Source organism: Medicago sativa, chromosome 2 (assembly GCF_051527215.1).
Source record: "Medicago sativa cultivar Bolivia chromosome 2, Bolivia_mono, whole genome shotgun sequence".
Lineage (NCBI taxonomy): Eukaryota > Viridiplantae > Streptophyta > Magnoliopsida > Fabales > Fabaceae > Medicago > Medicago sativa.
In genome coordinates, this window is record NC_140750.1 from 16,719,865 (window position 1) to 16,842,861 (window position 122,997).

The window sequence follows — 122,997 nt, forward strand, 5'->3', positions numbered from 1 at the left end:
GTAAGCCATAAGGTGCACAAAGTGGGATTGATTTGATATAACTCCAAAAAAAAAAGCCATAAGGTGCACAAAGTGGGATTGATTTGATGCATATTTAATGATGAATGGAGTTACAAAGTTAATGAGTTTTTTTTTTGGAGTTATAATGTAAAATATAGTGGGCCAACGTTTAATTAGAGATGGGAAACTTATCTAAAGTATGACACGTCAGCATAATGGATGCTTAGGAATAACTCAAGGTTCAATTACAAATATATATATAAAATACAACATTCTTGATCGTGAAATATCGATTGCCTTTGCGTGAAAGTACGATACTCCAAATTCGGAAGTCTAAGAGTTTTATCAAACTCTCTTGGTGAAAAAAAAATGTGAATAAAAGATACCGTTGAATTGAATTCAGTCCACGAATCTAAGAAATAGGGAGAATTCTTGCTCTCTCTAAATATCTCTCTCAATTCTAAAATCCAAAATTTGAACAGATGTTCCTTCATCTTAACACTCCTATATTTAAAATATTTAAATTTTATATATATATATATATATATATAGATTAACTATATATGTATATAGGAAATATAATAATAATTGACCAACAGGTGAATCTTGGAATACCGGTATAGGTCTCGTATCTTACAGTCACAGATTGATCAGGTACGATCATGTGTGCACAAAGATTGACAAATTTGACAGACTTAACTCTTTCTATTTTCACTTTCATTGGCAGATTGAACAGGATAATCTAATGTTTTCGGTCGAACTCATGACTAATCCCATTGTTATATGATGTACTTGCATATGAAAAGATTTGGAGATGAAAAAGTAAGGGTAGTTTAGGGACTTTGCGGTTGACAGTAGTCGAAAATGGCGAAGAGGTGTTACGATGAATGAGCTGCATAAAACACGAGTGGCGTTGCGATAGGTTTGGTAATTTGGTTGTGGAACAAAGAGAGTTAAATTGAGTTTATAATTTTTATTTTAGTTGTATGAAGGTGTAAAAGGGAATGTTACTCACACTTTCTTTCTCACACTATCTTTAACACTCCTTAAATATTGTATATAGAATGTTAATAAAATTTTATTTTGATTTAATATTAACTTTAATATAGTATATTGAAAAAAAAATCACATATTCTTATTAAACAAATAATACAATAATTTGAAGCTCGCATCAATTCACTTAATATACATGTTAATTTGTATGTATGCAAATCGGAAAACCCTAAAAGAGAAGATGTAAATAAAACATAAAATGTGAATGGAATGTCTAAATTCCAAAGCTGAGACAAACAAATGTAAATTAAAAAACTAATTATATGTCTCTTTCATCGAACAAAAGATTCACAATAGTACCATATAATTAATGTAATATGCATACAAAACCAACATAATTAATGCAGATAGAAACTAAACCAATGAAATTTATAGTCATGTTTATAAAAACAAACATTACCACCTAATAAACAAAATTCTGCTCATTGGGACATTCCGTTCTATCAAATACTCAAAATCAAAAACAACAAAACGACATTTTTCAACAGGAAAACATGCAATAAAATTGTCATGTCCTTGGGATATGTCACCAAACTTCTCCTCGATGACTTGATTTCTGTTCTCATCAATTTTGTAAACTATGAACATGTATGTTCTTTTTTCCTTCAACTCCATAAAGTTTAACTTGCAATTAGCGTTGATTGTCATACCTAATCATGATTAAATATACAGTTCAGACAATAACACTAACACAATTAGATCAACACTCGTGTGTGATAGTACACAAATAATTAAGTTTTGCCATTTAATTATAAGTTGATGATAGAAAAGGAATGAACCTTTTAGACAATAGGGTTGACACTTGTAAGGAATTTATTAGTTCATAAACTAACACTTTTACAAGCACGGGATCTACTAAATAAAATGAAATGTAAACAAATAGTTATTAATAGCAAAATAAGCACACAAAAAAAACAGACTGAGTTCTTCAAGCTCAAAATGTGTAGAAGAGATGTTACAATGAATGCGTGACATCAACACGCGTGGCAATTGCGATAGGTTTGGTAATTTGGTTGTGGAACAAAGAGAGTTAGCTTTAGTTTGTAATTTTTATTTTGGTTGTTTGAAGGTGTAAAAGAGAAATGTTACACACACTCTCTTTTTCACAATATCTTTACACTCACTATTCTTTTGTTAAAACTCACCCAGGTTCCACCATTTTACTTGGAACCCAATTAAAGAGTTAGTGTTAAGGGTGTGAAAAAAAGAGTGTTCGTAACACTCTTCAAATAACGTATATAGAATGCTAATAAAACTTTATTTCGATTTAATATTAACTTTAAATATCGTATATAGAAAGAAATATCACATATTCTTATTAAACAAATAATACAATAATTTGAAGTTCTCATCACTTCACTTAATATAAATGTTAAGTTGCATGCATGCAAATCTGAAAACCCTAACTCGTCAAGTTTTTTGAGTATCTTAACACAACATTTCTTATGCAGAATCAAACTTATCATTATATCATAACATGATGTTGTAAAATATTAACTATAAGATTTTACAAACGTTCATAGTTAGAAAAATAAATCAAATCATTATATTATATTAATAAAAATAAATAAAATCACAAATGTTGAAATCAAAACAAGGAACAACAAAAATCAAAACATGTCACAATTCACAATTTATGACTCCAAAACTGTAATAACGTATGTACGAAATTGAATAGATCCTCTCTATGATTAAATCAAAATTAAACATTTTTATTATTCTAAGAGTCAATTCAGAGTATAAAAAGATAAATATTCAAATGAGTTTTACAAAAATTGTTTTACCCTATAGGTTGATCGCATCTCCTGCTCAACCAACAGTCACGGCATCATATTCTCAACACCGTTCTTTATCGGGATACCGGTGTAAACCTTGTGTCTCACACTCACAAACCGGTTAGCTTCAACCGCCAAAACATTGGGAATTTTCTTCATCTTCTCAGTCATTTCTGCAGATAAAGTAGCTCCAAAACTGTAGTAACGGACGTAGCAAACCGAATAGATACGCTCTACGGCTTTCAAGACATCACTGTAAACACAAAAATGAAATTAAAATCTACATTGTATCCCAACCAAAAGAGAAAATTAAATGTTGCGAAAATGTGATACACTTACCCTCTGATTGCGTCAACAATCATCACTGCGCAATGATTCACAAATTTCGGAAGATTAACCTTTGGTGATATCACATTAATCGGTGGTTCAAAAAGTATCAGCCAATGTTTCCGATCAATCCCATGGTCAATCCCATTGGTATCAGTTGCTGCAGATGAAAAAGGGAGGCTGAGAAAGGAGGTGGAGAGGGGAGCCGGAAGAGGGAACTGGAGAGGGGAAACGCGATTGTTGGGATTGTTGGGATTTTCTCACTTCTTTCTATTATATATCTACCTCTCTCTCTATATATTGTATGGATTGAACAATGTGAATGGAGTTAAAACATATTGTAATTGTGAACGTTTGTAAAATCTTAATAGTTAATATTGAAAACGTCATGTTATGATATAATGGTAAGTTTGATTCTACAAAAGAAATGTTGTGTTAAGATGCTTAGATAATTTGGCGGGTTAGGGTTTTCAGATTTGCTTACATACAACTTAACATTTATGTTAAGTGAAGTGATGACAACTTAAAATTATTAAATTATATGGTTGACAAGAATATGTGATATTTCTTTCTATACAAGATATTTCTTTGTTTGTCACCTATATAACTCCTAAATGCAATGTATAAATCACTACACTAGAAGAGAAGATGCAAATAAAGCATACAATGTGAATGGAGGGAGTGTCTAAATTCAAAAGGTGAAACAAACAAATGTAAATTAGAAAACTAATTATATCTCTTTCATCGAACAAAAGATACACAGTAGTACCATATAATTAATGCAACATGCTTACAAAACCAACACAATTAATGCAGATAGAAACTAAACCAATAAAATCTATAGTCATGTCTATAAAAACAAACATTACCACTGGATAAATAAAATTACGTTCATTGGAAATTTTCGTTCAATAAAATACTCAAAATCAAAGACAACACAACAACATTCTTCAGCAGGTAAACATGCAATAAAAATGTCATGTCATTGGGATATGTCACCAAACTTCTTCACGATGACTTACTTTATGTTCTCACCAATTTTGTAAACTATGAACATGTATGTACTTTTTTTCCTTCAACTCCATAAAGTTTAACTTGCAATCAGTGTTGATTGTCATACCTAATCATGAATAAATCTACAGTTCAAACAATAACACTAACACAATTAGATCAACACTCATATGTGATAGTACACAAATAAGGTAAGTTTTGTCATTTAATTTGATAATAGAAAAGGAAAGAACCTTTCGAACAATAGGGTTGACACTTGTAAGAAATTTATTAGTTCGTAAACTAACACTTTTACAAGCATATAATCTTCTAACTAAATTCCTTCAAAAAAAATCTTCTAACTAAATGAAATGTAAACAAATAGTGATTAATGGCAAAAATAAGCACTAAAAACCAAAAAAAAAATGTTGAGTTCTTCAAGCTAGAAATATATATATATATATATATATATATATATATATATATATGAGTCAGGATCCGTTGACACCAGGTGTCAACGGATTCGTTGACATCAAATCTTGTTCGTCCAATTTTTTAATCCGATGGCTAATACTCAATCACACCATAACTAAAATGGGAATCTCCTGTTGTACCAAAAAAAAAAAAAGGAATCTCCTGACGCAGCCAAGACTAAAGTTGGTGATAACGTGATATTCATTCTCTTCTGGAGAATTTGTTACGCTCTGCCTCACACACCAATTATTTTTTGAAGAAGCCTCACACACCAATTATTATTCTTGTTTGCATCTCCCTTCCCTCTTGGCTAATTTTTTGTATGGATTGCAATAAAATTTGATAACTATTGCAATTGGATATGAGGGTATCGAATAGATAAGTATTTTGGTTGAGTTTTTTTTTTTACGTAATTTTTTTGGTTGAGTTTGCTTCTATTGAATTGGTAGAATTCTAGGTTAAACACCATGATTGAATGGTCAATTTAGATACTCCTAGGGTAGTGCCGTCAAATGGAAAAGGGGAAGCTAATCGATAGAGAAAATAGATAATAACAAAGTGAAGTTTGGTAAAGTTTTAAAATCGTGAATCATAATTAAAAACCATTCCCTGTTTCTGGACAAATAGAAAATATGAGAGAATCTTATTATGAAACTTTTTCTGCAAAAATTAAAGAATTCAGCAAAAGGAAGAAGAAGAGGCGTCGTATCTTTTATCTGCTATGGAGTCTTCACCTAAACAACTAAAGTGAATAAATGTCAGCCGTTAAGATGAAAAAAAAGAACGGATAAGATTTGGTGTCAACGAATCTGTCGACACCTGGTGGCAACGGATCCTGACTCTCTCTCTCTCTCTCTATATATATATATATCAGAACTCAATCAACTCATTACGATAATCTAATAAAACAATATTCTCTAATTAAAAATTGTTCCAATAATTAACAAACACAAAATTAAATCAGATCATTATATTATTATAAAAATAAATAAAATCATACATGTCACATCACACATAAATCTAAACAGGTAACCGAAAAAAGAAAATCAAAACATGTCACAATTGACAATTTATATTACTCCACATTTAATGCTCAGGTATTGGTGACACCTCAGCGCTATTGAGCACAAGGCTCCAGGGCTTGACGGTCTCTTTCTTTGTATCAGGTTCTACTCCAGAACCGCTTTCATAAGGTTGAAAGAGCTTTTGGCACGGATATAAACCATGTTGCATAATACGTGCAGCACGCTCAAATTCTTCTTTTAGAAGATTAATGGTTTGCTCATTTACCACTTGACCCAGATCATTCGATAAATCAAGAGGATCTTCAATCGAAAGTAAATGGCGATCACTCCTTCTCTTGCTTATAATGTGTCAATCCTTTTCAAACTTGCTCATTAGGGTTCCTTTGTGTACAGATATAACATGGTCTACATAGTCGTGACAATAAGCCCAATAAAAAAAAAAACCACACAAGATGTACAAGGGCTTCTTTATTCTCTTTCCCATAATCAGGAAAATGTTCGACATCTGCAGAGATCACACAATCGACCTTTTTCACATCACTGGAGCATGTAGCATCCATCCCCTGTAGACAAGGAATGATGGCTGGCCGTCTTTGTTGCAGAAAGTTAATGACCATCAAAACATACGCGTAACTCGAGAGAGTACCCTTATATGTTTCATTGATGCCCCTTGATTTTGCCCAGTGTTTAACAATCAGAGCCAGTTGTATAACTCTGTCATCCATGCTTGCATAATCCCGAAGTAGCTTCGATTGAGCAACCGCAAAGGTATTGTTGATGGATATATCAACAAGTGTTCCACTCACTCGAACCCGACACTTTACTATTGGAACTCTAGCAGTAGTCACTGCCTGAACATCCATCACAAACTTTTCATATTTTAAAATATCTGCCAATTTCAATACAGCACTCTGTTTGGTCATTTCCTCCTGAACCTTAACACAGACATCAAGGTCACTGTCCTGAGATGCAAAGCGAGTGACAGATGAACCATATAGGTAAATCTTAGCCAAAGGCCACTCCCTATATATAGATTCCTTCAAAGAATTTAAGAACCGCAGCTTCTTCACTCTATCTTCTCTAGAAGGCAATAAAGACTGATATAATTCAACAAACGAATCATTAAAACCATCTAAATCAGCTCGGCACATAACTTGTCTTTTACTCTGTCTTTCCAATTCGCTTAAAACCTTCTTCTTCTCTTTGTGACTTGTTGCAGATAAGGGTGTGGAAGTGGCGGAGGAGTTATTGCCGTCGAGAATCTTTCCTTCTTTGAGGTTTGTGGTATCTTCGATGTTGGATTTTGATACCTTCTTCTTCTTCTCTTTGTGACTTGCGGCAGATAAGGGTGTGGAAGTGGCAGAGGAGTTATTGCCGTCGAGGATCTTTCCTTCTTCGAGGTTTGTGGTATCTTCGATGTTGGATTTTGGTACCTTCTTCTTCTTCTTCTCTTTGTCAAAAAGCGGTTTAACGTAAAAACTCTTTCTAACCTAAGCTTCCTTATTTATAATACTAAATACTCTTCCTAAATCTGTTTAGGCCCAATAACTCTTTCTTCTTTCTATTCTAACAACAAATCTACTTACTCTAATAATTCTCATATTCTAATAAATAATAGAATAAAGCCACTTAATAAAATACCAACACATCACATATTTAAAATAAATCACATAAATAGACTCTAGCTTAATAAAAATAATTAAATATCAAAGTGGGCGTTACACGCGCGAGCAAGGGCCATGTATGGGAGAAGTGTGTGATCATCGGGGGGTAATCGTCCACAATTTCGATCCTCTCATGGTGGTGCGCGACCGTACAACGGTGGAGATACGGTGATCGATACTAAAACTGTGACGAAAAAGTGCTCAATAAGATTGGAGAATTTTTTTTGTCTTGGAAACAATGCATTCAATACATTGAAACTTTAAAATGTAACTTTTTCAAAGTCAGTGCAACAAAAACAATGGTACTCATCACATGAGTAGAATGGTGTTGAGTGTAACTGAGTATATAATTTGGAAGGAAAGGAATGCAAGAAGGTTTCAAAAAAGTCATAAATCAGTTCTTGAGCTCCTTAACCAAATAAAAGAGATTGTTTACATTAGTGGGTTGAAATGCAAGAAGATGAAAAACCTAATGATAAGCTTGTGAGGTCTCTGACTTGTTTTTTTGTTTTTGTTTTTTGTTTTTGTAGTGTTGGAGCCTAGCTCTTTTTGATTTGGTGGTTTCTTGATGCCATGTAGTTTGTAATAATTGTTTTGGTTAATGAAATTTATCTCTATTTACCAAAAAAAAAAACTTTAAATATCGTGTAAAGAAAGAAATATCACATATTCTTGTCAAACATATAATTTAATAATTTTAAGTTGTCATCACTTCACTTAACATAAATGTTAAGTTGTATGTATGCAAATCCGAAAACCCTAACCCGTCAAATTGTCTAAGTATCTTAACACAACAATTCTTTTGTAGAATCAAATTTACCATTATATCATAACATGACATTTTCAATATTAACTATTAAGATTTTACAAAAGTTCACAGTTACCATATGCTTTAACATAAAAGATAATAAATATTTGTCACCTATATAACTCCTAAATGCAATGTATAAACCACTACACTAGAAGAGAAGATGCAAATAAAACATACAATGTGAATGAAGTGTCTAAATTCAAAAGCTGAGACAGACAAATGTAAATTAGAAAAGTAATTATATGTCTCTTTCATCGAACAAAAGATACACAGTATTATCATATAATTAATGCAACATGCTTACAAAACCAACACAATTAATGGAGATAGGAACTAAACCAATAAAATCTATAGTCATGTCTATAAAAACAAACATTACCACTGAATAAATAAAATTACGTTCATTGGAAAATTTCGTTCAGTAAAATACTTAAAATCAAAGACAACACAACAACATTCTTCAACAGGTATACATGCAATAAAAATGTCATGTCATTGGGATATGTCACCAAACTTCTTCATGATGACTTACTTTATGTTCTCACCAATTTTGTAAACTATGAACATGTATATACTTTTTTCCTTCAACTCCATAAAGTTTAACTTGCAATCAGTGTTGATTGTCATACCTAATCATGAATAAATCTACAGTTCAAACAATAACGCTAACACAATTAGATCAACACTCATATGTGATAGTACACAAATAAGTAAGTTTTGTCATTTAAATTGATAATAGAAAAGGAAAGGACCTTTCGCACAATAGAGTTGACACTTGTAAGAAATTTATTAGTTCGTAAACTAATACTTTTACAAGCATATAATCTTCTAACTAAATGAAATGCAAACAAACAGTGATTAATGGCAAAATAAGCACTAAAAACCCAAAAAAAATGTTGAGTTCTTCAAGCTAGAAATATATATATATATATCAGAACTCAATCAACTCATTACGATAATCTAATAAAAGAATATTCTCTAATTAAAAATTATTCCAATAATTCACGAACACAAAATTAAATCAGATCATTATATTATTATAAAAATAAATAAAATCACACATGTCACATCACACATAAATCTAAACAGGTAACCGAAAAAACAAAATCAAAACATGTCACAATTCACAATTTATATTACTCCACAATCAAGAAATCAAATTGAAATAAAGAGATAAAATAAAATCATGTTACCTTAGCCTTGTCGCATTTCCTGCTCTATAAACTGCCGCGTCATCAAATTATGTTTTTCATTCTTCATTTAAATACCGGTATACGTCTCGTATCTTAGATTCATGAACTGATCAGGTTCAACAACCAAGACATTATGCATTCTCTTGAACTTCTCTATCATTTCCTCTGACAAAACGACTCCAAAATTGAAATAAACCACAAATGAAATGGAAGAGATCCGTTCTTTGACTAATCCTATTGTTATCTGATGTAGTTGCAAATGAAAAGTTTCGGAAGAGAAAAACTTTTGAGCGACAAAAACTTATGAAAAAGTGAGGGTAGTTAGGGGACTTTGTGGTTGACAATAATAGGAAATGGTAGTTAGGTGCACCTTTTTTTACCTTTAAAATATGTGGTGGGATACTTCCTTGAGCAAATGAGTTTAGAAATTCATATTGATATAAGTTATGAGTATCCTCTTCAACCTTGTCACATGACAACAAATTATGTTCTTCTCCTGGAAACTGATTGATAATTACTCCTAATATTTAATATAGTGATAACAAATCTTTTTCTAAAATATTTTGAGTCCTAATCTTTTTTTAGAGGATTTAAAATCCAATCTTTAACATTATTTTTTGCTCACGTTTGTTACTAATATTTTTTCAGAGGATTTAAAGTCCGATCTTTAACATTATATTTTGCTCATGTTTGTTACTAATATTTTTTTCAGAAGATTTAAAGTCCAATCTTTAACATTATTTTTTGTTCACGTTTGTTACTAATCTTTTTTTAGAGTATTTAAAGTTCAATTTTTAACATTATTATTTTTTGCTCACGTTTGTTACTAATCTTTTTTTAGAGAATTTAAAGTCCAATCTTTAACATTATTTTTTGCTCACGTTTGTTACTAATCTTTTTTTAGAGTATTTAAAGTTCAATCTTTAACATTATTTTTTGCTCACGTTTGTTACTAATATTTTTTTAGAGAATTTAAAGTTCAATCTTTAACATTATTTTTTGCTCACGTTTGTTACTAATCTTTTTTTAGAGGATTTAAAGTCCAATCTTTAACAATATTTTTTGCTCACGTTTGTTACTAATCTTTTTTTTAGAAGATTTAAAGTCAAACCTTTAATATTATTTTTTGCTCACGTTTATTACTAATCATTTTTTAGAGGATTTAAAGTTCAATCTTTACCATTATTTTTTGCTCATGTTTGTTACAATTGATCAAAGGCTAACGAAGAGTAACTTATATTAATAAAATAATATAGAAATACTGTTTTTTGTGGAAGGGATATGAAAATACTTGGCAATCTTTGTCGGTTGTATTGAGGGTAACAACACAGATGTACAACATAAAATTGGCTGATAAAAAAGTAACATGAGTTTTTGTTTTGTGCTAGTTTTTTGTGAGTTTGATATGTGGTTAACGGAGGTAAAAGGGGGTCAAAGGGGACGATTAGTGACATGGATTAGTAATCCATGTGTTATTTTATAATTGGCTAACAATAATAACAGTTCATAAGGAAATGTGTGTAAGTTTTCTCCTTAAATTAAATTTATTATTATCTATTATCTATTTGTTACATATATTATTTGTATTTAAAATTAAAATTAAAAAATATTATTTGTATTTAAAATTAAAATTAAAAATTAAGGGTATTTTTGGAATGAAAAGTCCAACCCAAAAGTGTGCTGAAAGGGGTAGTTTTCTTTATATATAGTATAGATTATTATTATCTATTATCTATTTATTACATATGTTATTTGTATTTAAAATTAAAATTAAAAATTAAGGGTATTTTTGGAATGAAAAGTCCAACCCAAAAGTGTGCTGAAAGGGATAGTTTTCTTTATATATAGTATAGATGAAGGTGTAAAAGAGAAATGTTACCGACACTCTCTTTCTCACACTATCTTTAAACTCACTCTTCTTTTATTGTTAAAACTCAAGTACGTCCCATCATTTTATTTGGAACCCAATTAAAGAGTGAGTGTTAAGGAGTGTTCATAACACTCTTCACATATTGTATATAGAATGCTAATAAAACTTTCTTTTGATTCAATTTTAACTTTAAATATCGTATATCAAAAGAAATATAGTATACTCTTATTAAATAGATAATGCAATAATTTGAAGTTTTCATCACTTCACTTAATATAAATGTCAAGTAGTTTGTATGCAAATCTGAAAATCCTAACCTACAGAAATTAAAGTGCTTCCTCCTTGAAAATCCTATCCTGCCTCATCTTCTCTCACACGTGAAAAATATGTTGCATCAATAACACAACTTATAATCCACTCATCCATTTCCAAGAAAAGGCTAAGACTGCACCTATATCTATAGTACTGTATATGTATGTCAACCAATATGCATTTAATAATACTTGCAACTATATCTATAGTATATGTATGTCAACCGAAGGAAAACCACATATGCTTGTGGTATATCACTCTGCCAAAGGAAATACACCCTGGACCTAATACAAGATGCATGTTTGCTTGCTGCAAAACCCTGCACCACTCCTATGCAACATTAATTACAGTTACACAAATCATATGGTGATTTGTTATATGAACCCACAGCTTACAGAAGGCTCATTAGCAGCCTTCTTTATCTCACTCATTTTGGATTAGAAATAGCATATGTTGTCAGCAAATTGAATCAATTTTTGGATGCTCCCACCAATGAACTTATGCTGGCAGGCATACATGTTCTAAAGTATATAAAAAACAATCCTAGACAAGGATTGTTTTTTAGTGCATCAACTTTTTTAAGCCTTAAAGGATTTTCTGACTCGGATTGGGGTACTTGTCCTGATACAAGGAGATCCACTACTAGCTTTTGTTTATTTTTGGGAAATTCATTTATCCGTTGGAAAAGTAAGAAGCAAACAGTAATATTTAGATCATCTTCAGAAATTGAGTATAGAGCACTTGTTGAAGCAACCTGTGAAGGTCAATGGCTACTTTACTTGTTACATGATTTTCAGATATCTCATTCTTCACCCATCATTATCTACTATGACAACAAGTCAGCATTGCATATAACTGCAAATTCAGTAATCCATGAAAGAAGCAAACACGTTGAAATAAATTGTCATGTTGTTAGGGACAAGGTTCAAGCTGACACACTTCATTTGTTACTAATTACAGCCAAAGTACAAGCAACCGATATTCTCACCAAGCCTCTTCATCCAGGACCATTCAACACATTGCAGAACAAGCTTGGAATGCTTAACATACACTCCAGCTTGAGGGGATGTTAAAGTGTAAAGGCGGGTTAATAGGTCTTTACCCTCTGTAATATAGCCACTTTTGGTTTTCCCCCCTGTAAAAAATTTTTGTCAGATTTCGTCCTTGTAAAAAAAATTTGTTTTAGAATACCCCCCAGGCCAGCTGACTGTGCATTTTCGCTGAGGTGGCGTGATGTGTCACCTTTTCCTGATGACGTGGCACGTTGACTGTATAATTATTTTTATTTTTTATTAGGTACACGTGGCATTTGTGTTTTTTTAATAAAAATAATAAAAAATCTTCAAATATTTTAAAAAAACGAAAAATAATCTTAAAAAAATTATAAAAATGAAAAAATACAGAAAAAATTTAAAAATTCTGGAAAAATTAATAAAATAAAAAAATGAAAAAAATATGGTAAAATGAAAAATAGTTAAAAAATTAATAAAAATAAAAAATAATTAAAAGATCTGGAAATATTTAAAAAATTGTGGAAAAGATTCATATATATTGAAATTTTCAAATTTTTTTTCCAGAATATCATATTTAAAAAATTAAAAAGATTAATCATTTTTAAAAAAAAAATGAAATTTAAAAAATGAAATTTTTGAAAAAAGATTAATCATATTTACAAAAACTAAATTTTCGAAAAAAATTCTGGAAAAGATTAAAATAAAACTTCTTACTTTTGAAAAAAAAAATATGAATTTTTTCCATTTTTCCATTTTTCCATTATTGAAAAAATTCTGGATATATGATTTTTTTTCTAAATATATTAATTTTTAGAAAACCTCGATATATATTAATCTTTTCCGGATTTTATTTTTATTTTTATTAATTTTTCCAGAATTTTTTCATTATTTATCATTTTACCAGATTTTTTTTTATTTTTAATCATTTTTTATTTTTATTAATTTTTCCAGAATTTTAAAAAAAATCCTTATTTTTTCAATTTTTTTATTTTTCAGAATTTTTTTTCATTTTTATTAATTTTTTAAAGAATTTTTTTATTTTTTATTAAAAAAAGCACAAATGCCACGTGTACCCCAATAAAAAAATAAAAAATTAAATTAATTATAGAGTCAGCGTGACACGTCATCAGAAAAAGGTGACACAGCATGCCACATCAGCAAAAATGCACAATCAGCTCGCGTAGGGGGTATTCTAAAACAAAAAGATTTTACAAGGACGAAATCTGACAAAAAAATTTTACAGGGCGGAAAACCAAAAGTGACCTATATTACAGGGGGTAAAGGTCTATTAACCCAAGTGTAAATAACTAGAGGAACAAACAATTACTTGCATACCAAGTAATTGGTCATATCATAATAACTGTTGTAACTGTTTTAACTATTAGTTTGTTATAGCTATTAACCATAATTACGTAGTCAACCATGGTTTCGTTAGAGAGTTGAGTTGCTTTGTATATACACAGTAAACAACTCCTTGTAAACTCAGATTTTGTGAATAAACCTTCTCTTCAAATTCAGTTAATATTGGTTCATAGTAGTCTTTTATGCTAATTCTCTCACACATGAAGAATCAAATTCACCCTTTTACACGAACCCTTGATATTCATAACTCAAGACTTTGACATGGAAGCTTAAATCCCTTGACAATATCAAATTCTTCATTGGTGTGCTTGACACTGTGCTATTGCTACTCTTGGTTTGTTGAAAAATATGAATATGGCTACTTCTACAAAAACACCTACAAAATTTGACACTTTCATACAAAAACACCAAACTATGTAAATTTGGGCTGGGATAGCATAGATGATAAGCGGTCTATGCTCCATAGTTAGTTTTTTTTCTTTCAATAATGCTCCTTAGTTAGTTTTTTTTTTTTTTTACAACCGCTCCATTGTTAGTTAAAAAGACTCAACAAATAAAAACACATTAAGGGTTGAACCTAATTAGAATAAGAATAATGATTCAATTTGATCTCACACATTTTTTTAGCAGCTTAATTTAATCTATGATAAACGTAAAATTCAATTTAGTCATTTACATTTTATACGGACGATAAATTAGTCTATATTTTTTCTTAGTTCGGCTCACAAATGATAATAATGAATTTTGTATTACTTTATCCAAACAAAAATATCAAGAAACGAAGACATTTCATTTGAATTGCTTAGAAAATTAAATTCTCTAAAACCTATACTAAAATAGTTCTTTAGTTTATCCTTTTTATTAAAGTCAGTAGGTCATTTTCAAAATAAAGTAAAGACAAATTTTTTAAGCCAACTGTTTTTTAATTAAATATGTACTAGTAATTTTTTTTAGAGGAAATATATAATAGTACTTGCTTTTTAAAAGGATTATACTAGTACTTGCTTGTTAATCAAGGGAACCGTTGGGCCAACTATCACTTTCGCTTTTTCAAAAAATTATATTTATTTCATAGAATCTGATCCCAACATATCACTAGGAACAAATATGATCACATCGTTAGTCAACAGCCATATACAACAAACAAATGTGATTAAAGTAGAGTACATACCACTTTCACTTTCATTATGTGATTAAAGTAGAGTACATACCACTTTCACTTTCATTATAATATTATGTTATAATAATTTTTTTTGACCGGGGTTCGAACCTCAGATCTTGCATATATTATACATTGTCATTACCAACTGAACTAAGTTCACGGGGACATGTTATAATAATATATAATATAACAATAAGGGGTATTAAGTATGGAAAATGTTAACCAGTGCCCCCATGACACTAGTTAAAGAAACCAAATATAGTATAAGTGTCTTGAAACTTGTATAGTCAAAGTTTAAAAAGTGTAAAGAATGATGTTTTCAATACAAATATTTATTTTTTTTGTTTCCTTAACTAGTGTCCCGGGAGCACTAGTTAACAAGATCCAGTAAGTATTCCAACATACTTCTAAAAAAAAGGATTCCAGCATAAAAAATTATCCTATAAAGAGGGTTTTTTTTTTTGAAAGGATCCTATAAAGAGGTTAAATATTTCAATTTTAGCACCAAAAAATATTTCAAATTTTAATATATTGATTATACAAATTTTCATAAAAAGTTACCATTTAAAGAGCTTTCAAGAATTTTTCATATGCTCTTGTTAGCCTTTCTCTAACTAGTTTTTCAAAAAAAAAAAAAAAAACTAGTTACTAATTGTCCACAAATTCTTTGATCGGACGCCGTGATCAAAGTTTGAACTTCAACACTTTCATTTAGGTGTATAAGTTTTTAGTTTGTATTGTCATTTTGTTTATTAAAAAAATAGTTACTTCATAAATATATCATTAGTTCAATCAAATTTTTGCGATTCATAGTTAATATAGAACTTCATAAAAGTTATAGATTTTATTATAGTTTGATATTTATTTATTTTTTATATAATTTATATTTGATTTTGAAACTGAAATATATTTTTTCATGTAAAAAAGAAATCAAGTTATGAAATGAGGCAAACTATCACCTCTCACCTCATCTTATCCTCAATCCCTGTATTATATGTTAAACATGTTTTTATTCTTTAACACACTTCTTTTATAGAAAAAACCCAAATTATATTAATAAAATCCCTCAAAGCACAAATTGTGACAAGAGCAAACACAAAATACAAGAATCATAAACAAAATTTTAGATTGCAACATAAAATCAACTAGGCATGGCAACGGAGTGGAACAAGTTTTACCTTTGCCATCTCTGTCTCTGAATCAATATATTTATCCATTGACCTACTCGATCTTTGATGGAGATGAGAAATTGAACCTCATATTCGTTCCCGACGTGTTTGAATATCCCCATTCGTCTCCATTCTTACAATGAAATAAAAAAAATTTAATAAAAAAAACAATTTTTCTCTGCTCCAAACGAAACCCAGAATTTTCCGCAAAATTGAACTTACTACCATAAATTGATTTCCACAATTTTCATAATAATCTAATCTATTTGGGGTAGGAAAACACCACACATATTTGCTAGTTGTAATATAGGAAAATGCTCACACTGCTTAAAAGTTAAAAAAACATATCAAAAGTAAGGGTTATGCATAGAGGCTTACATGTTGCATATCAATAATTAATAGTTTTCTACATTTGAGACGAGTTCGGGGTGGATACTTTTATCCATGTTACCCATCCCGTACTCGTATTTTGAAATTGAAAAAAAATGCAAAATCGAAGCAACAAAAAGAAAGCAAAAGGATTCCAGAACAAATTCATAACATCAGTAGTTAAATATATTAAATATATCAGAAAAATAGACATGGATCTTCCCTATCGCAATGAAGCACCTCTCGTTACCTGCAATCTTCAAATCATGAGCCTGATGAGTTAACCAATTACTCTATCCCCGCTTGCTACCAACTATTCTCATCTGATAGAGACTAGAAATTCGCATCTAACAGAGGTGACAAGTCAACCTGGCTTATCCTTCACTTTCTTAGATACCCAAACACAATCAAAGCAAAAATAAAAAATAAAAAATAAAAAACTCATCAAAACAAGATGGGTCAGAGAAAACTTATCAAATCAAGGTTGGTTAGGAGGATAGATACCCGTGGGTATGAGTTTTGTTGACATGTCTACAACCATCTATGTGGTAACAAACGAAACATCATAGCAACAAATAAAAAGATCATACTCAACCAAAACAACTTAAATTAATTCAAAGCCCTTTGATTTTCATTTTAAACCACCGCCAAAATTATTCTTTTACGTGATCAACAATACCACTCTCCTTTTGATTAACATATTGATTAGCAAGAAACAACAATATTACAATATTACAATGTTAACCAAACATTTTTTAAATACATTATAATAAAATTCACATTTTTATATTGCAATGAGCATAATTCATATAAATAAACTTGGCAAACAAACACACCGTACTTATTATAATTCAATACTTCAAATATCAAATAAGTGGGAGAATGTGATTGTTTAAAGAACAAATTGAAGGTTTTATAGTGTTAAACAACATTGGATACCGTAAGTAAAAAAACAACATTGGATACTGTATAGATATATGCACACAACAGAAAACCAACTCCAAGCATTAAAAAAATATATGTTATATTTTTTCTTTTCTCACAATCATCAAATTTCTCAAGTCAATGCTTTGAGATTTTTGTATTTTGTATTTTTTTATAGTACATAGTTGCATATTTTTATTATCTGTCGATGCAATGTTTACAATCCTTTTCTCACTCTCATTTATTATTTTTTGCTAAACCCTAAAAACGCCACCACCGCATCACAATTATTTCACACCCCTTTTCCCAACTATTCACACCTCCCAATTATTTTTCATTCTTCCCACCGTTCCAGATTCTCTCTTTCCATTTTTGAACCTTCAACCTGCATTGGAGCTTCAACATAACTCACACACAAGCTTGATTTTCTATTATCTCTCACAATTTTCAGCTCCAGTGTTCATTTACCCCAAAAAACAGGTATAAGGATTTTTGTTTCATATATTTTTTTTATATAGTTAAATAGCCATAACATGATTAAAGTTTGGATTTTTAGCTATTTGGGTCAAACCCCTTTTGTTTATTTTTATTATGCAGTTTTTTTTTTCTTTCTCTGGGTTCTGTTTGTTAAGTAGTATTTCTAAATTTTCATGTTTTTTTTGTTATGACAGTGTTCTGTATTTGGATTGTTTTGAATGGTTCAAAATTAGTGAATCTTGTTTAGGGAAGTGGAAATGATGAAGGAGGGGTTTGTTGTTATGAATGGTGGTGAAAAGGTTTTTGAGAATGGTGTTAAGGATGATGATGAGAGTCTTGGTGAGCACATAATTGAGGAAATGGAGTCATTTTTTGATGATATCGATGAACGGTTGATTATTTCTAGGATGGTGAGTGATTCTGTTATAAAGGGTATGGTTAATGCTGTTGAGGAACAGGCGGCTGAGAGAATTGCGCAAAAAGAATCGGAGGTCGTTGGGTTGAAGAAAAAGCTAAGTAGTTTATGTGTTGGTTCGGATGAAGCTAAAATGATGTGGTCTTCGGTGCGTTGTAATGAAACCCATGAAGGTGGTACACGTCGTTTTTTAGATGGTGTTATGGAGAAAGATAGATTTATGAAGCCTGTGGGTAGTCTTAAATTTGAGATACATGAGCAGTTGAGCCAACTCAAAAAGGAAATAAATAAAATTAGAGGACTTAGTTCAACAAGAAGATTTAGTTCGGGTTCGGATTTGGTTGGTTTAGGTGGTATTCTGCAGGAGAATGTGCCGGAAAGATGGATTTATGTCGATAAAGCTTTTGAAAGTCTGAAAGATACTATGGATTCTTTCTCCAGAAGGATAGAAATTACGGATCAGTTATCGAAGGTAACAACACTTTCTGAGTGGCAGGAGGAGCAGGAGTTTCGTTTGGAAATTGAGCGGATGGTAATTCGCAATTGTATCCGGAGTTTGCAGCAGGAGATTGAACGAAAATTATGTGAAGTTTGTGAATCTGAAAGTAGAAATAGTTTTAACCAATATAAAGAGATCTCAAGTTTGCGTCAGGATTTGGATTCAATTTTTAGAACACTGTCTGTTTTTGAAACTGGGACGCTTATTTCTCATGGATCCTTGGAGCATACTGATGATTGGTGTCATAATAAGAGGGCAGACCATGTCCACTTGAAGCTTTCGACAGATCATTTGTCGGCTTCAACTTTGGAAGAAAATGGGAAGCACGGCGATTCAAAGATTAGCAAGCCTGATAGTTTGGATTCTGGCTCTCTGAAGGACATGTCTAAAGATGATTTGATTACTTATATAACTAAGATGAGAAGAAACCATGAATCTCAAGTGCATGAGAAGACCGAAGAAAACTTTTGTCTTAGGCGGGAACTATTGAATCTGAAAGAAAGAGGTTCTTCCTTTTCATTGAAGAAAGACAAGGACTTTGATTTGTTGAAGAAAAAAATCCCTGATGCCATCTCAAAATTGAATGAAGTCCTTGATGGAAATGAGAAATTGCGTCAATTCAGTGAGAACATTGAATCTCTTTGCAGTTTCAAAGATAGATTGGATTTCTTACAATCTGAGAATCTTCAACTGAAGGACATGCTAGCTGATAAGAATAAGGAAATTAAGAGTCTATCTTCTCAGCTTTCTGCTGCTATGGGAAAATTGTCACAGCAACAACTGACTGAGGAAAATTTGTTACAATCTGTTCAGAAGCTTGAGGATGATGTTGGGGATGCACATGTTGAAGCTTCAGTTATTCAAGACGTGTATAAATGTCTCTTTAAAGATATGGAAAGTGAATGTAGATTCATTACTGAAGACTTGCATCTCAAGTATGGTTTTATGCAAGAAATGTATGAAGCAATGTTGAAAGATACCGTTGACAGTGCTCAAGTTTCTAATGGGCTGGAAATAGAAGAAGCAAATATCGAGTCAATTATGATTGAAGGGCTACTGGATATTAATCAAATTATATTCAAAGGAGCTTTGGTAGATGCAGACGAAGCATTAAAATCCAAAGCTGCCGAGAACAACAAACTAAAATATGAAATACTTACGTTGAAATCAACAGTGGAAGAAAAGGAGAATTTATTACAAGGGGTAACAGATGCTTTGGAACAAGAAAAGCAAAAGATGGAATTGGCCTCTCAACAGCTTGACAGTTTAAGAACTGAGACAGATTGTCAACAAAATTGGATTGTGGAGAACAGTAAAGAGTTGGATGTTACTAAGCGAAACCTAGTTGCAGCAGCAAAGGAAATTGAAGAATACAAGGAGCAAATGCAGAAGTTACATGAAGATCTCGAACAAAGGGTGAATGAGCTTAGAGAAGTTGATAAAGAAAGAAGAGAGCTTTGTGCTGTTACAAAAAATCATCAAGATGCATTGGAGTGTATTGAGGCAAAAGAAAGGGAAACCAGGAAACAAATGGAGTCAACCATTAATCTCATCCATAAATTGTTGACAATGGTTAACGATGTAGAAGCTAGTGTAAATGAAGATGTTTCAAGAAATTGTATGAGGTATGCAATAATTGTTAAGATCCTTTTCTAATTTAATGTCTCGTGATTTTATGATAAACTACTGTTTCTCTGATTTCTTTTCTGTTTTTTAAGCCATTTTATGTCGTCATCCATCAATAATGAAGCGTTAAAATTTATTTTAACCAGCAAGGACATTACCTTTGAATTATTTGGAATGTGACGTGCTTCTAATTTTTTGAAGGATAATTTGGGGAATTAAGTTAGTTTTTTGTTTGTTTTTTTCCTCTCTAATAATTGTAATAATTGTAATATGAACATAAAAAATTATCTACGAGTTCATATTTGTGTTCAACTTGGTCTTGTTAACTAACAGCCTGAAAATTTTGTGGATAGAAACCAATTTACTTCATCCTTATGTCAAGAAAACGGTTTTAAATCAGATTTTATTATCTTAAACTCGATTTCATATTATGGTAATGATTATGGTCAGAACCAAGTCATATATGGAACCATCTTTTCAGGCTTGAATGCATGAGTTCTGAGTTCTCTTTCCTCAAGAACAAAGCCAGTGCACTTAAAACCATGGGATTGGTGTACAAGCAAAAGTTTGAAACAAAAAGTTCTGATCTTGCAAAGGCTGAAGCAGAGGTACGCAACCAGAAACATCACATAATTTTTTCTCTTTTTTTTATTAATATGCATTTGCTATGCTATGGGAAATATATATTACTTATCTATTTCTCAATCTTGTGGAGAGGCTGCGCAACCCTTGTGCTCATGTGACCCAAGGCAGATGCAGATGAATAGGTGTGGGGGGCTATTTTCCCCCCAAATTTTTACTTGTTCCCATAAAAATATAAGTGTCGCCATGGTAATCAAAATCACATTTTTAATCGTTAACACTCACGATTCTGTGATTTGCTTGCCCTCAGCGATCAAGAGTCTACACAGAATCGGACTATGGTTAAATCTGGTGGAGTAACAGTTAATCGTCAAATCTTAGGAATAAATTAAAATCTGTCCCTATAAGATATTTTTTGAAATGAATGCAAATGTTATAAGTGCCAAAAAGGAGGATAAGCCAGTACTAATTATTTCTTCACCATTCTAATTTGTTTGGCTGTTCTAACACTGTAGACACCCTAAATGTTAACATACACAGAAAATGGTTTTGATAGTATTGACAATGAAGAAATCATACAACATTTTGAAAATATGAAAATACGTCAAGGACAATTGTAATTTGTAAAAACTTGGGTATTTTGGATTTTTACAAGATTATGCATATCATAAAAACTTCAATATTTTCTTATGCAAACATTTTACAGTTGCCCCCACTTCTAAATATAATTTTTGCCGCATGTTGTGGCCAGTGAATTAATCATATGGTTGGTTCAAATGGGTCGAATTGTGAGGATACATCAAGGTTTCAAAGCAAGTAGTGTTATTAGAAGGAGAAAAAATAGATTTGGAATCAATGATCACGGTATCAGTATATCAGGCCTATGCCGTAAAATTTTGGTGAACCAAGGGTTTAATACCCAACTTGAAAAGATATCTAATCTTCACTGGGAGAAAATTATTTTCATTTTACTTTTTTTTATTATCTACAATAATGCCTAAGTCTAGTAATTGACCTTTTGACCCTATGATCTTTCAGGTTGATCTTTTAGGGGACGAGGTAGATACTCTTCTTAGACTCCTTGAAAGGATATACGTTGCACTTGACCATTATTCACCAATATTGCAACATTACCCTGGGGTGAGAATATTTTGTTTCTGCATATCTTTTTAATGATTGTACATAATTGAGGTATATGTAGTGGAAATTGCTGTGATATTACCATAGAGAGTCTATTTTTATCATTTTCGCTGTTTATTATACAATAGTGGGACATTTTTGTGATAATTAATAGTTATTAATAGAAGTAGAAAATATCTTCACCAACCAAAAAGCCCAAAGAGTACACATATTTAATATGAGCTTTAGTTGTTTTTAAATATAGTTGGATGTTGGGAATCTTGACCCCCCTCCGGACTCAGGGAAGTAAATGAGCTTCCAAGCATCAGTTTCTATTAGAAAACTACTCATCATGGTGTGTGATATAAAGGGTGAGGAGCTCTACATTGCATAACAGAATGGGCATGATTAATATAACCAACTGCGGTGTGGCAATCAGGCGTATTGAATTTGAAAGCGAGACATTCATGAAAAAAAAAGGCTAAAACAAAAGTTTGTGGGAGAGGGCAGTGCCTCTCAATTGCCCTGATACTTTGTTTTAATGTTATTTCTGCATTTTTTTTATTGTAAATCCAACAGCTTAGGGTCACTGATATTAGTATCTTCTGTTGAGCAGTACATCATTAGTTTTTGCTACATTACTAAGTAATGTAGAATTGGACCGAAAATGAAAGTTTTGTTGTTGCAAACATGAATGGTAATTCGTCATCCCATGGAAAGAACACGGAAATGAATCACTATTATGTGAATCCAATATGATTATGATATAAGACGTGTGGCTTTGTAGAACTAGGAAGGGTGACATTATGATAGTTGTACTGGCCGTATTTGTTTTGGTTTATTAGTAGAACTGTGTAGAGCCAGCCTACCAGCTCAACCCTGCCATTCGGCTAAGAATTGTCTCTCATTATTCATTAAATAGCTACTGATGAAGCTCCATGCAGAAGTTCTTACCATTTTTAGTGTCCAATTAGATTTGTTAAGTATAACTTGAAAGATGGATGAGACCATAAGGGCATATTTTCCGTTACAGCTTGTGTGTATCCAAAACTAACAATAGTAACCGGTGTTGCAACATAGGTTTGGAGAGGGTCACATGTTTAATTAAATTAGGAGGTGGCGACATTTGGCGGTGCAAAACATAGTTTTCTTATTTGTAATTTGGAATAGATAATTCATTGTCTTCATGAAGAAGGTTGAGAGATGATTTTATTTTCATGAATCAAATATTGTGATCTGTTTCAATAATTAGTCATTGATTTTGCAGATTATCGAGATTCTGGAGCTTGTAAGAAGAGAATTGACTGGAGAGTCTAGAAAACTTGTTTAACCCATGACCGGGTAAGTTGACAGACACTCTTTGCGTGCAATCTGAAACTTTCCATGTTCTGGATTCATAAACCCGATAAGTATTGATAAGGAAATAATTTCTGCAATCTCACACCTGATTAACTATTGGATGTGGAGAATCGGAAGTAACTTAGGGAGCACTGTCATGGTATTAATTAGTTCATTATTTTCATCTTATCTACACAGAGATGTTAAAGAGCGCTGTTTACTTTCTAAAAACATTTTTTTTGGTTTTTTTTTTTTTTTTTTTTTTTTCATTTTAAATTGTTAACAAGCAGATAGAAGACACGTGTCTGAACAATTTTGATACACAGAAAAATGGAAGACAAATCAGGGAAAAAGGATTTTCATAAACAACAAAAACAGTCTTGATAATTTCAAAATTTCTTGAAATGTTAGATCTGTTTTAATTTTTTTTTAAAAGAAAACGATGAGAGAAACATTGAACCTATAATTCTCTTAAGGTATATGATAGAGCATTGTGGTGTTGTTTGATCCATGTAGCCGACCCCACTTAGTGGGATAAGGCTTGGTTGTTGTTGTTGAAGGGAAAACAAGAAACATAGAAAGTAATTGGACCCTGAGGTTCCGTCTAGGAGTTTGGAGAGGGGGGGGGAAGAATATAGAAACCTTTCACCTTGTTTGAGAGAGTAATTTTCTAAAGAATGATAAGAAAATGCTTATGATTAATATCTATTGTTTTTTTTAGTGTTATAACTTATAACATCATGTAAAAGACCTGAATAATTTATCTTAGTCCTCCAAAATCCTCCTCCTATGCACTTTCTTGGTTCCCCCAAATCAGGGGGATTTTGTATTATGAAGAAAAATGAACCACCTAAGTCCTCTATTCCTTCCACTTTCTCCATCCTTTTCTCCAAAGCCCACCTCTCCCCTCCTAAACTTCCAAATAGACCTTAATAGTTCATGCAGTTTCATTTTCATCTTTCTTTTGGTTTCTCATTATGAATTGGACCCTTTATGAACCATGTCATCGCAGTAGCCTTACATTACTAGGGTATCCTTTTTGGGTTCTCTTTTCAAGTTTGTTTTAGCAAAACAGTGGCAATGCTATTGCACAAGTTATTTAGTCCAGTGTTGTCTGTTAAATTACCTTGTTCTACTAAGAGTGTGTAATTTGTAAATTAATCCATTTTATGTTTAAATCTTGTAATGGATACAGGTGGTGAGTTGTACAGCTATTCACATGAGTTACATGCAGCTAGTGATGATTTGTTTGCTGGTATTTTTGTTCCCCCTAAAACACATTATGTAAGGAATCAAGAGCTTATGCAGCAGTTGCTAATGCACCTTCCTTTTTGCCATACACAAATGCTTTATACACTTAGTAGGAGACAGCCTTGTTTGTTTGGCTCTAGTATACCATGAATTTGCTTTCACTCTTTGTAATGCACAGTTTTTTCTTTTTTTTTCTTTTCTTTTTATACTAGCAATAGCATCTGTATATGTTAATTTTATGGAATTTTTTTTTTTGTTTTAGTTTTTTTTTATAATGTGAAATGAGTGTTTAAATGACTTGTATCTATAGTTTTATGCTGTTTTCTTTTGCTTTCACTGAGTTGTGTTTAAAATGTTATCATCAATGTTTTCTTATCACTAAGTGGATCCCACCATCATTATTTTTTATGTGTCTATCTCTCTCCAAATTGCAACAAATGGAAAAAGTTATAAATTGAGAGGATTTTGACCCGTGTGTGTCTTACACATGTGCTTCTTGAATGAGCTAATATTGAACTTGTATTAATTTTAAATAGTAAGATAAAGTAATTCTCAAACTTTAAATGATATAGGTCTTTGTTTTCCTTTCTTAGTAAATACTTTTAGAAGATAGAAACATTGCCACCGGCATACCTAGTTCCCTAATTCCTATTATGTCCTTGAATAATACACTTCCATTACCACCGGCACTGCCTAACTTGCTTATTGTCAACCAAACCTGTCAATTCTCAAATTGTTGGCTTTTGACCTTAGGTTTCAACTTTGTCTATTATGAAGAAAATAAAACTTTATAATTTTAAAATTAACTTGAAGAAAAACCCATTTACACAAATTTTATAATAAGAGCAAGAAATGCATGCATTATATGAATGAAAAGAAGAGAAAAAAAAACCTGAATATGAGGATTAGTACATTGAACCAATCCACCTAGATACTAACGACAGATTCCAACCTGGTTACTAATTTGAATTCTTTCATGATTTAAGCACATATGATAACATAAAAATAATACTAATATGTAGAAACACTGATTCTGGTCAAGGTTAAAATAAAATAAAATAAATCCTTGAGCTTTTGAGTGATGGCATTGTCCCACTTTGAAGCAAAATTACAAGGACCCTTGAAGGGGTACATTTAAGTACGGAATAGCATAAGACAAGGTACGTGGTACATGTTTTTTGTTTTATTTCATTTATTATAAAGATTGAAAATTGGATATGTAGGGTTAGTTTGGGAAAACAATAAAATAACTACGATGCTTATCTTGTGTTGGAGGTTGGACAATGCCATGTGTGAATGAAAGAGTTGGTCCACAAGTGAGAAGATTGTGTATAAATAAAGAGATTAGAATTGTCTCTTTGTTTGATTTTGTTTGATTTCCTATGAGAAATAAATCATTTTTTAAAAATTGAAATCATATAATACTTAACCATCAAAGTCATAATCATCAACTTCAACTAGGATTTCATTGTCAAAAGAAAAAACTTCAACTAGGTTTATGTTTGATGTTCTTTCAAAAAAAAAAAAGGATCTATGATGTAACTAGGTTTATGATTCAACTAGGTTTATAATCTTTCAACAAATGCATTTTAGATTTAAGAGCTTTTTTTGGTCACAATTCCAAATTTAAATTATTTAGGCACACTCGCACAAATAAAAAAAATATAGGTCAATTTTTCGTTTTATCAAAATATTTAAATGATGTATATTTTTATCTATTTGTGTCTATGTAATCATAAAAATTATCCTAGATTTAATCTAAAATCAAAGCCGATGAAAGTGAATGTTTAACTTCCTATGACAAGGGAATTAAATTCTCCACATTTTTGTGACCTTTGGAACAACTACAACCAGACACGGAAAGATAAAAGAAAATTTATGTGAGGGAGAGCAATGGTGAGAGAGTGAATATACTATACGAGTGAGAAATGGTTTAGAGGATGACTACTATAGCTACTAAAAAAAAATTTGGGACATGTGAATTACTACTATAGCTACTATAAAGAGTACTAACAATCTTTAAGACACTTTAATATTAGTTAAAATTTTAAAAAATAAAAATAAATTATCATATAAATCAAGTGGAGTTCCATAATAATTTGTACAATCAATGTTAATTTTGACAGATTTAAAAAAGTTTATTTTGGAGAGGAAATTCAAGAAAGTTTTATATAGTTAAAGTTTTTTTCACCTATAGTAATATGATATGATACATGTGAATTTTATTTTATCCTTTGAGAAAGGGACAAAGCCATGTGACCCACCTCACTAATAATGGAACAACCCATCCATCTCTGCCTCCTGCTCTTGCTTTCATATTATTATTATTTGACAAAACATATTATTGATTTATTTTAGGAAAAAACATATTATTATTTATTGAAAAAACAACTTCAACTACTAATCATCAAAACTTATAGACATAGCAGATAATGACAACTGTCATAGAAAATAAGTTTTAAACTTTCATTTAATGTGTGCCTATAACTCATGCTTAAGGGGTACTCCATCCGGTCACATTTATAAGCAAAAAAACACTTTTTAGATTCAATCAATGCTTAATGTATTTGGTCAATATAGAGACCAAATATATTATGTATTCAATGAATCTAAAAAGTACATTTTTGCTTATAAATGTGACCGGAGGGAGTATGTAATATGTACTCCCTCCGTCCCGTTTTATCTGAGCCAGTTTGATTTTTCACACAGATTAAGAAAAATATATAAATAAAGGGGAAAGTGGAATATATTGTATTGGGAATGATGAAAGTAGTATTAATTAGAGTTATATTGTATTGGGAATGATGAAAGTTGTATTGAAAATTGAAATGACTCAGTTATTTTGGGACACTTTTTTTTAGAAAATGGGTCAGATATTCCGGGACGGAGGGAGTAATTTATTTTTTTAAGTAAATGTATGTGTAATACTTTTTTTTTTAATAAATGTGTTATACTTGTTTCTTTTGGTAAGAAATGTATGTGGAATATTATGAAGAGATAGTATTATTATTAATATTTTGAAAGAAATATTCAAAATATTAATAAGATCGTCCTTTTGTTTTGATTCTCTTAAATATGCAATTCCATTTTTGAAAAATCTGATTTTTTTTTTAATATACATGTTATTAGGGGTGTTCAAAACTGAACCAATCCAATAGAAAAACTGTAAACTGAAACTGAAAAAAAAATCATATCTGGTTCGGATGTATATTTTTTATTGAGAAATGATATTTGAACAACCATTTTATAACAACTTTTGTAACAACTTTCTCTCTCATATTTACATTACATTTTTACTTTCTCTCTATTATTTTGGTTTTCGTGTCAATACATAATTTTCTTTGTAAAAATATGGTTGTCCATTTGGTTGTCAAACAAATGGATGTTCATATAACACTGCTCTTTTTATTCAACCATATGGTTTGATTCAGTTTGCAGTTTTTATTTTACCAACTGAACCAAACCAAACTAAACTGCAAAATAAGAAAAAACACTAATTAAACATATATCACCGAAATTCAATACTCATCGAAATTCAGTGATTTTTTTCTTCTAAAATGACATATATTTTTTTTTCACTTTTTAAGTCTGTTCTTTGTTTTTTTATTTAAAAAATGTATTTATGTGTTATTTGAACTTTTAGAGAATGATAAAATTTTAGTCTTTTACATTTCTTACAAAATATAATTACGTTTTGTCCACGATTTTAATTTAGTCTATGTAGTTCTGAACATTGTTGGATGAAATTTATAACATTATTGAAAATCTGTTGTGTTTTAATTTTTTTAAACTTGTTTTTAATGTTGGAAACAAAAAATTGTATTGTCTTGAAAAAACCACATCAACTGATCGAATTCAAACCACGTTGGTTTGATTCAAATTTTATTTTAAAAGTCAACCGAACCGAACCAAATCACATACACCCTCCGGTCACTATTATAAGCAAAAATCTACATTTTAGATTCATTCATTTAATGATGCACATGGTCTTTATTATAGACCAGATACATCATTAAATGAATGAACCTAAAATGTAGTTTTTTACTTATATTAGTGACCGGAGGGTGTATTCTTTTTATCTTACGATTTAAATGACTTTTAACCTCAAAATCAATCAAACCGCACCACAAACTCCTTTAGATATTAACCTTGAAAAGATTATTTCTTTTCGAGAGGAGTGTTAATTAGACTAGACTTTTCACCCGTGCTATCGCACGGGTCTGATATAGATGAAGATTATTTTTAAACAAATGATTTTTAAATTGCTAGTTGCGACTAACATGTATGACATTTATATTATATTCGTAATAAGACAATCGAATATAATGACATGAAACAAAATAAATTTATCACAACTTTACACTAATATAAGATTTTATCTTACAAAAGTAGTCTAAGTTATAAGTTTTTGCTGGATGGGGTAATAGGAACGTGATCACTACTTGATATTTTTTAGACAACTTGATCACAACTTAATCATATTAATGTCCTCCACATGTTTGATTGTTTCCTCTGTGATCCAATTCAGTTCACTCTCTATACATCCAATAGCTTATTTTGTTGTTTCAAAAAAAAAAAAAACCAATAGCTTGTCGCAAAAGTGTGTCTAGGAAGCTTATTAATGCATTGTTCAATATCAGTGATTTATGATTTTTAAGATTGAATTAGTAATGTGACATAAACACACTTCAGTGGAATACAATTGTATTTTACTCTTTATTCTCTTTCAATTTTACTAAAAGTGTGCCAATTGATTAGGAACATACCTAATATGCAAAACCTGTAGTTTTTGAAAACTTGGAAATAATTTGATACTTCACTTGCTGTTAAAAAATAAATAATTTGATACATCAGACAACAATAGAACCCTTATAAGAGTGTGAAAGCCACTGATCCAAGATGACATCACTTCACTATAAAAAATCACGTGGGAGTGCTCTTGGCTTAAAACAATATGACTTTTTTAGGAGAATTGATGGTTGTTCTTTATATAGTTAGTAAAATTAATGTATTAGAATATTTCAGCATAACTATAACTATAGTTTACATAAGTATTCAACACCAATAAGTTGGTCACGAACTTACACCATTACAATGTGGGAAAAAGAGTGTTATAACACCAAAGCCACTAAAAAAATTCATCAAGACACATTATTTGCCTCAATTGAAAGAAACTTGATCACTTATACTCAGCAAACTATACAGAGGCAACTTCTGCCACAGAGAAGCATGAGTTGCACAGTTATAAGGCACCTCTCACAAAATACAACAGTCTAACTGAATTCGGCAAGCTGAAAAACAGTGATATGGATAGTCTGCTAGCTACGTCTCTCTTGATTGATACATCAACTCCCCACTGAAGATACAATACAGCAACCAAAATCCTGAAACAGTATGCATATATCAACACTGCAAAAACTACAACACACTACTCAGACAGAACAACTCCAACTCGAAGACAGGCTAAATCAAAGGCAAAATGACCAAACTATCATGACTTGACTTCCCCTTTTTTGGATAAGAAAACGTGTCAAAAACAATAAGATTAAAGAAAACATGTAGAGCATCTCATCAAATATAGCTTTAGTTGACCACATTATGCCAGGTTTTGGTTGTGATATGTCAGGGTAAAAACAACATACTCTATTATCATATATCTTTTCTCTATCGAGACATGAAAAACTCAGGGCATGTGAAAAAGTAAAATACATCAAAACAACTTCCAAAATTCCTACAGGAACCAAAAAACATGATAAGTAATAAGCCTCCAAATTATTCATCAATGTATATCTAAAGACTAAAGAAAGCAAAATATAATCAAGCATCATTCTCATAGTTAGGGTACGTAAAACAGTAATTGTAGCCATTAGGGTTTTGGAAAAATTAGGGCTTCAAAATTGGCTTGGGACAACTTTTATATATAGATAGATAAGCTTTCGGGTTAACTTTTATAGATAAATAGATTAACGATTTAGTTAGGGTAAAACAGTAATTGTAGCCATTAGGGTTTTGGAAAAATTAGGGCTTCAAAATTGGATTGGGACAACTTTTCAAAATTGGCTTGGGACAACTTTTATATATAGATAGATAAGCTTTCGGGTTAACTTTTATAGATAAATAGATTAACGATTTAGTTAGGGTAAAACAGTAATTGTAGCCATTAGGGTTTTGGAAAAATTAGGGCTTCAAAATTGGATTGGGACAACTTTTCAAAATTGGCTCGGGACAACTTTTATATATAGATAGATTAAACAAATTGGAATTAAGCATTAGGGTTAAAACAGTAAATTTAAGCATTAGGGTTTAGGTTAAAATTAGGGCTAAAATAAGCTTTCGGGTTAACTTTTATAGATAAATAGATTAACGATTTAGTTAGGGTAAAACAGTAATTGTAGCCATTAGGGTTTTGGAAAAATTAGGGCTTCAAAATTGGCTTGGGACAACTTTTATATATAGATAGATAAGCTTTCGGGTTAACTTTTATAGATAAATAGATTAACGATTTAGTTAGGGTAAAACAGTAATTGTAGCCATTAGGGTTTTGGAAAAATTAGGGCTTCAAAATTGGCTTGGGACAACTTTTATATATAGATAGATTAGGGTTAAAACAGTAAATTTAAGCATTAGGGTTTAGATTAAAATTAGGGCTAAAATAAGGTTTCGGGTTAACTTTTATAGATAAAAATAGATTAACGATTTAGTTAGGGTAAAACAGTAATTGTAGCCATTAGGGTTTTGGAAAAATTAGGGCTTCAAAATTGGCTTGAGACAACTTTTATATATAGATAGAAATAGATTAACGATTTAGTTAGGGTAAAACAGTAATTGTAGCCATTAGGGTTTTGGAAAAATTAGGGCTTCAAAATTGGATTGGGACAACTTTTCAAAATTGGCTCGGGACAACTTTTATATATAGATAGATTAAACAAATTGGAATTAAGCATTAGGGTTAAAACAGTAAATTTAAGCATTAGGGTTTAGGTTAAAATTAGGGCTAAAATAAGCTTTCGGGTTAACTTTTATAGATAAATAGATTAACGATTTAGTTAGGGTAAAACAGTAATTGTAGCCATTAGGGTTTTGGAAAAATTAGGGCTTCAAAATTGGCTTGGGACAACTTTTATATATAGATAGATAAGCTTTCGGGTTAACTTTTATAGATAAATAGATTAACGATTTAGTTAGGGTAAAACAGTAATTGTAGCCATTAGGGTTTTGGAAAAATTAGGGCTTCAAAATTGGCTTGGGACAACTTTTATATATAGATAGATTAGGGTTAAAACAGTAAATTTAAGCATTAGGGTTTAGATTAAAATTAGGGCTAAAATAAGGTTTCGGGTTAACTTTTATAGATAAAAATAGATTAACGATTTAGTTAGGGTAAAACAGTAATTGTAGCCATTAGGGTTTTGGAAAAATTAGGGCTTCAAAATTGGCTTGAGACAACTTTTATATATAGATAGTTAAGCTTTCGGGTTAACTTTTATAGATAAATAGATTAACGATTTAGTTAGGGTAAAACAGTAATTGTAGCCATTAGGGTTTTGGAAAAATTAGGGCTTCAAAATTGGCTTGGGACAACTTTTATATATAGATTAGGGTTAAAACAGTAAATTTAAGCATTAGGGTTTAGGTTAAAATTAGGGCTAAAATAAGGTTTCGGGTTAACTTTTATAGATAAAAATAGATGTTATGTTAAAAATTGAAACCTATATACAAATATCAAATGAAAATAATTCTGCAACTGTTACCAATTATAAAGTAGAACAGTTAAACCAAAAGAAGAAGAAGAAAAAACCAACAATTTAATAGTGTCAGATTCTTAGCTTGTTGTAAAAGATACAAAACAAAACCAAACAAAGATGAAACAAAACCTTTTCCAATCTGTTTCCAACCACACCCCATGTTGTCATTTCTTTATTGCCCATATTTTGTGACATCTCTGATTTTCTTCGTTTTTTCTATTGATTCTCCTTATCACAGTTGTTGTCTTGTTTTGTCTATCACAGTGCATTGCCACTGATTCTTCCAAGTTCAGATCTGTTAAAAAAAAAATTCTCTTTCTGTGTTTTTGTTGAAGATTCATTGACTTCAGCTAAAATTTGAGGTGGGTTTTCTTTTTTTCAACTTTTTTTTTTGTGTCCTATGATGTTGAAAATGAAAATTCACATGACCCAGTTGGTTTTTTTTGCTTAGTTTGTTTTAAAGGTTTCAACTTTAATAAACCCTTTTCTTTTGGGTTGTTGAATTTGATTTCTTTGTACAAAAATCATAGCAACCATGTTGTTTATGTGATTGGATTGTTCTTGTTTTTACCCTTTTGCAAATTTTGCTTCTTTTTGTTGAAAAGTTGATTGTTGGGGGAAGAAGAATCATGATGGGGAAGGTTATTGAGGAGGGACTATTGATTGTGTTGATTTTGATGATTGTGAGCAAAAATGTAGAGGCTCAACAAAAATCAATTCTTATAAATTGTGGTTCAAATTCTTCTGTGAATGTTGATGGTAGGAAATGGATTGGTGATATGGCACCTAATAACAATGTTACTCTTAGTTCTTCTCCTGGTGTTGTTGCTTCCACTGATGGATTAAGTGGATATTCAATCTATGAGCCACTTTATAAAACAGCTAGAATTTTCACAGCTTCTTTGAATTACACTATCAAAGATGTTCATGGAAACTATTTTGTTAGGTTTCATTTATGTCCCTTTGAGATTGTGGACCACAATGTGAATGAGTCTTCTTTTGGCGTTGTTGTCAATGGTATGAAACTATTGTCGGAGTTTAATGTTCCGGGTAAGATATCTGAAAAGAACGCGAACCTGCAGAATTCTGGAAAGAATTCGAGTTCATTCTTTTTGATCAAAGAGTATATTCTGGATGTCAATGATGGTGTGCTTTTGATTGAGTTTCTTCCAAGTGGAAATTCGTTTGGCTTCATCAATGCCATTGAGATTGTTCCCGTTGTTGGCGAGCTTTTTGATGGTTCGGTTGGTAAAGTTGGCGGTGGAAACTTGAATTTGACTGGACACGGTATGGAGAGTATGTATAGGTTAAATGTTGGTGGCCCTGAGATTCAATCTAATCAGGATCCGGATCTTCGGAGAATTTGGGAAGTTGATTCTAGCTATATGGTCACGGAAAACGCCGGTGCAGCAATTAAGAGCAGCTCTAATATTACATATGCTTCTTTGAATGATACTTCAGTGGCTCCTCTCCTTGTGTATGAAACTGCAAGGGCAATGTCAAACACAGAAGTCTTGGACAAAAGATTTAACATGTCATGGAAGTTTGAAGTAGATCCTGATTTTGATTATGTTGTCCGGTTACATTTCTGCGAGCTGATGTATGATAAGTCGAACGAGAGAATATTCAGGATCTACATAAACAACAGAACAGCTGCGGATAATGTTGATGTTTTTGTTCGAGCAGGAGGGAAGAATAAAGCGTATCATCAGGATCATTATGATTCCGCATCATTGAGGATGGACACACTTTGGGTTCAACTAGGTCCTGATACAGCTGCTGGTGCTGCTGGAACGGATGCTCTCTTGAATGGTCTAGAGATTTTTAAGCTTAGCAGAAACGGGAATCTCGCCTATGTGGAGAAATTTGACTTGGCTGGGAAATCGGGAAACAGTTCAAAAGCAAAAGTTCTTTGGATTGGAGTAGGAGCAGGTATTGCTTCTGTAGCTATAGTTGCATGTGTTGGTGTCTTTGTTTTCTGTTTCTGCAAAAGAAGGAGAAAAGAATCAAGTGATACCAAAAACAACTCTCCTGGTTGGCGACCGATATTCCTTTATGGAGGGGCTGCTGTAAACAGCACTGTCGGTGCCAAGGGATCAACAGGAAATCAAAAGTTATATGGTACTGTCACCTCAACAGGAGCTGGTAAGCGGTTTACATTGGCTGAAATCAACGCTGCAACAAATAATTTCGACGACAGTTTGGTCATCGGAGTTGGAGGCTTTGGTAAGGTGTATAAGGGAGAGGTTGATGATGGTGTCCCTGCTGCAATTAAGCGCGCCAATCCACAATCTGAACAAGGTCTGGCTGAATTTGAGACAGAAATTGAGATGCTCTCAAAACTAAGACACAGACATCTTGTGTCTTTGATTGGCTTCTGTGAAGAGAAAAGTGAAATGATTTTGGTTTATGAGTACATGGCAAATGGAACTCTAAGAAGTCATCTATTTGGGAGCGATCTCCCTCCACTAACTTGGAAGCAGCGTCTTGAAGCCTGCATAGGTGCTGCAAGGGGACTTCACTACCTTCACACAGGAGCCGACCGTGGAATAATTCACCGGGATGTCAAGACAACCAATATATTGTTAGACGAGAATTTTGTAGCAAAAATGGCTGATTTCGGTTTGTCAAAAGACGGTCCTGCTTTTGAACATACTCATGTTAGCACTGCTGTGAAAGGAAGTTTTGGCTATCTCGATCCGGAGTACTTCAGAAGACAACAATTAACCGAGAAATCAGATGTTTACTCTTTTGGAGTTGTTCTTTTTGAAGCTGTTTGTGCTAGAGCTGTGATAAACCCTACCTTGCCTAAAGATCAAATCAATCTTGCAGAATGGGCAATGAGATGGCAAAAAGAAAGATCACTTGAAAAAATCATTGATCCACGTCTTAATGGAAACTATTGTCCGGAATCGTTGTCTAAGTTTGGGGAAATAGCTGAAAAATGTCTGGCCGATGATGGTAAGAGCCGCCCGACCATGGGAGAGGTGTTATGGCACTTGGAGTATGTCTTGCAGCTGCATGAAGCTTGGCTCAATAGGGACAACAACAGCACAGAAAATTCCTTCTCTGGTAGTCAAGCTTTGAGTGGTCTAAATGATGGAAGAGTTGAGGTTGTGCAGGAGCATTCAAATCAAGATGAAGAGGTTGATTTGGATTCTAAAAATACAACTGATTTAGTCCACAGCAGTGTGTAAGAGTCTAAGAAGTGAATGCTGCAATTTGAAGAATCATGACCTTATATTATCCTCTACAGATTCTTTCTATTCGTTTTATTAAATTCAAGTTGTTTATTATTACTATTACTACTGTTTTTAGTATCTGATTCTTGTATACATATGGTAATGGATTTTTCAAACATTGTCACAAAAAATGTTAATATTTGTGATATGCACTGCTTTTGCATTGAGTTGCAACTTGCAACCAATTGTATTATTATTTACTGGGATCTTTTTTCTCAAAAGTTCATATCAAAAGCATCATCAGCCACTTATGTAAAGTATGTATTTTCATTTCCCTTTGCCTTTTAAATCATCTTGTGAGTTGCACATTAGTCTTTGAAACTGTGAGGATCGACCAAAATAGTTTCTGAATTCTATGATTTGACAAATGCACCCTTAAAATTATAATATGTCACTCAAAGTGATTGATGTCAACTCCAGTTAAATAACATTTTATGATATTTAAAATTAATTAGCATTAATGTGCAAGGTTTAATGTTCATGAATCAAATAGTTCTAGTGTCTCAAGATTAAAAAGTTTTGAATAAGTTTAAAACTGGACAAACATTTTTTACATCAAATAATTTCTTATTGAACTTCAGCAATTTCCAATTACTTTGAAGTGAGCCTTTTTTGATTCAAATGGATTACATTTTTTAAGTGAAAGTAGATTACAAGAAAAGTATTTGAGTATCTTGAGGCTTCTAAAAATGTACTGGTTATCCTCTAAACAATAAAGTGTGTACCAGTTATGTCTGTCTACAAAAATTAAATTAGTTTATTACCAAGAAAAGTACTACTTGACTACTTTGCTACATGTCTTAACCAATTTTGATCCACATTAAAATATTTAATTTTTTAAGTTGATTTCTTTTATTAGCTTTTACTATTAGTATTATATTCTTCAATCATTTTAAGAGAGAGATATTGTGATAGCTCTTGCTAGCCAATCCCCTTGGGGCTATATGTGTGTGTTTTAAGGTCACACATACACACATTTAACACAAAGTGAAGGAGTCATAAAAAATTATAACTCATCAGTAAACCATGTAGAAGAAATAAATAAATAACATGTCGTATAGCTAGCACATCTATGCATCTGCATTGCGTCATGAATTTTTGAATATGTGTGTGTACTTTAATCAAGAAGAGAATGTGTTTGCTCGATTGTGCATGTCTTAGTTATTCATTTTATCATATGAAATATACTAACTATTGAAGTTCTTTGTTTAACAAGAGCTAGAATTTACCATTAACTTTGACAAAAAAAAAAACTAAATTAAAAGGTTATCAATTAGAAATGAAAAGAGTGGGGAAAACAATTCTTGTCCATAAGAAAAGCAAATTTTGTCATTTATACACCCAAAAGCAATTTTGACTTAAAATATCCAAACAATATATTTCATACAAATCACTTATATTGTGAAGCTATCTAAACATAAAATATCTTATCAATGATGGTACTTATCATTGATCCACGTCTTATAAGAAACTATTGCCTCGAATCATTGTCCAAGTTTGGGGAGATTGCCGAAAAACGACTTGTCAATGATGGTAAAAGCCGGCCTACCACGGTAGAAGCTTGGCTCAACATGGACAACAATAGCACTGAAAATTCCTTCTCTAGTAGTCAAGGTTTGAGTGGTCTACAAGATAGAAGAGTAGTAAGTTGTAGAGGAGCATTCAAATCAAGAATAAGAGGTTGATTTCGATTCTAAAAATACAACTGATCTATTCCACATCAATGTGTAAGACTCTAAGAAATGAATGCTGCAATTTGAAGAATCATGACCTTATATTAAATTCAAGTTGTTTATCAATACTGTTTTTAGCACCTGTTTCTTGTATACATTTTTCAAACATTTAGTCACAAAAAAAAAAAAAATGTTAAGATTTGTGATATGCACTGCTTTTTTGCATTGAGTTGCAGCTAATTGTATTATTACTTACTGGGATCTTTCTTCTCAAAAATTCATATCAATAGCCACATCAGCTATTCTGTAAAGTATATTCCATTTTCTTGTATAGTCCACCTAAAATAAATAAACGCAACATTACTGTTATTTAATATTCAACAAATAAATAGAGGGATTCAAAAAATCCTAACCTTTGCTTACTTTTCTGCAACCAATGAAAATGGAAAATTTCTAACTAACTCTTATTTTATCGTCAAACTAAAAATAAGTAACGCGGATTATTTGGACGAAACGACAATCCATGTGGATACGATACTCTACTCATCACATTATTACTTAGTAAACGATTTGATACACTTGTCTAATCCGCACATCACATGCACTTTCACTGCTGTTTGATATTGGTCTCTGCACTTTAGTATTGCTCCTGAACCTTTTTAAAAAAAAAAACTTTCACTGATATTATTATTATTTTGATCATTATTTTTCTTAAGAATAATTATAAAGAAATAAAATAAAATAAACCCTTTTTAAATGAACAAAAATGATTTTATAATTATTCTTTAAAAACATTAATTTTAGTTTAATCTTTAAAAAATAAAAATAAAAAATTCTTTAAAACAATATTTTATTTTATTTTATTTCTAATAATTCTCTATAAAAAAACTTTGATTTTTCAATTAACTAAAATGATTTTTATAATTATTCTTTTAAAAAATAATTGGTTCACGTGATTAGTTTTCTTTAATGAAAAAATGACTTTTAATTATTTTTTAAAAAATAATTCTTTAAAAGCTTCAATTTTATTTTATTCTTTAAAAAAGTAAAATAAAAAATCTTTAAAAAGGATTTCTTTTATTTTATTTTTTAAAAAATAATTATCAAAATAATAATAATATCATTGATTTTTTTTAAAAGGGTTCACGGACTAATACTAAAGTGCAGGGATCAATATCAAATAGCTGTGAAAGTGTAGGGACTAATGATATTATCAAAAATAATTAATAAAATGGTAGTAAAATAGTTGAGTTTTTTGTCTTTTAGTGTGCCATGTGGGATAGAATGATTGGTTAACGTGGCACACCGTTAGTTTTGGTTTTTTTTAACTTAAACTTAACAGAAGGACTAATAACAAAACTTTCACAAAGTGCATGGATCAATGCCAAACAAAAATAAGTATAAGGATCAATGCTAAAATATGATAAAAAAAAATACAAGGACCAATGACATATTTAACTAGTTGATTACCAAGAAAAGCACTACTTGACTACTTTACCACATATCTACTTGACTACTTTACCACATATCATAACCAATTTTGACCAACATTAAATAAAATAACCATGATAGCTCTTACTAGCTAAGCCCCTTGGGGCTATATATATGTGTCTTAGGGTCATAAAAAATACACACATTTAACAAAGTGAAGGGAGTCCTTAAATTTATAATTCATCACTAAACCATGGAGAAGAAATCATTAGCAAGCTTGTGTTTCCTCTTCCTCGTTCTCTTTGTTACACGTAAGACATCAATCTTTAGACACTTTTTTTAATGGTCTGGATCCCTCTATTTGCCATTCACCCATTTAACACCTCCATCATATATGGGGGGGTCGGCAGACGACGGAGTCCGTCACCGCACGACAGGAGGTGGCTGAACTCCGACGGTACCATGGCGGACCGTGGCCATACCATATACTCATTAGATTTGACTTAAAAAAAATATATAGTTGTTCTTGTCCCTATATTTAATTTTGCAATCCAATTAATATTCTATTTGATGCAGAGGAAAGTGTGGTGATTGGAGCAAAGATTTGTCAGGTTCCATCTCGTACATTCACGGGTGTATGCGTCCCGCTCGACTTTCCTTTTTGTGACAGTGACTGTAAGAAGAAAGAGCACGCAGTCAAGGGCAAGTGCGTGGCCTTCAGTTGTTACTGCCTTAAACTATGTTAAATTGATCCAAAAGACACATGCATGGACGAATCTATGAATAAATAGCATGCAGGATAGCTACCACTGCATCTATGTATGTGTATTGCGTCATGACTCTTTGAATATGTGCTTGTACATTAATCAAAAAGAGAACTATTGCATTCTAACATATGAAGTTTACAAACTATTGCATTCTACGTTTAACAAGAACTAGAATTAACCTTTAACTTTTCACAAAAAAAAACTAAATTAAAAGGTTATCAATTAGACATTAAAAAGAGTAGGGAAAGCAATTCTTCTCGTTTATTTATACACTTAAAAGTAATTTTGACTTAAAATATTTAAATAACATATTTCGTACAAATCACTTATATTATGAAGGTATTTAAATATAAAATATCTTATATTCAACTTACTTTTAACCAAAATTAATAATCATTGCTGCAGAACCAAACACCCATTTAAAATTGGTTGCAATATTGATTTATTGTTTATTGATGTATTGGTGATTAACCTCCAAGTGTATGAAGATAGCACAAAAAGAAGAAAGCTTCGCCAGAAGAGAGTGAGAACGAGATATAGCAGTATAAAATCAAATCCCGTTGAGATGATGACACAAGTTTGAGAAAGAGAGATGAATATTGAGAACAAAAATATAATGGCAGTAACTAAAATGGTGAAAATATATTACTAATTTTTTAGAGTCTCGTTAAGAAGTGTCCCCAACTTTAAACATTCTAAATTAAATAATTATTCTTTAAAATATCAAAAATTTCAATTTTCAATACACTTTATTACACAAACTTTCATAAAAAGCTACAATTTAAAGTCCTAAACCCGTGTCTCGGGAGCACTAGTTAACATTTCCTTTTTTTTTTTAATAGGGAAATGTTAACGAGTTCCCTCGGGGCACTCTTTAACACCTTTAAAATGTAACTTTTTTTGAAAATTAATGTAATCAATACATTGGAAATTGAAATGTTTGACTTTTTATATGAAATTATTTTTTCCTTTGGAATGCTTAAAGAGTGCCTTGGAGGCACTCGTTAAGAAGACCCTTTTTTATAAGCGAAATTATATTTCTTTTTGACTAGTGAAAGAGAAGAAACTAGTCAATGGACATTTATCATTAGTCAAAAGTAAATAAAAAAAAAACAAATACTCTCTCGTTGTATTTATAAGAAAAATCTATTTTTCAAGTACATTGAATATCTAATATATTTAGTCAATAATACATATCAAATACATTAAGTATTCAATAAACTTAAAAAATAGTGTTTTGCTTATAAAAATGATTGGTAGGAGTATATTTCTATTTTATTATTTTATACTCCCTCCGTCCCTTAATGTAACCACCCATTTGATTTTATTTTTGTCCCTAAATGTAACCCCCTTTTCAAATTACTAGAAGTTTTTATTACTTTTTTCCTAAACATACCCCTAATTAATACTACTAATTTGTCTTGAAATATAAATAGTCAAATTTATTACACATACAAACAAAGGACAGTTTGGTAATATTAATACACAAAACAGACACATTAATTACACTGAAAACTTTTCTTAAGAAATGTGAAAAAAGCAAAGGGGGGTTACATTAAGGGACGGAGGGAGTAGCAAATATATTTCTTTTTGTCTGTTGAAAGAGAAAAAACTAATCAATGCTTCAATGAGCATTTATTATTGGCAAAAGTCAAAAACAAAAACAAGCCAGATACAATGGTGACAAGTCATTCATGTCATTGGTCCTAGGAAACAAGAACTTGAATTTTGTAAAAGACTACACCCTTTAGTTTTAAAATACATGTCGCAGTCAATCACTGCACACATGTATTAATACACAATTTTGACCATTAATATCTTTAAGGAATCTACAAATAGAAATTTTGTTTTGGAAATATAAGATGTTAATTTTGATCAAATAATGATTACACAACTTTTTCATAAAAACTTACTTGTTTTTTATGTTTAACCAATGCCCTTAGGGCACTAGTTAGCATTATTTTTTTGTTCAATCACAACTGATTGAGACTTTCTATATGCTTAAGGTTTCACCAAGAGACTTATATGCTCAAGCACGCAGGCAAGAGACTTTGTAAATGTTAAGAAAGTAAATAAATAAATTTGTCTTTACACTAGATTTAACAATGGTAGTGTAAACTGAACAAATAAACATACTTTTTAGGATTTCTAAGATATGAACTTGAATACAAAAATCATAAGTGTTTTGTGATATTCGATTTGACAGAGTAATGACACGATAAAATAGCAGAGTCTTGTTAATCTTTTTAAGGTCTTCAACTCCTTATATAGGCAGTCATTTGGGAGACGTTGGAGAAGAGTGTCAACGCAAATAGAGTCGTTGAGAAGTTTCAATCAAGAACATTGGCCATTTGCCTGATATGGATAATTCCGTTGAATAGTCCTTTGAATTTCTTTTGCTGAAAGTAGAATTATCTATTGCATCTCTTTTGTTCTTGAGGTCCTTTGTTTGTTTGCACACGTAGGCAGGAGAAGACAAAAAAAATTGCTCTATCAGATCCTAATTATTTGTATTATTAGGCAAAAGTCAAAAACAAAATCAAGTATTTTTCTATTTTTTTAATAACCGAAAGTATATTTCTTTTTTACTATTGAAAGAGAAGAAACTAGTCAATGGGCATTTATTATTAGGCAAAGGTCAAAAACAAAAACAAGCTAGATACAATGGTGACAAACCATTCATGTCATTGGTCCTAGGAAACAAGAACTTGAATTTTGTAAAAGACTAATCCTTTAGTTTTAAAATACATGTCGCAGTCAACCACTACACACATGCCAATACACAATTTTGACCATTAATATCTTTAAGGGTCTTGTTAACCAGTTTCCTCGGGGCAATGATTAAGGAATCTACAAATAAAAATTTTGTCTTGGAAATATAAAATGTTACTTTTGATCAAATAATGATTGCACAACTTTTCCATAAAAACTTACTTGTTTTGGATGCTTTAGTCATCATGTTACATACAACGTTTGAACAGTGATAAAGTACTCGACTCCAACATCTAGGGTACATAGTGGTTTCAGGACAAAGGGTGGAATACACCACTATCACTATGAGAATATCTTATGACACTTTCATAACTTTTTTACTATGTAGTATTCTCATGGTTGGTCAATCCAGTATAAATATTACTCCTAATATTTATACCTATATGAAGACATGATAACTCTTTTCTGTGATCCGTGAGATGTGATCATCGGTCTACCCACATAATAGTCTCTATGCTTTAATGTTATCCTTTTTCACAATAAAGCTTGACTACGGATAGTTTAAGAATAATGTTCTTTCGTTTAATGAATCTCACGATTAAGTCACACTTAATGCTCTATTAAACGAACTAATTATTTTAAGGACTTTATTATTTTGAAACAAAACAATATCAACAAAGAAATGCCTTATTAGTTGCCATCACTTCAAGAGCTTAGATGTCTTATTAATATTACTACTATTTATTTCCTAAATGTAATGCAGACTCGATCTATATTACTACTATTGTTATTACCCTATGCTAATTAAGACTTTAATCTTATGATTACTAAATGTTAATCTTAATCATAAATGAAATTTTTTAATGGACTGACTCTTACTATTAAATGACCGAATGTTACCTAGACTCGATCTAAAGACCGTAATTATTATAACAACCGTTAATTTTTAATACGACCCTCGAATAATGCAATGCAAACTAATTGTGACCTAAACTACGACTCTAAATATAAAATAAAAAACAAATGTTAGTTCCTAAATGAGAAAAGAAAAGAAAATGGTTAGTACTAAATGAAAAATGCAAACAGTAAAATCAACTATGTTAGTGAGAACAAAATAAAACTATATGATAAACTAGACTCTAAAAATAAAATGACTCAACTAGGACTAAATATTTTTGGTATTTTTAAATTTTTTGATTTTTTTTCGGTATTTTTGAATTTTTGAAAACAGAAAAAAATTACGAAAAAAATAAATGATTGAAATATAAATGACAGAAAAATAAAAGATAGAAATAAGTAATTTGAATCGCTTAGTCGAAAATATCAACAATTTGCGTTACTTATTTTGTTTGACGATATAATAATAAAAAAGTTTGCAATTTTTATCTGTTTGCAACAGAGCAAGTTACCTGTTTTGGTTGCAGAAAAGTAAGCGGCGGTTAGGATTCTTCTAATCCCCCTGTTTATTCGTTGGATATTAAATAACATTCATGTCGTGTTTATTTATCTTAAGTAGACTATACAAGTGACGAGGTCGTTTGGACGTTCTAACATAATCAATTATCAAGCTGCACCTACTGATCGTACGATGATCCTTACGGGCAGGGTCTATACTATCTCGGTTGATTGCGACCACATATGAAGAAGTTATGTGGTCGTATAAAGGATGTTGTTTTAAAAAATACATGTCAAAAAATGTTATCATATAAAAGAAGTTATGTTTTTATTTTAGATGAAGATTTGATTAATGAGTATTTTTAAAAAAAAAATGTTCGATACATAATTTGACATTCTTACGATATTTTTTAAAGAACATTCCTACAAAATTTGAAGGTTAGGATTTTTATTTTGTATAAAAAAATTCATATGGAATTTCAAAGGAATCCACATTCTTGCATAAGAATTAGAGTTAATGAAAAGTTATCCATTCCGAAAAACCTTTATACACAAGAATTTTACGCTTCCACCACTTTGATTGCCACTCGAGATCGACCTCGAACAAAAATTAATATTAAAACAAAATTAAAAAGTAATTCACACCACATGCATGTACACATCTCTTTTTGTATGTAAACCAAATATCTTTTGGGCAGAATCCCAAAGACTAATCATTTAAAACAAATAGGACTACTAGTAAAATTTAATACTGCTTTCTCACAGGTGAATTCGAATTCATGACCTTATTAAACCGGAAGAGATCCTTACAATATGATCTAAATACTCTTATACATTCACATACATATCTATTAACACATATTCATTAAAAAAAATAAAATCTATTAACACATATTTTTAGTAAATTAAAAATTAATAGAAAAATATAACTTCAAATTTAAAAAATATGAACAAAAGAATAATAATAAACCAAAAAAGTAGTACTAGAATTAAAAAAATATTTTTACCTTGAGTATTTTTTTTACCAATGAATGAACAGTGAAGAAGTAACAGTAACAGAGTTCCTACAACAAAACCCTACACGAGTGAGTTTCAGATTCTGAGACACACGCTATTTCTTCTTCATTCATCCGATTTCAATCTCTCTCCGCCGCAACAATGCCTCCTAAATCCGCCAAATCGAAGGAAGCTCCAGTTGAACGACCCATCCTTGGTCGTTTCTCTTCTCACCTCAAGATTGGAATCGTATTCTTCTATCTCTTTCTAATCGCATCAATTTTCAATTTTTATACTATTTTCAGTAACCCTTTTTCAATTACAATAATGGGTTCTCCATTAATCAACTTCATTCCATGCTTAATTGATTCTTTATAATAGTCTAGATAGTAACTAGAACCATTGAGTTGCTGTTTATTTATTTCAATGCTTATTGATTTTGTGAAATGATTTTTTTGTTTTGAGAATGATTTGGTTTATTTGAGCTTATTTACCGACGTAATCACTTTGAGGAGCTTATGAAAATAACTTATGACAAACTGTTTGTTTGTTTGTTTCAATAGCGGATTGAGTTTGTGAAATGATAATAAAAATTGTCTGAAAACGATTATTGGCCTGTTTCTATTTGGGTTATTAAAGTTGATCAAAGGGCATAAGCAAAGAGAAGGTTTGTGAGAGCTTATGGAAACAACTTATGACATATTCAAGAGCTGTTTATCACTTTACTTCCATAAGCTCTCAAAGATAGCTTATATGAAAACGAATTTGAATTTATTTTATCTTTTGATGTAGAAATAGCTTATAGATAAGCACTTATATGAGAAACACTTGAGCTATAAGTGCTTAATTTAGCTGTTTATCCAAACAAGGCCTTTGGTTTATAGGCCTGTTTGGATATGGCTTATTTAAGTTCATCTACTTACATAATCACTATAATACTCTTTGAGAGAGCTTATGAAAACAACTTATGACAGACTATTTTGAAGAGCTTATGAAAAAGTTGTTTTCAACTTATTTTCATAATCTCTCAAGGATAGCTTATGTGAATACGATTTAACTGTATTGTATCTTTTGGTATAGAAATAGCCTATATATAAGCACTTAAATGATAAATGTTTATGCTACAAGTGCTTAATTATGTTGTTTAATCAAACATGGACTTTGTATTTTTCATTTCATGTTAGTTATTATTACTCTGTTGTTCAGGTTGGTTTGCCAAATGTTGGAAAGTCTACACTTTTCAATACACTCACAAAGATGGCAATTCCTGCTGAGAACTTCCCCTTTTGCACTATTGAGCCTAATGAGGCAAGGGTCAATGTCCCTGACGAGCGTTTTGAGTGGCTTTGTCAATTGTTCAAGCCAAAAAGCGAGGTTTGTAATCTGGCTCATACCATTGCTGGTGTATCTCTTTTGTTAATCTACTAATATACACGCATGCCGTCACTAACTTTTAGTTATCTATTATTTGATGGATAAGTGTATTATATATCCTGACGTGTTTGTTGGATCTGTAAATACAGGTCTCTGCTTTTTTAGAAATCCATGACATAGCTGGATTGGTTCGAGGTGCTCATGAGGGGCAAGGGTTGGGAAATAGTTTTTTATCTCACATCCGGGCTGTTGATGGCATTTTTCACGTTCTACGTAAGATGATTCCTGCTCCTATTTCCACACCACTTTTGCATCATGATGTTATGATATTGTCATATTGATTTCGGCGTTATTAACCTATAGTCATTGTTGTTTGGTAGGTGCATTTGAGGATCCAGATATTATCCACGTAGACGACACTGTTGACCCTGTGAGGGATTTAGAGGTTATTACTGAAGAGTTACGGCTGAAGGTATGCTTAATTGAAACCTTTTCTTTATCATAAAATTGGCTTTTGGGCCAACCATTATTTATTTTTTGAATAGGCCAATATTAGTATGTTAATTGTTATGTTAGGATATTTTTCCTCCTTGCCAACCGTTATTGTTGTTTGATCAAACATCAATTTTTTTTGATTGGTTGTAAAGTACATGGTCTTTTAAGGGGGCTTTCTTAACAAACATGTGGAAGGATGAATATCTCTGCTCCATTGATTTTGTTTTTCTTTAATATCTGTCTGTTTATCTATGTGTGTTTTAACGCTAAGGAGGATCCCTTTATTCCAAATTCATTGTAATTTCTTTTTTTTTTTAGTTTTGATGAATTTATTATTTTATCAAAATTTAAAGGTTGTACCTTTTCAATTGAACTTCTTGTTTACTGTAACGTAACTGCTAATCCTTTCCCTTTGCGTAACATCATAGGATATTGAATTCATGCAAAACAAGTTAGAAGATCTTGAAAAGAGCATGAAGAGGAGCAATGACAAGCAGTTAAAAATCGAGCTTGAATGTTGTCAAAAGGTTTGATTTAGCTTCTGAGCATTATTTGTACTCATTTAGCTTTTGCATGATACAGTAGAAACTCTTTAATTTAATACTCGGTAAATTAATAAACTCTCTAAAATAATAAATTTGTCCGGTCCCGACTTGGGTCAATGTAAAAAATTGAAAAACTCGCTAAAATAATAAGATAATAATTTTTTGGGAGATCCCTTTATAATTTTCGGTCCCAAGAAAATCATAAATTAATAATTCATAGAAACTGAAAAAATATATATTAAGAATACATTGAACACATTTGTTCCTCTTGTTTACATTTACTGTACTTCAAAAGTCATTATTGATTTCCAATGCATATGAACACAGTAGTTACTAATTTACGTTGAGTCCCAAGGTTCGCTGCAACGTAATTCTAAGAGGCATAAACTAATTTGCCTTTTTGTTTGGTATGTACAGTATAATTACTTAAAAACTCTTTAAATTAATAATTATTAATTTATCGATAAGTTAATAACTCTCTAAATTAATAAATTTCTCCGGTCCTGACATTATTAATTTATAGAGTTTTAACTGTACTATGGCCATTGGCCACCTTTTGTCTTGTTATTTTATATAATTTACAGTTTACTACTATTGTATCTGTTATGTGTTGTCTTACTTTTTTTTTTTGGGTGTTTTATTGGTGTTTTCTTCGTATGATTCTCTCTGGATTCCACAATACATTACTTTAATAAAATGGGAGTAGTTGCTTGCAACAATATTCTCAAATTTGGGTTGAAATATAATGTAAATAATCAAATCAATTGCCTCACTGGATGACTTATATTAGCTCTTAAAGAAGCATGGAAATTAAGTATGTGTTCATTTTTATGTTATGCATTGCATTCTCTCATAAGGTTGATTCTATAAATGTAATGTCACATTCCTTTTCTCTTCTCATGTGTTTAAGTTTTGTAAATATACACTCAAAAAAAGTTGTGGGTAAATATAAGATGAACATTTTGGTGGCAATTTTTTACATCTTCAGGTCAAGGCATTCATTGAGGAGGGAAAAGATGTACGCCTAGGGGATTGGAAAGCTGCCGAGGTCGAGATTTTGAATTCCTTCCAGTTGCTTACTGCCAAGCCTGTTGTATACTTGGTAACATATTTCACTTCTCTTTCTTGCTTTTGACTTTTTGTATGTCTTTGGCTTACATACAACCTGTAATCTATGTCATTTCGTATCATATTCTACTACCAATTATTTCGCGTTACCAACGATACTTAACAGTGCTACATAATTTGGGATATGTCTTGATGGATATGTGTCAGAAGTGTCTGTTTTCTATATGTTTGGAAAATATGAAATACTAATTTGATATTTCTCAAAGTTGGCTGGATATGGCTCGGGTATATTGATGATGTGATTATTAGCTGCGATTGACTCCACATTGTAATTTCTTTTATAGGAAACTCCTAAGTATAATAATCGTTTGGTTGAAATGATAACATTAGAGAGAGAGAGAGAGAGAGAGAGTTGGGGTAGCACCTATAGTAGAAAATATGGTGGAAAATAGGCTTAGGTGGTTTGGGCATGTAGAGAGAAGACCTGTAGATTCTGTAGTAGAGAGTAGATCAGATGGAGGGGTAGTCAGATCACTAGAGCCAGAGGAAAACCTAGAAAAACTATAAGTGAAACCATTAGGAACGATTAGAGATTAATGAGTTGGATCCAAATATGGTTTATGATTAATAGAACATTATGGCGTAATTTGATCCATGTAGCCGAACTCACTTAGTGGGATAAGGCTTGGTTGTTGTTGTGGTTGAAATTCAAATATGAACATAAGTTTGATTATTTTCTATCCAAAGGCATTTGCAACTGCACAAGTTGACAAAACGATGTATGATCTGGTATTCATTTCCTCTTTCCCAGCCTGCGATATGAACCATTCATTCGCATACCTTTTTCTTGTGAAGGCCACATTTCATACATACTTCCATCCAAACACGTCGGCATATATAAGTTCATTTTATAATTATTTAATTTTGTTATCTTTGCCAATTGCCATTTCATGTTCTAGAATTTTCAGAACTCGCCTTATCACTCTATGTATTTGTGTCCGTCACATATGTTTAGTGTGAAGTATATATAATTAGTGACTGATAAATTTAATCAAAATCCATATTGTTTCATGTACTTTATCTCAGATCTGTTTATGTGAATTTTCCATCTTTAATACTTGCATTTTATTCACAGATTAATATGACTGAAAGAGATTACCAAAGAAAGAAGAACAAGTTTCTTCCCAAAATTCACACATGGTACGTAGTTATTTTTTTTCTTTCCATGTCATTTTTTTCTTCTGGGAGCCATTCAGACTTTGTCTCATTCCTGGCTACCTCTGTGCGAATATGAAGGATGCAATGAATAGTTGCAAAGTATTTTAGTTATTTCTTTCTACGAGCCACTAGAAGAAGAAAATATTTACTAGTTTGTCACATTTTGTTGCTTCTTGTGTATTACTGTTTACTTTTAACTTATATTTCTTATTGTGCCTAGTTTTTCTGTTTTTCCTTATTATTCTCTAAATATTTGTTGGTTTATGATGTATTAATGTCAAAAAAGAAATTTAATTACCATTAGTCACATTTGTTCTCCAGGGTCCAGGAACATGGTGGTGGACAAATGATTCCTTTCAGCTGTGTCTTAGAGAAGAATCTTTCAGATATGCCTCCTGATGAGGCGGCTAAATACTGTGAGGCGAACAACGTTCAAAGGTCTGTACAATGTATTTGCCTTACTTCTATTAAATGTATGAATGTGAAGTTATTATGCAAATATTATATTTGAGAAGACTGAATTTACTTATACATCAAATATTAAGGTCTTGAGTATATGTTGAAATATTCATTTTCATTCTTTTATACCTTAAAAAAATTTCAACTTAATAGACACCACATAGATTCATATTTTATAGATATCCGGCCTTGACCAGTCAGTCAGACGGATCTAACAAGGAACCTAAATTGGGTTAGTCCTGTCAGGTACCGGTCGAAAAACTGCGAACCAGTGAAACTCTGTTATTCTCACAATGAACCAGTTTCTTTGCTTAAAAAAATAGTATTTTTTTAATCGTATGAATCAGACACATTGGCTTATACAGTCTTACCAGTTACCATTAATATGCAACTACTATTCTTTATTATTTCCAAAATGTATCATACTATACTGCACGCGCACGCGCGCACGCGCACACACACACACACACACACATATATATATTGAACAAGTATTTATTTATTTCTGGTTCGACCATGGTGTGATTATAGTCAGACCATTGAACTGTGAAGCAATATTTTCATCGCTGAATGATTGGTTCAGTTTAAAATACACCGGGTGTCTGAGCTAAGTAGCTGACCCCACTTAGTGGGATAAGGCTTGGTTGTTGTGGGTGTCTGAGCTAACTTACCGCTTTCACATGTCATATATTATCCCAAATTCATTTTCCCTTGGTCGCCATTGCCATCCAAATTTGAAAGTCGCAGACGTGTAAAATATCAGTAAAACCTAATATTCATTATTTTCTGTGCATATGCACTATGTGTCTATGCTTTTGAAGTGAGAATTAGCCTTGTTCTCTTTTAAACAAATTGAGAGAAAAAATCCCTTTTTATCACAATTAAGATTACTACATCAGACATTAGAAGCTTATCCTGTTTGCCTTTGTTTTTTATTTTTTAATCTCCTTTTTCATAAGAAGTTCTAGCTGAATCCATATTAATTTTAAAGATTTGGTGCATAATTTATATGCTACTGAAATTGCTATATCTTTCATTTTAACAGTGCTCTTCCCAAAATAATAAAGACTGGATTCTCAGCTATCAATCTCATTTACTTTTTCACAGCAGGACCTGATGAGGTAAATATCCACATATCTCCTTTCACACTGTTAGTTGTCTTCTAAATAGTTATGAGTGTTCACGGTCTTGGTTTCATAACCTTGCCAAACTATAATTATTAGTTTCTCCCATAGTTGGCAAAATCTTACGATTTATAATTTGAAATGCACGGTTCTATACTTGGTAATGGGACAACTATTTTAGTCATATGATGAATAACAAATGAATTTAAATCGTACAATCAATGAGTTGAATTTGAATCATGCAATTGATGAATGAATCATCAGTGTGATTTGTATCATTGATAGGAATAGTTCGATTCAAATACTTGTTTTTTAGTTTACTTTTTCATGTGCTTCTTGTCACATATATGGTAAAGTCAAATGCAATTATATTATTGAATGAAAAGAAACTGAAGGGCTGGTATGAAATGCATGTGTTTGTTAACACCTCCCTGCACCCCCTTCCTTTGTTCTGATGTGTTCCTTTGTCGAGGCTTCATGGTGGTTCTTTCTCATTCTGATTTGAGAACTGTTATTTGCTTGAATTCTTTTGTTTGGTTTTTCCATGTCTAAGGTACAGCTTTTGGTGCCTTTCATTTCGTAACTTTTGTGGCTATTATTTGCTTCTTTCAGGTTAAGTGTTGGCAAATTAGACGCCTAACAAAGGCTCCTCAAGCTGCAGGGGCTATCCATACTGATTTTGAGAAAGGATTTATTTGTGCTGAGGTAAGTTCATTAATTTTGGACACTTCTTGATCAACCATATTATCTCTCCTATTTAACTTATTTACGTAGCATTGTGACATCTATACATATCTATTCAGCAATTAAATTATCTGCAAATGCTTTATTGCACCAGCATTTATTTTTATTTTTTACAAACAAGAACAGGAATTCTCAGATTCTAAGATTGAATACTAAAGGCATCCTTTCCTTCACGACAAATTTAGAAATGAATTCTTCTTTATGATTCTAATCAAGCTGTTTCACCCTTGCAATATGAATTACCGTCGGATAAGAATCTAATTGAAGTATGCTTTTCTTAAGATTGTTTCTTATTCTATGGCACAATCACTGTTACTCATTGTGGTTTGGTCTACAATCATCCAACAGTTCTTATTCTATTTTCTTGGCGGCCTTTATGGCATAGCCATTCCCCTTATGAAAATATGTGTTCACTGGTTATGTAGTTTAAATTCTCATGATTGAATTTGATCTGTTAATTTTTTTTATTTTTTTATTTTTTATGTTTTCGCTGATACAGCGACTTCTATATATATACACCACTGATCTAGGTGCTTTGCAAATGTCGTTTCAGGTGATGAAATTTGATGATCTAAAGGAACTTGGAAGTGAGTCAGCTGTAAAGGTATGCACTTCTATTCTTTAGATATAACTTTTTTTGTATTTCTATTGATTCCTAAAATGTTTAGATATAACTGTAATGGAACAAAAATTTGAGACAACACTTCAGGTCTGACTTCTTAGCTTAATTGTGGCAAATATTTGAAACATTTGTGTAAATTTGTTTATGTTGTTAGTTTATAGGTTCTTTTAGGGACCTAACCATATCTCACTCTTTGTTGTATTGTTTATTATTAGGCTGCTGGAAAATATAAACAAGAAGGGAAAACTTATGTGGTCCAAGATGGTGACATTATATTTTTCAAGTTCAATGTTTCTGGTGGAGGGAAGAAGTGAAACCAGAAATTCACCTTTAGTGGCAGTTGTCTGCTTTCCGTGAACTGTTTTTCATGGACACGCCTACCATGTTTTTGAGCATTATATAAGAAGTTGAAAGTGTAATTTTTGGAAATTTTCATGAACTATGTACTTAGGTTAATTATTTCTAGTGGATTTGACTTTAGCCATTTCCGATTAAAACGTGTTTAAGTTACGTCTTATAGCAGTTTTGAATACATAAATGTTGGTGAGTTGATCCCTATTGAGGTATTGCGTGTTAGATCAATCAGTATATTGTTTGTTAAACAGAGTAAATTTGATGTGAACTGGGAATTTTTTGGTTACTACTTCCAATTGAATTTCTCAAAAGAAATTATAGGCCCTATCATATGAGTATTTTGTGTATAAAACGTTTTTAAAATTAGTGACATTAATCAGGTTTATGTAGATATCCATCAGTACATTAATGGAACCTTCAATTTCTTGAGAAATAAATATGATCTTTACTCAACCTTTATATCTTGGCAATGTTTTTAATGCAAAGAACCTAGACCAGGTATCTATATAAAGTAAAACTAAATACACATTTGGGTTTGGGATTGGGGAGAGATGATGATGCGTGGTGAGTTTAGGGTATAGCTGTTAAGAGAAAATAATTGTCATTGGACTCTAAGATCTTACATTATGCTTACAAAATTACTCCATAATATATACAAAATGTTTTCCTCATTGGATAAGGAATAAAGACAACTGAATGCATAACTAAAATAGACAATAATTCTTGCAAATGCTAAATATGAGAGGAAGGGGTTGGGGAACTTGTGAATTGTGGTTAGAGCTCAATGTTAGGAAGAAAGAGCTATGTATTGTAGCAAAACTAGTCACATAGTTTGCTGATTTGAGATGAACATTTATGATTTAGGCTTTGTTTAGGTAAGAAATGAGTCTCCAAAGAAAGAAAGTAAAAGGGAAGATTGTCAAAAGAATGCAAGTGAGTAGAAGTAGAAGTAATATAAGATATTATTATGACGAATACAAGTAAGGGTCTACATATGTTATTCGACTCTATCAAACTTTAGCAGTTTGGATGGTCAGAATTTCATATTTTTTATATCAAATACGAACCAGTTCAATTTGATAATGAGTTGGTTCATGTTTGATTATCGAGTTATGAGACATAGAATAGTTTTTAAAATAAAATAAAATATATTACATTTTATCCCATGAAAATTTTGCTACGTAGACTTTCATTATTTAAAATTTTAGCACTTGTACTAAGTAGTGATATTTGTACAACTCTTTAGAACAACTTTGTTTCTCTCTCTTTTGATTGGTCAAAAATAATAGATAGAGAATAAGAACCTAATGTAAATATGAGAGAAAAAATTGTCAAAATGTTGTCACAAAATGGTTGTACAAATATCATTTCTCTATACTAAATGAAACAGTTATAGATTGAACACTTCAAAGTTTTAAATTACATCTACAAAAGTAAAAATTCATAATTTGGTTTTAATGAGATGAGTTTGCGGGTTTAAAACCTTAAACATGTTATTCAAACAAAATCACTTTTTATTTGATTGAATTGGTTGGGAGTTAAACCAAACTACAAAACAAGATTAATGTGTGAAGTATGCCATGGGTGCGTAATTTACCATCCCTTAAACCGTCCACCATCACCCCTCCTTCCTTTGAGGACCTCACGGTCAACCATTTGATGCACTCAGGCTCCCTCTCATGGAATCACGCTATTGTGCGCTCTCTATTCAACCATACAGATGCTACTGCAATCCTTGCAACACCTTTATACCCCTGACTTATAGAGGACACTCGTGTTTGGAAGGCAACAATTGATGGATCTTATACGGTTAAATCTGCGTATAGATTATGCATGAATCTCATCCACGATCAAGAACCTCCGCATAATCCTCAGTGGAATCTCATATGGAATCTCAAAGTCCCACCACGTGTCCGCACTTTTCTTTGGAGGATAGCACATCAATGTCTACCAACGAGAGTAAACCTTTCCAATCGTGGCATCCCGTGCAATGAATCTTGTGTCTATTGCGATCTTTTGGCGGAATCTCATATGCATATCTTCTTTATTTGCTCCAAGGTGATTGAATGTTGGGACAAAATTGGTACTGGAAACATTATTCGTGAGCTACTCCTTGAGGCTAATAACTTCTCTACCATGTTGTTTGATTTGTTTACTAGGTTAAAGGAGCAAGAAAAACTCATCTTCACCATGACTCTTTGGAGCTTGTGGAAGAGTCGAAACGCAAAGCTTTGGGATTCAACTGATACTTCAGCCACTTCCATCATTATCCGAGCTCAAGATGTGCTACATGAATGGAGTTGCATGCAAAAAGCTAAGCATCCGGTGACTCCCCAAGATCAACAACCGGCATGGACTAAGCCACAACCAGGATACATTAAATGTATTGTCGATGCTGCCCTCTTTAACAATAACACAACTACGGCTTGCGACTTGGGCTTTTGAGACTCTACAAGAGCTCTTTTAATAGGTAAATCTGAATACCTCCACTTATCTGTATCAGTCCTTGAAGCGGAATCTCTTGGCCTTCTTCACTCTTTAAAAATGGCAATCTCCAATAGCATGCACAATGTTACCTTTGAAACGGATAGCAAGACTTTGGTGGACGCTCTTTCAGCTCGCAATATTCCCTCCAATGAATTTGGTGATTTAGTTTTTGAATGTAAGAGCCTCTTATATAGTAATCCCGATTACGTAGTGTCGTTTGTTCGGAGGCAAACAAATAAGGTAGCTCATAATATAGCTAGAGTTGCCTTATCACACCCTAGCCCTCATACTTTTCAGGAAGCCTCTTCTACATTGTATCCCTTGATCTTTAATGAAATGCAGTAATTTTGCTTTGTTTAAAAAAAAAAAAAAAACTAATACTCATCTACGGTTGAAGACTTGTTAAGCTCATCCATCGTAGAAGGCGCCCTCTCTTATTGCTCTCTTCCCAAATGAACAAAAAACTTTTTAGCACGAGGCTCATCTAAATAAACTTTTCTTTTCTTTCTAAATAAACATTTCCCTTGTATCATATTCATATATCTTTCCATTGTTGTACTTTCAACCAAACTATTTGCGTGCTAGGATTGGCGGTCGATATGATAACATTACAAGGAGTTACCGTGATTATGATAAAATCAAACTTTAAAGCATCACAAAATCATGATATCTCCATAATTTTGTCGAACTCACCATCAAATATTCAAACATACATTATATGTTATACGGCTTACAAAGCTTTTTTCATGTTCTTTTACATTTGATCATTAATATCTCCTTGGTCATGTTGATGAATTATATTTTCTGGAGACATGTATGCATTCTAGATTCATTTTTATTGGCAAGGACAAATTCATCTGATGAAACTCAATTTATTGGTCAAACAATATTACTAACATTTCACTTCACTTAATACTATGCTTCCAAATGCATTTTGCATTAAATACATTCTTTGAAGACACCATAACAAATAGCCCTAAAGCAGTGGCGGAGCCAGAAATTTTAAGTAGTGGGGGCAATATTTACATATAAATTTCTAAAATAAAAATAGAATAAAATAAGTGTTACAAAAATATATTGGCTATAATTTTTTTTTATAGATAATATTGGGGACTGCTAATTTACACCCACCTAAATACACTAAGGTGTAAATTAGCAAGCTACACCCACTTATATTTTACTAAAACACCAATTTGTTTCTGTTCTAATTAAATTTAAATAGAAGAGCAATTTTGTAACTATCGTAAGGAAGGTCCCTGAAAAAAGAAACAAAAAAGACAATGACATGCTTAAGGTACAAAATATGTAATAGAGACAAACTTTTAAGGAAACAATATTTGGAATGATGAAAGTGATCAGTGTAAATTAGTGAGGTGGGTGTAAACAATTTGATAAAATTTATAAAAATGAGTGTATATAATCAAGTGGGTGTAGGTTGCTAACTTACACCTTAGTGTTTTTAGGTGGTGTAGCTTGCTAATTTACACCTTAGTGTTTTTAGGTGGGTGTAAATTAGCAGCCCCTATAATTATAGAAGTAATGTTTTCGAAAAATGAAACTAAATAAAAGAAACAAAGAGTAGGAAAACACATAGAAGAGAGGTGCATGTATTATTTATAATATGTAATCTAGTTATCATAACTCTATCATCATATTTATAATACTGTATGTATATATGTATGTGCTGGTGTTGGAAATCTATGATGTAGTATTATATAGGATGGATATAAAAAAATCTCAAAATTAGCGGGGGCACTTGCTTGCACAAGAGCCAACATGGCTCCGCCCCTGCCCTAAAGGATTAGGTGTTGCGGATGATGAAGTTCACACTCACAGATAGACTTTAAGCTATTGAATTTAAATGCATGGATATAAGTACGAGCATGTAAAATTCTCTAAAAGCAATTTTTGTAGTCAAATCATACATAATGAACTGTATATGTTTATTACTAAAGTCTGGTGTCTTCATGCATTTAACATAAGTTGTACTACTTTAATTACATTTATTTTTAAATTGGATTGTATCGCTTGATAAAGTTGTTAAGATTCATAATCAGATATTTATATTATTTCAAATAACATATCGCAAACTAAATAATATTGAATATAACATTCTATTTGGGTTGGTAAGGTGGTGTTTGGGTATTTATATTCTTTTAAATAACTTATTACAAACTAAATAATATTGAACGTAACATCCATTTGGGTCCTCTAAAAAAAACCACTTGAGTTGGCACAATAACGTTGGTTTGAGAACTTGAAGTGTACTTATTCTTAAAGTCTAACTTTCAATTTTCTCCCGTACCAATTTAAATGAGTTATTTTAACTTCTTAAAAAATAACTTCTTACTAAACCATAAAAAATAACTTTACTTGTACAAAAAAATATATTACAAACTAAATATCAATTATTTTTTGTGTTAAACTTATGGTTCTCATGGAAAGTAACTTGAAGTTCAGACGAAATGTAAGTAAAGTCTAACATAATTTTTTCATACACAAATCGAACTCAAATTCTTTTAATTCATCGTAAAGGGAGCTCAATAACCACATGAACCCTCCTTAAAAAAAAAAAACCATGTGAACCCGAATCATCACTTGGTTAATTAAATATCAATTATATTTAGAACAAATAGTAAACGAGTGCCCCCAGGGCACTCTTTAAGAACCATAAATAGTAAATTTTATGAAAAATTGTGTAATCAATGTATTGAAATTTGTAACATTTGACTTTTTTAAGAATATTTGCACCGAAGAAACTCGTTAACAAGACCCTTAAAATATACTCCATCTGGTCTTAAATGTAAGCAACTTTTCGTTTTTTAGGTTTATTCAATAAATGGTGTATGTGGTCTATATTGCCACATACATCATTTATTTTAAAGGGAAATGTTAACTAGGCACAAGTTTAGAAGCCAAATGTAGAAACTTATTTTTGAAGATTGTGCATTCAATGTTTTGAAAAGTTAAAAACTTATTTTTTCAATACAACATACATGTTTTAATTCTTTTTTTAGATCCTTATTAACATGACCCTTTATTAAATGAATCTAAAAAATGAAAAGTTGCTTATATTTAAGACCGGAAGGAGTAGTAGATTAAACGAATAATTAAAGAATAGTTTGCATTAGAGCAAATAGTCACTTTAGTCCCTGACTTTGCACCTCGCTGTCACATAGGTCCCTGACTCAGGATTAAATACAAAAAAGTCTCTGACTCTACACTTCCGTTATCACTTTAGTCCCTGTCGTTAAAAAAAATCTGTTAAGTGATGATGTGGCACGCTGACAAGGAGTATGACGTGTCACAGGGACTAAAGTGAAAGTAAAAAATGGTCACTTTGGTCCCTGAATCGAAAATCAATATCCTCAATTTACTGTTAGATCTCTGACTGTGTGTACTTACTATCAGTTATGTCCCTGACATTAAACACGAAATTTCACTAAGATCCTTGGCAAGTTGTTAATTTAACATGCTGCTTACTCAACACTAAGGTATTTGTGCTAAATATCAAAATATTATTATAACACTTGTAAAAATGATTCCATAGTTTAATAACAAATGTTTCCATAACATAACTATTAAGTCATTAATGTCAACCATAGAGTAATTAAAAGATTGCACCATATTTAGGCATATAATTCGACAAGTCATTACATAATGATTCAGCAAAATATTAAACAAAATATCGGACCACAGTTGTGCTTATAATTTAGCAATATCTGTACATAAATAAACTAACAAACATCACATAGTTGGCCTCGGACCCCTTGGAGTTGGCATGAAAGATGTATACATGCATTTGGATTTTGACCCCTAATTTCGTGTTTACTATCAGGGACCTGACTGACAGTAAGTATACACAGTCAAGGACCTAACAGTAAATTGAGGATATTGATTTTCGATTCAGGGACCTAACTGACAGTAAGTATACACAGTTAGGGATCTAACAGTAAATTGAGGATATTGATTTTCGATTCAGGGACCAAAGTGACCATTTTTTTACTTTCACTTTAGTCCCTGTGACACGTCATACTCCTTGTCAGCGTGCCACATCATCACTTAACATATTTTGTTAACGGCAGGGACTAAAGTGATAACGGAAGTGTAGAGTCAGGGACTTGTTTGTATTTAATCCTGAGTCAGGGACCTATGTAACAGCGAGGTGCAGAGTCAGGGACTAAAGTGACTATTTGCTCTTTGCATTATCATGCAAAAGAATAAATTACACTAATAAATATCATTGAAAGCAAAAACATAAATAAAAATTAATATAGATGAACTCTCATGATATAAGTTAGATTGAGATGTGTATATATATACACTTTGGTTTCAAATGAAAGAATCCAAAATTTGACAAAATCCGAAAGATATCCACAAAGAATTAAAAATATTAAATGCAAATTGGATTGGTCGGTTTTCAATTATTTGGTCGGTTTTCAATTATTTTGGACTAAATGTTCCCATGTCACATTATACTTTAGCAACTCATGCATTGTTGCGGAGGTCATAGTCACCCTCATTTAATATCATTTTACTAAATTACTCATTTTTTTATCACAAGAATCTCTAGTCTTTCTTTTAAGTGTATCATTAGTTGGTTAAATTAATGTATTGAATTATTAAAAAAAAAGGGTGCAACTTTCTCAACCCCAAATTTCTAAAGAATCACACATGACTCTAAAATTGTACTTTCAAACGACATAAGTTGCTCACAAGTGAAATTCAAGTGGCACAAATGATGTTTTTCTTGGTTGTGTACGTTTGAAGTAATTTTAGAGGTGGAAAATGTTTCTCCCAAGTAAGAAATGACTGAAGTGATTTTCTTTAGTGCTCGTTTGCTTCCTCGTCAAAACAACCGCAAACACACAAATATTGAGAAGCTTAAAATTTTAGCATTAGAAAATCACTGCAGAATTGCGTTGGGACGCGAGAAATAAGTGCAAAATGTATATCCAAACATGCACTTGATAAATTTTGTTTGTTAAATTTGGCCACCTTAGAGTCGAATATTTGACTTAGCCCAGCTGATAAACATCATGCATATGTGTATATTGAAGGGGTTTTTATTACTTCTCTTAGGTTCAATTTTTTTCATAATTCATTCATTATTATCTCATGTAATTATTGTTACTTTTTTTTCATAAATATCTTCCATCGAAGATAATTCTATTCGAGATATTGTTAGACACGGATGTGTGGACATATCTACCAATCAAAATTGAAAAATCGATTCGATATGTTATGGAGTCTAACCACTTTATCACTGGACCAAACCCTTTCTTTGGTAATTTCTCCTCCACTCAACCTTTTGGGAACAAATCTCTTAGCACATATTTAAAAAAAATCTGATTACTGTTACATTATATTGTGCTAATGTAGTAATGTGATAAACTATCTATGATCGAAGGTTCTTATAATTTTTTTTTTTTACACAATTAGTATTAATTATTTGTAAAACTCCCTCTTGAAGAAATTATTAGTAAAACTCGTAATAATTGTTACACTAAATGAAAAAATACTTATATAAGACCACATGTGATTATTGCAATGGAAGTAATATTTTTACAAAGAACAAGAACAACCACGAGAGCCTCTTCCCTATGAGATGTTTTACAAGGAAGAACTATATAATTTTCAACAATCTTTATCATCATTACTGTAAGAAAAAAATAAAATATATGATGAGATCATGAACGAAAATGGGAAACTACTTTATGTGACCATCAAATTTCCCTTTCTTTCTATAGATGGTTGGTCGATAAATACCTTAAAATTACTCACTTGATTGAAAAGCCAATTGAAAGTTATAATGTGACCACTTTTACACACAAAACAGTTGATATGGAGTTACAACTTGATTGAATGCAAAGTTGAAGTTTTTAAACAACTTTCTTTTTTATATATCAATCCATAGATGATTGTTCAATAGATCCCTAAACACTACTCACTTGATTAAAAAAGTCGATCAAAAGTTACAATCCAATCAAATTTTACTCAAAAAAACAATTGACCAAGAGTTACAATTCGATCGAAAGTGAAGTTGAGTGTCTTGTGAACAACTTTCTTTGTCATATACTCCCTCCGTCCTGGAATAACTGACCCATTTTCTAAAAAAAGTGTCACAAAATAACTGACTCATTTCAATTTTCAATACAACTTTCATCATTCCCAATACAATATAACACTAAATAATACTACTACTTTTATCATTCCCAATACAATATATTCCACTTTCCTCTTTATTTATACATTTTTCTTAATATGTGTGAAAAACAAAATTGTGTCAATTAAATTGGGACGGAGGTGGTATATATCAATCAATTTGTCTATTTTGCGGTTAGCTAATAGGCCATGTTTATATGAAAGGACCTTGGTCCATTGGCCCCATCCCCTAACCCATCTCAATTATTCTCTCAACAACTTCACCTCTAATTGTGATTGTGTCTTAATTGATGAAACCAATAAAACCTAGTCAAAGGGACAGTGTAGGACCTACAAACCTACGTGGCACTGCTCTCACACTTTCCAACCCAAAAATCTTAAACTCCATTTGATAAAATCTTTTCACGTCCACTAGGAAACTGTGTGAGACATTAGATTCCCTCACTCTCTTTTTTTGGCGGGTAATTCCCTAATTTTTGCCCTAACAAAATAAAAATGAAAAACCCAAAAAAATGTTGTAAAAATATAATCTTTTTTATTTTCCCGCTTTACCCTTTTCTTATTACCTCCACTGCAAAACATAGCCACTAAAAAAAACCTCAAAAGAATGAAATTCAAAGACAACTTTACCTTAAAAAACACTCTCACAAATTTTAAACTAGGGTTTTTGTTTTAAGGTCTTCAAATGTCACATGTATGCAAATGCAAAAAGACACTACTTGTAAAGGACAAAGGTATAGTCTTTTTAAGGTTCTGTTAGCACTAAGCATTAAAGTAAATGATGGGTTATTTACTGTTTTCAGAAATTTTAATACTATTTTTTTAGGTTATGAAAAAGATTTCACTCCTTCCATCAAAGCTTTTTAGGCCCAAAAAAAGTTTATGGGTCCCTTCCTCTTTATTGCAGCATGGATGTCAAATTGGGTATTCATTTCCCTTTTTTTCATTAGTTAGTTGTAGCCACCATAATGCTGCTTATTTGTACTTTAGTTTTGAGATTTTCTGATTTTGAAAGTTTTAATTTTTGTACTCAGTTCTAAAGTTTGATACTTCAAGGTAGGTTTCTTTGTTGCAGTGTACATTGTACTTCAAAGAAATGATTTTTGTTTTAAATATTGTGTTTTATGGTTTTTATGTTTTCAGATCTCTAAAAATTTAGTCTTTCTTTTTGTTTGGTTTGGTTTAGTGCATTTATGTTTTAGTTTACTATGTTTAGTTATTAATGGTTTCTCTGCTGAAACTGAAACTGTGTTGCATTTGTACAATATATGCTTTTTTTAGTTTTCAAGGACAGGTTCTCTTGAAGATTCTGGTTTTTCATAATTTGGTTGTTGTTTTAGCATTTTAATTTTAATGACTTTGTGAAGCAGTTTTTAATTTTACTGTATTGCTCTAGTTTTTTGGTTTACTAATTTTTGTAAAATGCTGTTTTTTTTTCTTTTCTTGCAGTAGATTAGGTCACTTGTGGATTTGAAGAAGCTTTCTTGGATTCTTTGGATTTTGACAGTAAGAAAGTCCTTCCTTTTTTGTGGATTGAGCTTGAGGACCTATTTGAAGATTGAGCTTGGTTCTAACAAAGCTATAACAAGAAGGGTATTTTGGAAATTTAATTTGTACATGTTTGTTGGTAGTTGTGAAAGATACTGGTAGTTGCTATCCTTTTGAACTAGAAGAGTGAAAGCTATGAATCTCTTTAGTCTTTTAGTATTATCTTTATCTTTCTTTAGTATTACCATTATGGGGCAGCTTCCTTCACAGGACATTTTAGCATTGTTGGAATTTAAAAAATGCATTAAGCATGACCCTACTGGTTATGTTCTGAATTCATGGAATGAGGAATCTATTGACTTTGATGGATGTCCATCTTCATGGAATGGTGTTCTTTGTAATGGCGGTAATGTTGCCGGTGTTGTCCTTGATAACTTAGGTCTCTCTGCTGATTCTGATTTGAGTGTTTTTTCAAATCTCTCAAAGCTTGTGAAACTTTCCATGTCCAACAATTCCATATCAGGAAAACTACCTAATAACATTGCCGATTTCAAAAGCCTTGAATTCCTTGATATTTCCAATAATATTTTTTCCTCGTCCATACCGGTTGCAATCGGTAAATTTGGTAGCTTGCAGAATCTGTCATTGGCTGGTAATAACTTTTCCGGTCCAATTCCTAACTCTATTTCAGAAATGGCTTCCATTAAATCTTTGGATTTGAGCCGCAATGCCCTTTCTGGAGCTCTGCCATCGTCGCTGACTAAGCTGAATAGTCTTGTATCGCTTAACTTGTCTTACAATCGCTTAACCGGAAAAATTCCCAAAGGTTTCGAACTTATTTCCAGCCTTGACAAACTCGACTTGCATGGGAATATGTTTGATGGTCCTTTAGACGTTGAGTTTATGCTTTTATCTAGTGCTAGCTATGTTGATTTAAGTGATAACATGCTACTGAGTTCTAGTTCTGGGAAATTTCTACCGGGAATATCTGAAAGTATTAAGTATCTGAATCTAAGCCACAACCAGCTTACTGGCATATTGGTTGGTGGGGCTGAACAACCTGTTTTCCAGGACTTGAAGGTGTTGGATCTCAGCTATAACCAATTGAATGGAGAATTACCTGGATTTGACTTTGTTTATGATCTCCAAATCCTTAAGCTTAGCAACAACAGATTTTCAGGATTTATACCTAATGGCTTGCTTAAAGGCGATTCTTTGGTTTTAACTGAACTCGATCTGAGTGCCAACAATCTCTCAGGTAGATTCATTAATTCCAGTTTTTCTTTTCCTTGAAATAAATAACTTGTCTTATACGAGTCTTCAGCTTCAATTTCTATTAATTTAGTGTTGAAATTTTTCTTTCAGGGCCATTGAGTATGATTACATCAACAACACTTCACTTTCTGAATCTCTCGTCGAACGGTTTCACTGGTGACCTGCCACTGCTGACTGGAAGTTGCGCCATACTTGATCTGTCAAATAACAAATTTGAAGGAAATTTAACCAGGATGCTGAAATGGGGGAACATAGAATATCTTGATCTCGGGCGGAATCGTTTGGCAGGGAATGTCCCTGAGGTAACACCTCAGTTTTTGCGATTGAATTATTTGAATCTATCCAATAATCGTCTCAGCGATGACCTTCCAAAAGTTTTAGCACAGTATCCAAAGCTTAGAGTGCTTGATATCAGTTCCAACCAATTAAAAGGTGTTCTTCTAACCGATTTTTTCACAATGCCAACATTACAAGAGCTCCATCTTGAAAATAATTTGATCAATGGTGGCATCAATTTATCGTCTTCTCTTGACCAATCTCATCTTCAAGTTCTTGATCTGTCTCACAACCAACTTAGTAGCTTTTTTCCTGATGAGTTTGGATCATTAACTAGCCTGAGAGTTCTGAACATTGCTGGAAATAACTTTGCTGGTTCTCTTCCAACCACTATTGCTGACATGAGTTCTTTAAACTCCCTTGATATATCAAATAACCGTTTTACAGGTCCACTTCCAAATAACATGCCAAAGGGACTCAAAGACTTCAATGCTTCTGAAAATGATCTATCTGGAGTTGTCCCAGAAATTCTTAGGAATTTCCCTAGTTCTTCTTTCTTTCCTGGGAATGCTAAGTTACATTTTCCGAATAGTCCTCCTGGATCAACAGTTTCACCTACCAAAAGTTCCAAGGGGAAGTCTATGTCCACAGCTGTTAAAGTAATAATCATAGTTTCATGTGTGGTTGCTCTTTTCATATTAATCTTACTGGCGGTCTTCATACATTACATACGTATGTCGCGATCTTCTACATCAGAATATGATACAGCTACAGGTAAGGATACCCGCGGTCGCCCTCAACCAGTTATCTCTGGACCAATTCGTCCAACAGAGAGAGGGGGTCCTTTGGTTGTATCAGCTGAGGATCTCGTGTCTTCACGTAAAGGATCACCATCGGAAATAATTAGCCCTGATGCAAAAACTGCAGCTGTAGCTGGATTCTCTCCATCAAAACACAGCCAGTTTTCATGGTCACCTGAATCTGGTGATTCATTGACTGCTGAAAATCTTACAAGACTAGATACGAGATCGCCAGACAGGTTGATTGGAGAGCTGCATTTTCTTGATGATACAATATCACTGACACCTGAGGAGCTATCCAGGGCACCAGCTGAAGTTTTGGGCAGAAGTAGTCACGGTACTTCTTACAAGGCAACTTTGGATAACGGTTTGTTGTTGAGAGTGAAGTGGTTGAGAGAAGGAGTGGCGAAACAAAGGAAAGAGTTTGTTAAAGAGATAAGGAAGTTTGCAAACATCAGGCATCCAAATGTTGTCGGTTTGAAAGGTTATTATTGGGGTCCTACGCAGCACGAAAAGCTTATTCTTTCAGATTACATTTCACCGGGAAGTCTTGCAAGTTTTCTTTATGGTAATATCTTCACCGTCCTTCCTTCTATTATGACTGGCTACATTTGGCCTGACTTATTTTGTTATCAAAAGTTAATTTAAAATTAAAGCTAAAAATAAGAGCTTTATAAATAAGCTAAAGTTGTTTGATAATAAGCTAAAGTTGTTATTTTTTAGCTTAATTTTTTTTTTTGATAGAATTTGAGTTACTAAATAAAAAAAAAATATTTTCAAAAGTCTCCTGCTTAATTTGAAAAACTCTTCTCGTATACTTTTTGAAAAGTTCATTGTATCTAGCTTTTATACATAAAAGATAAGCTTTTTTGATTCAGATCATTTGAAAAATATTGTTTGACCTGACTTCAATTAAAAGAGAAGTAAAAAATAAGACCAAATAGAGCGTTAGAAAAGATTTTGGTTTCCACTTTCCAGTCGCTTTTTTTATCACAAGATTGTCACTCAAGCAATAGTGCATTATGTTTGTGTCTCTATGTGTGATTTTGTGCATATAATAATTGCAATGCATACCATATTTGCTTGTGTTGCTAATACATGTTTCGTCAATTTATTTCTTTTTGTCATTATTCTTACATATTTGAAGTTTAAACTTTCCTATAAATTGATATTCTCAGATCGACCGGGAAGAAACGGTCCACCATTAACATGGGCACAGAGGCTCAAAATAGCAGTTGACGTAGCACGTGGCCTGAACTATCTCCATTTTGACAGAGCTGTTCCTCATGGGAACCTTAAAGCTACGAATGTGTTGTTAGATACAGCTGATATGAATGCACGTGTCGCTGATTATTGTCTTCACCGACTTATGACTCAAGCTGGTACTATTGAGCAGATTCTTGATGCTGGTGTCTTAGGTTATCGCGCGCCAGAGTTAGCTGCTTCCAAGAAGCCAATGCCTTCTTTCAAGTCAGATGTCTATGCTTTTGGCGTGATACTTTTGGAACTTTTAACCGGAAGGTGTGCTGGTGATGTGATAACTGGTGAGGAGGGAGGTGTTGATCTTACAGATTGGCTAAGATTGCGAGTAGCAGAAGGTCGAGGCTCGGAATGTTTTGATGCAACTTTGATGTCAGAAATGGGAAATCCAGTTGTAGAAAAGGGAATGAAGGAGGTCCTAGGAATAGCGATTCGATGTATTCGATCAGTTTCTGAGAGGCCTGGTATCAAGACTATATATGAAGATCTTTCTTCTATATAGTTTGGTGGCTCGTCCTAACTACTTGGATCATTGACATGTCATGGGAATCAATGTCTCATTGGTATCATCCCATATTTGTTTAGAGCATGGCTTTTTAACATGTTTGTATTAACCAATTTTTGTTAATGTAAAGTAGATACATGGGTAGTACATGATTGGATATGACCATTTGATTTTGTCTTAAAATGGGAATGTGTCATGAAATGATCATTTGTTTGCAAGTACAAGAGATGAATGTTGTACAATTTGGCAGTGGAATTGTTTAGCAGTTCTAATTTTGGTTAATTTAATTGTTTGCTGCAAACCCGCTATTCTGAGAACATTAAGTGCATGTTTTGGATGGATTGACAACAAGTTTGTCAATCACATGATTTCAACGAAAATTACACTTTGAAGCTTCTAACAAAATCATGGTTCTGCTGTGTTTTTGTCAAATTCGTCTTTATTTCTGAGCAAACTAGTGGTTTTATGAAGTTGAGTGCTACCAATGAGTACAACTAGAATGAGTGCAGTGTTGATTGATTAACTATTGTGTAGAATTATCTAAATTCTTGGTTCAATGCCAAAGTGTTTTTAAAGATAAAACCAATTGGGTTTAATATTATTCCATGAACTTTTAACTCATTTACGAAATTAATTATTTCAAATGAGTTGTAGGTCCATCCATTAGTAAACAAGCATATGAAAGCTTCCCATGGCGTGGTATTATTCAGATTGGCTTCTGTCTCAATTGACCACTATCAATATCTACTGTTACACTAGTGATTCTGCACGTGGACTAGTAATTGCGAATGGTTTCTATCTCAGAAAGAAACTAGTACTGAATGAACCATAAATTATAATGGTACTGCATTTTCCTTTTATGTCATTCACATTTTTTCAAAAATTAATCAGTTATGTTGAATTGTTGGAATAGTTGGATGAACAATTTAATTAAAAGAGGGTATTATAGGAAAAAGTTAATAAATAATGACTTCATATTTTAAAATAACAATTATTTTGAGACATGTAAATATTTTTAATAAGACATTTATAATGAGATCAAAATAAGTCTCCTTAAAACTTATCTCATATCTCAGCAGTAGTTCGAACTTGATATTTCTTACTTATTCATTTTATAGAGTAAATTTATATCCACTATTGTGTGAAAATGATATCCATGTGCGTTACTAAAAAGACTAATATCTCGAGTTGAGTAATAATTTAGAATGTACTAAGTGGTAAAATTCTATCTAAAAAAATGATAAATAGTTTTTGAGATAAAAACACAATGAGATGAGATAGGATTGAAATCTCAAACGCCCAATCCAGAATCTTTTGTTTGTAAAAATACTAAAGAAAGAGGCACAACGTTCATTTCAGAAAAGACAAAATAAAAAAACATTCAACAATACGCAGCAGCTCCGAAAAACGCCGGGAAAATCAAGATCACCGTTACTTCCCAAATCAATTTCTTCAAAAGGTAATTTTTTCATTTTGCTTAATTTTACTTGCTCTGTATTTTAGACATTCTTAATTAATTTACCCTAATCAAACAAACACTTGAAATATGAGATAATACAACAACATGCACTGACAGTGTAATGACACTGCAGATTGATGGTTTCTTATTAGTTAAAATATTGTACGCTGCATTGGCTGATTGGAGTTTAGTTTTTTCTTTTTAAAAAAATGGGGATTTATTGTTTCTATTGCTTAACTTTGTTAAATTTCATTTTTTTAAAACTAATAATTGCTTGTTGAATATGTAAGAATTTTTTTTATTGTTTCTGATTATTGGTTTTCAATTGTATGCAGAACCTATCTTTAGAATATTTGTATTTCAAAGGACTAGATTGTAGCAATTGTCACTGTGTAATAAATGGTTCAGAACATTTTTTATGGAAGTGTGTGATTTGGAAAATGAAGATATCTCAAAACACAGGCAGCAGCAGCAGCAGCTCCACCGAGACTCAACTTCCCGGAAAAAACGAAAAACCCTAAACCCTAGAACCTTCCTTCCTTTCAATCCGATGGCTGCTGATCTTCCTCCGGAAATACTTGCCGAAATCTTCTCTCGCTTACCAGTACAATCACTCCTCCGATTCCGATCAACCTCGAAGTCAATTCGAACCTTAATTGATTCCCACAAATTCATCAACCTTCACCTAAAAAATTCCCGAAATTTCAACCTCATCCTCCGCTATAACACTGATCTCTACCAACTCGATTTCCCTACCCTAACCAAATCGATGATTCCACTCAATCATCCTTTCAAGGGTAACAGCCCCAACGTCACTCTTATCGGTTCATGTAACGGCCTCCTCGCCTTTTCTAATGGCCAAATCGCTTTCGCGCATCCTTACGCCCCCAATGAAATTACATTCTACAACCCTAACACGCATAAACATCGGATTATCCCTTTTCTACCTCTTCCTATCACTCCTCGTTCTCAATCTGACATGAACTGCTGTTTATGCGTTCACGGCTTTGGTTTTGATCCATTATCTGCCGATTACAAACTCCTCAGAATCTCTGGGTTAACGGCTCTACATAACCCTTATTATGATCCACATGTCAGACTCTTCAGCTTGAAAACAAACTCGTGGAAAATAATTCCTAGTATGCCTTACGCTCTCTACTATGCTCAAACCATGGGGGTTTTTGTTGAAAATTCTCTTCACTGGATAATGGCAAAGAAACTTGATGGGTTACATCCGCTGTTGATTGTCGCATTTAACCTAACACTTGAGATTTTCAGTGAGGTTCCTCTTCCTGATGAAGTAGGAGGTGAAATTCATATTGCTGTTTTGGGTGGGTGTCTTTGTATGAATGTGAATTATCAAACTCCTAAAATTGATGTTTGGGTGATGAAAGAATATGGATCTAGAGATAGTTGGTGTAAACTTTTTACTTTGGTTGAATCATGTTTCAATTTACCTTTGAATTCGTTGAGGCCTTTAGCTTATTCAAGTGATGGAAAAAAGGTTTTGGTGGACGTAAATCTCGGGAAGCTGTTTTGGTATGATTTGAAGAATGAACTAGTTAGTTATGTTGAAGGATTTCTTAATTTGGATGAAGCTATGTTTTGTGTTGGAAGTCTTGTACCACCTTCCTTCGCCGTTGATAATTATAGGAAGGAGAATCGTACAAGCAAGAGCAAGAGAAGGTACTACTTATTAATTATCTGAGTTTTTGCTATGTATCTGTTAATATCAGTTCAATTTTCCCATAGTATGTATTTGTAGTTAGACTCCATGTTAAAGGTCAAATTGAATTCTTATTATAGGACAACAATTCTCTAATTACTTTGAAGTCTCCACCTTTGTTTATGTATTTGTATTTGACAATGTGTGTATGCTTGATTTCAAAAGAAACAAAAAAAGACAACAATGTATGCTATGTGTTAACCTAAGAGTTGACCTTGTGAGTAGCTAAAGAATCTGTAGGATTCCTTTTCTTTGAAGTTAGATTAAAGATAGAATTTAGATATGAATTGTTTTTTTTTTTTCATCCATGGTTTGAGATCTTCACTCCTAAGTAATTATTTTGACTAGCTTATTTCTGAATGTTGAGACTATTCCACCCTGCCGTGGTATGTAAAGAGCAGAAAGTTGTTTAGAAATTGGCCTACCATGAAATTGTTCCAAATTTTTGCATAGTACCTTTCAAAAGCATGTTAAACTTACTTCGATGAGATTCAATTTTTCCCTCAAAAAAAGCATGTTTTTTTATCGACTATTCTTTTGTGATTTTGTTAAACTTACTTCGATGAGATTCAATTTTTTTTTTCCCACAGGGATGACTTCTTGTCCCGAGGATTTAAACTGACATTGTAAGGGATGGAAGGATGGGCCTGTGATGTGCAGCTGAAACAGGATACCCGAGTTGTTTCTTGTGAAGGAATTTGTCACCTTGGTTTGTGGGAAAGGTTGAATTGATAATGAATGGAGCTGCACCCATTTTCATCTTTCTTTTTGAATTGTTTGAGATCACACTTATCTCTCATTTTGTACGTGTCATCATCTGTAGTAAAACTTTTACACTTCACAGCCTTGCATGAATTGTATTTTTGGTTTGTTTTGTTGAAATCTCTTGGCAGCAAACTTAATTGTGATGTATGACCCATCTACGTTCTCCTTAACCCTGAAAACTCATTTGCAGTGTATGGGTTTTCTAAAAGGAACTAATGACCATGTAATATTTTCAAATTCTGTGTGCATGCTTGAAACCACTCTGGACACGGCAATTGCCATATCTCAAATTTTGGTTCAACATGTGTTAGTCTTATGGTAGTGTTGTTTGGGTTTTAATATGTCAGATTTAAATATGGTATGTGTAGCATGAATATACGAGTATTTTGCAAAGGTAGAGAGAGAGGCATAACCAAATAGAAATAAGGATTTTCACACACCTTGTGTGACGTGTGACACGGTCAAAAGGGAATAGAAATAGGGATTTTAATGTACCTTGAATAATGTTTTGATGCTACTTTGATGTTAGAAATGGGGAATCCAGTTGTAGAAAAGGGAATGAAGGAGGTCCTAGGAATAGCGATTCGATGTATTCTGAAAGGTATTTGGAACTTGCTATAGAAAAGATCTTTCTTCTATATAGTTTGGTGGCTCTTGCTAACTATTTGGAACTTTACATATGTCATGTGAATCAATGTCTGATTGGTATCGTATTTGTTTAGATCTTGTCTTTTTAACATGTTTGTATTAACCAATTTTTGTTAATGTAAAGCAGATACATGGGTAGTACATTGGATATGACCATTTGATTTTGTCTTAAAATGGGAATGTGTCATGAAATGATCATTTATTACACATTTTTTAAATAAAAGACAAAATAGATAACGATAGGTTGGGTGAGGAAAAAACCAAAAACAACCTAGATGATAATGTAAATGCAGGAATTGCAGGAAAATATGAATTTAGAGAATCCCATCTCAGAAACCAGTACCGAAGGAATCATAAATCATATGATACTGCTACCTTTGTCTCATTATAAGTATCCCTTTATCTTGTTTATGCATCTTGTAATATGAGAAAATAGAAGTTGCAGAGATAGTGTGAAATAATTTCACACTGGCAACCAATGAACATCTAGTATTCCACTAAATTTCAATGATATTTTGAAATTAGTCGTATGTCACGGCATGACAGTTTGATGGTTTCTTATTGGATGATTACACTGTCGGTGCAATACCATTAAACTTTTGAAATATTGTACACAGTTGATGATACATCTTGTAATAAGGAAATAATAGATGCATTGATAGAGCGAACTAATTTTATACATTAGGTCTCTGATCTTTATAAATAGTGGTCACTTGAGTTTTGGTCCTTGTACTTACTAATCTTTCTAAATTTATCTTATAATTACTAATCATTTACATTTTGGTCCCGCACTCATTTAGTAGGTGACATGTTACGATTTACTAATTATTTGAGAATTTTTGGGCTATTATGTTTCCGGTGTTTTATTCGGTTCTAGCTATTGCTTCCGGTAGTGTTGACTGTTGAGGTTATTCAGAAGCTTTCAAAGTTTTTCTAGTGTAAGTGGTGGAGAGAAGCAAGAGGAAGAAGAAGAAGAGGCGAAAGCGTGAATGGTCTTCTGGTTTAGTTGAGGATTTTTTTTTTTTTTGTTTTTTAATTGATGAATTGAATGAGAGGTTGAAGGAAGTGAAGAAAATGGATGCAGATTGAGGAAATTATTATTGTGTTCATGTTCAATGGTATTTTAGTCCTTTCCTATCTACCTGGAACAATTACGGGCATTTTTGTCCAATTTAGTTCAATTTTTAATGAGTTAGCAAGTTATCTTCCGGTCATCCTCAGCTAAACCGTGACATGTCGGCAATGAAATGAATTTCAGACCAAAACTCAAATAATTAAAAATTGCAAGGCAAATTTAAAAAAATTTGTTAGTACAAAGATCAAAATTAAAATTTAAGAGAACCTAATGTATAAATAAGCCATTATATAACGACTTTCTCATATTGGTTTGATATGACAAAACTGTAGTCGTCACCACCTTTTCTATTCTTATCTACTGTATATGGGGTGATTTATGATCAATTTTGACCCAAAGGCCAAAATCACCCTCTAAAGTTTTTCCTTCATTTTTAGTTAAACGAGTGATTTCCACATATTTTCAGTATGCTTTCGTTTGTTTTTGTGATTTCTTCGTCTTCACTTGAATTTGTTAGTTCTAAGTTCATGTCTTTGTACGTACGGTGTGGTTTTTATTTTCCATCCTAGTGCGGTATTTATTTGATTCAAGTTGAAAGATTAGCTTTGAACAATTGCAGATCTAATCGACCACTTTAACGTCGTCAATGTTGCAGATCCGAAGACATGAGTATTCCAGAGACTTAAATATAGTAAAATTTGTAGACATATGTATTCTAATGTTTATGTCATTAACATGAATGTTGTGAGTTGTTTTATGTTATTAACATGTTGTGAATTTGTTCGTAGATTTATCATTATTGTTTTTAGCTACTTTAAATTTATATTGTATCAATGTGATCTATTAATTTAAATGACTAGTATCGTTTATTTTCATAAAAAAGAAAATTGTGCTAAGTTTTAAAATGCAGCAAAAACACTTTTCAATCCAAAAAAAAAATATATGAACTGCTAAGTTATAAAATGCAGCAAAAACACTTTTCACTCTATCTCTACTCACATAGTTAAACTTTCTGATCAAATTTCTGTCCTTCATAACATTTCATTCTAAGAAAATGAAATTTTTCTTAAAGGACTGAAGAGAGATCAGAAACTTTAACATGCAAGTAAGTTTACCGATTAGAAAGAGAAACAACAATTGCTCTCACCCAAGCTATAAAATATGCATCACCTTGTTAACAAATTCAATATATATAATAGAGGTTTTGGATGCATGTTGTGACTTTGAGCAATGTGGGACTTTAGCAGCATCCTTAATGAAGGCTAGTATGGGGAGAGCACATTGCAACCTTAACCATTTCTAGTACTATTAAACCTTAACGATTGCTCATCTTGAGTCCATTTCATTTTGAGGATCATCTAAGATGAAAATATAATATTACATTTATTTAGTTAAACCATAATAATGTATGTGAACAGGTTAATATGTTCATTTATTTAGTGTTTATAAAAAAATAGAAAACTTTTTTAGTATTAATAAATTGATGAATTAGTGTTATTAACTTATTCAAATTCCGCAACACAAGAGTCCTTTATAGGGCCTCTATTTGACAACACTTTGTACTAAATAACTTACCGTGAAACCACAACGATTTCTTCAAATTCCACTGTGTTAGATAACAATATAAGAGGAAAGGACAAAAAATAACTATAACAGTTGACAGTTATGCTTATAGGAATAGACAGTTATGTTATATTTTTACCAATAATAAAGAATGACCAAACTCTCTAATTCTTAGAGAATCAACATAACCGCATCCTTGTCATTGTGCAAATGTTTTGTATTTGCTTTGTAACAGTTGCTGCATAAACATTGTATAACAATTTGTGTGAATCTCTGATTAAGAATCCTGTCTCTAGAGATTAGATCAGTAATATTCTGTTGTGTGTGTATAATAATTAATTAATTTTGATACCAGTTTCTGTCACGTTGTAATGCCACATTGCTGCTAATAACGACACTGAATATTTCATTCACTTTTTCAACCACTATTTGTAAAAATATAAGATAAGATACGATTAATCGATGATTTTGTCTTCAAATGGGAATGAGTCTTGTAATGATCATTTGTTAGCAAGTACAAGTTGGCAATGGAACGGTTTAGCAGTTCTATTTTTGGTTCATTTAATAGTTTGCTACAAACTTGCAATTGTGAGAACATTGAGTGCATGTTTATGTTTGGATTGACAACAAGTTTGTCGGAATCATGAGATTTTCACAAAAATTACACTTTAAAGTGTCAACAAAATCACGGTGCTACCGTGTTTTTGACAAATTCATCTTGATTTAAAAAATGCTCTATAACTTATTCCTAAGCAAACTAGTGGTTTTACGAGATTTAGTGCTACCAGTGAGTACAACTAGAATGGTTACTATGAAAGCTATGGTTTCTGCAGGTGTTACATTAGTCATGTAATCATTGTAGTTTGTTAAATTCAGGTTTTGCTTATGTTGATTGACTAACTACTGTTAACTACTGTGTAGAATTGTTTAAGTTCTTTGTTCAATTGCAAAGTGGATTTAAAAATCAAAATAATTGGCTTTAGAGTTTTCTACTCATTTACAAAATTATTCATTTCAAATGAGGTGTAGGTTCATCTATTTGTACACAAACAGATGAAAGCTTCCCAATCAATCAAAAAGAAGTTCCAACACATGTTCCAAAATCTGAATGTCTTATTTTTTATTGTTTTTGTCAAATTAATACATAGTATATCATTGTAAAAGGGGACTGCTCTATGTTGGTAACAGATAAGAAATTACTATTAGACAGTGTAAATCAATTCTGCATATTATACTTCAAATCTAGATAAAGAGTCCAAATGTTTCATCTTGAACGTTGATGAAATTTTTGTAAAAGTGAAGCACACTATAGAAAAAGAATATTCCTAAGCATTCTTTTATATTATTTTAACACAAATTATTATGATTATGTAATTTTTTATAGTGGAAATTACTTTGAGACACCACAGTATAAAAATTTCAAATAACGCAGAATAGAGATGATATTTGATCTGAGAATAAAATTCTATTTATTTATTGTTATTAAATATTAAATATTTTATATTTTATTATGCTATTGTCAAAAAAATAAAAAATAAAAATGATAAACCTACTTATTATTGCTTTCTAGACAAAGGATACAAATGAGAAAGCCCAATACAAATACTTAGGTCCATCATTTAAAATACAAAAAATAATTCAAACCCTAAATCAACAAAACGCAACGCAGCAGCTCCACTGATAACCCAACTCGCCGGAGAAACCAAAGGGTAGCCGGAAAGCGCCGCAAAATCAAAATCCCCGTTACTTCTCCGAAAGGTACCTTCTTCTTCTTCTTCTCCTTGTTCTTTTGCTTAATGTTATTGCTCTGTAATTTAGATATTCTTATTCTTAAGTAAATTTTTCATTAAATGCCTCATTTTCTTTCGATTTTTATTGTTGCTCAGATTAATTGTATTGAAAATTAAGTTTAAGTTATATACCCTAATCAGACACTTGAAATATGAGTGGTGAGAGAGTGTCTTAGAGCATCTTGTATTCCGCCAAATTGCAAAGATATTTTGAAATTAGTTGTATGACTGACTGGGCAGATTGACTGATGGGTTCTTATTGGACACTGTGAGTGCAATACCATTAAACTTTTGAAATATCGTATACTGTTGATGCATCTCGTAATACGAGATGCACTGACTGTCTAAAATAACTTTACAATGACAACCAATGAGCATCTTGTATTCCGCTAAATTGCAAGATATTTTGAAATTAGTTGTATGACAGGGCAGGTTGATGGTTTCTTATTGGATGACTACACTGTCGGTGCAATACCATTTAAGTTTTGAAATATTGTATACTGCATTCGCTGACCAGAGTTCGGATTTTATTTAAAAAAATAAAAATAATTGGTGTTTTATTGTTTCTTGATTGGCTCTGTTGCTTAGCTTTGTTAAATTTCATTTATAACCTAATAATTGCTTGTTGAATATTCGTTTTCAATTGTACGCAGCTCGTATCTTTGAAGATTTTGCGTTTCAGAGGATTAAATAGTTGTTGTCGGTGTTGTCACAGTGTAAGAAATGACTCAGAACATTTTTGATGGCAGTGATTCAGAAAATGAAGATATCTCAAATATCAAGATAGACGAGGAATATGCTCGTAGGTTTGAGCATAACAAGAGGCGGGAGGATCTCCAACGTTATGAAGAATTGAAAAAGAAAGGGGTTATTGGTTCACCTTCACACTCGGAAGATGATGAATCTGAGTCTGAATCTTCTGATGATGACGATGTGAACAATTTCAACTCTAAGAGTGATAAGGAATTCTTTGATGCTTTGATTAAGGTGAAGAAGAAAGATCCTGTTCTTAAGCAAAAGGATGTTAAGCTTTTTGAATCAGACCATAGTAGTGAAGATGAAAGTGATGATGAGAAGAGTAAAGATAAGGAGAAAAAGTCAATGTTTTTGAAGGATGTGGTGGCAAAGCATTTGATTGAGGAGGGACCAGATTTTGGTGATAAAGAGGATGAAACAAATGAGAAAGGTATATCAAATGGTGGTAAGAAGAGTTATGCTGATGAGCAAGAGGAGTTGAAACAGGCTTTTCTGAAAGCAGCAGAAAAGGATGGCTTGGGAGATGAGGATTTTCTCACCTTAAAGGAGAAGACAGGTGAAGACAAGGTAGAGAGTGAAGATGAGGAATTTGAGGAGAAACTGGATGCATATTTTGATGATTCAAACGAAAATTCTTTATTTCTAAAAAACTATTTCAAGAACAAAATGTGGGTAGACAAGAATGCGGAGATTTTAAATGTTGGAGAGGAGGATTTGCAAGAGATTTCAGAAGATGAGATGGAAATTGAGAGGCAGGAAGAGTATGAAGTTAGTTTTCAGGAAAATCCAGGGGATAGAGTGCTGGGTCATGCTCGTAAGGTGGAGGGTTCGGTGAGGAAAAAGACAAACTCAAGGAAAGAGCAGAGAAAGAGCAAAGAGGAGAGAGAGGCAATACGACAAAAGGAAAGGGATGAGGAGTTGAAACATTTAAAGAATGTGAAGATGCAAGAGATACAAGAGAAGGTTAAAAAGATAAAGAAGATTGCAGGGATCAACGATGATGATATTATCCCTTTGTCTACTGCAGAATTAGAAAAGGAGTTTGACCCAAAGGAATATGACAGAATGATGAAGAAAGCATTTGATGCGAAGTATTATAACGAAGAGGATGTTGACCCTGATTTTTGTAGTGAGGGTGAAGAAGACATGGAGAAGCCAGATTTTGAAAAAGAGGATGATTTACTTGGGCTTCCTAAAGATTGGGATGAATGTGGATCTGATGGTGGGTTTTTGGCTGCAAGAGAAAAAGCATTGAAAGCAAAGATTGAAAATACTAGTGATGATGATCTCATGGAAGGAGAAACTGAAAAAGAGGACATTCCCGAGGAAGGTGGTAGTCGGAAGAGGAAGCGTAAAACTGCACTTTTGGAGAAAGCAAGACAAATGATGATGGATGAGTTTTATAAATTAGATTATGAGGACACAGTTGGGGGGGATCTGAAGACAAGATTCAAGTATACCAAAACAAAACCTAACAGATTTGGCCTGGATACTCCAGAGATACTATTGATCGATGATAAGGAACTGAATCAACATATTTCCTTGAAAAAACTTGCTCCTTACCAAGAAGAGGAATTGAAGCTTAGCAAAAAAAAAAGATACATGCTGAAGATGAGGGCTAAGGAGATCCTTCGTGCAGCAAGTTTGGGTAAGAAGAAAAAGAGGTTAAAGGTTGATTCTAGCAAATCAACTCAAGTTGATTCTAGCAAGTTAACTTCAAACAATGTTGTGGAGGAAGAAAAAGCAAACACAGCAAGTTTGGATAAGAAGAGAAATAAGAAGCCCAAGGCTGATTCTAGCAAGTCAACCTCATCAAACAGTTGTGTTGTGGAGGATGAAAAATCTAACACAGAAGAATCAAAATCAAGGAAAGCCAAGAGAAGGGAAAACAGGGCTAAATTAAAGTTGCCAGAGTCGAGACTTAAAGCATATGGAAAGACAACCTGAAAATCTAAGTGTGGAGGCAAGCTATAAAAATGTTTAAACCAGGTAAATCCTTTAGTGTGATGTTAATTGAATTAGTGGTATAAAAATGTTTGCAGCTATTATATAATGGTTGTTATATAATGTTAATTTGAATTAGTGGTATAATTTTGTTTTCTTGTAAAAAGAATTGTCTCCCTTTGTATCTTTTTTCATTGTTTTTTTTTAGTAAAATTCATTCTGCTAATAATATGTGTGTTTTCACTGTTTTGCAGAATGCCCTTAGATGATTGGAAATTTTGACATTGCAAAGGATAATGTGCTGGCCCAAGTTTTGTGTGTGGAGAAAGTTTTTGTTTTTGTTTTCCTTTTTTATTTTTCTAGTTTTCTCCATTCAATACATTATGTATGGATTTTTTTATATATTTTTGGATTACATTGATGTATGGATTTTTCATTTATAGTCAAACTGCCTTTGGGATCAGCAATTCATTTTTGACCAAAACCGTTTATTGTATTCCTGTTTCCATAATTGCATTCAGAATAACTGATATATAGGCTATTCAGGAGGATATAAAGGTGCTATTGTGGAGGTGGGTCTTAAATAGACTAAAAATTTCTACTTGTTTGTACTATAAATGGTGTTGGAACCCGAATGAATGCCTCTTAAGATAATAGTTGCTGTTTTGGTGGAGATTGTTATTTTGTTTGGTGGCGCAGCCGCTGTTTTTGCTCTTATTGGGGGTGGTTATTTTTCTGTTCTGGCTCCAGGACTTGCTTCGTGTAGCTGCTGGTTGGAGGCGTAGGTGCTGGTGTGGTATTGGGGAGTAGCAGCATTGCTTCTTGCTGGATTTTTGTCTTTGTTTCCTTACATGAATTTGAGGCAGGGGTATGCGTTTAATGGTTTTAGGGAGTATAGCTGTTTATTTTGTTTTAATTAACACACAGGTGGCACTTTTCTTTATGTATATCCCAGCATCATTTTTGTATGGGATTGGTGCTGCTACTTTTTTGGGTTGCTCCTGTTTGGTGTTTAGTGGTTTTTTGGTAGTCTTTGGTGTTCATAAGGTGATCCGCATATATATGGTGCCGTGTTTGTACATCTGTTTTTGGTTTTCATCCGCGGGTTTTGTGTCTTACACAAACTTGTCGAGAATAAAATTTGCTGATTCAAAAAAAAAAAAACTATTCAGAAGTTACTTGTAATTGCAAAACAAAAATAGGAACCAAGTGTTTTTCAATTTCATTGATCTCAATCGATTGTTTTGACATAAAAGGAAAATAATTACAGTAGGCACAGGGTATGTATACATAATATAGTTTAGTTGTTGACATGCTCGTCCATTCCTGAGTAAAAATGACGAAAAGCACATGAAAAGTCTTTCGCATCATGGCCACCATTGCAGAGCTCAGTATATCTGCACAAAAAATCCATTGGTAAACAAATTTAGGACATCCAAGTTTTATGATAAGTTGCTGCTATAGAAAAGTCCTTACAACTTAGCAGTATGGTTCTCACAACGGATTAAAATCAAGAGACTTGTCATGACATACTTAGGTATTATGCAAGAAAAGGAACTTACATTTTTTGAGCTTGAGATGTTAGTGGGTATTTACATCCAGCCAGCTTAGCTGATTCTACTGCTAGGTTCAAGTCTTTGGCCTGAGGTAAACATTCAAACGTTTTGTCTTATTAACAACCTAAAATTCAATTTAAAGCAAACTAATAGTGTTTATCAAACTTCAGGCTAACAAATAATAAAGTTAATAACCAAAAGAAAGAAGTAATCACAATGGTCTTCATATTTTGATGCACAAACATGTCTTTTTATTTAAAAGAAATAAAACCCTCACCCTATATTTTGTAAGATATTAACACTGAACACGACATCAACACTGACATGTAGAAACCGGTAATAGTTTGAGAAAACAGAAGTGATTGGTGCTACATAGTTTGTAAGTTTTGTGTGAATGAAATCCAACATAGTAAATCTAGAGATAAGCAGAAAAAGAGTACATCATTAATATTGGAGATTGGAAAATGCTGTTAAATAAGAAATAGTGCACCAAGTAAAGAATTTTTTGCAGTACCAAGGCTGTAAGCTCGATAATGTAAAGCAGAAAGCACCAGCACTTCAGCTTAATGGCAGACAGTGACATTATTTCATATTGAGAATTATCATCTCTCTTCAATAAAAGATTAACTGAATAGCAATACAACTTAAATTTGGTTTTAAGATTCAACATGTCATTAGCATGAATCAGAAAATCTGAAATAAATTACTACAACACAATGGACAAATCAAAGTACCAAAATCACTGTAATAATGCAAATATTATCTATTAATTTGATTTAAATCTCAGTTACTTACCATAAGCTTAGATGCAAATCCTCCACTGTAATCCTTTGAAGAAGGCACCCCTTCCATCAGTCCAGGAACTGGGTTGTAAGCGTCACTATAATAATGCAACTATAATCTATTAATTTGACCATCAAAGTACTAAAACATTAAATCTAAAAAGTTCCGTAAGATTGTTAGTTAATCTATGTATGTAAAATATTATGAATGTTATATTGTACACAATGCTAAAAAGGGAGTAGTATTTTTGTTAACAAGGAAAAACAAAGTGGTCTCAGAAAATATTACAAGACAATTTTGAGAACACTAATAAATCGGAAATGATTAAAAGACTCTTTAGGAAAGGTCACTTGCAGTGGAAGCTCTCTATGCAACAAGCTTTGTGTTCCAAATAAAATACTTCAACCTCCTGGCATTTCCAACTTGACGTGGTACTTACTACTGAATTAGGGAAAACTATACTTCTACTAAAATACTTACTAACATTTGCCTGTATAAAAAAAAGATGCAGACAAATATGCAATAGTCCTGCAGCTAATTGTCATGCTGAATTGAGAGAGAGAAAAGAGCTGCATACCTACTCCAACATCGAGCGCTGGAGCAGTTAAATATCTCTGTCAAGGTACTTGCAGCAACACCTAGGGATTGGCCTAGAGCAAGGGCTTCTGATATTCCCAGCATGCTCACAGCCAAAGCCAGATTATTACAGATTTTTGCTGCCTAATAACAAAAACCAAAGACAAAGTAAAATGACTCACTGTATATAAGCAACCAAGAGTACTAATAATTCTATCCCAATTTTAACTTTGTTACTTACAGAACCACTCCCTGCTCCACCACAATATATTGTACTTTTACCCATTGAAAGGAATAAGGATTTTGCGGCGAGAAACGCTTCCTCAGAGCCACCAACCTGGGGAAAATCCATATCTTGTTTAATACAAATTATTTTGCCAAAAATCCAGAACTTTTCTGCAACTGTTTTAGCAATGTTACCTAATTCTCATGCAAGGCTGTAACATACTAACATTACCGCCTTTGTTAATTACTTGATCATGATTTTTATTTCATTACTAATAATATCGTGGAATGATTAGTATTATAATTGAATACCAAATTGAGAAAAGTATACCAAATGTTACATTAAGCACCCCATTTTGGTCTTTAGGAGTATCAATTTGATCCTTGAAAGACTATTACACCAATTTGGTACTCCAATGATAATTTTTATCTCAAAATATTCCAAAAATTTCTGTAAACCAGGATTATATCGATATCATTCATAGACCACAAAAGATCATTTGAGGGCCATTTTGATGTCACTGACCATTGATTTTCCAAAAATATTTGAAGTCACAAAATCCAATAAGAACCGGAAATATTAGTATTCTTCCAGATTCTAGGATCAAATGCTCGGTCTTTGAACCTACAACTAGTACCAAAATTGTATTGTTGTTATTATGTGTGTTGGAATAAAACAGAAGCAATACCATGAAAGTAAGTGTCCCAGATTCTGCTGCAATTATACTTCCAGATACAGGAGCATCCAACTTGACAGGCTTTTCCCAATCACCTATACAGTGTATAATCATTCAGCACCACAGCATTTAAAGGAGTAATTAATTCAGCATACATAAGTGAAAAGACATTCTCATAAATTGTCAAGGAATTCTCACGAAAAACAAATTACTTGCTAATGAATATGATATACATTCTATGGTACTAGAAAGAATAACAAATTCACACATGCTATTCAAGTTAAATGCAGTTTACTTGGACGGCATTTCATTTTATGTTACCTTTCTTTTCTCTTAGAAGATAATTAGATATTGTAGCAGAAAGATTTCTTGATGTTTGTGGATCAATAGTGGATGAATCTATCAATAACCATGGCCTTATGAGCTTCCCACCATGAAGCAAACCATCTGGTCCAGTGTAAACATCAATTACCTACTTAAATTAAAAAGGATGTTATTTTGGTATCAGAATTTAGTCATAAAATAGAATTGGGAGCTGTAAGAAAATTCATTCAAACTTGCAATCTAAGATTTTTGTTTCTTAGTCAATGATTTGAATCGGGGAAATAAAAAATCATATCATAGCTATAGTTAACTGAAAATTGGTATCATAGTTCAAAGAATGAGTAGTTGCAGAACTACAGAGGAAACTGAATCTACAAACAAATGAATGCGATGTATTGAATGAAAAGGAAATGGCACTGAAATGAATGTACTCACATGGGCAGAAGAAGGTAACATTGTAATTACAATATCACTTGCTTCTGAAACTTCATATGGTGTTTTCATTGTAGGAACCCCCATCCGAGAGAACATCTTGAGAACATCAGAGTTTCTGCCAATATTTTACAAATTCAATTAACAATACGAAACACAGACACCCAAACACAGAGATAATTATTTAAAGAAAGAAAATAATAGTAATTGAATGTACTTGTTAGGGAATTAGAAATGGCTGTTGCTGGAGTGCACAATGCAGCTGTGTTGGAGACTAATTTCCTGAGGGAGTCTCACTCTCGGTTGCCACGGAGGCAAGAAGATGGAGGAAGGGGGACTTTTGCAAATGTGGCGAGAGATTGAAGATGAGCACATGGTGAGACAAATTCAAGAAAAATCGGATGAAGTATTAGTTCAACAAAGGAGTGATGGGTTGGTTGTAGACGCATCACAGGAAGATGCAGGTTTAGGTGAGAATGAATCTGAAACATGGTCACAGTCGCAAAGTCAGAATGGGTCTCAATATAAACAGGATCAGGAGGAGTTGAACAGTTCTAATCGTGAAAACTCTGCCGAAATTGAAGAGGTTGGGAGGGAAAGAGTGAGGAAAATTTTCAGGGGATGGATGAGTAATGGTGGTTGTAGGATCGTGCATCAAATATTAGTCGAGGGAATAGTGGTTCGAGGGGTGAATTGCTTGGGGGAACTGACCAGGAAAGAGTTAGTGTCGTAAGGGAATGGGTAGAGACCAGTAGCCGGCTGCGAGGTGTTTCTGTTGGGGAAAATAGGGAAGAACAACCTGCTGAATTTGGTAACCAGATTGAATGTGTTCGGGATGGATTGGTTGTCAATCAGAATGAAGGCCAAAGTGAGCATAAAGAATCCGTAAATTACGTGGTCGGCAGGTTTTGCTTGATATGGTTAAGAAAGCTGAGATGGAGAGGCAAAGAGAGGTTCAGGAATTGTTGGAAAGTCGGGCTGTATCTCATTTTCCCCATCGCAATCGCATTCAGGCCTTGCTTAGAGGCAGGTTTTTGAGAAATGATAGACCCATTGATAATAACCGGTCCACTTCCATTGCAGAAAGTGAATTAAGCTTACTGAGACAAAAACAGACTGTATCATGTCTAAGGGAAGGATTTTCTTTTAGAAAGGACAATTTAGGTTATGGTCAAGCAGCAAGCAACCTATCTGATACCTCATCTGAGAGTGATATTGATGTCAATAGAATTGAACAAACTGGAGCAACAAGTTCACAAGTAGTAGCCTCTGTAAATTCCGAACAATCAAAGCCTAATAATAAGGGAAGTGATAGACTTGGGATGTCATGTGCTCATGAAGAAGAAACAAGAATTTGTGAGTCGTCTTCCAATATCAGTGTTGAAAGAAGAGATGGCACTGCACAAAATGTCGACACAATGCCATCCGAAGATACCGGTAACAACCTTACCCAACAAAGCTTGCAAATTGAAGTTAGAGAGCATATCAATATTCAAGAACAAGAACAAGAACCAAGTGATATACATACTGAGGAGTCTCTGCGGGGTGATATAACCGTTGAACGAAGCAATTTATCAAATCACAACAATCGTGTGGAGGGCAATATCATAGATAATGTAGACTTGGTTGAATCTGTTCTCTAGAAAGAGAGCAACATGAAGAAATTATTATTGAAAATGAAGGAAGTGACTGGCATCAAACTAACGTTGAGTGGAGAGATAGTACTCAGGAAAGTGTGGATGATAATCAGCTCAGTAGCACATCAAATGAATGGCCCCAAAACATCTTGGGAAATGATGATGGAGAAAATTCTTGTCTGCAAGAGCAAGTAGCAGCCTCTGAAGTGTGGCAAGAAGATGGCAGCTTTCAAGAAGCTGTGGTAATTTGGTTGGGAGGACCTTCTGATAATGGAGCAGCTCCTGTTGGTAGAATTCATGGATTCTATTTTCCAGAAGACGACAACGTGTACAGTGTTGAGCTCAGGGAGCTGCTAAGTAGGAGAAGTGTCTCAAACCTCCTACGCAGCAGTTTTCGTGAAAGTCTTGACCAGCTGATACAATCATATGTTAAATGGCAAGGTCATGCTCACGTTGAGTGGGAGGAGCTGCAAGAAACAACCCCGTCTTCATCCTCAACAGAACAAGACCTGGAGCAGCAGAGAAGGGATTAGATTGTTGATACGGAGGACATTGTCAATAATTCACTTAACCTGCCTTTACCACCACCTCCTCCTCCTCTGCCTCTATGGGATCGACACACACGTCATGACAATTGGACACAGCAGAATGGCATAAACAATCAGCGCCGAGGAACTGTGAATTCATTTGCAGGACACAACCGCTTTCCTTTAGCTGATGACTGGGATAATATTAGTGATTTGAGAATTGACGTGGTTAGGCTACAACAAAGGATGAATAATATGCAGAGAATGCTGCGAAGGCAATATTGATTGTTTGTTGTACAGATGTGGGCACATGTGCACATGTTCAAAATGTGCAAATCAATTGCTTGATAGTAGAAAAAAGTGTCCAATGTGTCGAGCACCAGTGGTGGAAGTGATTTGTGCTTATTCTATATAACTATTTTTGCTTTAAGGATCACATGACAAAGTACAGGATTACAAGTTTTATCCCTTGGACGTTTCCATAATATGAAGTAAGATCACAGACACGGACACACGACACTGACACGTCGACATCGATAAAATTATGAGAAAATAATATAATTCAATGTAATCACAAGTATCGGTGTTGGTGCAAGATAACACCATATACATTCTTCCAAAATTAACAAAAAATGAAACAACCTAATCATATGGTTGAAGAAGAGGTTTAAAACATTATTACTTACTTGTCATGAACTGTAAGTTTGAAGCCAGCTTTGATTAAATTATTCGCCATTCGGGATCCCATGTTTCCAAGGCCAATGAATCCAACATTCTGTATGTAGTGCATCATAGACAGTATCATCAGCTAAGACAACAAAAGTATAATAAATTTACAACACAAACATCAAATTCACATGTCTATAGCATACAAAAATTGTAGCTGGACCTATAAAGAAACAGTTAATGATGTTTCAACACAAGCACAAGAAATAAAAACAGTAAAATTTCAGCTTATAGAGGCAAAACCAATCACATGGAGATAAACATAGAATACCAATTAATATGATCTAATTAACATGATAAATTCTATAAATATTGTTAAGTACCCAGTTAAGAATATGCATGAAAGGTTCTAACTTTGCATGTTTTAGGACAAAAGAAGGAAATTATAAAAAATGCATGTTAAGGCAAATGATCACAGTAGAGAGTAGAAACCTGCAAGTGATGATTGATTGAAGAGAAACTATGTGCTGCTGCAGCTGGTGATGGTGAGATGGTTTGAGAATTACATTTGGGAAGAGAAGAAAACAGAGATCTCAACCTGCAAATCTTCATAGCAATCTTCATTCTGCACAATTCTTGAGTTTTTCAGTATAAAATGATGATGAGTTGGTTTGCTTTACTATTTTTTTTAGTATTTAATGTTTATTTTTGGGTTAAATATGTTTTTGGTCCCTATAAAATTGTGACCTTCTAAGTTTAGTCCTTACTTAATTTTAATAGCTTTTTTAATCCCTACAAAAAAAAATACTTATAATTTTAGTCCCTCCTAAAATAAATTTTGTTTAATTATCCTTAAACTCTTAAATTTTTTAACGATTCTTTTTATACAAGTTTAGAACACTATGAAAGGTTCATTTACTAAAATCTATAATTTTTTAACACGAAATAAATTAAATATGATTTTTTTAAAACGACAAAAGTTTAAGATATAAGTAAAAAAAATATGGACGTAGAAATCAAATTTTTGCGATATTTTTTTCGGAGGACCTTTTAATAACGTTCTTAACACGCCTGTAAAAAATTGTTGAAAAACTTAAGAGTTTAAGCATAAATTAAATAAATTTGGATTGAGTAAGGACTAATATTGAGTGCAGAAATTTTTTGTAGGGATTAAAAAAGTTATTAAAATTAAGTAAGGACTAAACTTACAAGGTCGCAATTTTGTAGGGACCAAAAACATTAACCCTTTATTTTTTTTAGTATAAATGTGTTTTTTGGTAGATAAAATAATGATAATAACCATTGAAACTCACACTTATAAATGGGGTTGTGGTTCGAACTTCTTTCACGATGTTTGATGATCTAATAATTTCGACGTTTTTATCAAATAAACTAGGATTTGACTTTTGTGAATGAAATGTTTATTTATTTTATTAATATGCATTGTGATAATTTTTTTTCACAAGTAAAATAAATTTTTTGGTCGATATGGTAACTGGGAAATGTAACATCAACGAGAATGTTCCTACCTTGATTCGACGCATTCGTGATCTAAAAAATATGAGTTGACAAATTCAAATCAACCATATATGGCGTGAAGAAAACATATCGGCGGATTGGCTAGCAAATTTTAGTCAATGTTTAGACTCCTTTGATTTACATGTTATTGAGACTCCTCCTAGAGAGCTTCGATGTCTCCTTTTTGATAACATTTTTGACGCTTGCATGCTTCGAAATGTTCGATTAATCACTTAGTTTTTTTCCTTGGGCTCATCCCTCTTCTTGTACAAAAAAAATTTGTACTTTTTTTTGAAGGAAAATAAAATAAAATTGTACTTGTTCAAAAAAAAATTATAAAAGGAGAAAGATTATTAATTAGACTAAAGACAAAACTCAAAGAAAAGATACAAAAACTACAATTTGGAAAACCGAAATTATCTCTTAGTATGAAATTGAATGTCACAAAACTAGGAAACCCAAATTATCTATAAATGTATGTGAAGATAAACTTCATCGTTTGATTGATGACTCAACCATATTATCCATATCCTAAGACTAGAAGAATGCAAAAAGTTGAAATACAATATAATAAAGTGATAATTAGTAAACTTATCCTATTTCTGTTTACTTTTTGGTTTTTTCTATGGATGAGTTTCTTTATCTGCAGTTTGCACTTGAGTTTTAGATGTACATTTTTTTTTTTTTTGAGAGGAATTTTAGATGTACATTTAACAGTAATGACATGTAAATTGAGACATAAAAAGAATGAACAAACTAGAAATCATGTATCTTTATTCTTTTGGACAATATTTTGGTGCTCAATCTTGAAAACTTAATGCTAACAATGTTGGTGCTGGTATTGATGGAAAAATAAGATGAATACAAACGCTATTTAATTGTGTTCTCCCACAAACATTTGATTGTTTTTCAAGATTTGTTTAATGAGATTAGTGAACTTCTTCCTTATTTGATTTTGTCATTAACGTAAATGGACCAAATGTTGATGTGGCATGTCTAACATGGACACTAAGCTTGATTTCTTCCCTTGAAAATACTCAATTTGAAGGGAAAATAACCTAATTTATTTATGGAATTCTTGTCGCCACTAACAAGATTATATCGACTTTTTGAATTTTTCTCTACTTCTTCTCTTTTCTGGATTGTTCTACCTCACGCATCTACAACAAAGATTTCATAGCACTATAGGTGTTAAAAATATGTCTTGGCTTTTGCGGAGTTGGAATGGGTTGCATATGAATGAAAGTATTTTTTCTTTTTTTAATAATAACTTAAAATGAAAGCTTGAAGTTGTCTACTTGTCTTAGATGAAAAAAATGATTGAAGGAAGAAGGAATGGGAAGTAAATAATAATAATAATAATAATAATAATAATAATAATAATAATAATAATAATAATGGGATTAGATTAAGCTAACTGCGGTGGAGCTTACAAGCGTTTAATGAACATTGTGGGGGTATGACGGTCTTTTTGGGACACAGATGGTCCACAACTATAAGAATATATACAAAAGATTGGAGTTTGTGATGCCCTTCATATTGAAATATGGAGAATGTATACATGAATGCAAACGGCGAGAAGACAAGGGTAGACACATCTCATAGTGGAAAGTGACTCAAAATTGTTTATTGACATGCTAACAAGGAGCCGTAAACTTAATGGAAATATCCATATTTTGGTTCATTGTATCCAAGACCTCTCAAATTTAAATTTACGGTGACACATTATTTTTAATCATAGATGACATGAATGAAACAAATGCCGGATTTAAAATATGAAAAATGTTTATTGTTTGGAACAACGGCTTTTTGAAAAAACAACATTATTTCCTAAGTTCTGCTTTTACCTCGGCGTGTTTTCATTAAATTGGAGTTGAAAGTTTGACTAATCTTTTATAAAAATAACATGTAAGCATTTCTGTGAGTATCATGATGGTAACTTTCGCACTATATAGCTCTACTCTTGAAATATGACGAATTTTGAATTGCTTTTAAACGACACATTATCTTGTGTTGTGTGTCAATCAAATGAATTGCTTATTCTTGGGATGTACTTTTTACAAGAAGAGATGTATGGTGAGGAAAATGTTGTTTATTGTGATCTTACCGGCTTAAAGGATTAACCTTTACTGTTATCTAGAAGAGATACCGGTTTATACAACAACGAAAACACAAAACGTAAAATAACAAACATGAAATAAGTTATATGTTTTTTCTTCTTTATTTATCGTGAATTTAAGATGTAAATATATAAAAGAGTTTTTTCAAATTGAATTAGCTTCTTTATCATCAAACAACATAGTCAATTTTTTCCTTCTTTTTTCTTGGGTGATAATTTTCTATTTCATTCAATAGGGACAAAAAAGTTATTTATATTTTCCATTAAAAAAATATCTGTTTTTCTGTTTCATTTTTTTGCTTTTGCCAACACAAGAAATAGTACAAGATCACCAACAACTCCTCCCTTCAGCAATGGTACATATTTTTGTTGTTTCTCAGTAATCTAAACAGAATTTGGCGTTTTTCTACATCTAAATTGGACCACCATAACCTAGATGGTCTCTTTCTTTCCTATATAAACCAGCTTCATGCATTTAGGTATTCACTCCCCTCAATTTTGTTGTTATCTTATCTTTATTTATTTGTTGTTGCTGCTTTGTTTTTCTTCTACCCTAATGGTAGAGATGAGAGGTCCTTTGTTAATTGTTGAGTTCTTTCCTAATAAAAACTTGTTGTTGTTGTTGTTTGAGTGGAACAAATAGAGTTTTTTTTTTTTTTTTTTTTAAAGATGGAACAAATAGAGTTGATCGATTAATTTTTTATTGGTAAATTATTTGGTACCTTAAAATTTGGTTGGAACAAAATCAGTTCTAAATTTAAATTTGTTTTAAAATAATTAAATATAAAGAAGTGATCGAATGATGGGTAGGATTCAATCAAACTTCAAATATCATGTGTTTATCTTTTTAGTTTAGAATACAATAGGCATGAAACTTTTTTTTTTTTTTTGGTCTTAATATAGGCATGAAACTTTATCATGTATGATTGTTTTACAACCGTTTTTTAAAAATAAAAATAAATGTTTAATATTTTTTTTTGGTGTCCAGGATTTAAACCCTGGACCTTACACATATCATGTATTATCCTTACCAACTAAGCTAAGTTCATGAGGAAATTTAATTTTTATTTGACATTAATGTAAAACTTTTTTAGCAAATTAATTTAAAACTTCTCTACATAGTTTATTTTTTGTTTAATTGTATTTTTAATCCTCTGTTTTATTACACCCACAAAAACAGTTGCTCTTTTTTCAATTGAATTTGTTGTTCTTCTATTTTTAAAATTGCAATTTTAATCTCAATTCCTATTTTTTTACCATATAAATGGCGACCTTTGGCAACTAAAAAAGTGAATTTTGGTCTTGAAATTAATGTTTTGTGTTTAAATCCGACATTGAAACTATAAACAACTTTTTTCTTTGCACAAAGATCACCATTTATAGGAAAAAAATAAGGTTGAAAACCAAATTGCAAAAAATATAAAATTAGCAAGATCAAACAGTTCAATTTTAAAAAGGAACTACTTTTATGAGTTTTAGAAAATAGAAAGTGCAATTAAACTTTTATTTTCTCTGCAAATTCCGTTCTACTTCGGGGCTGGCTGTTGGAGAAGGTGTGCAACTCTTTTCTCTCTCCACTCACCATGATAGCACTTGTATACCATTAAGGTACCAATGTTATATATCATTGACTAATTAGAGTGTGCCATGTGGCACATCCTTTAAAAAAATACATTAAATAAATCACTTATAAAATAACACTGGTATGTGGCACACTCTAATCGACACTTTAAAAATATGTCTTGGCTTTTGTAGGGTTGGAATGGGTTGCATATGAATGAGATATTTTTTTTTCTTTTTTTTAATAATAACTTAAAAAATGAAAGATTCAAGTTGTGTACTTGTCTTAGATGAAAAAAGAATTGAAGGAAAGAAGGAATGGGGAAGTAAATAGCTTGGTTTGTGAGCTCAAAACTTATAAACTTATTTTTATTAATGTAGCTTGCTGTGCTCATAGCTTGGTTTGTGAGCCCAAAAAATTACTTTATCATGAGCCTCGCTTCACATGGTGCAATACTTTAGACAGAGAATCCACCTAAATGATAGATAATTAAGTTGTTTCGAAGTTGTAGCTGGGAAGGATTTCCTGCTTTTCCTCATGAGCTAGAGACAGAGATTGAAAGAGATGTTGGGAAATGATGATGAAGATGAAAGTTGATTTTCATTTTAGTTCCTCTTACACATTCATCATTTCATTTGGTCTTTTCAACTTGCCACATTAGCATTTTGAATGAGTTAACGTTCTTATTTAATGATAGGGACGAAAGTGACTAATTGAACGAATAGTTGAAGTCTTGAAGATTTATTTAAGTATTCGTCTAAATGAGGGACTAGTGTGACAACATGTTACACTTTTAAGGACCAAAATGATGGTTTGCCCTTTTTTTGGTCTAAGTATTCCTCTAAGTTAGTAATTATGTTAATCTTTCAGAGTTCGAACTTTGGACTTCCTTCCGGTCACCTTTAGCTCACCAGCTGAGCCACCTATATGGGACATGCATGTTTAATAATTTTTGTTATCGAAGGTTCTTGTAAGCGTAAGTATAGTTTTCTCTAATTCAGTTGAAAGTACCATTAAGTTCAAAATGCCATATATAAGTTTGAAGTGCTTTATTTGCAATACAAAACTAAGTTGCATAGAGAGTTTCCATTGCAAGTGACCTTTCCATAGACTTTTCAAAAATTGTCTTGAAATATATTCGTTGAGACCACTTCTGTTTTTCCCTGTTAACAAAAATACGACTACTTTTTCATCATCATCATCATGTTCAGCATAACATTCATAATATTTTGCATACATAGCTTAGCTAAAAATCATAAGGAACTTTTTAGATTTAATGATTTAGCACTTTGATGGTAAAATTAATAGGTTAATAGTTTCATTATTATAGTAATGCTTACAACCCAATTCCTGGACTAATGGAAGGAGTTCCTCATCAAGGGATTTACATCTAAGTTTATGGTAAGTAACTGAGGTTTAATTCAACTTTCAATTTTTTTTAACGGTCAATTGATTTTATTTATTTGGATGATATGGATCAATTTATTCAACGGTGAGTGTAAAACGATATAATTATATAATCTTTTGTGTACCATAAGAATGGCAGTGCATTTGCATCTACATTGCAATTCTCTAGTGTCAACAACAAAGAGCTAACTAAGATCATCGAATTTGCGAAGCAGCGTTACACTGAACGAAACAAAGACCTTCAAATTTAATTACGTCCATAGCATATTGCTATTGAATTGAGATGGATGGTACCTTGGGTTATATGTGAAATGATGGAGAAAAATGACCAAACATTATCAAAGAGTCATACATGAAGATCAAAACAGAAACCAAACAATGAACTCGTCACTTAACTATGACAAATCCATATATCCTTGTATAATGGTGATGGGGTTAACCAAATCATTTTCAAATTAGTATTTAAGAACAGACCAATTTAATTCTAAAAACAAAATAAATCATCGATCTGTTATCTTTTTCTCATAGCATTTTCAAACTCAGTATTTATGAACCAATCAGATTGATTTCTGAAACAGAACAAATGATTAAGTAATCTTATTGTCCTCCAGGAAATTCATTCCAAGTTGCTGCTATTGCTGACATTGTCGATGTTCAGGTCTAACAATATCGACATTATCAATAGAGTTGGACCTCGTGTTCTATTGTAAAGTAATCTTAGATTCTTTTCTACATAAAAATACCTTTCTTCTTTTAAATGAAAAATATCATTTGTATACTGGGCTTAACGTAACATGACGATAAAATAAATGAGTCACACATGAAAAGCACCATTTTCTTTTTGTAACAGGTTAAAAAACCGTGTTTGATTTCATCTTGTCTGGTGACTTTTCAACTTTTATAAGGACCAACACAAAATTAAAATGGTATAATAATATAAAGTCATGATTCATGATACCTGCTCCGAAATAACCTTAGTACACATCAATCAAATAGAATTTGGCTTCTACTTTTTTTTTGCTGACTTTTAAGGATATAGACAAAAACACCAATTAAACGTTATTGTACAATAGCCACATAATTCACAAAGGATAAATTAAAAAGTTTTCTTAGATATTATCACATATCTTTCATCTTTGTATAAGACAAAGCTAGAAAACCATTTCTAAATCCACACCATGTATGCTAAAAAGAATACTGAAATGTTTGCTCAAATAGGATCCATAATTGCTTCCTTGATGTTTATTTGGGCTATTTTTCAACAATATTTTCCTTATCAACTTAGGAACTTAATTGATAAATACTCTCAAAGATTAGTCACTTTTATCTACCCTTATATTCAAATCACATTTCATGAGTTCACTGGTGAGAGACTCATGAGAAGTGAAGCTTATTCTTCCATAGAGAATTACCTTAGTTCCAAAGCATCTACACAAGCAAAGAGACTCAAAGGTGACATAGCCAAGAATAATCAATCCCTTATTCTTAGCATGGATGATAAAGAAGAAATATGTGATGAATTCAATGGAATGAAACTTTGGTGGGCCAGTGGCAAAAAAGCATCCAACTCAAATTCAATTTCACTTCATCAAAACATAGATGAAAAAAGGTACTACAAACTCACTTTCCATAAACACAACAGAGATGTGATTTTAGGGACATATCTTAGTCATGTACTAAAAGAAGGTAAAGCAATTCAAGTGAAAAATAGGCAAAGGAAACTTTATACTAATAGTGGTTCTCATTGGAGCCATGTTGTATTTGAGCATCCATCAACATTTGAAACACTGGCTATGGATTTAGAGAAGAAGGAAATGATAATTGATGATCTCATTACATTTAGTAAAGCTGGTGAATTCTATGCAAGAATTGGAAGGGCATGGAAAAGAGGTTATTTACTTTATGGTCCTCCAGGGACTGGAAAGTCAACAATGATTGCTGCTATGGCTAATTTGCTAAGCTATGATCTTTATGATCTTGAATTGACTGCTGTGAAGGATAACACTGCATTGAGGAAGCTTTTGATTGAGATATCAAGTAAATCTATAATTGTAATTGAAGATATAGATTGTTCACTTGATTTGACTGGTCAAAGGAAGAAGAAGAAAAAGGAAGAGGAAGAGAAAGATCCAAGACAAACACAAGGTGAAAATATGGAAGAAAAAGATGGAAAAAATAGTCAAGTAACACTTTCTGGGCTATTGAATTTCATTGATGGACTATGGTCTGCTTGTGGTGGTGAAAGACTTATAGTTTTCACAACAAATTATGTGGAGAAATTGGATCCTGCATTGGTTAGAAAAGGTAGAATGGATAAGCACATAGAGTTGTCATATTGTGGATTTGAGGCATTCAAGTTGTTGGCCAAGAATTATCTTAATATCGAGTCACATTATTTGTTTGGCACAATATGTGAATTGTTGAAGGAAATTAAAATCACTCCAGCTGATGTTGCTGAGCATTTGATGCCAAAGACTTCTTCTAAGGATGCACAAGTTTATTTGAAAAGTTTGATTCAAGCACTTGAATTGGCTAAAGAAGAAACCAAGGTGAAATCAGAGGAGGATGCAAAGATAGTGTGAAGCATCTTCCAAGCATGATTTTCATTGGATTGAACGATTCTTAAGCCAAAGCAATTAGAAAGTTAGAATACACACACTATACTGATGCTGAGTATAGTCCTGTGAAAATGGATTGTATGTAGTTATGCAATCAAGGAGTTGTATCTTTGAGCTGTCTGATCTTACATTCCGACTGTGTTTTAGATTGTTTAATAAAAGCCATAACACAAGCTAAAAAGCTATAAAAAAAAACAAAAAATTGTGTGCATAAAATCCCAAATCCATCAAAGCATAAAATAATTGAGCCTGAAAGTTTCTTTGAGATTCTAAAATCCCAAATCGATCTTGATTGTAATGATTACTTAATCAAAAAAGTGATACAGTATGAGCTCTTCCAATGCTCATCTAAATTATTTGTTATTGAATCATTATTTGTGTTGTTGAATCAAGCTAATTAGCTAATGGCGTTTGCTTCAGATCAACCGGTTTCGGGAAATCATCGCAGCCCAAGAAGAAATGGAACCAAGCTGCAGGTCAAAAATGTAGAACCTGGTGCACTGAACTGGATAATGAGTTCGGCTCGGAAGATTATATAATTCACCAACTACCCACTGAAAAAATGAGACAGAACCAAACATTGTTTACAAGATATGGATTATGCCCAAGTAAACCATCTCTAGTCTCAATTGCACTTCACAACCCATGATCTCAAACTATTGAAAAAGACAGAATAGTGAAATTTCATCATCAGCAGCCTCAGTGGTAACTCACATCACATCACATTTTGTACATAGCAGAAGAAAAAATTAAAACATGAATTTCAGGATTAGTACAGAATACAGAAAATCATGCAAGCTAACCATCACCTTTTTCAGATTGAAGATCATTGATCAAGTATGTTGAATTTGTCAGAAAAAAAGACGCTGATAGTTCATTCCAAAGTGTTATAACGCAGATTAAAAAGTTTGTCTATTTCAAAAGTGTTATAACGCATATGAAAAGGTTTGTCTATAGAAGCAAATTCAAATGTTTCAGTAGAAAAATATGGAATACCATGAAAAGAAGAGTTATGCCATTCTGTGTTATGACTCAACCAAGGATAAGCCTCTCTAAAATCATTAAAAACATGAAGTGCATCATATGAATGTGATGTTAAAACAATAGAAGGAGCTGATTAAGCTTCTGCTGCTACCCATACACTAAACTTACAGGTGAGATAAAGATAATTAGGTCACAGTGAACATCAAGAAAGACTTTTTTATTGAAATACACATTGGAGCATGAAGATGCCTTGTTGAACGTTGTTCAGTTCAGAAAGACAATAACAAAAGATCAATAAAAGACGACATTATATACCTAATTGAGTATGACCAGCTTAGTTTTAACAAGCAACCAAGACTTCATCTAAAAGCAAAAGTAAATTGCAAAAAAAAAAAAAAAATTATGAAATACATTTGAGTTAAATAAAAAATGATGTATTAGAAAAATAATAGATATCAGAAAATCAAATGGTTTAAGAACTTATTATGTATTAACCTGAAGTTCGAAAACGTATTAAGTATGAACTTGAAATAAATGATGGGGTTTTGGAAATTACCACAGAAGGCACCCAGCAAAACAAGAGAATAGCAATGATGGATGTTTTCAGAAGTAAAACCGAAATCATTTTCTTAACTTGTGACTTGCTAGGAGGCTTTTCCACAGGCTCCTTTTCCTTCTTCAGTTCTTCTTGCTCTTCTTTGAGGTCCATTCCTTATTTGTGTCCCCAGTTTCATCAGTCTTTACCGTATCATTCGGCATAACACTTTCTGAACTGGCAACTCCAGCATTCATGATCAAAAGAACCATTTGAACACAGAAAACTCATGGAGTGACTAGAAGAAAAGAATACAAATCTGATGACAATTAAAGAACAAATGCTTGCATCAGAATGAGGATCAACTGACAGACTGGGTAACGGAAGCTTTAATTGATCCAGTGAAAACATCAAAAGCTTGAGAAAGAGCAATCACAGAGAAGATGCAATGACTCATTCTGTAATTTAGTAAAACACAAAGTTCACAACAAGTTCTACATCAGGCTATTAGTTAAACCTCACGCTAGAACAATTTACTATTTTATTAGACATTACCACAACTCCCTCAAAAAATAGCAGGACTGGAAAAAATTAACTAAAAATATTGGTGCACACTACAGAAGTGATTGACAGGATTATCCACCACCTTTTGAAACACATGACTAGAATTAATAGCAACTTCCTAAACATGAAGGAAAACACCAGCATAAGCATTTTTTACAATTTACCACACCCTAATAGAGCAAAACAACCAATTTTGTACAATATACAGATATGTCATAAATAATCATATGCCTGTACCATCTGACAGGAAGCTTGGATGAAAATGGCATGCAAAGATGATCTAACGTAATTTTCAACTCTAGTGCAGGCTACACTCCACGCAATCATGATGGACTGAAATAATTTTCCCCAAGACTATAAAGTAGTAAAACCACGGTATACAGCAGATGGGGTTGAGCCTTCATGTGCACAAATCTAGAGAAGTTAGCTCAACATGGTTGTCAAGAAAACTACTAAAAATAATATTGTTCCCCATCCTTTTTTGTGGGCATCAAATGTTGTCCTATGGAGGAGTTACTAATACACAGTTCTATCAAATCAAAATACACATCCACTTGAATCCTTGGATCAGGTAATGATTAAACACTTTTTTACACCTCAATTGACAATTTCTCCTTCAATATCATAACTCAAACAGCAATAACAAGCAAGCAAATGGATTATAAAAAGTATTGAAAAAATTGATATAACTCATTAAATAAATTTAAAGCTAACAATTACATTTCATTCTAATAGAGAACCATCAATTAGTATAACATGAAAACAGAAAGACTAGACAACAGTTCCACTCTAGTTTCAACAGCTGTAATATCAATATCCTCTTTACCAGCCATAACAGCCCATTAATGGCATAAATCAAACAGCAATAGCAGAAAGCAAATGTATTATCCGGTAATCAGGCATGAAAAAACTAGATATATCATGGAGTACATTTTAACAGCCGAATTCAAATGGTGGAGATCTACTTTAAAGTTTGAACATTGCATATTGCATTTCACTGAATATAACTCCATGGAAAGATAAATAACATAAAAAGGTTTCAAAACAAAATACAAGTACATTTCACCACTTATAAGGTGGTCCATGGGCGAGGGCAAGAAAAAGAAAGATACATAACTCAACCACATTATCCTTACAATCCACAAAGGCATGCCAACCTAAGCATGATAACAATTAGACTTCAACCCTGATCTACTTAACGACCTCTTTCAAATCCAATGCGAGTCCTGCCGGAACCTCCATCAGAACTATCTCGCATTGAAGATCCGGCACTAGCTCTCATAGTTCCTCCACCACCTACATTTTCCATGGCCTTCTTACCCTTCTTGACCTCTGTCAAGAACTGATCAAGACCAAATGGATCAGCTTCTTCGCTCTCAAACTCAACCGGCCTATCCCTAGGAGGTGCCCTTTCAGAAGTCCCTGTAAATGATTTGTCAGGCTTAAAGCGATCAGTCTTCGTAATCTTCTCCAGCTGCTCGTCTGCATCTCCTCCATAAGCTTCATTATCAACATCCTTCTTCGGCCTGTACAGGGTGGAAAGTGTTGGCTGTGCATTGAACAAGCCTTTATCATACACATTATACTGATCATCAGTGGCAAATCCAGAAGACATTCCTTTATCCTGGTTGAATAGCCTCTCGTCATACATGACCTCTGTCCCTTGCTTGGTAGAAGCCATACCAAGAGCAACTTTCTCACTAATATCACGATCCCTATCTCTAGTAATCTTGCTCTTCTTTCCCATGGCAGCATCCTTAGCTTCTATCCTTCTCTCCTTCTCCCTCTCCTTTCTCCTTTCCATACGAATCTTCTCACGTCCCAGCCGCTCCTCTTTTTCTTCCCGACTCTCCTTGGGATAGTTCTTTTCCCTTTCCCTTTCCCTGTCCCTATCCCCCCTGTGGTCATAATCAACTCTCATATCACCATCATCCACACCACTCCTTTCCGAAACAACGGGAACAGCAGCAGCCGGAGGAGCCACACCAATTCTCTCTGAGCGTGCTTTCTGAGCCAAAGCCCTCAACTCCTGTTCCTTCCTTTCCTTCTCCTTTAAAAGCATCTCCTTCTGCACCTTAGACCTCATAGCTACAGCTTCTCTAGCCTTCTGCTCTGCGACATACAAAGCCTCAGAAAGCTTAGCAAAATTATCATTAATCTGAACCTCTTGAAGCCCTCTCCCATCAGCAGCCAACCGCTTATCAAGAGGAATAGTATAACCCTTGGGATTCTTCCAATTTGAAATACAAGGTGGTATCTTCCAATCCTGCTGATCTTTCACAGTAACAGGCCTTGGAGGCGAATGCATCACCGGCACAGGAGGTGAACCCGAAGCCTTAGGAACCCTCTTATGCTTAAATTTCGGCGGCTCAAGTGGATCCACAGGCATCTCAACCATCCTAATAACCCTCTCCCTCGCACCAGAATTAAATGCCGCATTCTGCTGCGAAGGCTTATACTTTATGTACTTAGAATCCGAATTATGCTTCGGAACATTCTTCGGCTGCGCAGCACTAAGCCTCACATTCACAATCTTCTCAAGAGCCGCCTTTGTTTCCTCCATCGTCTCATCAATCTCACGCTGAGCATCCTCATCCTCCACATCCTCCATTTCATCATCTCCATCATTCTTCAAAATCTTCGGTATCAAATCCTTATGCTGAGTATACACAATCTTCTTAGCATTCTCATTCTGCTTCACAATAGCATCATAAGCAACATTACCATGAGCATCAACCGTAACCGGAAGAATCTTCGAACCCGGCTTTGAATTCTTATTCCTTCCCATATCAAGCGGATACTGTGCCACATGAATCTCCGGAAAAGCTCCACCTTCTCCAAAATCCTCAACCTTTCGTGGAACAAAACCAGATCGTTTCAGATACGGTGGTACAATTTTCGGTGCGATTGCAGCAGATTTCTCCTCTTCCGTTGCAGTGAATCTTTGTTTAAACCACGGATCATTGCTATGATCATAGTATGTTGTTGTGGATGATTTAGGTTCTGGAAGGAGTTCCTTCAGAGCCGCCATGGTTCTGCAACAAAAATCAATTTCGAAAATCAATTTCAAAAAATCAAAAAAAACGAAACCCTAATTTATGGAATCGATAATTGATAAATAACGTCGATTAAAATAAGAATAAATAGAAGCAAATCGGTTGAAGAAAGATTACTAGTGAAAGGCCGAGGACGGTGGCGCGTGGATGAAGATGAGGGTGGCGCGATTTAGGGTTTATTTGCGATTTTGCTTTTCGTTTGAGAGTTTTCAATCTTCAGTGTGTTTTGTTGGGGTTCTGAGATTTTTGTCATTTTTTAATTTCTGATTTTTATATAGATAAATCAATGTCGGTCTTGTAAAAAAATTTATATACACAAAATAAGGATTAACCCGGTTGTTAGTCATACCCGGTTCAATAACATAACCGGTCCATGAACCACATATAAACTCTTTAAATCACTTTTTTTTTTTTTTTATATAAACTAGCAAAAAGACGGGTGAGTGTCATCTTTCCGCTCTTTTTATTGCGCTAAAGTTTGAAAATTATGAACGGTGTTTTTTTTATGAAATTTTGATTTTGATTAAAACTAAAAAAAATATAAATGTTTGTTGTTTTCAAGTTATAAAAAATCAAACTAACCATGATTATATATTTCAACGACACCAACAATAATACAATATAACAAAAAAAATATAATCTAAATTCTTTTTTTAATGACACCAACAACAATTTTATTATAGGAAAAGTTGTTTAAGGGTATAATTGGAATGATAAAAAAAATATAATCTAAATTCTTTTTTTAATGACACCAACAACAATTTTATTATAGGAAAAGTTGTTTAAGGGTATAATTGGAATGATGAAAAAGTAAGTATAAATATAATCATCTAGTTTGTTACACTTTTTGAATGATAAAGGAAAAAAGATAAAAAAAATATATCCATATCGTGTTTGTTCCATTTGTTTTAATATTTAAATTTATTTTTATTTATTTGTTACATGTGTTATTTGTATTGAAAATTGAGGGTATTTTTTGAAAGAAAAATTCAACCCAAAAGTGTTGAAAGGGGTAGTTTTCTTTATATATAGTATAGATTATAAAAAATCAAACTAACCATGATTATATATTTCAATGACACCGACAATAATACAATATAACAGAAAAAATATAATCTAATTTTTTTTAATGACACCAACAACAATTTTATTATCGAAAAAGTTGTTTAAGAGTATAATTGGAATGATGAAAAGGTGAGTATAAATATACTCATCTAGTTTGTTACACTTTTAAAATGATAAAGAAAAAAAATAAAAAAATATATATTCATATCATGTTTGTTACATTTGTTTTAATATTTAAATTTATTCTTATCTATTTGTTACATGTGTTATTTGTATTGAAAATTGAGGGTATTTTTAGAAAGAAAAATCCAACAAAAAGTGCTGGAAGGAGTAGTTTTCTTTATATATAGTATAGATTAAATCCAGGCCATTCCGATAAAATTTAAGATCATATTCAAATATTAAAAATTGACCTCTAATGAAAAAAATAAGATTTTTTAAGCAATAGTAGTCATCTATTTAAGTTGTAAATAACATAATAAAATAGTCATTCTTATAAATTCATTAAAAGTGAGTTTGTATGGGAGAAATTAACTAACTTTTTTTTAAAGAGGAACTAACTAACTTGTGTTGAATTTCACTAACCACTAATTGTTTAATATTAAAATTTGGGTTCATAATAAAAAAGAAATGACAAAAACTTTAAAAGAATCGTCATTTTGTTTAGTGCAAAATAATGGTGGTTGTTGCTTAAAAAAAGAGTTTTTGCTATCTAAATAGTGACAAAACTAGTACTAATATCGGAAAAAATTGTAGCAAATTCAAGGTATATGATAGTTTTTACATTCATAGATAACTCTGAAATGCATATTAAATGATAATGATCTAGTAGTTGTGTGTGTAGTTGAGACATTTATATTTAGTTCAAATTCACTCAAATGTTTGGAATTGAGACATTTATATTTAGTTCAAATTCACTCAAATGTTTGGAATTGAACCTTGAGACTAATTACCCAAGTGCATTCTACATTACCACTAAACTATTACAAGATGCCTATTGATTTTTTTTTATTTCATTATATATACTAACACTTTTTTTTTGAAGAAATATACCAACACTTTTAGGTGCTATATTAAAAAAAATTGAAGCTCCTAAGATTGCGAGGCTCGACGTCGTAGCTCACCTTACACTTGTTAAAAGTCGGGCCTGATTAAATCACATTTTTAACGACTTTTAGTTGATATGTAAAGTTTCAAATTATCTTGTATTTATTAATTTTTTATGTTAATCATTTGGTATCTTAGAAAAAGATTTAGTACTATAGAGTGTTATGTTAAGAAGTAAATAAAATCAAATAACAAATTATTTCATCTAAAAATAAACTTGAATTTTTTCATACAATTTATTTTAGGTGGAGTTCATTAATATTTGAGTTTGGTTGAATGATCTTGAATTTAATTTGTATACATTAACAATGTAAGCTAGAAATCCATTTAATCAAAATATTCACTTCATGATGCCACTTTTTAATATTAGTTCCTAAAATATCTTCATTTTATTTCTTTAATTTTTTGTCAAATAATTTAAGCTAGAAATTCGGCCTCTTGAGATTTACTAAATGAGAATTTTTTATTTAAACCTCAACTTCTACATATTATAACGCCGCTGTCAATTAAACTATGTTCAAGGAGACTCTTTATATTTATCAATTCTTAAATAACTTATATTTTCACTATTCTTAAATAACTTTTGGTCTCTAACTCGAAATTGAGTTTTTCTAAGATTTCAAATAACCCTAAAATTGAGTTTGAAAAGTCATTTTTTTATACAAATAATAATATAAATTCAACACATGAAATTAAGTGCAAGAAAATTATGAAGTATGTTTATGATTTTAGTCTCTCCCAAAATAAATGTTTATCACGTGTCAAACATGAATTAGAAGCTCACATTGATAGAAGATGAGTACTTGAACAACATATAAGAAAGAATACTTTTACATCTAATACTTTAATATTTTAGGTAAAAATATTGTCTTCAAGATCATTGCATGGTTGCTCAAAAGTCTAATGTGATTACTCATTCAAAGTTGTATGACTTCCAAAATATCAACTCATATAATACTAACAATACTAATATTAGCTGTTATGAAAATATTAATTTAGAAAACCTCATAGGAAAAAAAGGCTTCGGAGGCATGGATGTCAAGGATGGTCATTTCTCTTCCCCTAATTGAATTATTCTTAACAACAACATTCTCTTTTAACTACCACTCGTGCATGGATCATGGCCTTCTTCAATTTCTTAGCAACAACATTCTCTTTTAACAACAACATTTTCTAGGTCGTCTCTCGAGTGATTCATGCCACTGCATTCGATTAAAATCATTGACATTTAAAACACATACTAAAAAAAATATTAGTATATATTTGGTAAACGTATGCCTTATTCTTTTTTGAACAAGTAAACGTATGCCTTATAGCTAGCATATGCAAAGGCACTTATATATTTTGGTATATAAATATGTGTTTCAAGCTTAACACTTCTATCTATAGTTTAGTAGTTGATACTCTTCCTACTAATTACACTTGCACATTTCTCTTCCAAGTATTTGAGGTACGTTTCTTTTGGTCCAATATATATAAATAATTAAATATAGCGACTCTAGTGAAAATAAAACTTTGTTATTGTGATTAATAGAAATATATAGCTCAGTTGGCAAGGAAATTTCTTTTGTCCCCGTGAACATAGCTCAGTTGGTAGGGACATACATTGTTATAGGGGCCGGGGTTCGAACCCTGGACACCCCACTTATTCATCTTGAAAAAAGTGAATTCTAGCCACTAGACTACTTGACCCAAAAAATAATATCTAATTACAATCGTTAAATTTTAATTAATGTTTCATATTACTATATTATCTCTTTTTTTTTCCTAATAAAGTGAATTGATCACTTCATATATTTATTGTGAAGAGGAGTCAATTCTATGATCCATATTATATGCAGTTGCAACACTATGACGGCATGCGGTCACACATATTCTCAATCGTCTCGATTATGATCGGACGACTTAGATTTTAGGGTTAATTATGTTTCTAGTCCCTATAAAATAGCGACCTTGTAAGTTTAGTCCCTACTTAATTTTAATAACATTTTTAGTCCCTATAAAAAAAATTTACTTATAATTTTAGTCCCTGCTAAAACAAAGTTTGATTAATTATCCTTAAACTCTTCAATTTTTGAACGATTTTTTTGAGACAAGATTAGAACACTATGAAAGGTTCGTTTACTAAAATTTAGAATTTTCTGACATGAAATGAATTAAATATGAATTTTTTAAAATGACAAAAGTTAAAGATAAAAAGTAATAAAATCTGGATGTAGAAATCAAATTTTGCAATAATTTTTTGCGGACGAACTTTTAGTAATGTTCTAAACATGTCTGCAAAAAATTGTTCAAAAATTTAAGAGTTTAAGCATAAATTAAACAAATTTGAATTGAGTAGGGACTAATACTCAGTGCAGAAAAACAAAATTAGAGACTAAAAATGCTATTAAAATTAAGTAGGGACTAAACTTACAAGGTCACTATTTTATAGGGACTAGAAACATAATTAACCCTAGATTTTAATCCGCTACAAAACATTGATTGTCTTATCTTGATTAGATGATCGAGTTGTATGTGACTTCATGCACTAACCACAATGCATAATGCTTTCTTTAAATTAAATTTTAGATCAACAACTTAATTGCTTTTAATTGATTATTATTGCTACTAATTACAGATCAACATGAGGTTTTTATCTCAAGATTGGATGCTTTCATGGGCAATCTTAGTGCTAGTGTTGGTGTCATGTACACCATGCTTATTAGCTACCAACAGAAATACCAAAAACAATGTTAAATCAGCGGTTTTTATGTCACCTAAGATTGAATTAAGTCCAGGATCAATTTCAAACAAATTCTATTATGATGTTGAATTTCCAAAGGGTCATATTGCACTCAAAAGTTTTAATGCTGAACTAGTAGATGAATATGGGAATTCTGTACCTCTCCAAGAAACTTATCTTCACCATTGGATTGTTCTAAAATACCAACAACCTAAAAATGTGACAAACAATAACCAAACAGATATTATTATGGTGAGAAATAATGGATTATGCCAAGATGATATTCTTGGACAATACTATGGCCTTGGAGCTGAAACTAGAGGCACTGATACATATATCCCTGACCCTTATGGAGTAGAAATTGGAAATCCTTCACAAATTCCTAAAGGGTATGATGAAAAATGGATGATCAATGTCCATGCAATTGATACAAGGGGTGTGGAAGATAGAATGGGGTGTATTGAATGTAGATGTGACCTATATAATGTTACAATAAATGCATTAAGTGGAAAACCTTTAAGTCCAAATTACAAAGGAGGTTTAGGATGTTGTCCTGATAATGGTCAATGTAGATTGAGGAAAGGGTTTTTGGGCACTAAACATGTCCTTTACCTAAAGTACACAATTATGTGGGTTGATTGGGATGATTTTGTGGTGCCAGTTAAGATTTACTTACTTGATGTGACTGATGCTTTAAAAATATCATATAATCCCAATGGAATGAGCATCAAACATAATTGCAAGGTAAGTGAAATCTCAATGAAGTATATGTGAAAAACATTATTTGGCACATTTGTTACAGTTTTTTTTCATATAACACTCATTGTGCTTGATATATAGGTTGAATATCAAGTTAAACCTTGCACCAAAAGCCATGGGAATGGTAGTGGTTGTGTTGATATCAAGAGAACAAGTGTCCCAATAAAAGCTGGTGGTTATATAATCTACAGTGCTGGTCATCAACATGTAGGTGCGATTAGATCAACCCTATATGGACAGGTATGTCATGAACTAATTACAATGATTCTTTTACATTTCAATTCTACTCTCCAGTCGCATGAATCACACATAATAGTGATATAGAACAATCTAATATTCAATATTGTTTTATAACTAAATATACTTGATCATATTCTTTAAACCAATGTTTTAAAAAATTAAACCAAATTAGCATATTTAATTGAGAGCCGACCAATTCGTCCATTGGTTTGATCTTATTTGTTTTGCAGTCTAGTTGAACCAAATTCAACCGGTGTTCCGTGGTTGGTACTTGGTTCGATTGATTTTCATTTTTTTTATATATTTTTTACCTTTTTAATTCCTTTCTACTTTTTAATATTGACTTACATGTTCGATCTCTAGTCCGATTTTTAAAAGTTAAAACTTTGGTTGTGGCATTAATGTTAGGATGGGAGGGTTATATGCAACTCAATCCCAAAATATGGAACTGGAATGGAAGCAGGAAATGAGAAAGGGTATCTTGTAGGAATGTCAACTTGCTACCCTAAACCAGGTTCTATCAAGATATTTGATGGTGAAATTTTAACAATAGCAATTGTCTACAACAACAGCATAATGCACACCGGTGTAATGGGACATTTCTATTTCTTGGTCGCAGAAAAACTACCACACCATCATATGTGACATTTAATCTTGCTTAAGATCATGTTAAAAGTGGATTAAGGACTGTTTTGTTTGTCTAAATAAGTGAATTTGTTATGATGAATAAGTGGTCAGAATGAGATGTTGTAATGGCAATTAGTATTATATCTTGTTGTACTAGTAATTGCAACTTTAGGATAAATCTTGTGTTCTGTCTGACCTCATTGCTAATGAAACAATCAGTGTAATACATTTATATTTTCAGTCATTTGGTTCTATATGTTGATGATACTTTATACTTTGTAAAAGTTTATACTAAGCATATTGATAAGTTATTTCAAAGATAAAAGATGTTGATTCTATTTCTTCTCCTTTATACGGCGCCAAACATATGAAGATAGCATTTCTCAATGTGCAGCAAGAGTTGAAGTTTCCAAAACATACTTCATATACATGTCTTATTTCTCAATGCAATATATAGAATAGAAATTATGAATGCCACTAAAAAATATAGAAATTATGAACAATAGACATGTAAAAAAATATTCATGTGAATATATCACTACTTGAAAAATTAAAATAAGAGACAAATTAATATGGAAAATAGAGATGAATATGCTTCTCTTATTTGCTTATATGTCGCCAAGTTATTAGAGACCTTCATAATGGTTGACAACAGAAGACAAATTTTTTTTTGAAGAAGTTAAACTTGATGAAAGTTTTAGATTTTTAGCCATAGATCACTAGATACAAATTATAGCATATCATCAATAACAAAGAAAGAACAAGAGATTGTGTACCTTTGAATTAGGTTGATGAGGATAACCGTAGACAACGCCGACAACTATGAGAGGGGTAACTACCCTCGTTCCGTCTAGCTCTAGGTTTTCACCAATATTCAGAATAATTAACCGTCTAATGGGATGACGTTTAAATAGCTATACGGCTGAGGGCAGGGACCTCTCATTGGGCTTATCTAAATGGTCCAACCCATCACAGTCCATTTAGTTACAAAAGCCCAATCACTCAAATTCATCATATAATTAGTGCTTAACACAATAGACCATAATTTATATTATGACACCGACTTATAATAATTGATTATTGTCAATCCATAATTGATTAATTAAATAATTAATCCAACAATCTCCCACTTGGATGACAATACTCAATTACTGAAAGAATAAAAAATTCACTTGTCATAAAGAATTTAAAATTTAAAATTACATGTATGGTCAAAGCACTAATCATTCAAAAGAGAAGTAAGCTTTAATGCTGCAGAAATTGAATCCGATAGGGAAAACAAATCATACAGATCAAAGACTCACTTTTCTAACAAATGATGAATCTATAGTGACACGTTTGAATTAAAAAAGAATATGTCACTAAAGAATAGCCCAAGCATTTTAAAAAATGCTGTAACAAACTCCCACTAACCCAAAATAACATAGACTTAATCAAAACATTATGAGTTACAATACTCATATATATATAAGTCTGTGGTTAGTGGTTCTGCCAATGAGTTTTCAATATTACAGAAGTTGTATATCCACATAGGTACACGAATAGTAATTACTTATAGGGATAGCCTATTAAGAGTGTAATTACATATAGTCAAAATCAATAAATGTTCTACGACATTCAATTAATCCAAGTTTTACAAAAATGTGACTATGAAAATCCATAAAAGCAAAATAGGAAATTCAATAATCCCAAAATTGGATTAACATAGACACTTAGTTTAAAGAAAAAGATGTGGATTAATGTGGCCACTAGAATGTCAATAACAAAAGAACATTTATGATTATCTCAAATTATAAGTACCACAAGAACACAATATCATACTCGATAGGAGTATTGATATTATACATTGTACTTACTGTTTATGACTTCAAAAATGTGGAATGTTGGTAAAACAGAAGCACAATGTATATTTGCATGCCAAGAAGTTATTGTGCATATTCCAACAAGATTGACTTAAGCATCCAATTATGATGCTCATTGAGATCGATAGAATTTTAACATATATCTCAATATAATAGAATGAGACTAAAGTTTAAAGTCTCTTAAGTTATGCCATATTTTATAGTGTGCACAAGAGTATATGGCGATAACGGCAATAATATTGTGTACACATTTCTCTTGATCTCACATATATATATAAACAAGAGCGAGATTTCTCATTTGAGCTCATAATATATAATATTGTGTACACACTCCCACTGATCCCACATATATATAAACAAGAGTAAGTGGGGTTCTCATTAGTGATCACTGATACAAAATATTATAATAATGTAATATTCAACAGTGGGATACTCAATTACTAGTGCAAGATTATCAACATAAGTGATTATATAATTTTAGCCAATAGAGTTTTATGAACTCAACCACATATTTTGCACATGAGCATAGCAGAATTATTAACACAAGTGGTAACTCAAGAATAATATGAAACCCCCATAAATACATATTTTATCAATGGCAGATTTTATCAAGAAATGGGTTTCGTAGTTAACCACATATTCTGCATTTAGAATTAAGGAGAACGTAAATTTTCATTTAAGAATTTTATAACACAAGATCTCCTTTTCACAATTAAAATTCCACAGAATTTTATAAACATAGTAACCGTTATATGACAGAGTATGATGATTATATAAAAAATTTATCATCATATGAGTGAGATGAGTCTCTAAAAAAAGATATAAGGCTCTGTTCACAATTTTAATAACTCACTCAAAACTCAAATGCTACAATTATACTTACACAAATTTGAGAAACAATTAGGTTACAGGCAGCGGAAATACACAAGACTTATATTTTATTATTATTGAGGATATAAGAGAAAATAGTCATAAGCTTCCATAAGTATTAAAGAATAGCAATAGCATAAATAATATCCTCAATATAAGTCTCTACAAAAATTTCATATCTAAAATATGAAAAACAAATAAATATATTTGTTTATGAGATATAGTAAGTTGACATGTAGAATTTTTCTCACTTATTGAAGAATGATATTTTCTCCACTTGGTGGAGAATGATAGTTAAACTATCTTACCCACAAAAGGATGATTATGTTAAGTAATGTCATACCGATAGGGTATGTCCATCACGTTACACAATACATAGCAATAATTCTCCCACTTGATAGAGAATAGACAATGATAGTTGAATTAAAAAGGTTTGAAAGATATTTTATTTAAAATATTCAACTATTTCTCTATCACAAAATGATATGTTAAGTAACGTCACACCGATAGGGTATGTCCGTCTCTCACATAACAAGGGATAGTAGCAATCCGATATATTTATATATATATATATATATATATATATATATATATATATATAAATCACATTTAGGTAGAAATTTAATTCAAAATGTAATAATATTGGATTGCAAAATTTATACAATTTTCTTCATGTCTTTTAACAAAGTAACTTACTTATATTAATCTCATTCAAGGATCTTAACGATAATAAGTAAGAACTATATCATCACAATGTACCATTCTTATGTCTTACAAAATTTAAACATTGATAGAGTATTCTAATTATAATTGACATAAGTATAAACATTTTAGGTACATTGAATAATAACAATTATATTAATAACAACACACCGATAGGGTATGACTGTTACCAATATAATGCTAATCTATTTAACAAAATTTGCATAATTGTACCCACGATAGGTGAGATTACAATTATACAAATAAATAATATGATACAATAATATCATGCATACACAATTATACTTAAATTTACTCAACTTCGGTCATATTCAAATGATAGAAAAATGTGCTTAACAATATTTTAAATTAGCACATCATAAATATGACTTTAGAATTTCTTTTATATAAAGTAGTATAATAACAAAAGTTGTTATTTGGAATAGAAGTGTGTCAAATAGTTTTCTAATTTATCCAGAAAAGAACTCTTAGAATAAAATTTTCAATACTCCCACTATAAATTAGAAATAACACAAATACAAAATGGAGCATTATAGTAAGAAAATAGTATATAACAACAGAGTTCTGTTTAGAATATTCTGAAAAAGGATTTCACTTCTATATAGATATCATAATTGCTCAACAAAAGAGAAGAAAGACTAAATTTCTTCATATATGCAATAATAAGCAATAAGTCACAAGAGGATAAAATAATTAAATCACAACATACCTCGGAGAGTGTGACATTCATCCTTATACTTAGAGCCAATGATTGTTGATGACTTAACGAGAATATCTTATAATATAGTCATCTCAAAATATTCATCAATGGAGAATAAGCAATTGTAAATAAACATATGTGAGACTCTAATTATAAATCAATATGATTTATATAAGAATTCAGATGTAAGGATGATAAATATTTTCAAAATTGCCTCAATTCTTAATAAGTTGTTCTGATAATAGTTAACAGATAAACAACAAAGAGGCTTACAAATTTTAATTCATCATTAGACTTTTAGCAAAAAAAAATGCAACCACGCCTCATTCATAGTTCGACATAATTGTGATCCAAATATTTAATTACGACAAGACACATAATTAGATAGTTAATGGTGTTTGTCACAAAATTTAGAGTAATAAATTAAGGGTCTAGATTAGAGAGTATAGCAGAAAACATAATGTATATTAAAGAGAAATATATCAATTTTAGATTCAATTAATATAAATGACATATATAATATACAACTTACTATACTCCTTTTGAAAACAAAATATTATTAAGACCCTTTAAATCAATTTGTGACAAGAATCAGGCACAAGTGTCTAAGTTCAAATATGTCGCCAAAAGAATGATCAATTAGTGAACTTTGGATTTTTATGCTAAGACGATATGAATTAAAGAATATATTAAATTCAATATATTTGGCATTAGAATTAATAAAATTGAACCTTCTAAAAATTCACAATAGTTTAAGCTCAAATATTGAGAATACATGATTTGAAATAAATTATTCTCAATTTAATTGATATCTAATCCTTACAAGATTTGACAAAATTTTGAAATTCATGCATCAAAAATACAATATCAACAATTCTCAAAATATATTAGTTTATACAAGATATTTGAGACAAGAATATAAGACTGAGTCTAAAGATTCTTCACAATACTAACACTTTAAAAGAATAATTTACATAAGTGTTATATTTTAGACTCAAATCTAAAGAATGCATGATTTAAAAGAACATATGATTCTCATATCAATTTACATAAAAAAAATTAGAGATTTCAAAAGTAATTTAAATCCCAAATTTTAAGGGTATAAAATAAATCAAATCTTCTGAATATTTTTGGGTACAAGATAAACTATATTTATATCCCAAAATAATATAATATTTACTAGTTAATTTGGGGAATAAATTTTTTTTTGTCATTGACGCATCAATTTTGAGGGTGAGATTAATCCAATGAGTCATATAAGAGTAAGGATAGTTCATAAAATTTCCACACAACAAATGTGAGAATATAATTTGAATATATCAACATGTATCAAAAAATTTCCAGAATAATGTGCCAAAATTATAAGAATAGTAAATAACAATTATTTGGCATTTAAAGGAAATAAAATTTAGAATCTTAAGATTCTGACACGTCTGTGGGCTCCCATCAGTTTTTTTTTATTTATTTATTTATTTTAAACGGTTTCTTCTTCGCCCGAATGCAGAGAACGGGTCGAAACGACCCACGTCTTGACCCGGTACAATGTGAAGATTTACGCAGCAGAATTCGACGATTCCAAAGGCGTTTTGATCGCAAAACATAAACAAAAGTATCGCGCATATAAATTTTTAGGATTATCGACTTTATGACAGATTTGAGAAATTAGGGTTCATTGGCAATTTTAGAATTTGTAAGCGATGGTTTTCATGATTCATATGATTCCAGCAAACAACATGATCTTAAAATTGTTTACAATCTAAATTTGTTGTCTTTAACTCGGATCGAAAAATAAGGTTATTCCCTTGATCAATTTTATTTCAAAATAGTATAATATATGATCAACAAAGATGAATCAAATGTAACAAGCAAAGATTTACGGATTTCAATAATATATGATTCAAAGATTTAGCATGAAAGTAATATGGCAAGTTTGATCGGTGTCAATGTATTCATACGATTTTAACAACACCCATAAGAATGATCAAAATCATAAAATCATATAATAACAGCAAACATCAATAATAACCCTTTGTCAAAATTGACATCGAATGGAAGAGAAGTCAATTTACGGGTTGAAACAATTTGCAAAAGCCATAAAATGTATCTATTTGGCTCTGATACCAATTGATGAAAGTTTTAGATTTTTAGCCATAGATCACTAGATACAAATTATAGCATATCATCAATAACAAAGAAAGAACAAGAGATTGTGTACCTTTGAATTAGGTTGATGAGGATAACCGTAGACAACGCCGACAACTATGAGAGGGGTAACTACCCTCGTTCCGTCTAGCTCTAGGTTTTCACCAATATTCAGAATAATTAACCGTCTAATGGGATGACGTTTAAATAGCTATACGGCTGAGGGCAGGGACCTCTCATTGGGCTTATCTAAATGGTCCAACCCATCACAGTCCATTTAGTTACAAAAGCCCAATCACTCAAATTCATCATATAATTAATGCTTAACACAATAGACCATAATTTATATTATGACACCGACTTATAATAATTGATTATTGTCAATCCATAATTGATTAATTAAATAATTAATCCAACAAAACTAGCCCAACTAAATCAATACTAGAGAATCGAACCTGAGACGGAGCACACTCCCAAATCCCAAGCCTATACCACTAGACCAACCCAAATGGGTTCAATAGAAGACAAATTAGTCATAGAAATAGTTTTTTTCTGTCTCAAAATGAAAATAATTTCGTCTCCAATTAACATCTCTAATCTATATATTAAATTTGTCCAAACATAGACAACTTGATTCATATTTCTTTTATTGAAATTCAACCATGAATTTTCAATCTTATGTGAACCCTGCTTGGGTTATGGAATTCGGTGGAAGTAGAGAAAGTTTCTTTGCCTACAACCAGCAATAATCTATTAGTATTTGATACATGTAATTTTTTTTTTCCAGGGTTCGAACACAAAACCTTAAATATATTATGAATTGTCCATACCGAGTTAAACTCACTGTACGATACATATAATATATAAAGAACTAGATATATACCGGCGCGTGGAAAATGAAATTGAAATAATTTGTGCGGAGTATAAAAAACATCATGTTGATTGCCATTATCATGTGATATTATATGAAAATAATGATTTCATTTAATTAAGAAGATAACTTGTCATCCCTAATAAAGTTTCAACTCTCTGTATATTTTTTTTGGAATTTATAAAAATAATTTTAGAACTACTCGTTTCAGATGTTATTAGTTATCACATATTTATATCTACTATTATGAAGAAGAGTCAAGTCCAAGAAGGATATATCAAGAGATAAATCTAAATTCATTTGTGGATATTCTCTAAACTTTAAAATCTTTATTAGCTCGGATTGGGACACTATCACTCTCCCTGAAAAAAATTATATATATATATATATATATGCACACGATTTAGAAGCCTAAATAGTGAATAAGAGCTAAACAACTACTATAATGAACTATTTGTGCCAAGAGCCAAAGGAACATAAACCCAATAATTTGATAAACATCTGTTTTTTTTTTATTGCTTTTTCTTCTGATGAATTAAGAGAGTGATGAAACATCAAGGTGAAACTTAGAAATTTCATCAAAGTTGGCACCTTCAAGAAAACTCTATCCTTTGCTATCCATTACGATTCTTTTATTAAAAACGGGAAAATTATGTACAAGAAGGGGATAAAACAAACAAAAAAAAAACCTCAGGAAAAAAGGCCAAAAGATTGAAAGGAAAAAAAACAAAGAAGATAAACTACCGAATTAGTAAAAGATGTCTTTCAACCGTTCTTAAGTTCACCCTTAAAACAAATATTATGAGCTGTTCTATTGAGCCCCCCCCTATTAAATTTGATAAATACTTTAATTAAGAAAAAAGTTGTTAACCAAAGAAGAAATTGGATTAATACTTTAATTAAGAAAAAAAGTTGGTTCAACATCGTTAAGCTTGAAACAAATATTTATTCACCAATAGCCACAAAAAGGGTTAAAAATTTATTTTCTTCACCACACCATCAAACCAGCAACCAACAACATAAATCTCAAAACTTCCTCTCTCTTCTCTCCTTCTCAAACCCTAGTCGTCACCCTTTTCTTCTTCTTCTTCTTCTTGTCAGAGGGGTGATTTAGGGTCAATTTTGACCCAAAAATCACCTCTCTGAGTTGTTTTTCCTTCTATCCTAATTGAATAAGTGATTTCACATATTTTTTGTTTTCTTTTGTTTGTTTTGTGATTTCGTCGTGACTCTGTTTGTTTTGATTTCCCGTCTTTGTGCGGTGTGTTTTTTATTTCCCGTCTTAGTGCGGTGTTTATTTGATTCTGGTTGAAATATTAGCTTTGAGCAAGTGCAGATCCGATCAATGACAATGACTTTAGCGTCGTCAACATTGCAGATCCGGAAACATGAGTATTTCGGAGACTTGAATATAGTCATATTTGTAGGCAGGCCCGACCCTTGGCATGTGCAAGGTGAGCTACGGTGCCGGGCCTCGCAATCTTAGGAGCCTCAATTTTTTTTTAATATAGCACTCAAAAGTGGTAGGTATATATAATAAAATATAAAAAATCAATAAACATCTTGGATATTTTAGTGGTAAAATAGAATGCACTTGAGTCATCGGTCTTGAGGTTCAATCTCGAGCATTTGTGTGAATTTGAACCAAATATAAAAGTCTCAATTACATACACAACTACTAGGCCATTACAATTTAAAATGCATTTCAGAGTTATCTATGAATGTAGAAAACTACTATATATCTTGAATTTTTTGTCATCTATTTCCATTAACAATGCAAATTAAATTCGTTAAATAATTAGTATTCTTTCTATTGTTTTAAGTTTAATCATGCATGCTAGTACTAATTTGCTACTATTTTTTTCCGACATTAGTATTAGTTTGTCACTATTTAGATAACAATGAGTAGACACTTTATTTAAGCAACAACCAGTATACTTAAGACCCATTTTGCACTAAACAAAGTGATGATTCTTTTTAAGTTTTTGGTGTTTCTTTTTATTATGAAATATGAACCCAAATTTTAATATTAAAACAATTAGTGGTTAGTGAAGTTCAACACATGTTAGTTAGTCCTTCCCATACAAACTTACTTTTACTTGATAAGTTAGTCATTCCTATACAAACTTACCTTTACTAGATAAGAATGACTATTTTTTATGTTATTTACAACTTAAATAGATGATTACTATTGCTTAAAAAATCTTGTTTTTCCATAGGGGCCCATTTTTAATATTTGAACATGGCCTCCGATTTTACCGGAACGGCCCTGTTTGTAGGCATAGGTACTATGCGGTTTTATGTTATTAACATGGATGTTGTGAGTTTGTTCACATATTCATCCTTTTGTTTTTAGCGAATTTGGATTTGTATTGTATCGATGTACTCTACAAATTTGAATGAATGAATATCGTTTATTTTTGTCAAAAAAAATATATTTATTCACCAAAAGATGAAGTAAGGTGCCTTTGAGGTGTTCTAGGCTATGATGTTTACCAAATACATGAACAATAGATGTAAATCATGTACTTTAATTTAAGTTTTAATGCTTCTAACTGAATACGGTCGAATGAATCACTTGAACACTAACTTTAGGCTCCGGCTCCGGTACGTGACCTTCATGGGTCTTGTACCATACATGACTTCCATTTTCAATTTTTTTTTTGTGCAAAATTAATTTCAGCCTTTGGATGCTAGTGAATGGATGGGATGTAAAGGTTATGTGGCCCACAATGTATGAATATTTAAACATTAATATTGAGTTTATAAAAAAGCAATGGAATGTGGATTATATTTAATTAAGGGTGTTTTTGACATTGTCTCAATAGATCTAAAAAACCCAGCCAACGGCTTAGAAGCATTTTAATGGAATTTGATTTGCTGGTGGCAATTGTTAATACATTAGTCTCTCCGTTCTTTTTTAAGTGTTTTTTTAGAAAATTAACATCAAATTAATGATGTGTATTTTCATAAATTTTCTTCCTATTATACCCTCATTTTAATCCACAAATAAATTCATATTTTTTTGTACACACTTTATCTTTCCAATAAATTTAATACGTTATCTTTCTTTCGTAACAAACGATAGTCGGTTATCATCTTTTTCTCCAACAAATTTCTATTTTTTTGCGCTCTCTCTCATAACAAACAATTGTCAATTTTCTTAGTACTAGTGTATTTACCCGGCGTTACTCGGGTTAGACATATAACAAAATTAGATATGCATCGTATCCGCAAATAAAATTGACCACGGATCAATACGGGTCAAATATCTTAACAGGTACACACAAATAGGATAAAAACATATTTTAAGTACATGTAAATCAATAGATACATAAGCGGATGAAACTAATTGGATTTAGTAAAATTATTAACACCTATAAAATAAAATAAATATTTGTTAAATACTCAGACACATAGGAATCCGTACCCGTTATTAAATTAGCAAAATTATACAATTGTCGTATTACTTAAATAAAAATCTTCTCGTCATAAAATTAAATATAATGAATTTCCTAATTAAAGATTTTTGTTTTATTAGTAATTTGTTGTCAAAGTGAAAGTGTGTGGTATAATATTTTTGTCTTATCAAAATAGAAGAAATAAGTCTAAGAGGTGTCTGTTCAGTAGGAAAAACTTGTCTTTGTAACTTCAAGAGACATTGTCCAAATCTCACATGGAACAATTGTAAAATGATCATTAGTGTCGCAATTATTAATAATAAAATTTAAGGAGTAAATTCTGCATAATTTCAATTATTTTATAATAATGCATTTTTTTATATAAAAAATAATTTTACACATTGATATTTGCAAATATTTGTACATACTTTAATATCCACTAATACTCGTCTAGCGGATATTCATACGAATGCGAGAATGACATAAATATTATTTTTATCAAAAAGAGAGAGTTAACTACTATGATTTTTATCAAATAGAGAGTTAACTACTATGTATACCTGATGACATTCATTATAATCCCTGATGATAGTAAAGTAACACATCATTAAAAATAAATAATCCCAAAGTATAAAGAGAAAAAAAGGTATTGATAAAGTCCAAATAATAATACAAACCTTACGATATATAATTGATTATATATTTATTTAATCAAAATTGCTGCAACAAATTTTTCTTAATATATAAGACAATAAGCATCCAAGAAGAACAAATGAAAGAAACAATGATAAATTTAACTTTTTCTGTTGTCGCTCGACAACGGAAAATGTTCAACATCTTTTTTTTCCTTATATGCCACAAAGCAAACGAGTACCTTTCACTCTTTATATACATATTTGAGAAAGTTAATAAACTAATTTTTTTAAAACTCATGATTATTTTTAAAATATCAAAATTAATGCAATGTTTATATTAAATAACTTTTTATTTTATATGCAAGACACCGTTCAATGTTTGCATCGCAACCGTTGCAGAATTTATGCGTTTTATTTGCAAAAATAATTTTTTATGTAAATATATGAGAAAATTGATATGATAAAATTGTGGAAACTCATTAATATTGTCAAAATATAAACATTAATATAATGTTTCTATTGAATAAGTTTTTATTTTATAGGCAAAGCACTGTTCAATGTTTATGCCACACCCATTGCATATTTTATGTGCTTGTATATCCATAAATAAATTTTTATGTACATATATGAGAAAATCGATATTATAAAATTTTGGAAACTCTTGAATGTAGTGTTTCTATTAATTAACTTTTTATTTTATATGCAAAATATCGTTCAATGGTTACACCGCACCCGTTGCAGATTATATGTTTTTTATCCGCAGAAACAAATGTTTATATAAATATATAAGAAAATTGATATGATAAAATCGTGGAAAATCATTAATATTGTCAAAATATAAACATTAATATAGTGTTTCTATTGAAAAACTTTTTATTTTATATGCAAAACACTGCAAGATTGAGAGAACTAAATATGAAAAATGACGATACACAGGGAATTAGTTCGGCCAGGAAGATAAACAAAAATATATATAATATTTTCTTAAAGATGAATAAACTCATTTATGATTTTAATTGAGGATAATTATGAAATTTTACTGGAGTAGGATTTTTTTTTATTTTCTTATACTATAGTATTAGTAGTAAAAGTAGATATTTAAATTTCTTGTGTGGAATTGGAAAGATAGATGTCTATAATTATCATGATAATATATTGGCTCTTAAGAAGGATAATTATGAAATTTTATTGGATTTTAATTTTTATATATTGTTTTTTAAATAATTTTTTTATATATTGTCAGTAGATTAAAAAAACAAATAATATTTTAAATTTAAAAGTACTGCAAAGAATTATTAATTTTACATCCAAAAAACAAATATCGATAGAAATTTGTTACAGTTGGCTACACCTTTTTTTAAGTCAAATTATCCGTGAATGTGCAAATTAGTTACTTTTTTTTTGTAGAGAAAAAATTTACTACAACTTTTTGTTTTTAATTAAAAAACAAATAATATTTTAAAAGTAGATTAAATTACATCATAGCTCCTTTAAATTTTGAGTTTGTAATAAATAGGTCTTTAAGTTATTTTTTTCCCATAACCATCCTTTACCTCTTAAATTGTTTGGAAAATCGTCCTCGTGAGCTTAGCTCAGTTGGTTGGGACAGTGCATAAAATATGCAAGGTGTGGGGTTCAAACCCCGGCCACTACTAAAAAAAAAAATTTGTCTGGAAAATCATGCTTCCGTTTACTTTCGGTTCAAAAAAGATTAGTTGGCTGTTAAATCATGAGGTGGAAAATCCAACTTTCGGTTCAAAAAAGATTAGTTGGCTGTTAAATCATGAGGTGGAAAATCCAAATAAGAAAATTCTATTTTTTTATTAACTTTTATTAAAAAAATAAAGAAACGTGTTTTTCTTCCAGGAACAGGATAGTAAAGAACTCAATGTTCTTCATATTCTACTTCATCTTTATCAAATTAAAAACTAAAATCACCATTTTCTTCAAGTTTTTTAAAATATTCATCATCATTTTCACTAATAAATTTGAAAGAACAAAAAAACACAAATCGAAATTAGGGTTCATCTCCTTCAAACATATTTTAAAACAATTCATCATTTTCATCAATTCTTAAACTCAATATCATTTTTCTCATTAAATTTGGAGGGTTTCAGGTTTGATTTTTAGGTTTGGGTTGAAATTATGATTTGTAAGGGTTAAGATCCAATTTTCCCTCTTTTTTCTCCTGAGATTGTTACTTTCATTTGCTTGGTGTTGTTTGATGTTGTTGCAGAAGATGAATTTGCCAGAGATGTTTACAGAAGATGATGATGATGGTGATTTAGGTCGTAATTTTTTATTTGTGATTTTCGGGTAGTGGCTTGGGAGAGATGATGATAGATGAAGATGCTAATATGATAAGCTCAAATCACATTTAAGATTGGGGCGTATTGGTTGGGAGAGTTTAGCAGCTGTTGTTTGTTGTTTGAACCATCGTTGTTCTTCCCTCCTCAGATTTACACGCCCAACAATTTATGAATTTTCTGGGTTACCCAGAAATTAAAACAATAAACTATTGATGAATCTCTCTCTCATGAAAAGAAGCTATAAGCTAGCTGATAGCTGATAAGCTAGCTTATAGCTGAAAAGCTCGCTTATTAAAAATAATGTGTTTGTTAAAATTAGTTGTTCAAGTGGCTGATAAGAATAAAATGACATAAAAGAACATGTTTCTTTATTTTATTTTTATAAAATACATACATAAAAAAAAATTACTTAATTTATTTCTTTTTAAATATTTAAATTTATTTCAAATTACTTTCATCTCTAAAATGATAAATGTATTTTATGAATTCAATTAACTTTCTTTCAACTCCTTTAATCAAAGTAAAGGAGTGTCCTCGTGAGTTTAGCTCAGTTGGTAGGGACAATGCATAATATATGCAAGGTCCGGAGTTCAAACCCGGACCACCACACAAAAAAAAAAGTTAAGGAGTCAGGGAGTCTTTTATTTTTCATTTACTTTACACTTGAAATTTTTAACAACTATTACTCATCTTATTTATAAAATTTTAACTCTTCCTGAAACCATTTCAAAAACCCACCTTGTTCTTGTTTTTATAAAAAAAAATTGTCGTGACATACTATTATTAAAAATGCTATTTGAGCATGACACCTCAACATATATGAAAAATACACTCAAGTTAATTGGAAAAATGAAATAAAATGTTTGGAGATCAAAATTTGTGAATTTTTTTAGGAAGATTAAAAATAAAATTTTACATGTTTACAGGAATAAAAATTGATGTAAACCTAATTATTTCTAAATTTTATCCATATCATCTTTTATTTCTTCTTTTTTTTGAACAAAATTTTATATTATTATTGGCAAACTTAATCCAAGGGTCCTTTATATTATTTGCAAGGAAAAAAAAAGTAAATTAACTCTTTTTTTAGTTGTTAGAGGAATCACACCATTTAATATTGTTGAGGTGTCATGCTCAAATAGCATTGCTAACAATAGTATGTCACAAATTTTTTTATATAAAATAATTAAGTCAAATAAAATAAATACTTAAAAAAAATGTGTTTATGGATTTTTCTTCTCCCTCATGTTCATCGAAACCTGGAGTGAAAATGCATTCTAACTCCCTGGCAAATGAAGTGGGTCTTTCCTGTAAAAACAAGAACAAAGTGGGTTCTTGAAATGGTTTCAGAAAGAGTTACAATTTTATAAATAAGATGAGTAGTAATTGTTAAAAATTTCAAGTGCAAAGTAAAAGAATAAATTTGAGAGAAGAAAAGTAAAAGACTCCGTGACTGCTTGACTTTGATTAAATGATATGAAAGAAAGTTAATTTTTTTCTTAGCTTTTGATTAATGTGAATTTGGAATAATTTTTATATTGACTTAAAATAATTAAAAATACGAGCATAATATTTAGAAAATTGACAATTGTTTGTTATGAGAGAGAGAGCGCGCGAAAAAAATAGAAATTTGTTGGAGAAAAAGATAATAACTGACAATTGTTTGTTATGAAAGAACGACAACATATTAAATTTATTGGAAAGATAAAGTGTGTGCAAAAAAATATGAATTTATTTGTGAATTAAAATGAGGGTATAATAGGAAGAAAATATGCAAAAATACACATCATTAATTTGGTGTTAATTTTCTACAAAGACGCTTAAAAAGGAACGGAGAAACTAATGTATTAACAATTACCACCAGCGAACCAAATACTACCATTAAAACCAAATACCATTAAAATGTTTCTAAGCCGTTGGCTGCGTTTTTTAATCTATTGAGACAATGTCAAAAACACCCTTTATTAAATATAATCCACATTCCATTGCTTTTTTATAAACTCAATATTAATGTTTAAATATTCACACATTGTGGGCCACATAACCTTTACATCCCATCCATTCACTAGCATCCAAAGGCTGAAATTAATTTTGCACAAAAAAAAATTGAAAATGGAAGTCATGTATGGTACAAGACCCATGAAGGTCATGTACCGGAAACGGAGCCCTAACTTTAATATATTCTTCTTTGATTAAGAAAAAAAAGTTGGTTAAACACTGTTAAGCTTGAAACAAATATTTATTCACCAAAAGATGGAGTAAGGTGTCTTTTGAGATGTTCTAAGCTATGACATTTACAAAATGAGCATTGCTATATGGTACGGGAGTCATTAAACGAAATTTGACAACAATTCAAAACCACTTACCATACAAGGATAATATGGTAATATAAAAAATAAGTATTAGATAAACTAGTAATTACATGTTTAAAGCAGTGCAATTCTTTTTTT

At 31.7% G+C, this 122,997-nt stretch overlaps 9 protein-coding genes, 1 long non-coding RNA gene and 2 pseudogenes across 17 annotated transcripts; 9 read left to right on the top strand and 3 right to left on the bottom strand.

The window, feature by feature from the left end:
• The first annotated feature begins 17,726 nt into the window (after positions 1-17,726).
• Positions 17,727-25,136, top strand: LOC146945020 (myosin heavy chain-like protein). Its single transcript, XM_085743398.1, has 6 exons — positions 17,727-17,973; positions 18,165-20,509; positions 20,992-21,118; positions 22,131-22,232; positions 23,479-23,552; positions 24,745-25,136. The coding sequence occupies exons 2-5, from the start codon at positions 18,228-18,230 to the stop codon at positions 23,539-23,541; spliced, it is 2,574 nt and encodes an 857-aa protein (XP_085599524.1). The 5' UTR covers positions 17,727-17,973; positions 18,165-18,227; the 3' UTR covers positions 23,542-23,552; positions 24,745-25,136.
• Positions 25,137-32,588: 7,452 nt separating this feature from the next.
• On the top strand, positions 32,589-36,044 carry HERK2 (hercules receptor kinase 2). Its single transcript, XM_085743400.1, has one exon. It carries the CDS (start codon positions 33,175-33,177, stop codon positions 35,740-35,742), a length of 2,568 nt encoding a protein of 855 aa, XP_085599526.1. The 5' UTR covers positions 32,589-33,174; the 3' UTR covers positions 35,743-36,044.
• Positions 36,045-44,880: 8,836 nt separating this feature from the next.
• On the top strand, positions 44,881-52,968 carry LOC146945022 (GTP binding protein). Its single transcript, XM_085743401.1, has 12 exons — positions 44,881-45,010; positions 45,968-46,135; positions 46,285-46,408; positions 46,516-46,607; positions 47,059-47,157; positions 48,164-48,277; positions 49,379-49,443; positions 49,783-49,899; positions 50,966-51,041; positions 51,657-51,749; positions 52,342-52,392; positions 52,626-52,968. Exons 1-12 carry the CDS (start codon positions 44,924-44,926, stop codon positions 52,722-52,724), a joined length of 1,185 nt encoding a protein of 394 aa, XP_085599527.1. The 5' UTR covers positions 44,881-44,923; the 3' UTR covers positions 52,725-52,968.
• Positions 52,969-61,806: 8,838 nt separating this feature from the next.
• GHR1 (Leucine-rich receptor-like protein kinase family protein) lies at positions 61,807-67,321 on the top strand. Of its 6 annotated transcripts, XM_085743405.1 has the most exons (5): positions 61,840-62,150; positions 62,243-62,340; positions 62,866-64,162; positions 64,270-65,823; positions 66,434-67,321. In XM_085743405.1, the coding sequence occupies exons 3-5, from the start codon at positions 63,100-63,102 to the stop codon at positions 67,015-67,017; spliced, it is 3,201 nt and encodes a 1,066-aa protein (XP_085599531.1). In that variant the 5' UTR covers positions 61,840-62,150; positions 62,243-62,340; positions 62,866-63,099; the 3' UTR covers positions 67,018-67,321. The 6 variants fall into 6 exon arrangements, with proteins under 6 accessions (XP_085599530.1, XP_085599531.1, XP_085599533.1 ...); XM_085743404.1 differs by lacking the exon at positions 62,243-62,340 and having other exon boundaries at positions 61,807-62,150; XM_085743407.1 differs by lacking the exon at positions 62,243-62,340 and having other exon boundaries at positions 61,981-62,150; positions 62,869-64,162.
• Positions 67,322-68,284: 963 nt separating this feature from the next.
• Positions 68,285-71,260, top strand: LOC146945024 (F-box protein CPR1-like). Its single transcript, XM_085743408.1, has 3 exons — positions 68,285-68,479; positions 68,815-70,165; positions 70,796-71,260. Exons 2-3 carry the CDS (start codon positions 68,898-68,900, stop codon positions 70,833-70,835), a joined length of 1,308 nt encoding a protein of 435 aa, XP_085599534.1. The 5' UTR covers positions 68,285-68,479; positions 68,815-68,897; the 3' UTR covers positions 70,836-71,260.
• Positions 71,261-75,891: 4,631 nt separating this feature from the next.
• On the top strand, positions 75,892-79,230 carry LOC146945025 (KRR1 family protein). The gene is made up of 3 exons (XM_085743409.1): positions 75,892-76,014; positions 76,700-78,791; positions 79,001-79,230. The coding sequence occupies exon 2, from the start codon at positions 76,770-76,772 to the stop codon at positions 78,747-78,749; it is 1,980 nt and encodes a 659-aa protein (XP_085599535.1). The 5' UTR covers positions 75,892-76,014; positions 76,700-76,769; the 3' UTR covers positions 78,750-78,791; positions 79,001-79,230.
• Positions 79,231-79,945: 715 nt separating this feature from the next.
• Positions 79,946-86,817, bottom strand: LOC146945026 (6-phosphogluconate dehydrogenase family protein). 2 transcript variants are annotated; one of them, XM_085743411.1, is made up of 10 exons: positions 86,642-86,817; positions 86,170-86,258; positions 83,323-83,437; positions 82,885-83,035; positions 82,576-82,658; positions 81,903-81,998; positions 81,663-81,805; positions 81,098-81,182; positions 80,309-80,388; positions 79,946-80,143 (listed from the first exon to the last, which is right to left on the bottom strand). In XM_085743411.1, exons 1-10 carry the CDS (start codon positions 86,771-86,773, stop codon positions 80,047-80,049), a joined length of 1,071 nt encoding a protein of 356 aa, XP_085599537.1. In that variant the 5' UTR covers positions 86,774-86,817; the 3' UTR covers positions 79,946-80,046. The 2 variants fall into 2 exon arrangements, with proteins under 2 accessions (XP_085599537.1, XP_085599536.1); XM_085743410.1 differs by having other exon boundaries at positions 86,170-86,291.
• LOC146945027 (uncharacterized) lies at positions 80,573-80,945 on the bottom strand. The gene is made up of 2 exons (XR_015026207.1): positions 80,817-80,945; positions 80,573-80,717 (listed from the first exon to the last, which is right to left on the bottom strand). It is a non-coding gene; the product is annotated as an uncharacterized LOC146945027 (long non-coding RNA).
• LOC146945028 (uncharacterized) lies at positions 83,537-85,948 on the top strand (annotated as a pseudogene).
• Positions 86,818-93,927: 7,110 nt separating the features above from the next.
• On the top strand, positions 93,928-95,588 carry LOC146945029 (AAA-ATPase ASD, mitochondrial pseudogene; annotated as a pseudogene). The gene has a single exon (XR_015026208.1). The product of XR_015026208.1 is annotated as an AAA-ATPase ASD, mitochondrial pseudogene (transcript).
• Positions 95,589-98,420: 2,832 nt separating this feature from the next.
• On the bottom strand, positions 98,421-100,712 carry SKIP (chromatin protein family). Its single transcript, XM_085743412.1, has 2 exons — positions 100,629-100,712; positions 98,421-100,490 (listed from the first exon to the last, which is right to left on the bottom strand). Exon 2 carries the CDS (start codon positions 100,484-100,486, stop codon positions 98,651-98,653), a length of 1,836 nt encoding a protein of 611 aa, XP_085599538.1. The 5' UTR covers positions 100,487-100,490; positions 100,629-100,712; the 3' UTR covers positions 98,421-98,650.
• Positions 100,713-104,055: 3,343 nt separating this feature from the next.
• On the top strand, positions 104,056-107,278 carry LOC146945031 (uncharacterized). The gene is made up of 4 exons (XM_085743428.1): positions 104,056-104,133; positions 105,304-106,152; positions 106,249-106,407; positions 106,816-107,278. The coding sequence occupies exons 2-4, from the start codon at positions 105,310-105,312 to the stop codon at positions 107,050-107,052; spliced, it is 1,239 nt and encodes a 412-aa protein (XP_085599554.1). The 5' UTR covers positions 104,056-104,133; positions 105,304-105,309; the 3' UTR covers positions 107,053-107,278.
• Positions 107,279-122,997: the final 15,719 nt, after the last annotated feature.

What these genes read in the sequence shown, in the direction of transcription:
- LOC146945020 (XM_085743398.1), top strand. Translation starts at nt 18,228, where the DNA reads ATGATGAAGGAGGGGTTTGTTGTTATGAATGGTGGTGAAAAGGTTTTT. An exon ending in GTTTCAAGAAATTGTATGAG is followed by an intron (nt 20,510 to 20,991) that starts GTATGCAATAAT and finishes CCATCTTTTCAG; the next exon opens with GCTTGAATGCATGAGTTCTG. An exon ending in TATTGCAACATTACCCTGGG is followed by an intron (nt 22,233 to 23,478) that starts GTGAGAATATTT and finishes TTGATTTTGCAG; the next exon opens with ATTATCGAGATTCTGGAGCT.
- LOC146945025 (XM_085743409.1), top strand. Translation starts at nt 76,770, where the DNA reads ATGACTCAGAACATTTTTGATGGCAGTGATTCAGAAAATGAAGATATC.
- LOC146945026 (XM_085743410.1), bottom strand. Translation starts at nt 86,773, where the DNA reads ATGAAGATTGCTATGAAGATTTGCAGGTTGAGATCTCTGTTTTCTTCT. An exon ending in GATTTGCATCTAAGCTTATG is followed by an intron (nt 80,389 to 81,097) that starts GTAAGTAACTGA and finishes TGTTTACCTCAG; the next exon opens with GCCAAAGACTTGAACCTAGC. An exon ending in ACATCTCAAGCTCAAAAAAT is followed by an intron (nt 80,144 to 80,308) that starts GTAAGTTCCTTT and finishes TTTTTTGTGCAG; the next exon opens with ATATACTGAGCTCTGCAATG.
- SKIP (XM_085743412.1), bottom strand. Translation starts at nt 100,486, where the DNA reads ATGGCGGCTCTGAAGGAACTCCTTCCAGAACCTAAATCATCCACAACA.
- LOC146945024 (XM_085743408.1), top strand. Translation starts at nt 68,898, where the DNA reads ATGGAAGTGTGTGATTTGGAAAATGAAGATATCTCAAAACACAGGCAG. An exon ending in ACAAGCAAGAGCAAGAGAAG is followed by an intron (nt 70,166 to 70,795) that starts GTACTACTTATT and finishes TTTTTCCCACAG; the next exon opens with GGATGACTTCTTGTCCCGAG.
- HERK2 (XM_085743400.1), top strand. Translation starts at nt 33,175, where the DNA reads ATGATGGGGAAGGTTATTGAGGAGGGACTATTGATTGTGTTGATTTTG.
- LOC146945031 (XM_085743428.1), top strand. Translation starts at nt 105,310, where the DNA reads ATGAGGTTTTTATCTCAAGATTGGATGCTTTCATGGGCAATCTTAGTG. An exon ending in GCATCAAACATAATTGCAAG is followed by an intron (nt 106,153 to 106,248) that starts GTAAGTGAAATC and finishes CTTGATATATAG; the next exon opens with GTTGAATATCAAGTTAAACC. An exon ending in GATCAACCCTATATGGACAG is followed by an intron (nt 106,408 to 106,815) that starts GTATGTCATGAA and finishes CATTAATGTTAG; the next exon opens with GATGGGAGGGTTATATGCAA.
- LOC146945022 (XM_085743401.1), top strand. Translation starts at nt 44,924, where the DNA reads ATGCCTCCTAAATCCGCCAAATCGAAGGAAGCTCCAGTTGAACGACCC. An exon ending in TGTTCAAGCCAAAAAGCGAG is followed by an intron (nt 46,136 to 46,284) that starts GTTTGTAATCTG and finishes CTGTAAATACAG; the next exon opens with GTCTCTGCTTTTTTAGAAAT. An exon ending in GAGGCGAACAACGTTCAAAG is followed by an intron (nt 49,900 to 50,965) that starts GTCTGTACAATG and finishes TCATTTTAACAG; the next exon opens with TGCTCTTCCCAAAATAATAA.
- GHR1 (XM_085743404.1), top strand. Translation starts at nt 63,100, where the DNA reads ATGAATCTCTTTAGTCTTTTAGTATTATCTTTATCTTTCTTTAGTATT. An exon ending in GAGTGCCAACAATCTCTCAG is followed by an intron (nt 64,163 to 64,269) that starts GTAGATTCATTA and finishes TTTTTCTTTCAG; the next exon opens with GGCCATTGAGTATGATTACA. An exon ending in TCTTGCAAGTTTTCTTTATG is followed by an intron (nt 65,824 to 66,433) that starts GTAATATCTTCA and finishes TGATATTCTCAG; the next exon opens with ATCGACCGGGAAGAAACGGT.